Source organism: Oreochromis niloticus, linkage group LG7 (genome assembly GCF_001858045.2).
Source record: "Oreochromis niloticus isolate F11D_XX linkage group LG7, O_niloticus_UMD_NMBU, whole genome shotgun sequence".
In the NCBI taxonomy this organism is placed as follows: Eukaryota; Metazoa; Chordata; class Actinopteri; order Cichliformes; family Cichlidae; genus Oreochromis; species Oreochromis niloticus.
In genome coordinates this window covers 1,584,195-1,728,373 of record NC_031972.2, presented here as the reverse complement: position 1 = coordinate 1,728,373, position 144,179 = coordinate 1,584,195, and the positions used below count along the sequence as shown (strand labels likewise).

General features: G+C 41.7%; 2 protein-coding genes, 1 long non-coding RNA gene and 1 pseudogene across 4 annotated transcripts; all 4 read left to right on the top strand.

Annotated features, from left to right (window-relative positions):
* The first annotated feature begins 37,736 nt into the window (after nucleotides 1-37,736).
* lamb4 (laminin, beta 4) lies at nucleotides 37,737-113,865 on the top strand. The gene is made up of 38 exons (XM_019361994.1): nucleotides 37,737-37,816; nucleotides 39,647-39,725; nucleotides 43,645-43,820; nucleotides 44,555-44,690; nucleotides 44,963-45,036; nucleotides 45,182-45,370; nucleotides 45,598-45,661; nucleotides 46,590-46,804; nucleotides 47,423-47,543; nucleotides 50,089-50,277; nucleotides 51,659-51,814; nucleotides 51,954-52,057; nucleotides 53,530-53,609; nucleotides 53,916-54,135; nucleotides 61,255-61,614; nucleotides 61,702-61,801; nucleotides 61,909-62,375; nucleotides 66,470-66,607; nucleotides 71,439-71,630; nucleotides 71,733-71,845; nucleotides 72,382-72,493; nucleotides 72,724-72,904; nucleotides 72,997-73,140; nucleotides 73,234-73,465; nucleotides 73,944-74,101; nucleotides 74,253-74,477; nucleotides 88,595-88,812; nucleotides 89,060-89,156; nucleotides 90,216-90,579; nucleotides 99,823-99,974; nucleotides 100,377-100,603; nucleotides 103,068-103,265; nucleotides 103,703-103,847; nucleotides 108,657-108,864; nucleotides 109,786-109,921; nucleotides 110,009-110,176; nucleotides 110,327-110,480; nucleotides 112,985-113,865. Exons 2-38 carry the CDS (start codon nucleotides 39,704-39,706, stop codon nucleotides 113,122-113,124), a joined length of 6,375 nt encoding a protein of 2,124 aa, XP_019217539.1. The 5' UTR covers nucleotides 37,737-37,816; nucleotides 39,647-39,703; the 3' UTR covers nucleotides 113,125-113,865.
* LOC102075869 (uncharacterized) lies at nucleotides 97,060-97,727 on the top strand. The gene is made up of 3 exons (XR_002062724.2): nucleotides 97,060-97,217; nucleotides 97,324-97,489; nucleotides 97,567-97,727. It is a non-coding gene; the product is annotated as an uncharacterized LOC102075869 (long non-coding RNA).
* LOC112847624 (uncharacterized) lies at nucleotides 111,456-111,572 on the top strand (annotated as a pseudogene).
* A 4,653-nt stretch (nucleotides 113,866-118,518) lies between the features above and the next one.
* On the top strand, nucleotides 118,519-143,443 carry lamb1a (laminin, beta 1a). 2 transcript variants are annotated; one of them, XM_013267626.3, is made up of 33 exons: nucleotides 118,519-118,712; nucleotides 119,472-119,671; nucleotides 120,955-121,093; nucleotides 125,193-125,266; nucleotides 126,096-126,284; nucleotides 126,373-126,436; nucleotides 126,521-126,723; nucleotides 127,329-127,449; nucleotides 127,541-127,729; nucleotides 128,876-129,052; nucleotides 129,232-129,344; nucleotides 130,047-130,126; nucleotides 130,219-130,354; nucleotides 130,551-130,709; nucleotides 130,919-131,046; nucleotides 131,271-131,391; nucleotides 131,539-131,740; nucleotides 132,283-132,426; nucleotides 132,527-132,758; nucleotides 132,994-133,157; nucleotides 133,460-133,687; nucleotides 133,775-133,989; nucleotides 134,154-134,250; nucleotides 135,961-136,330; nucleotides 138,163-138,347; nucleotides 138,471-138,712; nucleotides 138,839-139,048; nucleotides 139,129-139,273; nucleotides 140,509-140,716; nucleotides 142,446-142,587; nucleotides 142,680-142,856; nucleotides 142,931-143,090; nucleotides 143,174-143,443. In XM_013267626.3, the coding sequence occupies exons 1-33, from the start codon at nucleotides 118,682-118,684 to the stop codon at nucleotides 143,311-143,313; spliced, it is 5,385 nt and encodes a 1,794-aa protein (XP_013123080.1). In that variant the 5' UTR covers nucleotides 118,519-118,681; the 3' UTR covers nucleotides 143,314-143,443. The 2 variants fall into 2 exon arrangements, with proteins under 2 accessions (XP_013123080.1, XP_005465990.1); XM_005465933.4 differs by having other exon boundaries at nucleotides 118,525-118,712; nucleotides 133,463-133,687.
* Nucleotides 143,444-144,179: the final 736 nt, after the last annotated feature.

Below are 144,179 nucleotides of genomic sequence, written 5' to 3'. Positions count from 1 at the left end.
CTTAAAAACTCAAATTGGAGATTACTTAAAACTAAATGTGGACAAAAAACACAGAAAGCAAATTGGAATTAAAAATCTTTATTGGAAACAAGCCAAAGTAACGGACATGAAATATGACAACCTGTAAAAAAGAATACTTACCTGTAAAAAAAGTAAAAAAATACTTACCTGAAAGGAAAAAACCTGCAAAAGAAATACTTACCTGAAAATTGAAAAACAATCATGAGGTAGAGGGATGTGGGGCTGCGGACCGTCGGGTGCGATGGCCCGTGCACGCTCTGTTCCTCCTGGAGTGCGTACAGGGCCTCGATTGCTGTGGCCCTGTCCACTCTGAGAGGGACAGGTTCTTTTTCTCACTCCTAACCAGCCAGCGCCTCGATCCGGTTGGTCTTTGGGTCTCACTCCTAGCTAAGCTAAATCTAGCATCTATGCCCTACCCAAATCATAACCCTAACCCTAACCAATTTGTTTATCTAAAATTAATTGAATCCTAATTGGAATATAGCCCTATTTTACCTACCCCCTGATCTAATCTGGCCCTAAACAATTTTACTATTTTGGAAAGTCCCACTTCTACTTCATTTTTGGAAATTAAATCTCAAACCTCAGCCCAGTACTGGATCTGAAGCCCAAGTAATCCTAACCCTAAGCTGAAACCTAAAGCCTAACCCAAAGTCACATCGCCTTTCTAAATTATTTACTCCCCAAGTAGGGTTGAGTCCTCCCCAAGCAGGGTCGAGAGTTATAGAAAAAGCCAAGTCGGCATGAATAGGAACCTAAAAATTGGAAGAGAAAGAGACAGATGTAGGCCAAAAGGAAGGGTAAAGGGCAGAGGTCAAGAGAAGGGAAGAAAAGGATGATGAAAAGGGAAAAGTCAAAGGGAAAAGAGGAAAAGACTGAAAATGAAGAGAGGAAGAAGAGAGGGAAAGATTAGAGCCAAAAAGTCTGGCAGAATTGGAAAACAGCAAAAAGCTGAAAAGAATTTTAAAAGAAAGCCAAAAAAAGCCAAAGGAGGCGGGATCAGAGGAGAGAGTATAAATAGGAGGCTCAAACACAGAGCTCTTCAGTATGCCCTCGCCTGAAGAAGAAGCAACACCTTCGAAACGTCGCGACATGGGCATACTCATTTAATTTTTCATCTTTATGTTAGTTTGTTGTTTTAGTTTGTTATTTTGGGGGATTTTATTTCATATTTTAATTCATGTTTTATTGATTTTCCTTAAAAACTCAAATTGGAGATTACTTAAAACTAAATGTGGACAAAAAACACAGAAAGCAAATTGGAATTAAAAATCTTTATTGGAAACAAGCCAAAGTAACGGACATGAAATATGACAACCTGTAAAAAAGAATACTTACCTGTAAAAAAAGTAAAAAAATACTTACCTGAAAGGAAAAAACCTGCAAAAGAAATACTTACCTGAAAATTGAAAAACAATCATGAGGTAGAGGGATGTGGGGCTGCGGACCGTCGGGTGCGATGGCCCGTGCACGCTCTGTTCCTCCTGGAGTGCGTACAGGGCCTCGATTGCTGTGGCCCTGTCCACTCTGAGAGGGACAGGTTCTTTTTCTCACTCCTAACCAGCCAGCGCCTCGATCCGGTTGGTCTTTGGGTCTCACTCCTAGCTAAGCTAAATCTAGCATCTATGCCCTACCCAAATCATAACCCTAACCCTAACCAATTTGTTTATCTAAAATTAATTGAATCCTAATTGGAATATAGCCCTATTTTACCTACCCCCTGATCTAATCTGGCCCTAAACAATTTTACTATTTTGGAAAGTCCCACTTCTACTTCATTTTTGGAAATTAAATCTCAAACCTCAGCCCAGTACTGGATCTGAAGCCCAAGTAATCCTAACCCTAAGCTGAAACCTAAAGCCTAACCCAAAGTCACATCGCCTTTCTAAATTATTTACTCCCCAAGTAGGGTTGAGTCCTCCCCAAGCAGGGTCGAGAGTTATAGAAAAAGCCAAGTCGGCATGAATAGGAACCTAAAAATTGGAAGAGAAAGAGACAGATGTAGGCCAAAAGGAAGGGTAAAGGGCAGAGGTCAAGAGAAGGGAAGAAAAGGATGATGAAAAGGGAAAAGTCAAAGGGAAAAGAGGAAAAGACTGAAAATGAAGAGAGGAAGAAGAGAGGGAAAGATTAGAGCCAAAAAGTCTGGCAGAATTGGAAAACAGCAAAAAGCTGAAAAGAATTTTAAAAGAAAGCCAAAAAAAGCCAAAGGAGGCGGGATCAGAGGAGAGAGTATAAATAGGAGGCTCAAACACAGAGCTCTTCAGTATGCCCTCGCCTGAAGAAGAAGCAACACCTTCGAAACGTCGCGACATGGGCATACTCATTTAATTTTTCATCTTTATGTTAGTTTGTTGTTTTAGTTTGTTATTTTGGGGATTTTATTTCATATTTTAATTCATGTTTTATTGATTTTCCTTAAAAACTCAAATTGGAGATTACTTAAAACTAAATGTGGACAAAAAACACAGAAAGCAAATTGGAATTAAAAATCTTTATTGGAAACAAGCCAAAGTAACGGACATGAAATATGACAACCTGTAAAAAAGAATACTTACCTGTAAAAAAAGTAAAAAAATACTTACCTGAAAGGAAAAAACCTGCAAAAGAAATACTTACCTGAAAATTGAAAAACAATCATGAGGTAGAGGGATGTGGGGCTGCGGACCGTCGGGTGCGATGGCCCGTGCACGCTCTGTTCCTCCTGGAGTGCGTACAGGGCCTCGATTGCTGTGGCCCTGTCCACTCTGAGAGGGACAGGTTCTTTTTCTCACTCCTAACCAGCCAGCGCCTCGATCCGGTTGGTCTTTGGGTCTCACTCCTAGCTAAGCTAAATCTAGCATCTATGCCCTACCCAAATCATAACCCTAACCCTAACCAATTTGTTTATCTAAAATTAATTGAATCCTAATTGGAATATAGCCCTATTTTACCTACCCCCTGATCTAATCTGGCCCTAAACAATTTTACTATTTTGGAAAGTCCCACTTCTACTTCATTTTTGGAAATTAAATCTCAAACCTCAGCCCAGTACTGGATCTGAAGCCCAAGTAATCCTAACCCTAAGCTGAAACCTAAAGCCTAACCCAAAGTCACATCGCCTTTCTAAATTATTTACTCCCCAAGTAGGGTTGAGTCCTCCCCAAGCAGGGTCGAGAGTTATAGAAAAAGCCAAGTCGGCATGAATAGGAACCTAAAAATTGGAAGAGAAAGAGACAGATGTAGGCCAAAAGGAAGGGTAAAGGGCAGAGGTCAAGAGAAGGGAAGAAAAGGATGATGAAAAGGGAAAAGTCAAAGGGAAAAGAGGAAAAGACTGAAAATGAAGAGAGGAAGAAGAGAGGGAAAGATTAGAGCCAAAAAGTCTGGCAGAATTGGAAAACAGCAAAAAGCTGAAAAGAATTTTAAAAGAAAGCCAAAAAAAGCCAAAGGAGGCGGGATCAGAGGAGAGAGTATAAATAGGAGGCTCAAACACAGAGCTCTTCAGTATGCCCTCGCCTGAAGAAGAAGCAACACCTTCGAAACGTCGCGACATGGGCATACTCATTTAATTTTTCATCTTTATGTTAGTTTGTTGTTTTAGTTTGTTATTTTGGGGGATTTTATTTCATATTTTAATTCATGTTTTATTGATTTTCCTTAAAAACTCAAATTGGAGATTACTTAAAACTAAATGTGGACAAAAAACACAGAAAGCAAATTGGAATTAAAAATCTTTATTGGAAACAAGCCAAAGTAACGGACATGAAATATGACAACCTGTAAAAAAGAATACTTACCTGTAAAAAAAGTAAAAAAATACTTACCTGAAAGGAAAAAACCTGCAAAAGAAATACTTACCTGAAAATTGAAAAACAATCATGAGGTAGAGGGATGTGGGGCTGCGGACCGTCGGGTGCGATGGCCCGTGCACGCTCTGTTCCTCCTGGAGTGCGTACAGGGCCTCGATTGCTGTGGCCCTGTCCACTCTGAGAGGGACAGGTTCTTTTTCTCACTCCTAACCAGCCAGCGCCTCGATCCGGTTGGTCTTTGGGTCTCACTCCTAGCTAAGCTAAATCTAGCATCTATGCCCTACCCAAATCATAACCCTAACCCTAACCAATTTGTTTATCTAAAATTAATTGAATCCTAATTGGAATATAGCCCTATTTTACCTACCCCCTGATCTAATCTGGCCCTAAACAATTTTACTATTTTGGAAAGTCCCACTTCTACTTCATTTTTGGAAATTAAATCTCAAACCTCAGCCCAGTACTGGATCTGAAGCCCAAGTAATCCTAACCCTAAGCTGAAACCTAAAGCCTAACCCAAAGTCACATCGCCTTTCTAAATTATTTACTCCCCAAGTAGGGTTGAGTCCTCCCCAAGCAGGGTCGAGAGTTATAGAAAAAGCCAAGTCGGCATGAATAGGAACCTAAAAATTGGAAGAGAAAGAGACAGATGTAGGCCAAAAGGAAGGGTAAAGGGCAGAGGTCAAGAGAAGGGAAGAAAAGGATGATGAAAAGGGAAAAGTCAAAGGGAAAAGAGGAAAAGACTGAAAATGAAGAGAGGAAGAAGAGAGGGAAAGATTAGAGCCAAAAAGTCTGGCAGAATTGGAAAACAGCAAAAAGCTGAAAAGAATTTTAAAAGAAAGCCAAAAAAAGCCAAAGGAGGCGGGATCAGAGGAGAGAGTATAAATAGGAGGCTCAAACACAGAGCTCTTCAGTATGCCCTCGCCTGAAGAAGAAGCAACACCTTCGAAACGTCGCGACATGGGCATACTCATTTAATTTTTCATCTTTATGTTAGTTTGTTGTTTTAGTTTGTTATTTTGGGGGATTTTATTTCATATTTTAATTCATGTTTTATTGATTTTCCTTAAAAACTCAAATTGGAGATTACTTAAAACTAAATGTGGACAAAAAACACAGAAAGCAAATTGGAATTAAAAATCTTTATTGGAAACAAGCCAAAGTAACGGACATGAAATATGACAACCTGTAAAAAGAATACTTACCTGTAAAAAAAGTAAAAAAATACTTACCTGAAAGGAAAAAACCTGCAAAAGAAATACTTACCTGAAAATTGAAAAACAATCATGAGGTAGAGGGATGTGGGGCTGCGGACCGTCGGGTGCGATGGCCCGTGCACGCTCTGTTCCTCCTGGAGTGCGTACAGGGCCTCGATTGCTGTGGCCCTGTCCACTCTGAGAGGGACAGGTTCTTTTTCTCACTCCTAACCAGCCAGCGCCTCGATCCGGTTGGTCTTTGGGTCTCACTCCTAGCTAAGCTAAATCTAGCATCTATGCCCTACCCAAATCATAACCCTAACCCTAACCAATTTGTTTATCTAAAATTAATTGAATCCTAATTGGAATATAGCCCTATTTTACCTACCCCCTGATCTAATCTGGCCCTAAACAATTTTACTATTTTGGAAAGTCCCACTTCTACTTCATTTTTGGAAATTAAATCTCAAACCTCAGCCCAGTACTGGATCTGAAGCCCAAGTAATCCTAACCCTAAGCTGAAACCTAAAGCCTAACCCAAAGTCACATCGCCTTTCTAAATTATTTACTCCCCAAGTAGGGTTGAGTCCTCCCCAAGCAGGGTCGAGAGTTATAGAAAAAGCCAAGTCGGCATGAATAGGAACCTAAAAATTGGAAGAGAAAGAGACAGATGTAGGCCAAAAGGAAGGGTAAAGGGCAGAGGTCAAGAGAAGGGAAGAAAAGGATGATGAAAAGGGAAAAGTCAAAGGGAAAAGAGGAAAAGACTGAAAATGAAGAGAGGAAGAAGAGAGGGAAAGATTAGAGCCAAAAAGTCTGGCAGAATTGGAAAACAGCAAAAAGCTGAAAAGAATTTTAAAAGAAAGCCAAAAAAAGCCAAAGGAGGCGGGATCAGAGGAGAGAGTATAAATAGGAGGCTCAAACACAGAGCTCTTCAGTATGCCCTCGCCTGAAGAAGAAGCAACACCTTCGAAACGTCGCGACATGGGCATACTCATTTAATTTTTCATCTTTATGTTAGTTTGTTGTTTTAGTTTGTTATTTTGGGGGATTTTATTTCATATTTTAATTCATGTTTTATTGATTTTCCTTAAAAACTCAAATTGGAGATTACTTAAAACTAAATGTGGACAAAAAACACAGAAAGCAAATTGGAATTAAAAATCTTTATTGGAAACAAGCCAAAGTAACGGACATGAAATATGACAACCTGTAAAAAAGAATACTTACCTGTAAAAAAAGTAAAAAAATACTTACCTGAAAGGAAAAAACCTGCAAAAGAAATACTTACCTGAAAATTGAAAAACAATCATGAGGTAGAGGGATGTGGGGCTGCGGACCGTCGGGTGCGATGGCCCGTGCACGCTCTGTTCCTCCTGGAGTGCGTACAGGGCCTCGATTGCTGTGGCCCTGTCCACTCTGAGAGGGACAGGTTCTTTTTCTCACTCCTAACCAGCCAGCGCCTCGATCCGGTTGGTCTTTGGGTCTCACTCCTAGCTAAGCTAAATCTAGCATCTATGCCCTACCCAAATCATAACCCTAACCCTAACCAATTTGTTTATCTAAAATTAATTGAATCCTAATTGGAATATAGCCCTATTTTACCTACCCCCTGATCTAATCTGGCCCTAAACAATTTTACTATTTTGGAAAGTCCCACTTCTACTTCATTTTTGGAAATTAAATCTCAAACCTCAGCCCAGTACTGGATCTGAAGCCCAAGTAATCCTAACCCTAAGCTGAAACCTAAAGCCTAACCCAAAGTCACATCGCCTTTCTAAATTATTTACTCCCCAAGTAGGGTTGAGTCCTCCCCAAGCAGGGTCGAGAGTTATAGAAAAAGCCAAGTCGGCATGAATAGGAACCTAAAAATTGGAAGAGAAAGAGACAGATGTAGGCCAAAAGGAAGGGTAAAGGGCAGAGGTCAAGAGAAGGGAAGAAAAGGATGATGAAAAGGGAAAAGTCAAAGGGAAAAGAGGAAAAGACTGAAAATGAAGAGAGGAAGAAGAGAGGGAAAGATTAGAGCCAAAAAGTCTGGCAGAATTGGAAAACAGCAAAAAGCTGAAAAGAATTTTAAAAGAAAGCCAAAAAAAGCCAAAGGAGGCGGGATCAGAGGAGAGAGTATAAATAGGAGGCTCAAACACAGAGCTCTTCAGTATGCCCTCGCCTGAAGAAGAAGCAACACCTTCGAAACGTCGCGACATGGGCATACTCATTTAATTTTTCATCTTTATGTTAGTTTGTTGTTTTAGTTTGTTATTTTGGGGGATTTTATTTCATATTTTAATTCATGTTTTATTGATTTTCCTTAAAAACTCAAATTGGAGATTACTTAAAACTAAATGTGGACAAAAAACACAGAAAGCAAATTGGAATTAAAAATCTTTATTGGAAACAAGCCAAAGTAACGGACATGAAATATGACAACCTGTAAAAAAGAATACTTACCTGTAAAAAAAGTAAAAAAATACTTACCTGAAAGGAAAAAACCTGCAAAAGAAATACTTACCTGAAAATTGAAAAACAATCATGAGGTAGAGGGATGTGGGGCTGCGGACCGTCGGGTGCGATGGCCCGTGCACGCTCTGTTCCTCCTGGAGTGCGTACAGGGCCTCGATTGCTGTGGCCCTGTCCACTCTGAGAGGGACAGGTTCTTTTTCTCACTCCTAACCAGCCAGCGCCTCGATCCGGTTGGTCTTTGGGTCTCACTCCTAGCTAAGCTAAATCTAGCATCTATGCCCTACCCAAATCATAACCCTAACCCTAACCAATTTGTTTATCTAAAATTAATTGAATCCTAATTGGAATATAGCCCTATTTTACCTACCCCTGATCTAATCTGGCCCTAAACAATTTTACTATTTTGGAAAGTCCCACTTCTACTTCATTTTTGGAAATTAAATCTCAAACCTCAGCCCAGTACTGGATCTGAAGCCCAAGTAATCCTAACCCTAAGCTGAAACCTAAAGCCTAACCCAAAGTCACATCGCCTTTCTAAATTATTTACTCCCCAAGTAGGGTTGAGTCCTCCCCAAGCAGGGTCGAGAGTTATAGAAAAAGCCAAGTCGGCATGAATAGGAACCTAAAAATTGGAAGAGAAAGAGACAGATGTAGGCCAAAAGGAAGGGTAAAGGGCAGAGGTCAAGAGAAGGGAAGAAAAGGATGATGAAAAGGGAAAAGTCAAAGGGAAAAGAGGAAAAGACTGAAAATGAAGAGAGGAAGAAGAGAGGGAAAGATTAGAGCCAAAAAGTCTGGCAGAATTGGAAAACAGCAAAAAGCTGAAAAGAATTTTAAAAGAAAGCCAAAAAAAGCCAAAGGAGGCGGGATCAGAGGAGAGAGTATAAATAGGAGGCTCAAACACAGAGCTCTTCAGTATGCCCTCGCCTGAAGAAGAAGCAACACCTTCGAAACGTCGCGACATGGGCATACTCATTTAATTTTTCATCTTTATGTTAGTTTGTTGTTTTAGTTTGTTATTTTGGGGGATTTTATTTCATATTTTAATTCATGTTTTATTGATTTTCCTTAAAAACTCAAATTGGAGATTACTTAAAACTAAATGTGGACAAAAAACACAGAAAGCAAATTGGAATTAAAAATCTTTATTGGAAACAAGCCAAAGTAACGGACATGAAATATGACAACCTGTAAAAAAGAATACTTACCTGTAAAAAAAGTAAAAAATACTTACCTGAAAGGAAAAAACCTGCAAAAGAAATACTTACCTGAAAATTGAAAAACAATCATGAGGTAGAGGGATGTGGGGCTGCGGACCGTCGGGTGCGATGGCCCGTGCACGCTCTGTTCCTCCTGGAGTGCGTACAGGGCCTCGATTGCTGTGGCCCTGTCCACTCTGAGAGGGACAGGTTCTTTTTCTCACTCCTAACCAGCCAGCGCCTCGATCCGGTTGGTCTTTGGGTCTCACTCCTAGCTAAGCTAAATCTAGCATCTATGCCCTACCCAAATCATAACCCTAACCCTAACCAATTTGTTTATCTAAAATTAATTGAATCCTAATTGGAATATAGCCCTATTTTACCTACCCCCTGATCTAATCTGGCCCTAAACAATTTTACTATTTTGGAAAGTCCCACTTCTACTTCATTTTTGGAAATTAAATCTCAAACCTCAGCCCAGTACTGGATCTGAAGCCCAAGTAATCCTAACCCTAAGCTGAAACCTAAAGCCTAACCCAAAGTCACATCGCCTTTCTAAATTATTTACTCCCCAAGTAGGGTTGAGTCCTCCCCAAGCAGGGTCGAGAGTTATAGAAAAAGCCAAGTCGGCATGAATAGGAACCTAAAAATTGGAAGAGAAAGAGACAGATGTAGGCCAAAAGGAAGGGTAAAGGGCAGAGGTCAAGAGAAGGGAAGAAAAGGATGATGAAAAGGGAAAAGTCAAAGGGAAAAGAGGAAAAGACTGAAAATGAAGAGAGGAAGAAGAGAGGGAAAGATTAGAGCCAAAAAGTCTGGCAGAATTGGAAAACAGCAAAAAGCTGAAAAGAATTTTAAAAGAAAGCCAAAAAAGCCAAAGGAGGCGGGATCAGAGGAGAGAGTATAAATAGGAGGCTCAAACACAGAGCTCTTCAGTATGCCCTCGCCTGAAGAAGAAGCAACACCTTCGAAACGTCGCGACATGGGCATACTCATTTAATTTTTCATCTTTATGTTAGTTTGTTGTTTTAGTTTGTTATTTTGGGGGATTTTATTTCATATTTTAATTCATGTTTTATTGATTTTCCTTAAAAACTCAAATTGGAGATTACTTAAAACTAAATGTGGACAAAAAACACAGAAAGCAAATTGGAATTAAAAATCTTTATTGGAAACAAGCCAAAGTAACGGACATGAAATATGACAACCTGTAAAAAAGAATACTTACCTGTAAAAAAGTAAAAAAATACTTACCTGAAAGGAAAAAACCTGCAAAAGAAATACTTACCTGAAAATTGAAAAACAATCATGAGGTAGAGGGATGTGGGGCTGCGGACCGTCGGGTGCGATGGCCCGTGCACGCTCTGTTCCTCCTGGAGTGCGTACAGGGCCTCGATTGCTGTGGCCCTGTCCACTCTGAGAGGGACAGGTTCTTTTTCTCACTCCTAACCAGCCAGCGCCTCGATCCGGTTGGTCTTTGGGTCTCACTCCTAGCTAAGCTAAATCTAGCATCTATGCCCTACCCAAATCATAACCCTAACCCTAACCAATTTGTTTATCTAAAATTAATTGAATCCTAATTGGAATATAGCCCTATTTTACCTACCCCCTGATCTAATCTGGCCCTAAACAATTTTACTATTTTGGAAAGTCCCACTTCTACTTCATTTTTGGAAATTAAATCTCAAACCTCAGCCCAGTACTGGATCTGAAGCCCAAGTAATCCTAACCCTAAGCTGAAACCTAAAGCCTAACCCAAAGTCACATCGCCTTTCTAAATTATTTACTCCCCAAGTAGGGTTGAGTCCTCCCCAAGCAGGGTCGAGAGTTATAGAAAAAGCCAAGTCGGCATGAATAGGAACCTAAAAATTGGAAGAGAAAGAGACAGATGTAGGCCAAAAGGAAGGGTAAAGGGCAGAGGTCAAGAGAAGGGAAGAAAAGGATGATGAAAAGGGAAAAGTCAAAGGGAAAAGAGGAAAAGACTGAAAATGAAGAGAGGAAGAAGAGAGGGAAAGATTAGAGCCAAAAAGTCTGGCAGAATTGGAAAACAGCAAAAAGCTGAAAAGAATTTTAAAAGAAAGCCAAAAAAAGCCAAAGGAGGCGGGATCAGAGGAGAGAGTATAAATAGGAGGCTCAAACACAGAGCTCTTCAGTATGCCCTCGCCTGAAGAAGAAGCAACACCTTCGAAACGTCGCGACATGGGCATACTCATTTAATTTTTCATCTTTATGTTAGTTTGTTGTTTTAGTTTGTTATTTTGGGGGATTTTATTTCATATTTTAATTCATGTTTTATTGATTTTCCTTAAAAACTCAAATTGGAGATTACTTAAAACTAAATGTGGACAAAAAACACAGAAAGCAAATTGGAATTAAAAATCTTTATTGGAAACAAGCCAAAGTAACGGACATGAAATATGACAACCTGTAAAAAGAATACTTACCTGTAAAAAAGTAAAAAATACTTACCTGAAAGGAAAAAACCTGCAAAAGAAATACTTACCTGAAAATTGAAAAACAATCATGAGGTAGAGGGATGTGGGGCTGCGGACCGTCGGGTGCGATGGCCCGTGCACGCTCTGTTCCTCCTGGAGTGCGTACAGGGCCTCGATTGCTGTGGCCCTGTCCACTCTGAGAGGGACAGGTTCTTTTTCTCACTCCTAACCAGCCAGCGCCTCGATCCGGTTGGTCTTTGGGTCTCACTCCTAGCTAAGCTAAATCTAGCATCTATGCCCTACCCAAATCATAACCCTAACCCTAACCAATTTGTTTATCTAAAATTAATTGAATCCTAATTGGAATATAGCCCTATTTTACCTACCCCCTGATCTAATCTGGCCCTAAACAATTTTACTATTTTGGAAAGTCCCACTTCTACTTCATTTTTGGAAATTAAATCTCAAACCTCAGCCCAGTACTGGATCTGAAGCCCAAGTAATCCTAACCCTAAGCTGAAACCTAAAGCCTAACCCAAAGTCACATCGCCTTTCTAAATTATTTACTCCCCAAGTAGGGTTGAGTCCTCCCCAAGCAGGGTCGAGAGTTATAGAAAAAGCCAAGTCGGCATGAATAGGAACCTAAAAATTGGAAGAGAAAGAGACAGATGTAGGCCAAAAGGAAGGGTAAAGGGCAGAGGTCAAGAGAAGGGAAGAAAAGGATGATGAAAAGGGAAAAGTCAAAGGGAAAAGAGGAAAAGACTGAAAATGAAGAGAGGAAGAAGAGAGGGAAAGATTAGAGCCAAAAAGTCTGGCAGAATTGGAAAACAGCAAAAAGCTGAAAAGAATTTTAAAAGAAAGCCAAAAAAAGCCAAAGGAGGCGGGATCAGAGGAGAGAGTATAAATAGGAGGCTCAAACACAGAGCTCTTCAGTATGCCCTCGCCTGAAGAAGAAGCAACACCTTCGAAACGTCGCGACATGGGCATACTCATTTAATTTTTCATCTTTATGTTAGTTTGTTGTTTTAGTTTGTTATTTTGGGGGATTTTATTTCATATTTTAATTCATGTTTTATTGATTTTCCTTAAAAACTCAAATTGGAGATTACTTAAAACTAAATGTGGACAAAAAACACAGAAAGCAAATTGGAATTAAAAATCTTTATTGGAAACAAGCCAAAGTAACGGACATGAAATATGACAACCTGTAAAAAAGAATACTTACCTGTAAAAAAGTAAAAAAATACTTACCTGAAAGGAAAAAACCTGCAAAAGAAATACTTACCTGAAATTGAAAAACAATCATGAGGTAGAGGGATGTGGGGCTGCGGACCGTCGGGTGCGATGGCCCGTGCACGCTCTGTTCCTCCTGGAGTGCGTACAGGGCCTCGATTGCTGTGGCCCTGTCCACTCTGAGAGGGACAGGTTCTTTTTCTCACTCCTAACCAGCCAGCGCCTCGATCCGGTTGGTCTTTGGGTCTCACTCCTAGCTAAGCTAAATCTAGCATCTATGCCCTACCCAAATCATAACCCTAACCCTAACCAATTTGTTTATCTAAAATTAATTGAATCCTAATTGGAATATAGCCCTATTTTACCTACCCCCTGATCTAATCTGGCCCTAAACAATTTTACTATTTTGGAAAGTCCCACTTCTACTTCATTTTTGGAAATTAAATCTCAAACCTCAGCCCAGTACTGGATCTGAAGCCCAAGTAATCCTAACCCTAAGCTGAAACCTAAAGCCTAACCCAAAGTCACATCGCCTTTCTAAATTATTTACTCCCCAAGTAGGGTTGAGTCCTCCCCAAGCAGGGTCGAGAGTTATAGAAAAAGCCAAGTCGGCATGAATAGGAACCTAAAAATTGGAAGAGAAAGAGACAGATGTAGGCCAAAAGGAAGGGTAAAGGGCAGAGGTCAAGAGAAGGGAAGAAAAGGATGATGAAAGGGAAAAGTCAAAGGGAAAAGAGGAAAAGACTGAAAATGAAGAGAGGAAGAAGAGAGGGAAAGATTAGAGCCAAAAAGTCTGGCAGAATTGGAAAACAGCAAAAAGCTGAAAAGAATTTTAAAAGAAAGCCAAAAAAAGCCAAAGGAGGCGGGATCAGAGGAGAGAGTATAAATAGGAGGCTCAAACACAGAGCTCTTCAGTATGCCCTCGCCTGAAGAAGAAGCAACACCTTCGAAACGTCGCGACATGGGCATACTCATTTAATTTTTCATCTTTATGTTAGTTTGTTGTTTTAGTTTGTTATTTTGGGGGATTTTATTTCATATTTTAATTCATGTTTTATTGATTTTCCTTAAAAACTCAAATTGGAGATTACTTAAAACTAAATGTGGACAAAAAACACAGAAAGCAAATTGGAATTAAAAATCTTTATTGGAAACAAGCCAAAGTAACGGACATGAAATATGACAACCTGTAAAAAAGAATACTTACCTGTAAGCTGAAAAGTAAAAAATACTTACCTGAAAGGAAAAAACCTGCAAAAGAAATACTTACCTGAAAATTGAAAAACAATCATGAGGTAGAGGGATGTGGGGCTGCGGACCGTCGGGTGCGATGGCCCGTGCACGCTCTGTTCCTCCTGGAGTGCGTACAGGGCCTCGATTGCTGTGGCCCTGTCCACTCTGAGAGGGACAGGTTCTTTTTCTCACTCCTAACCAGCCAGCGCCTCGATCCGGTTGGTCTTTGGGTCTCACTCCTAGCTAAGCTAAATCTAGCATCTATGCCCTACCCAAATCATAACCCTAACCCTAACCAATTTGTTTATCTAAAATTAATTGAATCCTAATTGGAATATAGCCCTATTTTACCTACCCCCTGATCTAATCTGGCCCTAAACAATTTTACTATTTTGGAAAGTCCCACTTCTACTTCATTTTTGGAAATTAAATCTCAAACCTCAGCCCAGTACTGGATCTGAAGCCCAAGTAATCCTAACCCTAAGCTGAAACCTAAAGCCTAACCCAAAGTCACATCGCCTTTCTAAATTATTTACTCCCCAAGTAGGGTTGAGTCCTCCCAAGCAGGGTCGAGAGTTATAGAAAAAGCCAAGTCGGCATGAATAGGAACCTAAAATTGGAAGAGAAAGAGACAGATGTAGGCCAAAAGGAAGGGTAAAGGCAGAGGTCAAGAGAAGGGAAGAAAAGGATGATGAAAAGGGAAAGTCAAAGGGAAAAGAGGAAAAGACTGAAAATGAAGAGAGGAAGAAGAGAGGGAAAGATTAGAGCCAAAAAGTCTGGCAGAATTGGAAAACAGCAGCAGGGTCGAAAGCTGAAAAGAATTTTAAAAGAAAGCCAAAAAAGCCAAAGGAGGCGGGATCAGAGGAGAGAGTATAAATAGGAGGCTCAAACACAGAGCTCTTCAGTATGCCCTCGCCTGAAGAAGAAGCAACACCTTCGAAACGTCGCGACATGGGCATACTCATTTAATTTTTCATCTTTATGTTAGTTTGTTGTTTTAGTTTGTTATTTTGGGGGATTTTATTTCATATTTTAATTCATGTTTTATTGATTTTCCTTAAAAACTCAAATTGGAGATTACTTAAAACTAAATGTGGACAAAAAACACAGAAAGCAAATTGGAATTAAAATCTTTATTGGAAACAAGCCAAAGTAACGGACATGAAATATGACAACCTGTAAAAAGAATACTTACCTGTAAAAAAAGTAAAAAATACTTACCTGAAAGGAAAAACCTGCAAAGAAATACTTACCTGAAAATTGAAAAACAATCATGAGGTAGAGGGATGTGGGGCTGCGGACCGTCGGGTGCGATGGCCCGTGCACGCTCTGTTCCTCCTGGAGTGCGTACAGGGCCTCGATTGCTGTGGCCCTGTCCACTCTGAGAGGGACAGGTTCTTTTTCTCACTCCTAACCAGCCAGCGCCTCGATCCGGTTGGTCTTTGGGTCTCACTCCTAGCTAAGCTAAATCTAGCATCTATGCCCTACCCAAATCATAACCCTAACCCTAACCAATTTGTTTATCTAAAATTAATTGAATCCTAATTGGAATATAGCCCTATTTTACCTACCCCCTGATCTAATCTGGCCCTAAACAATTTTACTATTTTGGAAAGTCCCACTTCTACTTCATTTTTGGAAATTAAATCTCAAACCTCAGCCCAGTACTGGATCTGAAGCCCAAGTAATCCTAACCCTAAGCTGAAACCTAAAGCCTAACCCAAAGTCACATCGCCTTTCTAAATTATTTACTCCCCAAGTAGGGTTGAGTCCTCCCCAAGCAGGGTCGAGAGTTATAGAAAAAGCCAAGTCGGCATGAATAGGAACCTAAAAATTGGAAGAGAAAGAGACAGATGTAGGCCAAAAGGAAGGGTAAAGGGCAGAGGTCAAGAGAAGGGAAGAAAAGGATGATGAAAAGGGAATGTCAAAGGGAAAAGAGGAAAAGACTGAAAATGAAGAGAGGAAGAAGAGAGGGAAAGATTAGAGCCAAAAGTCTGGCAGAATTGGAAAACAGCAAAAAGCTGAAAAGAATTTTAAAAGAAAGCCAAAAAAGCCAAAGGAGGCGGGATCAGAGGAGAGAGTATAAATAGGAGGCTCAAACACAGAGCTCTTCAGTATGCCCTCGCCTGAAGAAGAAGCAACACCTTCGAAACGTCGCGACATGGGCATACTCATTTAATTTTCATCTTTATGTTAGTTTGTTGTTTTAGTTTGTTATTTTGGGGGATTTTATTTCATATTTTAATTCATGTTTTATTGATTTTCCTTAAAAACTCAAATTGGAGATTACTTAAACTAAATGTGGACAAAAAACACAGAAAGCAAATTGGAATTAAAATCTTTATTGGAAACAAGCCAAAGTAACGGACATGAAATATGACAACCTGTAAAAAGAATACTTACCTGTAAAAAAAGTAAAAAATACTTACCTGAAAGGAAAAACCTGCAAAAGAAATACTTACCTGAAAATTGAAAACAATCATGAGGTAGAGGGATGTGGGGCTGCGGACCGTCGGGTGCGATGGCCCGTGCACGCTCTGTTCCTCCTGGAGTGCGTACAGGGCCTCGATTGCTGTGGCCCTGTCCACTCTGAGAGGGACAGGTTCTTTTTCTCACTCCTAACCAGCCAGCGCCTCGATCCGGTTGGTCTTTGGGTCTCACTCCTAGCTAAGCTAAATCTAGCATCTATGCCCTACCCAAATCATAACCCTAACCCTAACCAATTTGTTTATCTAAAATTAATTGAATCCTAATTGGAATATAGCCCTATTTTACCTACCCCCTGATCTAATCTGGCCCTAAACAATTTTACTATTTTGGAAAGTCCCACTTCTACTTCATTTTTGGAAATTAAATCTCAAACCTCAGCCCAGTACTGGATCTGAAGCCCAAGTAATCCTAACCCTAAGCTGAAACCTAAAGCCTAACCCAAAGTCACATCGCCTTTCTAAATTATTTACTCCCCAAGTAGGGTTGAGTCCTCCCCAAGCAGGGTCGAGAGTTATAGAAAAGCCAAGTCGGCATGAATAGGAACCTAAAATTGGAAGAGAAAGAGACAGATGTAGGCCAAAAGGAAGGGTAAAGGGCAGAGGTCAAGAGAAGGGAAGAAAAGGATGATGAAAAGGGAAAAGTCAAAGGGAAAGAGGAAAAGACTGAAAATGAAGAGAGGAAGAAGAGAGGGAAAGATTAGAGCCAAAAAGTCTGGCAGAATTGGAAAACAGCAAAAAGCTGAAAAGAATTTTAAAAGAAAGCCAAAAAAGCCAAAGGAGGCGGGATCAGAGGAGAGAGTATAAATAGGAGGCTCAAACACAGAGCTCTTCAGTATGCCCTCGCCTGAAGAAGAAGCAACACCTTCGAAACGTCGCGACATGGGCATACTCATTTAATTTTTCATCTTTATGTTAGTTTGTTGTTTTAGTTTGTTATTTTGGGGATTTTATTTCATATTTTAATTCATGTTTTATTGATTTTCCTTAAAAACTCAAATTGGAGATTACTTAAAACTAAATGTGGACAAAAACACAGAAAGCAAATTGGAATTAAAAATCTTTATTGGAAACAAGCCAAAGTAACGGACATGAAATATGACAACCTGTAAAAAGAATACTTACCTGTAAAAAAGTAAAAAAATACTTACCTGAAAGGAAAAAACCTGCAAAAGAAATACTTACCTGAAAATTGAAAAACAATCATGAGGTAGAGGGATGTGGGGCTGCGGACCGTCGGGTGCGATGGCCCGTGCACGCTCTGTTCCTCCTGGAGTGCGTACAGGGCCTCGATTGCTGTGGCCCTGTCCACTCTGAGAGGGACAGGTTCTTTTTCTCACTCCTAACCAGCCAGCGCCTCGATCCGGTTGGTCTTTGGGTCTCACTCCTAGCTAAGCTAAATCTAGCATCTATGCCCTACCCAAATCATAACCCTAACCCTAACCAATTTGTTTATCTAAAATTAATTGAATCCTAATTGGAATATAGCCCTATTTTACCTACCCCTGATCTAATCTGGCCCTAAACAATTTTACTATTTTGGAAAGTCCCACTTCTACTTCATTTTTGGAAATTAAATCTCAAACCTCAGCCCAGTACTGGATCTGAAGCCCAAGTAATCCTAACCCTAAGCTGAAACCTAAAGCCTAACCCAAAGTCACATCGCCTTTCTAAATTATTTACTCCCCAAGTAGGGTTGAGTCCTCCCCAAGCAGGGTCGAGAGTTATAGAAAAGCCAAGTCGGCATGAATAGGAACCTAAAAATTGGAAGAGAAAGAGACAGATGTAGGCCAAAAGGAAGGGTAAAGGGCAGAGGTCAAGAGAAGGGAAGAAAAGGATGATGAAAAGGGAAAAGTCAAAGGGCAAGAGGAAAAGACTGAAAATGAAGAGAGGAAGAAGAGAGGGAAAGATTAGAGCCAAAAGTCTGGCAGAATTGGAAAACAGCAAAAGCTGAAAGAATTTTAAAAGAAAGCCAAAAAAGCCAAAGGAGGCGGGATCAGAGGAGAGAGTATAAATAGGAGGCTCAAACACAGAGCTCTTCAGTATGCCCTCGCCTGAAGAAGAAGCAACACCTTCGAAACGTCGCGACATGGGCATACTCATTTAATTTTTCATCTTTATGTTAGTTTGTTGTTTTAGTTTGTTATTTTGGGGATTTTATTTCATATTTTAATTCATGTTTTATTGATTTTCCTTAAAAACTCAAATTGGAGATTACTTAAAACTAAATGTGGACAAAAAACACAGAAAGCAAATTGGAATTAAAAATCTTTATTGGAAACAAGCCAAAGTAACGGACATGAAATATGACAACCTGTAAAAAGAATACTTACCTGTAAAAAAGTAAAAAAATACTTACCTGAAAGGAAAAAACCTGCAAAAGAAATACTTACCTGAAAATTGAAAAACAATCATGAGGTAGAGGGATGTGGGGCTGCGGACCGTCGGGTGCGATGGCCCGTGCACGCTCTGTTCCTCCTGGAGTGCGTACAGGGCCTCGATTGCTGTGGCCCTGTCCACTCTGAGAGGGACAGGTTCTTTTTCTCACTCCTAACCAGCCAGCGCCTCGATCCGGTTGGTCTTTGGGTCTCACTCCTAGCTAAGCTAAATCTAGCATCTATGCCCTACCCAAATCATAACCCTAACCCTAACCAATTTGTTTATCTAAAATTAATTGAATCCTAATTGGAATATAGCCCTATTTTACCTACCCCTGATCTAATCTGGCCCTAAACAATTTTACTATTTTGGAAAGTCCCACTTCTACTTCATTTTTGGAAATTAAATCTCAAACCTCAGCCCAGTACTGGATCTGAAGCCCAAGTAATCCTAACCCTAAGCTGAAACCTAAAGCCTAACCCAAAGTCACATCGCCTTTCTAAATTATTTACTCCCCAAGTAGGGTTGAGTCCTCCCCAAGCAGGGTCGAGAGTTATAGAAAAAGCCAAGTCGGCATGAATAGGAACCTAAAAATTGGAAGAGAAAGAGACAGATGTAGGCCAAAAGGAAGGGTAAAGGGCAGAGGTCAAGAGAAGGGAAGAAAAGGATGATGAAAAGGGAAAAGTCAAAGGGAAAAGAGGAAAAGACTGAAAATGAAGAGAGGAAGAAGAGAGGGAAAGATTAGAGCCAAAAAGTCTGGCAGAATTGGAAAACAGCAAAAAGCTGAAAAGAATTTTAAAAGAAAGCCAAAAAAAGCCAAAGGAGGCGGGATCAGAGGAGAGAGTATAAATAGGAGGCTCAAACACAGAGCTCTTCAGTATGCCCTCGCCTGAAGAAGAAGCAACACCTTCGAAACGTCGCGACATGGGCATACTCATTTAATTTTTCATCTTTATGTTAGTTTGTTGTTTTAGTTTGTTATTTTGGGGGATTTTATTTCATATTTTAATTCATGTTTTATTGATTTTCCTTAAAAACTCAAATTGGAGATTACTTAAAACTAAATGTGGACAAAAACACAGAAAGCAAATTGGAATTAAAAATCTTTATTGGAAACAAGCCAAAGTAACGGACATGAAATATGACAACCTGTAAAAAAGAATACTTACCTGTAAAAAAGTAAAAAAATACTTACCTGAAAGGAAAAAACCTGCAAAAGAAATACTTACCTGAAAATTGAAAAACAATCATGAGGTAGAGGGATGTGGGGCTGCGGACCGTCGGGTGCGATGGCCCGTGCACGCTCTGTTCCTCCTGGAGTGCGTACAGGGCCTCGATTGCTGTGGCCCTGTCCACTCTGAGAGGGACAGGTTCTTTTTCTCACTCCTAACCAGCCAGCGCCTCGATCCGGTTGGTCTTTGGGTCTCACTCCTAGCTAAGCTAAATCTAGCATCTATGCCCTACCCAAATCATAACCCTAACCCTAACCAATTTGTTTATCTAAAATTAATTGAATCCTAATTGGAATATAGCCCTATTTTACCTACCCCTGATCTAATCTGGCCCTAAACAATTTTACTATTTTGGAAAGTCCCACTTCTACTTCATTTTTGGAAATTAAATCTCAAACCTCAGCCCAGTACTGGATCTGAAGCCCAAGTAATCCTAACCCTAAGCTGAAACCTAAAGCCTAACCCAAAGTCACATCGCCTTTCTAAATTATTTACTCCCCAAGTAGGGTTGAGTCCTCCCCAAGCAGGGTCGAGAGTTATAGAAAAAGCCAAGTCGGCATGAATAGGAACCTAAAAATTGGAAGAGAAAGAGACAGATGTAGGCCAAAAGGAAGGGTAAAGGGCAGAGGTCAAGAGAAGGGAAGAAAAGGATGATGAAAAGGGAAAAGTCAAAGGGAAAAGAGGAAAAGACTGAAAATGAAGAGAGGAAGAAGAGAGGGAAAGATTAGAGCCAAAAAGTCTGGCAGAATTGGAAAACAGCAAAAAGCTGAAAAGAATTTTAAAAGAAAGCCAAAAAAGCCAAAGGAGGCGGGATCAGAGGAGAGAGTATAAATAGGAGGCTCAAACACAGAGCTCTTCAGTATGCCCTCGCCTGAAGAAGAAGCAACACCTTCGAAACGTCGCGACATGGGCATACTCATTTAATTTTTCATCTTTATGTTAGTTTGTTGTTTTAGTTTGTTATTTTGGGGGATTTTATTTCATATTTTAATTCATGTTTTATTGATTTTCCTTAAAACTCAAATTGGAGATTACTTAAAACTAAATGTGGACAAAAAACACAGAAAGCAAATTGGAATTAAAATCTTTATTGGAAACAAGCCAAAGTAACGGACATGAAATATGACAACCTGTAAAAAAGAATACTTACCTGTAAAAAAGTAAAAAAATACTTACCTGAAAGGAAAAAACCTGCAAAAGAAATACTTACCTGAAAATTGAAAAACAATCATGAGGTAGAGGGATGTGGGGCTGCGGACCGTCGGGTGCGATGGCCCGTGCACGCTCTGTTCCTCCTGGAGTGCGTACAGGGCCTCGATTGCTGTGGCCCTGTCCACTCTGAGAGGGACAGGTTCTTTTTCTCACTCCTAACCAGCCAGCGCCTCGATCCGGTTGGTCTTTGGGTCTCACTCCTAGCTAAGCTAAATCTAGCATCTATGCCCTACCCAAATCATAACCCTAACCCTAACCAATTTGTTTATCTAAAATTAATTGAATCCTAATTGGAATATAGCCCTATTTTACCTACCCCCTGATCTAATCTGGCCCTAAACAATTTTACTATTTTGGAAAGTCCCACTTCTACTTCATTTTTGGAAATTAAATCTCAAACCTCAGCCCAGTACTGGATCTGAAGCCCAAGTAATCCTAACCCTAAGCTGAAACCTAAAGCCTAACCCAAAGTCACATCGCCTTTCTAAATTATTTACTCCCCAAGTAGGGTTGAGTCCTCCCCAAGCAGGGTCGAGAGTTATAGAAAAAGCCAAGTCGGCATGAATAGGAACCTAAAAATTGGAAGAGAAAGAGACAGATGTAGGCCAAAAGGAAGGGTAAAGGGCAGAGGTCAAGAGAAGGGAAGAAAAGGATGATGAAAAGGGAAAAGTCAAAGGGAAAAGAGGAAAAGACTGAAAATGAAGAGAGGAAGAAGAGAGGGAAAGATTAGAGCCAAAAAGTCTGGCAGAATTGGAAAACAGCAAAAAGCTGAAAAGAATTTTAAAAGAAAGCCAAAAAAAGCCAAAGGAGGCGGGATCAGAGGAGAGAGTATAAATAGGAGGCTCAAACACAGAGCTCTTCAGTATGCCCTCGCCTGAAGAAGAAGCAACACCTTCGAAACGTCGCGACATGGGCATACTCATTTAATTTTTCATCTTTATGTTAGTTTGTTGTTTTAGTTTGTTATTTTGGGGATTTTATTTCATATTTTAATTCATGTTTTATTGATTTTCCTTAAAAACTCAAATTGGAGATTACTTAAAACTAAATGTGGACAAAAACACAGAAAGCAAATTGGAATTAAAAATCTTTATTGGAAACAAGCCAAAGTAACGGACATGAAATATGACAACCTGTAAAAAGAATACTTACCTGTAAAAAAGTAAAAAAATACTTACCTGAAAGGAAAAAACCTGCAAAAGAAATACTTACCTGAAAATTGAAAAACAATCATGAGGTAGAGGGATGTGGGGCTGCGGACCGTCGGGTGCGATGGCCCGTGCACGCTCTGTTCCTCCTGGAGTGCGTACAGGGCCTCGATTGCTGTGGCCCTGTCCACTCTGAGAGGGACAGGTTCTTTTTCTCACTCCTAACCAGCCAGCGCCTCGATCCGGTTGGTCTTTGGGTCTCACTCCTAGCTAAGCTAAATCTAGCATCTATGCCCTACCCAAATCATAACCCTAACCCTAACCAATTTGTTTATCTAAAATTAATTGAATCCTAATTGGAATATAGCCCTATTTTACCTACCCCCTGATCTAATCTGGCCCTAAACAATTTTACTATTTTGGAAAGTCCCACTTCTACTTCATTTTTGGAAATTAAATCTCAAACCTCAGCCCAGTACTGGATCTGAAGCCCAAGTAATCCTAACCCTAAGCTGAAACCTAAAGCCTAACCCAAAGTCACATCGCCTTTCTAAATTATTTACTCCCCAAGTAGGGTTGAGTCCTCCCCAAGCAGGGTCGAGAGTTATAGAAAAAGCCAAGTCGGCATGAATAGGAACCTAAAAATTGGAAGAGAAAGAGACAGATGTAGGCCAAAAGGAAGGGTAAAGGGCAGAGGTCAAGAGAAGGGAAGAAAAGGATGATGAAAAGGGAAAAGTCAAAGGGAAAAGAGGAAAAGACTGAAAATGAAGAGAGGAAGAAGAGAGGGAAAGATTAGAGCCAAAAAGTCTGGCAGAATTGGAAAACAGCAAAAAGCTGAAAAGAATTTTAAAAGAAAGCCAAAAAAAGCCAAAGGAGGCGGGATCAGAGGAGAGAGTATAAATAGGAGGCTCAAACACAGAGCTCTTCAGTATGCCCTCGCCTGAAGAAGAAGCAACACCTTCGAAACGTCGCGACATGGGCATACTCATTTAATTTTTCATCTTTATGTTAGTTTGTTGTTTTAGTTTGTTATTTTGGGGGATTTTATTTCATATTTTAATTCATGTTTTATTGATTTTCCTTAAAAACTCAAATTGGAGATTACTTAAAACTAAATGTGGACAAAAAACACAGAAAGCAAATTGGAATTAAAAATCTTTATTGGAAACAAGCCAAAGTAACGGACATGAAATATGACAACCTGTAAAAAGAATACTTACCTGTAAAAAAAGTAAAAAAATACTTACCTGAAAGGAAAAAACCTGCAAAAGAAATACTTACCTGAAAATTGAAAAACAATCATGAGGTAGAGGGATGTGGGGCTGCGGACCGTCGGGTGCGATGGCCCGTGCACGCTCTGTTCCTCCTGGAGTGCGTACAGGGCCTCGATTGCTGTGGCCCTGTCCACTCTGAGAGGGACAGGTTCTTTTTCTCACTCCTAACCAGCCAGCGCCTCGATCCGGTTGGTCTTTGGGTCTCACTCCTAGCTAAGCTAAATCTAGCATCTATGCCCTACCCAAATCATAACCCTAACCCTAACCAATTTGTTTATCTAAAATTAATTGAATCCTAATTGGAATATAGCCCTATTTTACCTACCCCCTGATCTAATCTGGCCCTAAACAATTTTACTATTTTGGAAAGTCCCACTTCTACTTCATTTTGGAAATTAAATCTCAAACCTCAGCCCAGTACTGGATCTGAAGCCCAAGTAATCCTAACCCTAAGCTGAAACCTAAAGCCTAACCCAAAGTCACATCGCCTTTCTAAATTATTTACTCCCCAAGTAGGGTTGAGTCCTCCCCAAGCAGGGTCGAGAGTTATAGAAAAAGCCAAGTCGGCATGAATAGGAACCTAAAAATTGGAAGAGAAAGAGACAGATGTAGGCCAAAAGGAAGGGTAAAGGGCAGAGGTCAAGAGAAGGGAAGAAAAGGATGATGAAAAGGGAAAAGTCAAAGGGAAAAGAGGAAAAGACTGAAAATGAAGAGAGGAAGAAGAGAGGGAAAGATTAGAGCCAAAAAGTCTGGCAGAATTGGAAAACAGCAAAAAGCTGAAAAGAATTTTAAAAGAAAGCCAAAAAAAGCCAAAGGAGGCGGGATCAGAGGAGAGAGTATAAATAGGAGGCTCAAACACAGAGCTCTTCAGTATGCCCTCGCCTGAAGAAGAAGCAACACCTTCGAAACGTCGCGACATGGGCATACTCATTTAATTTTTCATCTTTATGTTAGTTTGTTGTTTTAGTTTGTTATTTTGGGGGATTTTATTTCATATTTTAATTCATGTTTTATTGATTTTCCTTAAAAACTCAAATTGGAGATTACTTAAAACTAAATGTGGACAAAAAACACAGAAAGCAAATTGGAATTAAAAATCTTTATTGGAAACAAGCCAAAGTAACGGACATGAAATATGACAACCTGTAAAAAAGAATACTTACCTGTAAAAAAAGTAAAAAATACTTACCTGAAAGGAAAAAACCTGCAAAAGAAATACTTACCTGAAAATTGAAAAACAATCATGAGGTAGAGGGATGTGGGGCTGCGGACCGTCGGGTGCGATGGCCCGTGCACGCTCTGTTCCTCCTGGAGTGCGTACAGGGCCTCGATTGCTGTGGCCCTGTCCACTCTGAGAGGGACAGGTTCTTTTTCTCACTCCTAACCAGCCAGCGCCTCGATCCGGTTGGTCTTTGGGTCTCACTCCTAGCTAAGCTAAATCTAGCATCTATGCCCTACCCAAATCATAACCCTAACCCTAACCAATTTGTTTATCTAAAATTAATTGAATCCTAATTGGAATATAGCCCTATTTTACCTACCCCTGATCTAATCTGGCCCTAAACAATTTTACTATTTTGGAAAGTCCCACTTCTACTTCATTTTTGGAAATTAAATCTCAAACCTCAGCCCAGTACTGGATCTGAAGCCCAAGTAATCCTAACCCTAAGCTGAAACCTAAAGCCTAACCCAAAGTCACATCGCCTTTCTAAATTATTTACTCCCCAAGTAGGGTTGAGTCCTCCCCAAGCAGGGTCGAGAGTTATAGAAAAAGCCAAGTCGGCATGAATAGGAACCTAAAAATTGGAAGAGAAAGAGACAGATGTAGGCCAAAAGGAAGGGTAAAGGGCAGAGGTCAAGAGAAGGGAAGAAAAGGATGATGAAAAGGGAAAAGTCAAAGGGAAAAGAGGAAAAGACTGAAAATGAAGAGAGGAAGAAGAGAGGGAAAGATTAGAGCCAAAAAGTCTGGCAGAATTGGAAAACAGCAAAAAGCTGAAAAGAATTTTAAAAGAAAGCCAAAAAAAGCCAAAGGAGGCGGGATCAGAGGAGAGAGTATAAATAGGAGGCTCAAACACAGAGCTCTTCAGTATGCCCTCGCCTGAAGAAGAAGCAACACCTTCGAAACGTCGCGACATGGGCATACTCATTTAATTTTTCATCTTTATGTTAGTTTGTTGTTTTAGTTTGTTATTTTGGGGGATTTTATTTCATATTTTAATTCATGTTTTATTGATTTTCCTTAAAAACTCAAATTGGAGATTACTTAAAACTAAATGTGGACAAAAACACAGAAAGCAAATTGGAATTAAAAATCTTTATTGGAAACAAGCCAAAGTAACGGACATGAAATATGACAACCTGTAAAAAGAATACTTACCTGTAAAAAAAGTAAAAAAATACTTACCTGAAAGGAAAAACCTGCAAAAGAAATACTTACCTGAAAATTGAAAAACAATCATGAGGTAGAGGGATGTGGGGCTGCGGACCGTCGGGTGCGATGGCCCGTGCACGCTCTGTTCCTCCTGGAGTGCGTACAGGGCCTCGATTGCTGTGGCCCTGTCCACTCTGAGAGGGACAGGTTCTTTTTCTCACTCCTAACCAGCCAGCGCCTCGATCCGGTTGGTCTTTGGGTCTCACTCCTAGCTAAGCTAAATCTAGCATCTATGCCCTACCCAAATCATAACCCTAACCCTAACCAATTTGTTTATCTAAAATTAATTGAATCCTAATTGGAATATAGCCCTATTTTACCTACCCCCTGATCTAATCTGGCCCTAAACAATTTTACTATTTTGGAAAGTCCCACTTCTACTTCATTTTTGGAAATTAAATCTCAAACCTCAGCCCAGTACTGGATCTGAAGCCCAAGTAATCCTAACCCTAAGCTGAAACCTAAAGCCTAACCCAAAGTCACATCGCCTTTCTAAATTATTTACTCCCCAAGTAGGGTTGAGTCCTCCCCAAGCAGGGTCGAGAGTTATAGAAAAAGCCAAGTCGGCATGAATAGGAACCTAAAAATTGGAAGAGAAAGAGACAGATGTAGGCCAAAAGGAAGGGTAAAGGGCAGAGGTCAAGAGAAGGGAAGAAAAGGATGATGAAAAGGGAAAAGTCAAAGGGAAAAGAGGAAAGACTGAAAATGAAGAGAGGAAGAAGAGAGGGAAAGATTAGAGCCAAAAAGTCTGGCAGAATTGGAAAACAGCAAAAAGCTGAAAAGAATTTTAAAAGAAAGCCAAAAAAAGCCAAAGGAGGCGGGATCAGAGGAGAGAGTATAAATAGGAGGCTCAAACACAGAGCTCTTCAGTATGCCCTCGCCTGAAGAAGAAGCAACACCTTCGAAACGTCGCGACATGGGCATACTCATTTAATTTTTCATCTTTATGTTAGTTTGTTGTTTTAGTTTGTTATTTTGGGGGATTTTATTTCATATTTTAATTCATGTTTTATTGATTTTCCTTAAAAACTCAAATTGGAGATTACTTAAAACTAAATGTGGACAAAAAACACAGAAAGCAAATTGGAATTAAAAATCTTTATTGGAAACAAGCCAAAGTAACGGACATGAAATATGACAACCTGTAAAAAGAATACTTACCTGTAAAAAAAGTAAAAAATACTTACCTGAAAGGAAAAAACCTGCAAAAGAAATACTTACCTGAAAATTGAAAAACAATCATGAGGTAGAGGGATGTGGGGCTGCGGACCGTCGGGTGCGATGGCCCGTGCACGCTCTGTTCCTCCTGGAGTGCGTACAGGGCCTCGATTGCTGTGGCCCTGTCCACTCTGAGAGGGACAGGTTCTTTTTCTCACTCCTAACCAGCCAGCGCCTCGATCCGGTTGGTCTTTGGGTCTCACTCCTAGCTAAGCTAAATCTAGCATCTATGCCCTACCCAAATCATAACCCTAACCCTAACCAATTTGTTTATCTAAAATTAATTGAATCCTAATTGGAATATAGCCCTATTTTACCTACCCCCTGATCTAATCTGGCCCTAAACAATTTTACTATTTTGGAAAGTCCCACTTCTACTTCATTTTTGGAAATTAAATCTCAAACCTCAGCCCAGTACTGGATCTGAAGCCCAAGTAATCCTAACCCTAAGCTGAAACCTAAAGCCTAACCCAAAGTCACATCGCCTTTCTAAATTATTTACTCCCCAAGTAGGGTTGAGTCCTCCCCAAGCAGGGTCGAGAGTTATAGAAAAAGCCAAGTCGGCATGAATAGGAACCTAAAAATTGGAAGAGAAAGAGACAGATGTAGGCCAAAAGGAAGGGTAAAGGGCAGAGGTCAAGAGAAGGGAAGAAAAGGATGATGAAAAGGGAAAAGTCAAAGGGAAAAGAGGAAAAGACTGAAAATGAAGAGAGGAAGAAGAGAGGGAAAGATTAGAGCCAAAAAGTCTGGCAGAATTGGAAAACAGCAAAAAGCTGAAAAGAATTTTAAAAGAAAGCCAAAAAAAGCCAAAGGAGGCGGGATCAGAGGAGAGAGTATAAATAGGAGGCTCAAACACAGAGCTCTTCAGTATGCCCTCGCCTGAAGAAGAAGCAACACCTTCGAAACGTCGCGACATGGGCATACTCATTTAATTTTTCATCTTTATGTTAGTTTGTTGTTTTAGTTTGTTATTTTGGGGATTTTATTTCATATTTTAATTCATGTTTTATTGATTTTCCTTAAAAACTCAAATTGGAGATTACTTAAAACTAAATGTGGACAAAAAACACAGAAAGCAAATTGGAATTAAAAATCTTTATTGGAAACAAGCCAAAGTAACGGACATGAAATATGACAACCTGTAAAAAGAATACTTACCTGTAAAAAAAGTAAAAAAATACTTACCTGAAAGGAAAAAACCTGCAAAAGAAATACTTACCTGAAAATTGAAAAACAATCATGAGGTAGAGGGATGTGGGGCTGCGGACCGTCGGGTGCGATGGCCCGTGCACGCTCTGTTCCTCCTGGAGTGCGTACAGGGCCTCGATTGCTGTGGCCCTGTCCACTCTGAGAGGGACAGGTTCTTTTTCTCACTCCTAACCAGCCAGCGCCTCGATCCGGTTGGTCTTTGGGTCTCACTCCTAGCTAAGCTAAATCTAGCATCTATGCCCTACCCAAATCATAACCCTAACCCTAACCAATTTGTTTATCTAAAATTAATTGAATCCTAATTGGAATATAGCCCTATTTTACCTACCCCCTGATCTAATCTGGCCCTAAACAATTTTACTATTTTGGAAAGTCCCACTTCTACTTCATTTTTGGAAATTAAATCTCAAACCTCAGCCCAGTACTGGATCTGAAGCCCAAGTAATCCTAACCCTAAGCTGAAACCTAAAGCCTAACCCAAAGTCACATCGCCTTTCTAAATTATTTACTCCCCAAGTAGGGTTGAGTCCTCCCCAAGCAGGGTCGAGAGTTATAGAAAAAGCCAAGTCGGCATGAATAGGAACCTAAAAATTGGAAGAGAAAGAGACAGATGTAGGCCAAAAGGAAGGGTAAAGGGCAGAGGTCAAGAGAAGGGAAGAAAAGGATGATGAAAAGGGAAAAGTCAAAGGGAAAAGAGGAAAAGACTGAAAATGAAGAGAGGAAGAAGAGAGGGAAAGATTAGAGCCAAAAAGTCTGGCAGAATTGGAAAACAGCAAAAAGCTGAAAAGAATTTTAAAAGAAAGCCAAAAAAGCCAAAGGAGGCGGGATCAGAGGAGAGAGTATAAATAGGAGGCTCAAACACAGAGCTCTTCAGTATGCCCTCGCCTGAAGAAGAAGCAACACCTTCGAAACGTCGCGACATGGGCATACTCATTTAATTTTCATCTTTATGTTAGTTTGTTGTTTTAGTTTGTTATTTTGGGGGATTTTATTTCATATTTTAATTCATGTTTTATTGATTTTCCTTAAAAACTCAAATTGGAGATTACTTAAAACTAAATGTGGACAAAAAACACAGAAAGCAAATTGGAATTAAAAATCTTTATTGGAAACAAGCCAAAGTAACGGACATGAAATATGACAACCTGTAAAAAAGAATACTTACCTGTAAAAAAAGTAAAAAAATACTTACCTGAAAGGAAAAAACCTGCAAAAGAAATACTTACCTGAAAATTGAAAAACAATCATGAGGTAGAGGGATGTGGGGCTGCGGACCGTCGGGTGCGATGGCCCGTGCACGCTCTGTTCCTCCTGGAGTGCGTACAGGGCCTCGATTGCTGTGGCCCTGTCCACTCTGAGAGGGACAGGTTCTTTTTCTCACTCCTAACCAGCCAGCGCCTCGATCCGGTTGGTCTTTGGGTCTCACTCCTAGCTAAGCTAAATCTAGCATCTATGCCCTACCCAAATCATAACCCTAACCCTAACCAATTTGTTTATCTAAAATTAATTGAATCCTAATTGGAATATAGCCCTATTTTACCTACCCCCTGATCTAATCTGGCCCTAAACAATTTTACTATTTTGGAAAGTCCCACTTCTACTTCATTTTTGGAAATTAAATCTCAAACCTCAGCCCAGTACTGGATCTGAAGCCCAAGTAATCCTAACCCTAAGCTGAAACCTAAAGCCTAACCCAAAGTCACATCGCCTTTCTAAATTATTTACTCCCCAAGTAGGGTTGAGTCCTCCCCAAGCAGGGTCGAGAGTTATAGAAAAAGCCAAGTCGGCATGAATAGGAACCTAAAAATTGGAAGAGAAAGAGACAGATGTAGGCCAAAAGGAAGGGTAAAGGGCAGAGGTCAAGAGAAGGGAAGAAAAGGATGATGAAAAGGGAAAAGTCAAAGGGAAAAGAGGAAAAGACTGAAAATGAAGAGAGGAAGAAGAGAGGGAAAGATTAGAGCCAAAAAGTCTGGCAGAATTGGAAAACAGCAAAAAGCTGAAAAGAATTTTAAAAGAAAGCCAAAAAAAGCCAAAGGAGGCGGGATCAGAGGAGAGAGTATAAATAGGAGGCTCAAACACAGAGCTCTTCAGTATGCCCTCGCCTGAAGAAGAAGCAACACCTTCGAAACGTCGCGACATGGGCATACTCATTTAATTTTTCATCTTTATGTTAGTTTGTTGTTTTAGTTTGTTATTTTGGGGGATTTTATTTCATATTTTAATTCATGTTTTATTGATTTTCCTTAAAAACTCAAATTGGAGATTACTTAAAACTAAATGTGGACAAAAAACACAGAAAGCAAATTGGAATTAAAAATCTTTATTGGAAACAAGCCAAAGTAACGGACATGAAATATGACAACCTGTAAAAAAGAATACTTACCTGTAAAAAAAGTAAAAAAATACTTACCTGAAAGGAAAAAACCTGCAAAAGAAATACTTACCTGAAAATTGAAAAACAATCATGAGGTAGAGGGATGTGGGGCTGCGGACCGTCGGGTGCGATGGCCCGTGCACGCTCTGTTCCTCCTGGAGTGCGTACAGGGCCTCGATTGCTGTGGCCCTGTCCACTCTGAGAGGGACAGGTTCTTTTCTCACTCCTAACCAGCCAGCGCCTCGATCCGGTTGGTCTTTGGGTCTCACTCCTAGCTAAGCTAAATCTAGCATCTATGCCCTACCCAAATCATAACCCTAACCCTAACCAATTTGTTTATCTAAAATTAATTGAATCCTAATTGGAATATAGCCCTATTTTACCTACCCCCTGATCTAATCTGGCCCTAAACAATTTTACTATTTTGGAAAGTCCCACTTCTACTTCATTTTTGGAAATTAAATCTCAAACCTCAGCCCAGTACTGGATCTGAAGCCCAAGTAATCCTAACCCTAAGCTGAAACCTAAAGCCTAACCCAAAGTCACATCGCCTTTCTAAATTATTTACTCCCCAAGTAGGGTTGAGTCCTCCCCAAGCAGGGTCGAGAGTTATAGAAAAAGCCAAGTCGGCATGAATAGGAACCTAAAAATTGGAAGAGAAAGAGACAGATGTAGGCCAAAAGGAAGGGTAAAGGGCAGAGGTCAAGAGAAGGGAAGAAAAGGATGATGAAAAGGGAAAAGTCAAAGGGAAAAGAGGAAAAGACTGAAAATGAAGAGAGGAAGAAGAGAGGGAAAGATTAGAGCCAAAAAGTCTGGCAGAATTGGAAAACAGCAAAAAGCTGAAAAGAATTTTAAAAGAAAGCCAAAAAAGCCAAAGGAGGCGGGATCAGAGGAGAGAGTATAAATAGGAGGCTCAAACACAGAGCTCTTCAGTATGCCCTCGCCTGAAGAAGAAGCAACACCTTCGAAACGTCGCGACATGGGCATACTCATTTAATTTTTCATCTTTATGTTAGTTTGTTGTTTTAGTTTGTTATTTTGGGGGATTTTATTTCATATTTTAATTCATGTTTTATTGATTTTCCTTAAAAACTCAAATTGGAGATTACTTAAAACTAAATGTGGACAAAAAACACAGAAAGCAAATTGGAATTAAAATCTTTATTGGAAACAAGCCAAAGTAACGGACATGAAATATGACAACCTGTAAAAAGAATACTTACCTGTAAAAAAGTAAAAAATACTTACCTGAAAGGAAAAAACCTGCAAAAGAAATACTTACCTGAAAATTGAAAAACAATCATGAGGTAGAGGGATGTGGGGCTGCGGACCGTCGGGTGCGATGGCCCGTGCACGCTCTGTTCCTCCTGGAGTGCGTACAGGGCCTCGATTGCTGTGGCCCTGTCCACTCTGAGAGGGACAGGTTCTTTTTCTCACTCCTACCCTAACCCTAACCCCTTTCCCTAACCCCAACCCCTTCCCCTTCCCTAACCCTAACCTCTCCCATGATCCTTTTCCCTAATCCTAACCTTTCCCCTTCCCCTAATACCCCAAATTGGGTTTATACCTAACCCTAAGTTCATTTGTTAAAATAAATAAATTCATAACGTACAAATATTAAAAAATATTAATTTCATATATATGTCTTAACCTAATAACAAGTGAATTCATTATTGTAATGGGAAGGACTAGATAGTAATTTATACACTTAAATATTAAATAAGTACTTACACCAACAAATAAATAAATAAATAAAGAAATAAATATCATAAAAACATTTTTTTCAATTCATGTTTTATAATTTATGGTAGTACAAACAGATGAACACATACAGGGTAAAACCTAATTTTTTGGAGAAATAGGGACGTGCAAAAAAGCATTAGTACATTGGACAATATAAAAGCCATTGCAGACCAGAGGCTATAAAAGGGGTGTAGCCAGGAGCGAGAGCTCATTCTGCTCTCGACAGCCGAACAGTGCACATCTCCAGCAGCCAGCCATTGTTTTGAGCGCTTGGATTTTGGTTTGTTTTATTTTCTTTCGTGCCTCACAGGCCTGAGGAAGACCTTTTAAGGTCGAAACGTTGCCTGAGGCACGTTTAATTTTTTTCAACCGGAAAACACGGTTTTTTGTTTTTAGGGATTTTTAAGCCCCTGTGCTCTCTTTTAGTTGTTTGCAGAATTTTTATTTTTGTTTACACCAAACAACCGAACACACGGTTTTTCTTTTAAGGGAGTTTTAAGCCTTCGGGCTCTCTTTTAGTTGTTTGGGACCAAATTTACGGTATTTTATTTTAAGGGATTTTTAAGCCTTTGGGCTCTCTTTTAGTTGTTTGCAACCGAACTTACGGTATTTTATTTTAAGGGATTTTTAAGCCTTTGGGCTCTCTTTTAGTTGTTTAAAAACAATTTTGTTTTATTTCATTTATATTTAAAATAAATAATTAAAACCCACTCGTCATGGCGGACGAGTGGCAAGTAGTTCGCTACGGAAGACGACGCCAGCGTCTCTTCCTTGAGAACCCTGATAGGGATCGGGGGTTCTCCCGTGGGATGGCCCGTGCACCTTCCTTCTACCCTCGTAGGAGGAATCAATTCCCCTACCCTAACCCCAGTCCTTTGTCTTACCCTGAACCTAACCCCAGCCCTGTATGTTAGCCCTAACCCTAACCACTTTGTCCCCACCCTTTGACCCTAAGTTCATTTTTAACCCTAATCCTAAACCCAACCCCTTTGATTTTTTGTATTTAATATGAGGGTTGCATATGTATCAATTAATAATGGGGAATTAAATTAGTAAAAATTTGAAAAATTGGCTTAAAAATTCTAAAAAACAGGGCTCATAAATTTATTAGCACAATTCATAGGGTTTGCAAGACTATTTACAGTTAAAAATGGATTAAAAACACATTGGGTATAAAAACAGTTATTAAAAATTAATTTGGCTTTAAAATTCATTAAAGGTAATTTCATAGAGTGCAAATATATTATTTTTGGCTAAAAAATAGTTAAAATGTAATGCAGATTAAAAATAAAGACCAAATTCATTTTTACCGTACGAAACTTAAAAAAGACGAATGGGATTTTACACAGCCGAGGGGAGAGTATAAAAGGCGGAGCTCGCACAGGAGCTCATTTTCCACTCGGCACTCGATGGGAGCACATCTCTGCCAGTCCAACTGTTGCCAGCTAACCCTAGCTTACAGTTTTCTGTGTGCCACACCTGAGGAAGACCGTACACGGTTGAAACGTTGTGTTTTTTGTGTTTATTTTTAAATAAACAGTTTTTTTGGCACACCTTCCTTTGTTCTTTATTATTTTTACGTGACTTTTTCCTTTCCACATTTTTGGAAAGTGTTTTTTGTTGATATTAAAAAGAAAACATTTTTTTTGGACAACAAATTTTATTTTTTGACAAAGAAGAAAAAGAAAAAAATATTGGACGCCATGGAAGACGGCTGGACGGTGGTGCGCTATGGCCGCCGGCGCCAACGTGACCGCCAAGTCTTCTGGGACGGGTACGGAGGACCGCAGGGAGGGATGGACCGTGCACGCTCCTTTTCCTTCCGGAGAAGGGATTTTCTTCCCAATCCTAACCCCCCCCAACCCCCATCTTCTCCCGACCCTAAACCTAACCTCTGGGTCCCCTACGCCCACTTTTAAACTCCTTTAGTACTAGAGAGGACACTCCCCTCCTGGAAAGCAATCGGTGAGTGACGTGGGGCCCCGGGATGGAACCAGGTATGGACTGTGCATGGAGTTTGGCCACCTTTGGTGGCCAATCTCCCAACTTGAACCCCCCCTAACCCCAGCCGATGTTGGAGACTGCCTTATGGCTGAATCAAATCTGTTGAAGAAATGATTCAGTTCATTTGCCCACCTCACATCCCTCCCAGGCAGAGAGTTCTGATGTTTGTGGCCCGAGATGGTTCTGAGGCCTCTCCAGAATTCGCCAACGTTGTTTTGCTGAAGCTGGTTCTCCATCTTCTGCCTGTAGCGGTCCTTCCCATTCCTTATCAGTCCCCTCAACTCTCTCTGCACCCTTTTCAACTCCTCTTTGTCTCTGGATTTGAAGGCCCTCCTCTTCTGCTTGAGGACAGCTTTAATTTCTGGGGTAATCCAAGGTTTGTTGTTGGAGAAACACCGTACAGTCCTGGTAGGTACGGTGTTATCCACACGGAAATTAGTATAGTCAGTAATGCATGTAGTAAGGCTGTCGATGTCCTCTCCGTGGTCGTCACAGATCACCTCCCACACAGTGGACTCAAAACAATCCTTAAGAGCCTCCTCGCTCTCCTCCGACCATCTCTGCACTGTGCGGGTGGCTGGTGGCTCCCTGCGCACTAAGGGCTCATACACAGGGACGAGGTGCACCAGGTTGTCATCAGATCTGCCCAGGGGAGGGAGAGGTGATGAACTGTATGCCTCTTCAGCATTGGCATACAGTAAGTCCAGTGTTTTATTGTCTCTGGTTGGGCAGGTCACATACTGGGTGAAGATGGGCAGCGTGGAGTCCAGCGAGACATGATTAGTCCCCTGATATTAAAAGAAGGGCTCTCGGAGATTGTGTTTGCAGTCTGCTGACCACAGAGTGGAGAGAGTCACAGGCTGCATCCGCGATGGCCGAGGGGGGGACATACGCTGTTATCGCGATAACATGCGAGAATTCCCGGGGCAGGTAGTACGGACGCATGCTAACGGCTAACAGCTCAATGTCTCTGGTGCAGAGTTGTTCTTTTACAGTGATGTGGCGAGGGTTACGCCATCTGTCATTCACAAACACTGCCAGCCCCCCTCCTTTCCTCTTACCGCTCTCTCTCGTCCTGTCCGCTCGCAGCAGCTGGAATCCCGGTAGTGTCACGCTCGTGTCCGGAGTTAGCGGTGTTAGCCACGACTCCGTTAGCATCATGATGATACATTGCCGGTACTCCCTCTGTGACCAGGTTAGCGACGTGAGCTCATCCATCTTATTGGGCAAAGATCTTACATTTCCAATAATTGCAGAAGGAAGAGATGGTCGATAACGTCTCCTTCTCGGGCGACGGCGCTCCTTCCCAGCACGACACCCCCGTCTTTTCCTCCTCAGCTCGCTGGGAATGTCGGGTCTGTCCGCCAGCAGTACCGCTGCGGGACGCAGCGCTAACAGCTGATCCTTACTGTAAACAAAGGATCCCTGCTCTGGGTCCCCAGACACTGGTGAAAAAAGTAGAAAAAAACTAAGAAAAACAACCAGAACTAGCACAAAACGGTAGAACATGGTTGCAGAGTCTAATTACTAATACGTTAGTTATAAAAAATTACGAGAAGAAAAACATAAGAAAGAAAGAAACTCAGAATGAGCAGAGCTGCTGTAACAGGCTGCCGTACACGGGGGGCGCCGGAAGTAAAAGGTGGTGGAGAGAACAAACACAATCCAGCTGCAGTTATTGATCCATCATCTGTTCATTGATTGACACTTTGATGATGACTCCTGACATCAGAATGATGAAGATGGTTGAATGTGTGCTGCTTTGTTTTCATGAATCCCATTAAAAACACACTTACACTTCCTCAGACCTGGTCTCAACCATTGCACTCCAGCAGGCTCCACCCTGAAAGGAGGAGGGGGGTCAGAGCAGTCAGCATGCACACATGGACATTACATGGCTCTCATACACATGAACATTCACAGTGTTCATCAAAGTGAAAGCCCGTGGTGTCTTTTTTTTGTTAACAACACTCTGTATCGTCTGCCTGAAGGAAGAAATGTGAACAGTTTATCTCCATGATGTGAAAGGTCTGTAGAGATGTGTTTGTCCCTCATTCTGGACCTTTACAGGTCCTGGATGGAGGAAAGACAGCACAGATGAGCCTCTCTAAAGACCTTAATGTCTGGCCCCGTCATGCTTCATGAATGAGGCCAACCAGACAGTGATTGATGGAAACAGGAGAGACTGGATGATGGTCATTTCTCCAGACTGCACAGGGTTATATCTTTGGATTAGTTCTGACACATTCATCAACACCATATCTCCAGTCATTGGACAAAATATCACAGGAGAAAAAAGGCACATTTTTACTGGAAAAACCACAAACATGTTTAACCAATCATTTTGTACATTTTAAAAATGATGCACAAGTTTTGCAAACAACTATTTCCCTAAAAATGCAGCCGAGGCCTCAGGCAGTTTTTATATAAGCATTTCAAACTATTTACAGAACAATCAGATGTTCTGCATCAAATAAGAAGCCACACAAATGATTTGTGTCACTGCAAAAAATAGTTTATGTCACTATAAGACAGAGGAGAACAGCACACGGATAAACCTGCAGGTCTGATAGCAGGAGGTGGATCACTCCTGTTTTCCATGTGGAAACAGCGTTTACACTGAAATCTGCCTTTGGTGGCTTTAAGGCAGCAACTGTGACGTTCACTATAGAACTGACACACAACACAACCACTACACTACACACCAACTACACACCAACTGCACACCAACTACACGCCAACTAAACACTAACTACAGCCTCCAAACACACTAAACATCACAAATCTCTCACGTATCTCTCTCTCAACATTACATGGCTCTCATACTGTTAGACACTGAGCTCAAAGCATGGCTCCACTGTTTTGGTTACATGAATATGCATAGGTTCATTAACATATGACATCTTACATAGGCATGCGTGTGAACAAAGAGTACCAGTCTGTGCATAGTGTGTGTGTGTGTGTGTGTGTGTGTGTGTGTTTGATATGTGACCCTGTGAAGACTCCCCAAGCTGGTGCTTGGAGCGCAGCGGTCCACCTAAACAAAGGGCCCTTACACTTAAACAGATACAGAGTAGGCGTTCTCCTATAGTAAACTACTTGGATTATTTTTGTTAAAAAGTCAGAGAGATAAGATGGAGCTAATCCATTCAGAGATTTAATTTTGATTCTAAATTTTAATTTTATACTTTTAATGTTAGGTTATTCTTGTATTTATAATGGTCTGGAATTATACAGCAATAAGCATTTCACTGCATGTCTTGCTGTGTATGATTGTGTAAGTAACAAATAAAATTTGAATTGATTCTATTTTACCTGCTGTATTTGCTCTGGTACAACGTGGCAAACATGAACACAAAAAATCCTCCCAATCCCTCTCCTATGCGAGTTACGCCTGTGCAATGTTCTCTCTTACACACACTGATTCTTTCTCTCTTTGCCTTTTTTTTTTGTATCTCTCACACTGATAAGTACAGCCTGAGGCTGCATATGTCTCAGGTGTGCTGTTACCTGCCCAGATCTGTTCTTTCTTTTGCGATGGAGGCAGAATTAGGTATGTCTCATATTTACTCTCATTAAGTCTATCAGCTATCTTTTAAGTCAAATTTGGACCTGCTATTAGAAAAGTCAGGCAGCTTTGTACCTCATATCAACAGCTGATTTGTTCATTTTAACTGGAATAATGCGCAATTCATAGTACTGTTAAACTGCAAACATTTTTTTGTGAAGCATTAAGTGCTCTGCACTGACATGTATTCAGGGTTGTAGATATACGTTGGTGTGTTAAGTTGTGAACCTATGAATTTGTCCTGTTTTATCGTTCCACTATTCTAAAGTAGAAATTAAAGGTTGGCGGGTATTTTCAGTGTACATATCAATGTTACCACCAAGTTTTTGAGAGATTTTGTCATTCGACAATTAGACTTTGTAAATATCTTCAAGAGAAAACTCAAGGTCCTGTCAGACCATTAGAACCTTTTGTGGCTATAAGGATGTGTGACAGATCACATCAAAATATTTATTAGAGGAACGTTTTACCTAATTGTTGCACTTTGCTCCATTGTCTTCACTTTAAGTTCATACTATAAATGTAACAATATTCCCAGGAGCACAATGAATATTCAGTACTGTGTTCCATTACACACACACGCACACATTTTGAAATATAATTTTCAAATCCTATTTTAATTTGTCCAGAATTTGTGTGCATGAATATTTACAGTATTTTTATTTTTTGTGTTAGGCACTGTTCTGAGGAGTCCAGAGACAGCTTTGTTTTTTCACATCACTAACACAATTAAGTCAGTGTTTTACATGTAAATCATGGAGGAGTTTGAATGATGAGAAACACTAGCTGCCATCTGGATTATGCCTTTTTCTGGGAAAATTGTTTTTGTTATTTACTTTTTACCTACCTTTTCAACCTTTACACAGTGCTCCAACTGTTTCGAAAGGCAAGTTGGAAATCTGTTTTTATTTACTATGTTTGTGATCACACTGATCCAACATACCTATCCACTTCTGTGTTGCTATAGCACTTTCCCTGCAGGGGTCAATAAAGCTAACTTAGAAACAAAATGATCATTTGCCTCTCTATAAAGAACTTGTGCAATAAAACTGGCTTAAACGTACTGAAGGTGTTGAAATGTTCAGCAAAGCATCATTTTCCTTTCATTCCTGTGAAAGTTCATCGGTCCCTTCAGGGGGTTGCATTTGATTGCTCTGTGAAAACATAATACTCTGCCAGGCTCTTTTTTTTAAATGGGAGGAGGCAGCATGCACATATTATATTCAACCAGTACCCCACTTTCTTTCTTTCAGTTTTACAAATAATGAACTAGCATTTAATTGAAGGTTAGCAGATATTTCATAACCATTTTCTAGTTATAATACATTAGATTCCAATCTTATTTACAAATCATTTTTTCTTTATCTTTATTTTGTCATATATGGTGACATTTATGATGACATATATGTCATCATTAATTTTGTGCTTACTAGAATACTTTGTGTCATGACACAATTAAAATACAACATCTGTTTCAACTTTGCCAGATGACTCTATAATGTAAAGATAGAGACTCCAATTAACAGAGCAGCCAACAGTGAATGAAATGTGAAGAGGCTGGCTAAAGATTCAAATTCAGAATTGACTGTTGTTGTGAATTTCCCTATCAATAAAACAGAATTGAACTGTTTACTGATAAGAACATGAAAAAATATCAGTGTGATTTTTGTTTTTTTGCCTTAAATGTGTTTGTTTTTGTTAAATATATATTTTATTATTTATTCAGATAAAACTGACCTTTGGTTGGCAATCAGACAAGGAGTGAATTAGAACTAAATGTAATGAAGATGTTTACATGTTTTTGTGCTCAAACAGAATAAGAATTTGCTAGAGATCTGTGGAATCTACCCGACCAGCAAACCTCAGCACAACATGATCTTTCACTTTTTCATCGGTGAGTTCAGCTTTTGATCACTGCCATATGTTTTGCTGACCATTCAGACAGTGAAGGAGGGAACATTAAAAGTCAGTAGGGCTTGGAAAAAAAGCACCTGGACTTCTTTAAGTTTCCTGAAGACAGTTCACATCACATCCAAGAAGTTTCTCCATATCTAAAACGAAATGGTGGAGAGCCCTAGGTATTTAAACCCGAGTGGGAGTGATCCCTATAGAGGGCCTGGGAAGGACCTCAAAACTGGATTATAGATGGCAGACAGTTGGTGTCATAAACCCCGCACTCTGTTCAAAAATGGTCATTCACAGTGGACATAGATGGCTTCTTCCACTCCTCTTTCAAACCATCTGTCTTCTCTGTCCAAAATGTGGACATTGGTGTCCTCGAAAGAGTGACCTTTGTCCTTTAGATGCAGATGGACAGCTGAGTCTTGTTCCATCGAGGTGGCTCTTCTATGTTGTGCCATGTGTTTATGAAATGGCTGTTTGGTTTCGCCAATGTAAAGGTCTGAGCATTCCTGTCACAGCCGGTGGGCCAACTCGAGCGAATAGACTCTAATGTAGACAGCACTCAGAGACACAGGGACTGTGAGTAAAGTTGACTTTTATTACAGAGTCCGAGCTGTGGCACAAGGTAAACAGAAATGCAAGAAGTGCTTAGCAAGTAAACCATAAATTTAGGTAGAGTGACAAAGTAAACTATGAATCTACTACTCAAATAATTCTATGACACACTGTGAGTGAGAATAATACTATGATGCACCAGTTCTTTGAACAGTACCATAAGCACAACTCAAATACTCCTATGGATGTACAAGAACAACACTATGAGAGTCACACATTTAAAAAAACACTAACTGAGAAACGAGAGGCTAGAAAATCACTACATGAACTGTGAGGGGGTCCATGAGGGAGCCTTGGGGCTGTCATGGACGAGGGCTGGGGAACCAACACTTCCAGTGCAGGACCCCTGCAGTGTGGGAAAGAGTGTGGTATTCTCACTCACTGAAATGAGGGAAACAGGTGTTAGAACAGGTTTCAGACGGTGGTCCAAGGTGTAAGGTGCGAATTGCAAAGTCTTACTTTTCGCAGGTGGAGGCGATGCATAGAGGGGTAGGTGGTCAGGGTGAGGTGTAAAGGTAATCCGATGAGTGAATCTGTTAAAGTCAGAGTGCTGGGCAGGGAGGCAGGCAGGTGAGCATAGGTGGAGAAAATACGAGTTGAAACGATTGAACCAAGGCAGGTTATGGCTGTGAGTCTCAGTAACATCTGGAGATTTTCTGTGAGCAGAAAGTCAAATTCAAGAATAACTATGACAAGACACTGTAACTGTGACGGCCGTGATTAACGAGGGCTGGCAGACAATCTGGGCTGCCGGCTTAGGTGCAGCCTGTCAGCAGTGATGCGGCGGCTCTGGCCAGAGGTGGAAACGCCAGGATTGTGGAAAAAACCCAGCACTCACCCGGACCATGACAATTCCAGTCACTTTCTTTTCAGGCTCTTTAGACTACCATGACCTGGATGACAAAACATTAGAATTCAATATTTAATCTATCAATGAATAAAACTTCCTGTAAAGAAAGAGACATTGAAGTGCTCATGTTGTGAGATGTGATGTCCAACACCTGCAGGTGCACCTCCTCTCTGAGGAAAAGTCCAAGTTGTTATGACCAGGGCAGGAAGCAGTTGTCAGGTTGATCAGGTGTGCTCTTCAAGGTATTTTAGCTGAAGACTTGCAGACATGCAATCACTTGTTGAAGGTTTTCCTCTTGTTAGGGCCCGAGCACAAAAGTGTGAAGGCCCTATTGTATCTGCTCTGTTTCTTATTATTATTATTATTATTATTATTATTATTATTATTATTTCGGCAAATGAATCGGCCTTTTGAGGGCCTAAACATGCTCGAAAACTCCTAGAAAAATGAGAAACACGAGCCCCCGAGATGGGTATGACCTACATGTATAAAACTCGGAACACATATCTAACGTTCGGAGACGCACATAAAAGTCTATCATGGCCATGTCCTAAACCCAACAGGAAGTCCGCCATTTGGAAGTGAAGGTGACATTTTGGCTCTAATTTTGCCATTTCCATGCCTCGAACTTTTGCGAACTCCTCATTGGAATTTCATCGTACAAGCTTCATATTTGGTCAGTGTCAACTACACACCTGGGCCATGTTAAATTGCGGAGCTTTTGAGTTTTCGGGTTACTGTGAGGCCGTGGCACCACGGCGAATTTCGATGACTCGCCATGAAAATCTTATTGCCTCTCGTTCTGTCATACATTGTCCGACCTTGACCAAAGTGGACACATATGATAAGGCTCCACCCCTGAACATATTTCAACTGCCATATTTGACACCAGGGACAGCGCCACCTAGTGGGAACAGGAAATGTCATGTTTTACACTTTGGGGTACAGTATTGTAATGGGTGACATCTGCAGCCTCAAATTTCTCCAGGAAAGCCTTAAGGAGTTGGTCTTGGGTTACAGAGAAAACTGTGAGTTTTCGCTGAAGGGTGTGACCCCAGCAGCATGGCGAACATTGAGGTCTCGCCATGAAGAAACAAATTAGTGTAACTCAATGAAATCCAATCTGATCAGTACCAGATTTTACAGGGATGATGTCAGACCCGCCCTGAACAGATTGATATGCCCATTGTCAGGAATACGTAGAGCGCCACCTAGTGGCACCAGGAAATGTCATGTCTTTCATTTTGTTGTACTGATTTTCACAGGTTCATCGTGGCCACCTCAAAAGCGGTGAATATCACCATCAGTCCCTGTTGATGCTTCAGTGAGAAAATTGTGACTATAAACTGAACGGCGCACCCTGGTGGCAGCGCAGTTCACCATGAAAGATGAAGTGGCTTTTGAGGGGCTTGAAAAGTTTAAAAAGTCTTGAAATTTGGCGCACACCTCCAATGTGATGAGGGATTTCTTTTTATATGTTCATTTTCCTTGAAGAGCGCAAAATGGCTCCACAGCGCCCCCTACAAAATTTCAAAACAACAGCCCCTGCTCTGTGTTTTATGTATGAGTTTGAAACCTGGCAAGCTTATTGGAGATATCAAGATGTACAAAAAAGTCTCTTGGAGCAATATCCCAAATCCAACAGGAAGTCAGCCATTTTAAAATTAATGTGTAAATTTGGCGACATTTTCCCCTCTTTTCAGGCCTCATACTTTGACGAACTCCTCCAAGGGATTTCATTAGATTTACGCGATCTCCTGTGTGTGGAATCTAAAGACCTTTGTGATGTTAAATTGCGAAGCTTTTTATGTTCAGGGAAACGGGGTGGTCGTGGCGGCACGTGGAGTTTCAATCACTCGCCAAAAAGCAGTAACCTGCTGTCGCTCAAAAACACAATGTCCAATCTCTCCCAAAGGTCGCAGGCGTGATGAGACTCGAGCTCGGAAATGTTTGTTATGCCATTTGTCAGTAATGGTTAGAGCGCCACCTAGTGGGACGACTATAATAATGGTTGAATGAGATGAAATTTTAGCTGATGGTTAAATGCATGAATTCCATCAATGTGACATCAGATCGGAAGCGCTGGTTTTAGGTGTTGGGCTTGGCTCGACGCACCGGGGGTGCTCGGGCCCTCATATCGCTGCTTGCAGCTTTAATTGTCACTTGTTTTTCTTCCCAGTCTATTAAATTCAAACTTCTTTTTTAGTTCTCATCATCACTCTTGTAAAAGCAAAAATGTGAACGCCTTTCTCCTTATAGAAATCTATAATTAAAAAAAAAAACACTTCACTGTGATGCTTTGGAAAAAAAGGATTGATTTAACAATATGCTGAAATATTTAAACTGCAGGCAACTATTTTATTTTGTCTGTTAAAAGACCTACTTTCCCAGTTTGGAAGAAATCTCCAATACCTCAAATCTCTTCAGGCAGTATGTCTCTCTGCAGCTTTCCTTCCAGCAGTTCGCCTTCAGGACTACAAGGACTTCCAGGACCCATGCCCCATCAGCTCCTGTAACCCCCAAGTGGGTGACCTGTTGGTGGGTCGTGCTGCTCAGCTCTCAGCTTCATCCACTTGTGGTCTGGATGGACCACAGAATTACTGCATCATCGGATATCTGGAGGTCAAATAGAAAATTCATACACACAAAGTTTGTGTGTGTGTGTGTGTGTGTGTGTGTGTGTGTGTGTGTGTGTGTGTTAAATGAAGCAAGGAATGTCTGCCTGTGTGTGAATAAACTGCAGCTGAACTCATTTTCTCTTTGATTGATGTTTCTAGCTGGTCTTCATACTGAAGCATGTTCAGATCTGTGTCTTTATTATCTGATACTGTTCTCTTCACCCTGAGGATCATTTCCACCTCTCCCCATCATTTATGCTTTTCTCTTTATTTTCTTCCCCTTCTCATGTATCGTGAATCTTTTCATTATTTCTCCAACATTCAAAGTTCTTCTGACCGGTGAATCACCCAAGCATGAAAGGCTCCTAACTCAAAGGATGAACGAGTAAAAATAACAGACAACTTGGCAATGAACCAGTTTTAAATTATATCTTAAGCCTCTTCAGACACAGCTTAAAGCATGACTCAGTCTGCTGCATTGATCAATAACAAAATTAATTTGTTATATCATAGAAAGTTTCGATTTTTTTCAAAGATGCTATCTTTGCCTGGGCTAATAGCCTGTTCCATGATTTGTAGGCGTTGGTATATTGAAGAAATAAGCATTACCTCCTTTATGGTGATTGAAACCCTTAATAAATTAAATTAATTAGTAGTAATGATATTTCATGTAGCTTACTCATAGTATTATAAACCCAGAGGTAATCATTGATCAGGTTGGTTTATGTTTATTCATAGGAGGGGCAGAAATGTTTCATATGTGACTCTCAGCTACCGTATCATCGCTACAACAGCCCAAACAGCCACCGTATTGAGAATGTCATCACAAACTTTGACCTCGAGAGAAAGCTGAAGTGGTGGCAGTCGGAGAATGGTAAGTTTGAGTATTTCTGCAACAACAAATTGTCCATTTAGAGAGAGGAGGAAAACTGTGCGGAATCAATATATTAGTTACAACAAACATTTTCTTTAAGTGGTAGAATGTGTTTGGGTAAGAGAAAGCACTTAGCTTTGCAACTTTTTCCCTACTGCTCTGTGTGTGACAAAGAAACACGACTTACTGTTTGTGGAACGTTACAGTTAAAATTTGCTATCACAGACAATCTGTAACACTGTAGCTCTGCTCTGTGTTTGCCTTCTGTGCAGGAGTTCATCATGTCAGCATCCAGTTAAATCTGGAAACTATGTTCCAGTTCAGTCACCTGGTCCTCACCTTCAAGGTATACCTCTAAAACATGTACTGAATTTAATGTTTTCAGGGAATTAACTGAATGCTAGTCAAAAAGTTTTATGCACAGAAAATAGCCTACACCTTTAACATTTGCCTAATCAAACATTAAGATAATGCTAATCTACTCTGTGCAGAGTTTTCGGCCAGCAGCCATGTTGGTGGAGCGCTCAAAGGATTTTGGACGAAGTTGGAAAGTTGTCCGTTACTTTGCAGAAGACTGTTCTCTTCATTTCCCTTCAGTGTCAACTGCGCCAGCCAGGAGCATCGATGATGTTGTCTGTGATAGCAGATACTCTGGATCAGAACCATCCTCAGATGGAGAGGTAACAATTTCAACTACAGCCAGTGTGAACATGAGGTTTTTTTCTATAGCTCCCCTGAGCTTCAGTCATTCTGGACTTTGTCATAAGAATTCATACACTGAGACAAAATTTCAATTAATTTACAGGAATGATAAAATGATGAAGAAATATAACAGCAAAGCATTAATTATGTTTTTTTCTACTGGTTCTGTGTAAATCTGTTTGCATTTGTTATATTTGTCCTCTAGGTGGTGCTGAAAGCTCTTGATCCTGTCTTTAAAACAGAAAACCCTCACGCACCAAACATCCAAGGTGAGGTTTTCCTAAATTGCTGTCACTCTGTTTATATGTATACACGCTTCAGGTCAACATATAGTTTTAACCAGTATTAACCTGCAGGTAACAGTATATTTGAATGAACTGATGAACTGACAAGTCAAACTAAGTGGCCTGTGTCGCCAATCACCTGTTAGTCAAAGACCCCCACCCCCCCGCCCAATAATGCAAACTTTATGCCTTAATACCATCTAAACAGGTGAGTTACAAGACATCCTGTGTTTGTTTGTTTTTTCAACAAGTTTTTGTGTCAGGCTTATTTCTTTTATTTCTTTTGTAAAGTTTTAACATGGGAGTCAAAGGGACCAATGCACTGTGAACAATGGAGGAACTGCAGATTTTGGTTTTTCATCCATTTTTTTGCCTCAGGGGTTTACGCTCATTAACAGGAGGTTGATGTCTAATGAGCCTCCAATAAATGTATCATTCACTAGCTGGGCCCACGTCGTCATTTGAGGTTTAACAGCTTTTTTAAGTAGATAATAGTGAATGGCTTAAACATGAATTGAGTTGCAGTTTGGGGAAGGCCTCTGAGGGAGGCAGCTCCCAGGCCTGGCAGATCCCTCATGTACTAATAAGAAGTGAAAGACTTGAAAAAGGAGAGAGAGGGTGGTGCACAAAAGCGAGAAAAAAGAGGTTGTAGAACAGTGTGTGTTGGGGGGTCATATATAGATAAGAACTGGAAGGGCGTAGTCTAGAGGCGTAGTCCCCCTCCTGAAATTCTCCAGTTATGTTCTCTGCATATTCATCATTGTGAAAAACTTCCCAGCGACAGACTGAAGACAGACCCTAACAAATGGCGCACAGCAGCCCTGACACTTTTAATGTGTCTATCAGATGGAACATTTTAATAAAAATAGAGGAAATGTGTAAAACTGAATATTGTTCTGATCATCATCCTCAGATCTGACCACCGTGACAAACATTCGGGTGAACTTCACTCGTCTTTTCACACTTGGTGACACACTGCTGAGTCGAAGACGCAGGAACCCTCAAGACAAATATTACTATTCTGTTTACAACATGGTGGTTCAAGGAAGCTGTTTCTGTAATGGACATGCCAGCCAGTGTGTGCCCATGGCTGGAGTTCGCTGGGACATTTTCACCCAGCCTGGCATGGTATGGAGCAGAGCCGGTCTGAAATTATTCATCCTTCTGTGATTAACTTGATTATTTAATGTGATTAGTGCTTCCCATCTCTTAGGATTAGTACTAGTGATTGTTTTTGCACTTTGTTAATGTTTTATAACAATGACTTATTGTATTATTGTGGAGCACTTTGGTCTACCTTTGGTTTTAAATGTGCTATGTAACTAAAATTGTATTGTATTGTATGGTATTGTGATTTAATCTATCTTAACATGCTAGTTTTTTTTGTTTTTAACAAACAGTTTTGAAAGGTTAATCAAGAACTTTAAAGTCAGTAAAAAGACATTAAAGATGAAGGGAAAAAATTAAGGGAAAAGATCATAAGTATCTGGGCGGCTGTGGCTTAGGAATTAGAAAAAGTCATCAGGTAATTTCTATGTGTGACCTCGGATTTCTGTTATCCACAAATCAGTGGTCTTTGAGTAAAACTGATGTTCTGGCCAGCAGGGGGACACAGATGGAGTCCTAATATAACCTCTGCACATTTTTAATGAGATGTGTGTGTGCATCATTTTTCCCTTGACATAACACTGTATACACCTGAAACTGCAGGTGAGCTCAGCAGGTAAAGATAGTTTCTGATTTCAGGTTCACGGACAATGTGTTTGTCAGCACAATACAGCTGGAGAAAACTGTGAGAGATGTCAGGACTTTCACCACGACTCCCCCTGGAGGCCCGGAGGAGAGGGTGCAGCAGACATCTGCCGAGGTAACTCAAATTGACATAAATATATCACTTTTTAATGTTTTTTATTAAAAAAAAAGATTGTTGGAAACATCATCAAAAATATTTTTAGGTTTTAAGCTAATAGACAAATGTCATTTTGATTCAGTTGTCAAACTGATTTCGGAAATGTTTGCATATTTGCAAAGCCTGAATGTATAAAAAATTAAGAAATCAACTATTTTCCCTTTCAAAGAACATTTGCTGAGGCAGCAAAAGGTCATCTTCCTTCTGTAGAAGCCACGTCTGTAATACAGATTCATTTTAGATATCAGACTACCTCACATTATATCAAATTACAACTAGGGTAGGTAGTAAGTAGAATTGCTTACATTTGTGTATAGCATATGATTATTTGGGATTTTCAATCATTCTCAAACACATTCCTTTGATGTGAAATAAAATGCTGCTTTCTGGTTAAAAGTCAAAAGTATATGTCCACTTTAATGACTGAATTATTTATTTTTTTCTGACCTATTTTAGATCCAGACAAAGGTTAAATTAAAATAGATGAAAGACACAAAACTAGAAGTTCAGGTAATGCATTTGTTGTTGTTTTTTTTCGTCCCATTTTAAATTTGAATATCAACACTTTTCAGTAACAATAAATGGTTCTGTGTGTGGTCATAGAACAACCTTGCACAATTTAAGCTTGATTTAGACTTTATACCACCTTTTTTTAAAATTAATGTTATAATAAAATGATATTAGTAAATCGAAATACAGACTTTATTTCAGTCTAAATTTTTATTCTAATTATTCTAATTCTAATAAATGTGCACAGCTCAGAAAAGTAGAACATGAGCACAGAAAAAGAAGTAAAATAAAAATAGCTCTGTTTCCTGTTGCCTCCATTGTAGAGGGGGACTTTAAATAGGAAATAAGCAGGGAAGAGGTCAGAGTGGATTCAGCAGGTGGGGAACCTAAAATCAGCTGTACTGTCTCAGTGTGGGGAAAACAATCACAACCATTCCTACTGAGAGCTTCACTCGATTTTCTTACACAGCTGAATTCAACCAGATGTGAGCAGATGTTTCCTGAGCTTTCCTGGCTGAGTCCATCCTCTACATGCTGTCTTTATATTAGATACTATAGAGCTGGTATGAATTCAGTCAGTGAGTCTCTGCTACACTTGATGGAAGCTAACTGTGACCATGAACCCACAGCCACTGTGCAGCAGTCACACTGTTCTTTACTTTAAACCCATCACAGTGCAGCAAACTCACCTGTTTATCCTGCACTAACCTGCAGTCTTTAAATAACACAGTTAGTCTGCCTCAGTTTGTTTAGCAGCAGCTTTATGAACAAACATCATGTGACATGTACAGATGTGAGCTTTAAATGAACATCCTTCCATTAACTTTAAGCTCTCTCCTTCCTCCCCTGTCCTTCTTTCTTATCTGTCTCCATCTCTGAGTGAACTTAGCTCTCTGTCTTTTCTTTCCCTGTGAAATACACCAGCTGGGCCTTTGGCATTATTTATCAACATAAATTAATACACATTTAAAACAGGAATAGGAGGAATAACCTTCAGTAAAATTTTACACTCCAATCTCATTTTCCTGCAGAATTTTTGGAGTTTAAAATTATAAACTTATGACCATTATTGTCCACAAGTTTAAAGTCTGAATGTTAAACAGTACTTCCTGTTCTTACAGCAAAGAGGTGGCTGGGCAAAAGGAACAATAAAGACTTGTCTCAGTTTGGACAGAAAACATCTTGATGATACACAAGAATTTTGCGAAAATACTCTGGGGACTGACAAGAAAAAAGTTAAACTTTTTGAATGGTGTGTGACCCATTACATCTGGCATAAAACTAACAGCATTTTGGAAAAGCAACATTATAGCTTTAATAAAATATGGTGGTGGTAGTGTGATAGTTTGGGGCTGTTTTGCCTTCTCGCACCTGGACGACTTGCTGTGGTAAATGGAACCATGAATTCTGCCATCTACCAAGACATCCTGAAGGAGAATAGCTGGCCATCTGTTCATGACTTCAAGCTGAAGCACATTTGGGTTCTGCAGCAGGACAATAATCAAAACACAGCAGCAAGTCCACCTCTGAATGGCTTAAAAAAACACACCTTTGAGTGGCCTAGTTAAGGTCCTGACCTGAATCCAATTGAGATGCTGTGGCATGACCTTAAAAAGGCAGTTAGTGCTCAAAAACTCTCCAGTGTGGCTGAATTACAACAATTCTGCAAAGATGAGTGGGCCAAAGTTCCTCCACAGCTGTAAAAGTGTCATTGCCAGTTAATACAATTGCTTGATTGCAGTTGTTGCTGCTAAGGGTGGTTCAACCAGTTATTAGGTTCAGGGGGCAATCACTTTATCACACAGGGCCATGAAGGTTTGGAATTGTTTCCCCCCGTAATAATAAACCACTTCATTTAGAAACTGCATTTTGTGTTCACTTTTGTTATCTTTGTTTAATATTTAAATTTGTTTGATAATCTTAAACACCCCTGTATCTTGTTTTCTTGACATTAACTTTTATAGTTTAAAATAATTTTTTTCGTCTCTCTTAGCATGTAAATGCCACGGTCACTCGGACTCGTGTCACTTTGATGCAGCTCGTTACAAAGCGACTGGAGGTGTGAGCGGCGGTGTGTGTGATGACTGTGGCAACAACAGGATGGGGCCTCAGTGTGAACAGTGTCGACCTTTTTTGTATCAGGATCTGCAGAGAGCGAAGGACGACCCACACGCCTGCATACGTAAGCTGTCAGGAGTTTTCCTGTATTGCAACTCAGGTCGGAATAAAAATGCTCAGACAGGTTTAACGTGTACACGGGTGAGACTCAGGGAGACTCGCACCGTGCAATAGTTGTCAGCCTTTTTATTCATAGCATTCTCAGAGACGTACAGGAAGAGATAAAATAGAACTGTGCAGGCTTCCTGTTGAGTCTGCACTTCCCCATTTAAGTGTAACTTCCCCATTTAAGCTTAATACTGAAAGAGCAAACACATTTAGATAAAGAAACGTACTTTTAAGCATAACATAATAAAAATCCTAGAATCCTAAAAAATCTCTTAACATAAGCTTTTATTATTATTTTACTTTTTGAATATTCATGCTCTCACTGTTCCTGTAGAAATGAGTCTCACCTTTTTCTATTTCTATTGTTTTTTTCATCGCTGAAGTGGTGCGGCTGGATGTTTGTCAGAATGCAGCTATTAATGGGATATTACTATGTTAACAGTAATGTCCGAATGTCAAACCGAGAGTGATTTATGACTTTTACCAACATGGCACAGTAAAAGTCTCCATTAACTCAGTGAAAGCTGACAGTAAATCATGTTCATGTTACAGAAACAGGAATAAATTCTGAGCTACACTGGATAATTTATGTTATGAAAATACGCTTTACCTCTTTTTTTAACTGCTATTTTGTACTGTCGTTGTTGAAGGCAGGTTATTCATGAAATAAACAAATGATTCGTTTGTTTCTAAATTGAAGTAGTTCAGCAGTAGTTCTGGTAATTAAATCTCAGCGAGTTTGTGGCTGACAGAGTTGTGCATGAACCATGAATTTCACTTAGTCCGACTTTTTTCTCATCAAGAGGGCTCCTCTCCGCAGCCCATAATGACCCTTAGGCCAGTGTCGCAGTGGACCGGTCAGTCCACTCCTGGCTCCAGTATAGTACTACATATCTGATCATGATGGCAGTAGATTAGGGTGTAGGTTTTTTTTCAGTTTATCACAGCTATGGTATTATGCATAACTTTTGTCGCAAACAGAATGTGTGTAATTGCCAATTTTAGTCACAGTAATAGCAGACTGTCCATCTGTAGTTGATGGCACAATAACTAGAGCCACTGTTTATGTTTATATGACTGTAGCCTCAAGAAGAGAGTGATTACCCAACACAGTCCACCTGTGCTTGACCCCACCCCCTGAAACTTATGAGCTCTGATCCAGCCCCTTGTTTCTCAGGGAAGCTGTCTCCTGACAAGATGATGATTATTGTATGGTCTTTACTTTATAATGTTGTTGTGATTTGGTGCTATAGAAATAAATTTGCATTGAATTAAATGACGTAACAGCTTTGTTTGAGGATGATGATGTCATACCATGCAATGGTGATGTGTTTCAGCATGTAACTGCGATCCAGTTGGTTCACGCGACGGCGGTCAGTGTGACTCTCTGAGTGGTCAGTGTGTATGCAAAGAAAACGTGGAGGGTCAACGCTGTGATCGCTGCAAACATGGCTTCTTCAGCCTGAGGCAGGATGACCCCGCGGGTTGTCAGGGTGACCAAATACCTTTATTTGTCCTGTTGTCATTTTCAACAAAGGTGCTCCCGCTTGTGGGTATATGATGATATATGAGCGTGACAGAAACTTTCAGGCTGACTGTGTGTGTGTGTGTGTGTGTGTGTGTGTGTTTCAGCATGCAGGTGTCATCCTCTTGGGAGTGTCGGGTCATGTGATCAGCTAACAGGAACTTGTGAATGTGACCAAATGGCGAGTGGACCGCTGTGTGATCAGTGTCTGGTAGGCCACATCTGTAAAATAAGTAATTTACACTTTAGCTTCCTTTCATCCTCATTAAATTTAATTGACAATAGAGCTGGGAAACAATTCAAACAAAATAATAATCCCAACCTAAGGAATATAGTGTACACCACAGGTAGGCAACGCCATTCCTCAAGTGCCAGTTTCCTGCCTGTTTCAGATGTGCCCTTGATCCAACACAGCTGATTCAAATGGCTAAATGACCTTTTCAACATGTCTTGAAGTTCTCCAGAGGCCTGGTAATGAACTAATCATTTGATTCAGGTGTGTTGACCCAGGGTGAGATCTAAAACCTGCAGGACACCAGCACTTGAGGCCTGGCGTTGCCTACCCTTGTACACTGTTAAGTACTGATTTATATAACCAAACAACCTCTGGCTAAGCAGATGCCACAACACAGAGGAGCTACCTGGCCAGGCCAGGACTCTGCAGTCTATTTACACCTACAGGCCAGTGGACACTCTTTCAATGATGAGGATGTACACATCCTGAACAGGGAGGAACGCTGGTTTGAGCGCGGAGTCAAGGAGGCCATTTACAAAACTTAGCTCACAGTCCATTGTTCATTCAGTGGTTTTAGTGTCAGTCATTGTGCAGATGAACTGTTCATAAGGTTGGAAAGCTGCAGTCAGCTGAGACTGAAGAAGTCTCAGCGGTGTTTCTCCCACTGAAAACATTTCTAGAGTTGGTGGACCCCATGGGATTTTCTGGGGCCCCAGCTCTCTTGAACTTGGAAATGGCAGTCATAGAAAATAGAGTGATTGCTGTTGAAACTGCCCCTAGTCATAAAAAAGAGAACTGTGACACACAGCATCAACAGGCATGAGAGCGCTGGCAGTTAAAGACTGCACAAAATTTTTAAAATACAATATTCAACCCAGTATTTAGTTTCCTCATCAGTTCCACAACACAAGTAATAAAATATCAGATTTCTAAGCATCTAAGCAGATACTGAAGTACTAATAACATCAGTTATACATCAGTATTTTCCATCCGGGATGTGGTAACACGGATGTAGGTAGTGATAACGTTGGAAAATCAAAATATCTGAATCACATTAAAAACTATTTAATAAATATAATGGTGTGGCCATTCCTGAAGCAGCAATAAGAAGAAGAACAAAAAACTGTATGATTTGAAGGCACATAAAAACTCATACAAACTCTGCAAGCAGTGTCTGGATTTTCAAAATAAAATATTTCAAAGCAGATTCATTAAAGCTAACCGGGAATAGAAATCTGATCATTTCAGGTTTTTAAAGCTGAATATGATCCAGATGAAGATGAATTGGTTTTAAAGTATAAAACAGTGTTTAAGTAAAATATATTTTGTCCTTAGTTTGAACTGATCGCCTGAACACAGTGATTCTAAAGCAAATATCAGGAACATTTTAGCCACTCTGAGTGAAAAAAAAGTCTGATTTTAATGTCTTCTAATGTGTTTGTGTTCAGCCAGGTTTCTGGGGTTTGGGAAACTCTGTGTTCAGATGCTCACCTTGTAACTGTGATATTGGCGGCGCTCAAGGACACACGTATGTTTTCTTTCTGTCTTTATTTTGTTTGTGACATAATAAAAAGTATTGAATAAAGATCAACAGTCAGTTTGATCTGAATCACAGATTAGTTTGAAAAAGAAGAAAAATTAACAAGAAGAACCAGAAACCAACTGAATATCAATAAATAATCAGAAAAAAACTGTTTATTACCTCACAGGTATGGCATGCTGCAGTGAGCTAGAAAGTCATCATAAAAGCAGTAATTAGACTCTTAATAACTGACACCATAGAGCCTCCTTTGTGTCACTTCCTGTCTTTTTGGGGGATTCCCTGTCCCGTCAGGTGTTCTCCAGAGGATGGACAGTGTCGCTGTTTACCCAACATGATTGGTCGGCGATGCTCTGACCCTGCACCCGGGTACTTCTTGCCTCCACTGAATTATTTCCTCTATGAGGCTGAACTCACTTTCCCACTGCTAGGAGGAAACTCTTCTACAACTTCTCCTCCTCCATCGCCTTCTTCTTCTGCTGCTCCATCATCTTCTTCTCTGGTGTGTAACAGATGATGAGCCACACAACACAGAATGCATACAGTATTAATTTTAGGAGCTTGGAAAGAAAGCGAATGGAATCCTTTAAGTTAGATAGATAGATGGATAGATACAGCATTTTGTGAGGAAAGTTGGGAGACATCTAAAGAAGGTAACCAAAAGGAGTATTCAACTGAAAATTTTATGCCAACTATCACAGATGATTTTTAATACATTTTTAATATCTTGTACATTTTAGTACAAGATGGCGGCGCGCACAGTCACAGTGGCTCCAGGACCCCCACTTGGGTGCTCTTCCTTTTCTTTTCTTTTTCTTTTGTTTCCCTTATTGCATAGCCAAATTCAGCTACAGTCCTTGGGAATTATACAACATCAGTTATAACAGCCAGAACCCCGTTACCAACGATTATCAGTGGATCAACAACATCCCAGAGAACTGCATGCAGTGCTAATAACAGCAGTCTACATACCACCAGATGCTAATGTTAGCACAGCCCTTGCCTACCTGAACGACATGATCTTCGAACAGCAACGGACATATCCAGAGAGAGTACACATCATCGCAGGGGACTTTAACAAAGCATGCTTAAAAACTGTGCTGCCTAAATTTGTTCAACATATGGAATGCCCCAGGAGGGGCATTCCATAAATCTCCTAAAATCTTCACTAGTTTTCCCCAAAGCATATCTTTTATTCAAAAATGTCTCACAATTTCCCTTTAAATTTGGTGTACAGCTTCTCATGAACACCGGCATTTTATCTTCTAAACAGGATTCAGTTCATTTTACTTTAACAATAACTTTATTTAAAAATAACAATTTCTGCCTCAGTTTTACCATATCTAAATTATCAAAAACCCCAAAAGTCATAAAACGATCCTAGAACCCATTTCAAATTACCCCTTAAATTCCCCCTTTATATTTGGACACATCAGATGTGTCCAAATAAATAAAAACTCAAAAACTCAAAATGCATCACCCGGGCTTAAGAAATTAAAGGAAAAAGGTTAGTCATATCATCTCTCCAAACTCCTCAGCCATCCTCCTCTCCGGTAGATCTGCTCCAGCCCTGTAAACCTGTGTTTAAGGAATAAAATCAATTTAATCATTATGTCAAATCTCCTCGAAGTCCTTGCTCCATGCAAAAGTCTGGATCCTTGGAATTTCCTGGAAACAAAACCTATACTTTACATTTCATACTCAACTCTCCCCCTTTATGATCCAATTTGTGTCATAACAAAAAACTTAAAACAGAACAGTTATCAATCATGTGTTTCTTCAGTTAATGGTAACATGAGTTATATCAAAAAATGGTTCCCTCTTAGCATTTAGCATTTTATAATGTAATAACATAATCCAACCCCAGTAAATAAAACAAAAATTCCCTCCAAGCAAACATCAGCATCCCCAGAATTAAGTCTTCCACTCCTCCTGTTTGTCAACATTTCATTCATCCCCACCTTGGTCCAGTCACACCCTCACTCACCTGCATTCACACATCATATTTCAAATATTTGAGACTCCCGCACGAATAATCAGATTCTCCACACCAGCAAAATGAGATCATTCATTTGTTTTATTTTGTTTTCTCTTTTTTAGAAAATAGTTCTTTATGCTTTTGTCTGGATTGGCTCGCTACAATCCTTTTAGACAGGGACTTTCAATCTGATCAGGTCCCCACAGGTAGCCTTTCCTCCACCCATTGAAATCTGGAAAAGTCACCTCATATTTGTTTGTCCGGAAATTTTGTCAGCGCTGTTAGTTCACTTTCTTCTAGGCCTGCTTAAGAACAAAAATGAGAAAGAAAGAGAGCTGATTATTAGCTCATCAAAGTACAAAACAAAATCACCTGACAGGTTTTTTTTTTTTTCTAAGTGCACTGTTACAAAACCAATGGGCCCCCTTAGACATGTCCATGTTTATTAAAACTCCCTTTATTAAAATGAAAACCAACAACCTCAAAAAATCTTAAACAATCTTAAATTTCACCCATTCAATGCACTGAAAACCTTGTCAAAAGCTGCACCGTTTTACACACAACCATGTCTCAGGCTCAGACTCAGCCTAAGATATAAACCCATTACAACAATGTATCATCACTAAATTATAAATTTCCTGTCCAAATCTGCGCCTCTGAACCGTCTAATTTGCTTCCTTTCCTCAAGGCCTCAATCACACACACACACAGGAAGCTCCTCTGTCGTCACTCACTCCAGCTAATTTGCATACTGAGTGACATCTCAACAAGTTAACTTGACAAGAGAAATACATGTTTAAAACTTATCACATTATTGAATTACTTTCATTTTCTTTCTATACTAATCACTTGCTTTGGTCAATCAGTGCAAGAGCACTCCTAAGTCACCCTTTTAAACTACTTTAATCACTTCTCTTTTGTTTTTTCCATAACTCACTCCCTTGTCATACAGCTTCTTTTGAGTTATTCCACAACTCTATTTTATCCAAGTGTGTTTTAAGTGTATTTTCTTCAACATTCACACCATTCTAACACTCATGAAATTAGCAAGCTGATTTAATTACATTTGTTTGTGTTCTTAGCCAGGTTTTAATCACTATCTATGCATTAATCTTCATGAGCTTATCTCTGTAAGGTTAGTGCATTTTCTGTTTGTATGTGTGATTTTTATAAATGTTTCTTTGTGATCTTTGTGATCTTGTAAATGTTTCTTTTGCAGTGTTTCAGACTCCTTTTAGCCAGGGTGTGTTTTCTCTCTTTGGCTCATCACTGGTCATTGTTAATGACATTTCCCCTCCGCCTGTGCCCAGCGGCTTTACCCTTTAAGTCCCGTCTCCTCCAGTGACTCCAGGCTCACTTAGGGACACAGGGAGCAGTCGTGACTGTGCCTGCCTTAGGTTGTCCCAGGGTTTCGAGGTGGGATCTTACCCGTCATGGGCTATCCAGCCTTCCATGCTCGACTGATACAGGGGCCAACTGGGCAAGGGTGTTATCAGGTCTAGGGGACACATTGGTTCTGGAAATTAAAGGAGTGTAAACTGCTTTCTTTATTTCATGTGTGTATTAAACTTTCCAACAATAATTTCACATGTAACAGTTTGTGTACGTGTGTTTTCAATTCATTAATGTAATTGTTAGTTCATGTATTTATTTCTCTCAGTCTGTCTCTTTTCTAAAACCTGTAATTAATATAATTTTATTACTCTTTCTTAAAACACACAAGTCTCTTTTTCATATTTACAGTCTACAAACCCTCTTTAGTTTTACTAAGTCTTGGTCTAAAAACAATACACCCTCTTCTCACACACACACTTTTAAATATACTAAGTTTTTGCATTTGTCAGTTTTTGTGACATCATTCACACAATACTTTCATAATCGTCTCACACACACTGCCTTTTCTCTCAAACTTCCACTTTTTCACTCATTCTACTATAAACCTCCCTAGTGTTATTATGACTTATTTACTATTTGGTACAAATCACACAGAGTCACTCAAATCAACTACTGACAGCATTCACACAGTTAAAATCACTCAAAATACGCTTTCCTGAGAGTATTTTACAGGCATGCTTTTCAAACTCAGAAAAAGCAAATGAAATAAAAACAATTGAAACCTCTAATTCTTCTCACGGCACACGCATAACTGGAAAAATAAAACACCACAGCCTTTATTTCTGAAAACAAGTTGCTATTGAAAGTAATATTTTAGTCTTCGGTATATACAGTGCACTCAATGTATATATATATATATATATATATATATATATATATATATATATATAGATATATATATATATATATATATATATCAAAACTCAGTCAATTACTATACATCCACTACAGCAACTCAGAACTTTATTTATTTATTTATGTCCTCTAATAAACACCAATGGCGTCTTAAACACACGCATTCAACTTTTTATGCAGCATTATTTGTGAAACCAACCGTGGTTTAACCCGTTCACAGCTTGTTAATTTGCATTTTATTGCTTTCTAGGACATTCTAGTCTCTAATTCCTCTGTTTTCATGTTACAGCGTCTGTCACCAGCTCACTAGCTGTATTCAGACCTCCCGTTTGACACACACAAACACACACTCCCCCTCAAAACCCACAAAAACTATCCCTAAAAACACACACAAAAACCCTTAAGAAACTTTCCTGTATTTATTCATTTATTTATTATTATTTTAAACCCTTAAGATGTTGTGCTATGTTTCCTCTGTGCCCGCTGCAACCTATATTAACATAAAGCCAAAATGTAAACAAGTCTGTCAAATCTAACTACTTATATATTATCGGACTAACAGAAAAACCACTTACAATCTTCTAAAGTCCTCCTTAGCCCAACAAACATCAAACGACTTACACCTATATGTATCACTCAAAGTCAACCACAATACCTGAGAAACACCAAATGTAACTGTGTATATTATCTCAAACTGAAACAAAACCCATCTAAAAATCCTAAAACATCTTACTTGAACACACCAAAAGAGACATCACTTACAGACATACTTATTAATGAAATTATTTCAAGGTCAATTTCAGTTTTCAGACCCCAAATAACGGTCCTAAGTATCAACAGTTTATGTATCCTATCTCAAAACCCAGCAAAAAAGTCATACAGTCATGGCAAGAAATAAAAACTTTACTTACAATATTGTAATAAACAAAACCAGAGTCTTAAATACAGGCATTCAGCAATGTGTAACAGTCTCTATAACTTCCTAAAACTCTAGGGACCTCGCAGCTGCCTCATTTGCATTTTCACACACACACAGTCTAAAAATAATACCAGCCTGACTCACAGACTCATCTCACACACAAGTCTATTTTATATTACACAGACGTCTTTTAATTACAACTGCAATATCAGGCCTGACATTTTAACACCTAAATAATTTTGATAATTTTAAATTAACCCTCCAAGGGATAAACTCCAAGTTTTTTGCGATCAATTAACCAGTATCAGGTCCAACCTGTCTCTGGCCTGATTTCTAAAGTCCCTAACACAATTTAAAAGCGTCCAACGCCCAAGCTCCAAGCTTTACTACCCAAAAAAGCGCAAATACCGTTCCAAACAGTAAACTGATCCAATCAGTAGCTATTTTGGACCGTCCTCAGTTGTCCACGATTGCCAATCGGACTATCCCTTCCCAAGGAAATCCCGAGCATCCCCAAGGAAATTGGGAGCGTCACCTCCGAACAATGCACTTCTTAGCAGTCCAACTGCCGTTCTACAGAAATTTACCTTAATTTAAAACAACCATCATAACTTCACATTAAGTATATGACCGAAGCCGGTCCAACCATCTCACCAATTAAAAATGACCAATTACCTATTCTTCTAAATTCACTTAGCAGTCCAACTGCTTTTATTTACTCAGTACTGTCACTTAACGTTTCATTATCATTACTTCAATTTCAACTCTCATGAGATTTTCACCAAAATCAAAACAGACATTTACCAGTAATTTCAGTGAGTAAACTTTTAATTTTGCAATATCCAATCTGGCACAGTTTGGAAATAATTCAACAGGTAGTGCCTTACCTTTGAATAAGCCGCCTTATGTCCACTCACTTCGACCACTGACTCGTGTCTGCCCGTTCGAGCGCTTCGGACCCTCTCGGTCTCAACCTCCAACTCTCTCCCCCCTCAACCACCGGCTAATGCACCAAATGTTACGGGTCCGAAATTGAGGACGAGAGTAAAACAATGATGGTCCAGAAGAGGTCGGTCAAACAGTTGATTTTTAATGAATACACGCAGCGTGGGGAGATGTAAACTGCAAAACATCAGTTGTAAATCCCCGTCCAAAAATACACTTCAGCTTGCTTTTATAACATCAGGGTATTATAACGCCCCCTCTTGCGTTTACAAGCACATCTTAAGAACATTATTTGCCCCTTGTACAGACAATGATCTATTCTAAGAGATAAATGCAGACACAGAAGTTCCCCTTTCTGGCATCCTCTTCCAAATATGGTGATGATCTCAGGCCTTTGAGGTCCCCATGGACTTGTCCTCCTTCTGTCACCTGTTGCTAGGCAAACTCAAATGCAAAAAGAAGCTGAATACATCCAGGCCTTTGCTCAGCTACTATTTTACTGTAACAATATACTCAGCATATAAGCTTTTAAGATTATAGATTTAACTCAACGATTTAAAGTGGTTATAACTGCACCTGTAATAAACATGTTAATATTTGATTATGATAACCCCTGTAATACAAATTATAACATAATGCCAACAACTTCAATAAAATGGTTGGATGAAATGATAATTAATGCAATGATAAAGATGATGGTTATGTAAAATAATCCCTATAATTCTACAAGAGGAAATAACACCTTGAACCATGTTTACTCAAATATTAAGCAAGCCTACAGATCTGTTCCCCTCCCCCACCTGAATATGTCCGACCACCTCTCCCTGCTCGTTGTCCCGGCATACACACCACTCAGGAAAAGGACAAAGCCCACCATCAGAACAATTAACACCTTTTCTGAGGAAGCTCTGGCTCAGCTGCAGGACTCTTTTGCTCTCACAGAGTGGAGTGTCTTCGAACATGGCAACCTAGAGACCCACACATCTGCAGTGCTGGGTTACGGACTGCATGGATACTGTCACCACAGAAAAGCGGGTCCAGGTCTACCCCAGCAATGAACTCTGGATGACAAGTAAGGTTCAGGAATTCTTAAAGGCACGCAACTCTGCATACAAATCTGGGGACCAGGATATGTATAGCAGACCAAGAGCAGACCATAAAAAAGGCATCAGAGCAGCAAAACTGGACTTCTCAAATAAACTATCAGATCACCTCTCAGACAACAACTCCAAGAAGGTATGGGAGGGCCTGAAACACATCACCAACTACAAAGGCAATGGGACAAATACAGATAACATGGAAATCCCATTAGCAGAGGAACTTAACCACTTCTTTGTGAGCTTTGAGAGAACTGTAGACACCCCCCTACCATGCACACCCTTCTGCCCACAGCCTCCTCTGAGCACAGCCCTCACACATTTACTCTCCAAGAAAACCAATGTGTTCAGAGCAGTAAACCAGAGAAAAGCCGCTGGCCCAGATGGAATACCTGGGAGTATCCTCAAAACCTGCGCCAACCACCTGGCTCCTGTTTTCACCAGACTATTCAACCTCTCCCTGTCATATGGCACTGCCCCTCATTGCCTGAAATCAGCAACAATAGTTCCGAGTCCACCACCATCAGTGGCCTCAATGATTACAGACTCATTGCACTGACTTCAGTGGTTGCAAAGTTCTTTAAGAAGCTGGTCTTAAAGCACATAAAGGACTGCATCACACCTAGCTTTGACCCCCACCAGTTTGCCTATAAGGCAAACACGTCAACCGAGGATGCAATTTCCACTGCCCTCCACTCTGCTCTGCATCACCTGGAGAATCCTGGGACTTTCGTAAGGATGCTCATCAGTGATTTCAGCTCGGCCTTTAATACCATCATCTCAGACATTCTTATAGCCAAGCTGGTAAACTTAGACTTCCCCCTTGCTACATGTGCATGGATCAAAAACTTTCTCACAGACTGATCACAAACAGTTATGGTTGGCAACCAGAGATCATCCACCCAGCACTGGCTCACCACAGGGATGTGTGCCACTCTGATGGGGCTCATCACCGATGATGATGACACTGCCTACAGAGATGAGATCCAACGTCTGACAGAATGGTGTGACTACATTAACATAACCCTAAACACCAGGAAAACCAAGGAAGTGGTCATGGTCAGAAAAAAACTCATCCCCCTCCCCTATCCATAAAAGGTGACTACGTGGAGAGGGTGTCCTCCTTTAAGTTCCTCAGTACCCACATTTCCGAGGACCTATACTGGACAACTAACACATCAGCCCTGGTGAAGAAAGCCCAGCAGCACCTCCATTTCTTGAGGGTTCTGAGATGGAACAGGCTGCAGTCTGACCTACTATTCTCCTTCTATCGTACCACAATTGACAGTGTGCTGGTGCACGCCATCCCCGTGTGGTACGCCGGTTGCACAACAGCCAATAAGAAGAGACTCCAGAGGGTCATCAGAACTGCAGAGAAGATGATCGGCTGTCCACTCTCCACCCTGGACTCCATTGCCAGCTCTAGATGTCTCTCCAGAGCCGGGGCAATCATAAAAGACCGCCTCCATCCTAACCACCATCTATTCAACATCCTGCCCTCTGGAAAAAGGTTCAGATCCATTAGGTACAAAACCAACAGACTAAAGAGCAGCTTCTTCCCGTGGGTTGTCTGAAAAATAAATGCAAATTTAGAGTATCTTGCAATCATTCTGTTGCTCCTACTTGCTATTTATTATTATTACTATTTTTTGTGTGTGTGTGAGTTTCTTTTTGTTTCCGTACAGTATTCTGCTCCTCCTGAGCAATATTTTTCCTGTGCGGTATTTTGGCAGATGTGCAATCTCCATCCCATAATGACCATAGCCCTTCCACCGTTATTTATAATTTACTTTATTTTATTACGACGTCTACATCATGTATATAGTTTACACAGTGTTCTTATATTGTCTATTCTTCTTCTTTATTGTATATTGTTTTCTTTACTTTCACACCTTTGTGGTCTTGCTTTCAAATTTCAGTGTGCAAGCAACTGTACATTGACAATAAAAGTTCTAATTTCTAATATGACGTTATCACATTCCTTTAAAGTTGTTAAATTTGAGCAAACTTGTCCTTCAATTTCTTGGTAGTAAGAAAGCAGTCTAAGATGAAACTTGGCCCAGAGGTAGAGAAGGTGACCCAGAGCAGGAATGTGTTAAAAGTTGGACACCAACTATCAAGAATGATTTTTTAATGAATTTTTGAATATGATGCAACCACACTGTCTCAATGCAATATGTGCCCGCGTGCGGGTGTATGTGTGCGCAGGTCTATGTTTGCGATTGGGAATGAAGGGAAAAAAAGCGCCCCCGTAAAGGCTAGTGTAGAAGTGCACAAATGACGGTTTAGTTGACCGCGGTCTGAATTTTAATTGAATTAAAGAAGTCCAGTTGCTTTCCTTCCAAGCTCCTTAGGCTACCATGACCTGAATGACTGAGAACCTACACAGCTATAGTTAAGTATTAATATTTGTTTATCTGTAAAATTGTCTTTTTAAAGTGCATTCAGCAAACTATTCACAGCATTTTGATTGTTCTACATTGTGTAATGATACAGCCTTAGTCTGAAATTCATTGCATTCATTTTTTCAACTCATAATTCTTCACACAATACCCCATAATAACAAAGTAAAAAAGGTTTGCTTGAAATTATTACAAATTTATTAAAAATAAAAAACAAAAATATATCATGTACATAAGTATTCATAGCCTTTCCTCAATACTTTAAGCATGTTTGGCAGCAATGGCACCTTCAAGTTCTGTTGAGTACAATGCTACACGCTTGGCCCACCTATTTTTCTGCAGTTTGTCCCTATCGTCTTTCCTAGACTATTTAAAAGTAGAATCTGAGGCAGAGCCTTCAGTTTTCAGGTCCCACTTTTGTGGAACCAGCTTCCCGTTTGGATTCATGAGACACTGTCTGTCAAGGCTAGTGCTCTGGAGCAGGAAGGATGAAGGACCCAAATGCAGGACTCAGAAATGGAAACTTAAACTCAGAGCACAGCTTTATTGCTGGGAAAACTCTTCATAGAAACGAACTCAATCACAAACACGAAAATAGACACTGAACTGGGCACTGGAGCCTAAAACTAGGAAACTCCAGGAAATGAACCAGAACTAAGAGCAAGGATATTTACAGGAACAAAAGGGGTGAAAACACAGCACAAAGAGAGTGTCCATGAAGGTTAATGATGCGACAATAAGCAGGGGTAGACTGAGGACTAAAATACACAGGTAGGATCATGAGAGGATTAGGAAACAGGAAGAAACACAGCTGGGACAAATCAGACATAATGAGACGAGGGAAGGCAAAACTAGATCCACTGGTGTAGGAGCGAGACTATCAAAATAAAACAGGAATTATGCCACGTACACACAGACATGGACTCGGAGGCACGAGCTTAACGCTATGATAACACTGACACGGTACAGAGGGAACATAAGGACAGGGATGACTAGACAGGAGACGTGGGACCAGGACAGGCACAGAAATACACACTTGGTACTCAACTGAGGGAACACAGAGTACAGGAACAGGAGTGACATGAGACATGACTGACTGGGAAACAAGAGAATAAACACAAGGACAGAACTAAATCTACGAACTATAAATCACAAACCCAGAAGAAGTAGAGATCAAGAAATACAAAAACAGAAACCAAAAACCTAACAGTCATGAACCAAAAATAAAAGTACAAAACTCAAAACACTGGGTCACCCCGAGTCCTCCATTAGTTATGCTTTCTGCACTGATTCATACTTGTTATAAATCTCTGTCTCTCTTCCACAGCATGTCTTTATCCTGTCTTCCTTCTCTCTCCGGAGGTTTCTTCTTGTTAAAAAGGGAGTTTTCCCTTCCCACTGTCGCCAAAGTGCTTGCTCACAAGGGGTCATATGATTGTGAGGGTTTTCTCTGTATTATTGTAGGGTCTACCTTACAATACACCTTGAGGTGACTGTTGTTGTAATTTGGAGCTGTATAAATAAAACTGAATTGAATTGAGTTGAACTGAATAGAACATCTCAAGCTCCATCAGCTTGAATGGGGAGCATCAGTGCAAGGCCATTTTAAGATTTCTACAGAAATGCTTATTTGATTTCAAGCCTAAGCTCTGTCTGGACCACACCTTTCTTATCTTGGCTGTGTGCTTAGAATTGTTGCACTGTTGGAAGATGAACCTTCGTCCAGTCTGAGGTCCAGAGTGTTCTGGAGCAGGTTAGGATTTCAAGGTGTCCCGAATTCTTTGATTGAGGTGTGAGACAAACAACCACTGCTCCAGATGAGTTCAGTCAAAACAATGATTTTATTGAACACACGCGTGGGAAGATTTACACCATCACATTGTCAGCATAGATCTCCGCTAGAAAGCACACTTCAAATGGTTTTTGTATGTCAGGGTTCACGCCCCTTCTTGCATCAAGCAGATACATAACATGCATAGATTACAGTTAATGACAGTTGCTACATTTCTTTTGTTGACAACCTTTAACACACTTAAAGAGCCGTCTTCAACCGTCTTCACTCCAGGTGTTTCCTGTTGCTCGTTCTCTTCACGCTTATCTCTGGAACATCATGAGCACGTCCTGTACCAAAACTGTTGCTATGCAGGCACAAAATGCAGTTGCAAGCAAAATGTATCTTACCTCTAATCTAGAAATGAGTCTATGTGTTGTCTGTGTCTGTAAGCGTGTTTGCATTGACCTTTACTGCACTCTGAGTCACTTTTCACAATAGGTCATCTGGACAGTCCCACCAGATGAAGCTTATGACCCTCAAAAGACTGAATGCTAACTCTTTATGAGCACATTTGCAACATGTATAAGAAAATGATTATGATTACTTCACTTAATAAAAGTTTTACCAAAATGCCACTACTCAAGCTTAATAAAAAATGATATATTTCCCACAAAGGATATCACTATACATTGCAGCATTTATCTTTCCTTAAACCCTCACTAGTCTCCCAGTTCCTCCTGAAAGACATCACCACAGCATGATTCTATATCACCATGATTCCCTGTAGCGATGGTATTGAGCGTGTGATGAGCTGTGGCTGGTTTCTTCCAGACATGATGCTTGGCAGTCAGGCCAAAAAGTTCAATCTTCATTTCCTCAGACCAAAGAATTTTGTTACTCATGGTCTGAGAGTCTTTGGTATGCTGTGTAGCAAACTCTTGAGCCTTTTACTGAGGAATCTCTTCCGTCTGGCCATGCTACCATACAGGCCTGATTGGTGGAGTGCTGCAAAAATGGCTGTCTTTCTGGAAGGTTCTCCTCTCTCCACAAAGCAACCCTGGAGCTCTGTCAGAGCTCCCTAACCCTTTGCTGAGCAGCCAGCTTTAGGAAGAGTCATGGTGGTTCTAAATGTCTATTTATGAATAATGCAGGCCGCTGTGCTCATTTGGGACCTTCAGAAATGTTTCTATACTCTTCCCCAGATCCGTGCCTCAATACAGTCCAGGCTCAAAGGTCTGCAGACAATTCCTCCTTATAGCTACATGTTATTTGTTTGTATTTTCATTTTTAATAAATTTGCAAGAATTTCAAGGAAACTCATTTTACTTTGTCATTCTAGGGTATTCTAAGTAGAAATTCAAGGTGAAAAATGATTTAAATCCATTTTGGGATAAGGCTGTAATATGACAAAATGTGGAACAAGTGAAGCACTGTGAATGCTGCCCACTTGCACTATATACACAGTATCTGTGTGTGTTTTCAGCTGAACCCAGGAGTGTTACCTCAGTGTGAGCAGTACTTCAAAGAGCAAGGTTTTGACACTAAGTTCCAAAATGGACGAGTCATTTTAGTTCGGCAGGCTCAACAACTTGCCCAGCGACAGAAAAGGAGAAAGAGATTGGTGAGATCCATTTCTTGTTACATGTTAATGCTTTGATCAGTGGGAGACTATAGGCCATGTCCAAATTCGCGGGCTGCATCCTTCCAAGGCAGCAAAGACTAGAAGTGCAAGGCTGTGAAATTGGACGGTCTAGCCTACAACGTGGGGTTCCTGTTACCTGGCAACAATGACAATAGCAGCTACTGCTGTGGTGGTCAGAATGTTCAACAGAAAAACAGAAAATCTTTCTTTTATTGTGTTTTTTCATCTGCATGTGAATCTGGGCACTGAGTCCCTTTAACCAACAATGATGCTAAGTTTAGCTAGTTTGCAAGAGTAGCTCATGAGACTAGTCTCATTTCATTTTGAGTGTACAAATATAATAGGTCTCATCAAGCATCTGTTAACTTGCAGGATGAAGCACAATTTTCGTATTAGAATGATGGGACGTATTTTCATTTTAACAAGAGAGAATAAAAGAGAAAATGGGAAACAGGACATAAGATCCACAGAAATATTGGGCTTTATAACAAAGGTGACAGGCTCAGGTTGTAACTAACCAAAGTTTGCATGACCCAATTAAGTGGTGATATGACTAATATCATGTAACTTAGATGAAGGTTAACTAATTTTGATGTTTTAAGATTATTTGGTATGCTAACATTTGGTTCCACTGGATATTTGGGTGAGATAAAAACCCAGTACTTACCTTTAAGTTTATTTCTGGACTGCTTTGCTACAACCATCTGTCATTTTTTTCCAAAAATTTGCTTCAACCTTAGATTCACAATGAATTCTGGATTCGAACACCATGTTCTAACATAAGAGTGTCCATAAGTGCACGTGGCACTTATGGACACAGGTCGATGATCAATTTTGTAATCATATCACCAGACCTGCGGCCATAAGTTCTGGACACTCGGGTAAAGAGAGGGGCTGAGCTGTCAACTGATCACCACATGGTGGTGAGTTGGATCAGGTGGCAGGGGAGGACACTGGACAGACATGGCGCAGCTAAACGTATAGTGAGGGTGTGCTGGGAACGCCTGGCAGAGGCCCCCAGTCCGTGAGATTTTAAACGCACACCTCTGGCAGAGCTTCAACAGCATTCCAAGGGAGACTGGGGACATTGAGTCCAAATGGACCATGTTCAGCACCTCCATCACCAAAACTGCTGCACTGCGCTGTGGTTGGTGCCAACATGGTGGTAACCCCCAAACCAAATGGTGGACTCCAGAGGTGAAGGGAGCCACCAGGCTGAAGAAGGAGTCATATTGAAGGAGTCCTTGGTTAGCCTGTGGGACTTCGGAGGCAGCCACGTACGGAACGTGGCTCAGGTTGCGGATGATGCAAAAACTTGGGTGTGGGAGGAGTTTGGAGAGTTTGAGAGTTTGAGAGTTCAGAAGGCCTCGAAGAGATTCTGGCAAACCGTCAGGCGATTCAGGAGTGAAAAGCGGTGCTCTACCTGCACTGTGTATAGTGCAGGTAGAGTGCTGCTGACTTCGACTGAGAAAATTGTCGGGCGGTGGAAGGAATACTTTGGGGACCTCCTTAATCCCACTGGCATGTCTTCTGTGAAGTCAGCAGAGTCTGGGGTGCGGGATGACCTACCAATCTCCGAGGGTGAGATCACTGAGGCAGTTAAACAACTCCTTGGTGGCAGACCCCTTAGGGTGGATGAGGTCTGCCCTGAGTTTGGATGGTGTAGGGCTGTCCTGGTTGACACACCTTTGCAATGTTGCATGGAGATCAGGGGTGGTACCTCTGGATTGACAGACTGGGGTGGTGGTTCCCATCTTTAAGAAAGGAGACCAGAGGTTGTGTTCCAACTATAGGGGGATCACACTCCTCAGCCTCCCTGGGAACGTCTATGCCAGGGTGTTGGAAAGTAGAGTCTGTCCTTTAGTCAAACCTCAGATACAGGAGGAACAATGCGGTTTTCATCCTGGTTGTGGAAAACCGGACCAGCTCTTTATCCTCTCAAGGATACTTGAGGGTGCATGGGAGTTTGCCCAGCCAGTGTTTTGGCTGTGGACATGTGTTGTGTGGACTTGGAGAAGGCATTCGACCGTGTCCCTCTGAGTTTCCTGTGGGGTGTGCTCCAGGAGTATGGGGTGTTTGGCCCATTGCTACAAGCCATTCAATCCTTATACAACCATTGCAAGAGCTTGGTCTGCATAGACGGTAATTAGTGGGACTCATTCCCAGTGGGTGATGGGCTCCGCTAGGGCTGCCCTTTGTCACCGATTCTGTTCAAAATTTTTATGGACAGAATTTATAGGTGTAGCGAAATGGTGGAAGGCTTTCACCTGGATGGTCTCAGAATCTTATCCCTGCTTTTCGCGGATTATGTGGTTCTGCTGGCTTCATCGGGTGATGGCCTCCAGCTCACACTGGAACGGTTCACAGCCAAGTGTGAAGTGGTGGGAATGAGAATCAGCATCTCCAAATCTGAGGCCATGGTCCTCAGCCGGAAGGGTTGGGGTGCCCACTCCAGGTCAGGGACGAGTTACTGCCCCAAGTTAAGGAGAGATCGACAGCCGGATTTGTGCTGCACTTCCAGTGATGCGGACACTGTACCAGTCCATCGTGGTGAAGAGGGAGCTGAGTGTAAAAGCGAAACTCTCAATTTACCGGTTGATCTACGTCCCTACCCTCACCTATGGTCACAAACTGTAGGTAGTAACCGAAAGAAAGAGATCGTGGATACAAGTGGCAGAAATGGGCTTCCTCTGAAGGGTGGCTGGCCTCTCCCTTAGAGAGGTTCAGCCATCCGGGAGGGGCTCAGAGTAGAGCTGCTGCTCCTCCACATCGAAAGGAGCCAGTCTAGATGGTTCGAGCATCTGACAAGAATGCCTCCTGGGCGAGGTGTTATGGGCATGTCCCATCAGGAGGAAGCCCTGGGGTAGACCCAGGACATGCTGGAGAGATTATATCTCTTGGCTGGCTTGGGAATGCCTTGCTGTTCCCGCGGATAAACTGGAGGAGATGGCTGGGGAGAGAGGTCTGGGCTTCTCTGGGCCATGAAGGATACACCGGACCCTCCTTCAAATCCGGGGAAAAGGAGGACGCATTTGTGGGTCACATTTGGAGCAGCCTTTGAATTTGGTGTGCTGTGATATAATCGTCCCACAAATGCGGTCTCCGAAGGATGCAGCCCCTGAATTTGGACACAGCCCAACTCATACAATCGCTTGCAAAAGTATTCGGCCCCCTTGAACTTTTCCACATTCTGTCACATTACAGCCACAAACATGAATCAATTTTATTGGAATTCCGCGTGAAAGACCAATACAAAGTGGTGTACACTTGAGAAGTGGAACGAAAATTATACATGATACCAAACATTTTTTACAAATAAATAACTGCAAAGTGGGGTGTGCGTAATTATTCAGCCCCCTTTGGTCTGAGTGCAGTCAGTTGCCCATAGACATTGCCTGATGAGTGCTAATGACTAAATAGAGTGCACCTGTGTGTAATCTAATGTCAGTACAAATACAGCTGCTCTGTGACGGCCTCAGAGGTTGTCTAAGAGAATATTGGGAGCAACAACACCATGACATCCAAAGAACACACCAGACAGGTCAGGGATAAAGTTATTGAGAAATTTAAAGCAGGCTTAGGCTACAAAAAGATTTCCTAAGCCTTGAACATCCTACGGAGCACTGTTCAAGCCATCATTCAGAAATGGAAGGAGTATGGCACAACTGTAAACCTACCAAGACAAGGCCGTCCACCTAAACTCACAGGCCGAACAAGGAGAGCGCTGATCAGAAATGCAGCCAAGAGGCCCATGGTGACTCTGGATGAGCTGCAGAGATCTACAGCTCAGGTGGGGGAATCTGTCCATAGGACAACTATTAGTTGTGCACTGCACAAAGTTGGCCTTTATGGAAGAGTGGCAAGAAGGAAGCCATTGTTAACAGAAAACCATAAGAAGTCCCGTTTGCAGTTTGCCACAAGCCATGTGGGGGACACAGCAAACATGTGGAAGAAGGTGCTCTGGTCAGATGAGACCAAAATGGAACTTTTTGGCCAAAATGCAAAACGCTATGTGTGGTGGGAAACTAACACTGCACATCACTCTGAACACACCATCCCCACTGTCACATATGGTGGTGGCAGCATCATGCTCTGGGGGTGCTTCTCTTCAGCAGGGACAGGGAAGCTGGTCAGAGTTGATGGGAAGATGGATGGAGCCAAATACAGGGCAATCTTGGAAGAAAACCTCTTGGAGTCTGCAAAAGACTTGAGACTGGGGCGGAGGTTCACCTTCCAGCAGGACAACGACCCTAAACATAAAGCCAGGGCAACAATGGAATGGTTTAAAACAAAACATATCCATGTGTTAGAATGGCCCAGTCAAAGTCCAGATCTAAATCCAATTGAGAATCTGTGGCAAGATCTGAAAACTGCTGTTCCCAAACGCTGTCCATCTAATCTGACTGAGCTGGAGCTGTTTTGCAAAGAAGAATGGGCAAGAATTTCAGTCTGTAGATGTGCAAAGCTGGTAGAGACATACCCTAAAAGACTGGCAGCTGTAATTGCAGCAAAAGGTGGTTCTACAAAGTATTGACTCAGGGGACGGAATAATTACGCACACCCCACTTTTCAGTTATTTATTTGTAAAAAATGTTTGGTATCATGTATGATTTTCGTTCCACTTCTCACGTGTACACCACTTTGTATTGGTCTCTCACGTGGAATTCCAATAAAATTGATTCATGTTTGTGGCTGTAATGTGACAAAATGTGGAAAAGTTCTAGAGGGCCGAATACTTTTGCAAGCCACATGTTTCAGCTAATCAGATCGTCCTCTTTCCTCAGTGCATCTGTTGTTTGTTTCCATCCAGCAGCAAACCAGCATCCCTCTGGTCCCCGGTTACACCCTGCAAATCATTCCCTGTCAGAGGGCATATCACCAGCCAGTAACCTGGACTGGCCTGGGATTGGTTAGAGTGTTTGAGGGGGTGGGGCTTAGATTTACTGTGGACAACCTCCCATCTTCGACTGATTACCAGCTGGTGATTTCCTATGAACTAGAGGTGAGGAGAATTTGAATACTAAACTTAATGTAAATGTACATGTTTAATAAAATTGACGTAATTATCTTTCTATAAGTCATGTCAATTTATTATTTTCTCTAGTCTGCATCTGACTGGATGGCTTTAGTCAGTATCATCAAAGTGTCACAAGGCGATGGCGGCTGCAGCAGCAGTCCAACAGGAAGTAAAACTCTGATTCTACCTGGAAACTCTAGGTGAGAATCAGAAAACAGGGCGTCTATTACGTCCATGAAGGTCACATGACTATTCAGATGTGAAATGAAGCAGGTTCTTTGAAACTAGCAGAATAAATTGTACAGGATATTGTACAGTCTCTGTGTGAGTTGTTTACAGAGGCCATGTTTAGGTGGTCTGTGGGTGACATCATGTTTGTGGCACAGGCAGCAGGCTCTGTGTGTATATCAATGATAGGGCATAGCTGCGTGTGTGTGATGATTTAATAAACTTTGCAGCCCCTTGCTGTCAGTCATAGTGCAGCTTGTGAACCAAACCAGGATGTACTGACAGAGGACTCTCAACAGAATATCTATAAAAGGAAAGCAGACAGCTAGCAGCTACAGCTAACACACATGTTGTGCCTTTTTACTCCTGGTTCCACATACAGAGACATTCTTACACATTTTATTTATGTGGGCTCCAAGGTTCTCTGAAGCTTTAATAGTGTACTTGTGTCAGAGATTGTGTCTCAGTAGCAGCAGTTTTTGTTTGTTTTTGCCGTTTGTTTTTCCAGACGAGGTATTCTGGACTCTCTGCTCTGTCTGAATGCTGGAGGTCACTATTTTGTGGATATCACCTTTTACAAACAGCCCAGATCTGATGGTTCACACATCCTAATTGACTCGGTAAGGAGTTCTTCATCTATTCAGATAAAGTGATTGACATATTCCCTAAAATCCTCCTACTAACAGTAACTGTCCAATCATAGCTGAGCAATACTCTCTAGCTCTCTCTCTGTGAAAAAACAAATTTGCGAAGATTGCATGGTTTCAATTTTTTCTGTTCAAAATTAAATGATGGCATCTGTCTATATGAGGTGATTTCTACATGTTTAATCCTGCCCCCTTTTTTTCAGATTAGTCTTTTTAATAGAATTGGGTCAGTCCAAAATTTCTGCTCTCAGAGCGACCTCGACACTTTTCACCAGTTTCACTGTACTGGATTGACTGTCAAGCTTGGCCCTCAGGAGTCGCTACCTGAAGTCTGCGAGGGACTCATCATGAGCCTTTCAGCACAAATCCACAATGGAGCTGTCCGTAAGTAGTTGGACTGAGATCATCCAGGACTGAGACAAAAAGTAAAAGACAAGTGTTTTATATGTTTATTTCTGTGCTTTACCTGCTGTCAGTTTGCAGGTGTAATGTTATCGGCTCTATTGGACCATCCTGCAGTAAACTGGGTGGGTTTTGTCAATGTAAGGCCAATGTGATTGGTCGTTGCTGCGATGCCTGTGCCCCAGTGACGTTTGGCTTTGGACCTGAAGGCTGCAAACGTAAGAAACCAAACCCAGAGGGGAAACACTACCTTTCGTTTTCTCTCTGAGCGTCTGACAGTTGATTCACAATGAATTCTCACCTGTTTGCAGGATGTGATTGTGACCCCCATGGCTCTGTGTCAGAGCTGTGCGATCAGGTCAGTGGTCAGTGTGCATGTCGTTCAGAGACGGCGGGTCAGCGCTGCGATCGCTGTCAGATGGGATTCTGGGGATTCCCTTCCTGTCGATCGTGTGAATGTAATGGGCTGTCAGAGATGTGTGATGGACTTACCGGAGACTGTCTGAGCTGCAGGGAGCACACTACTGGACCCAGTTGTGAAAGGTTAGTCACTGACTAACAATGGTCTGTGAGGTCAGGTCCTTGATCATCAATATGCAAATTGTCATGATCAATGGCCATGAGTACCATTCACAGAAAGTTGGGGAATGGCTGCAATCACAGCATTGTAAGATGGTGACAGATGTACCCTTAGGCCCTCTCCTCGAGTCAGAGATGTAGTACATACTGTACTCCATAATGATGAAGAACAGAGAGAATTAGACAAAGAGGTTGGGTTTTCAGTTTTCAGTTAAGCAGCTTTTATCTGCAAACAGATGTAATTTTAAAAAAAACCAAAAAAAAAAACCTTTTTTACTGTAACTCAGCTGGTGATTTTTTTCCCTCTGAAAATGTCTTTGCTATGTCTCTGAGTAAATGTAAATGTATGAAGTTAGATTTACTCAGGAGATAAGTGTGCCAGTACTTACTGCTGAGGGTCTGTACCTGTTCAGGTCATCATGATACACCTATTTTGATGCAGGTGTGTTGAGGGTTACTATGGTGACCCAATCTCCAGACAGGCCTGTCAGCTGTGTTTGTGTCCAGATGTTTTGAGCAGTGGACGATTCTTCGCCACTTCCTGTCAGCATGACCCACAGTCCCTAAGGCTCATCTGTAATTGCCAGGAGGGGCACACAGGTAAGAGCTAGTATCTTTGCATTACTTACTTTTACCTTCTTTACATAAAAGAGGCAAACAGAGACAGACAGCAGCGATGCTAAGAGTCAGTGTTTATCAGAAGGTTTTTGGAAAGACACATAAAATAGATCACTCTCTGTTTCCCTTTTAGGTGTAAGCTGTGATAGGTGCAGCCCTGGTTTCTATGGTGATCTGACATTGCCAGGTGCAGTCTGTAAAGAGTGTCCCTGCAACAACAACATCAACCCTGATGATCCCAACTCATGTAACAGCAGAACAGGAGAGTGTCTACACTGCCTTCACAACACAATCGGCCTACACTGCCAAAACTGCAAACCTGGCTACTATGGCAATGCCCTAACCCAGGACTGCAAAGGTGACAACAAAAACATAGAAACCTCATCTATCATCCTTTCATCCTCTTACGTGTATGCAAAGCCTCATCGGGGCACCAGGTATTCCTGTGTCCTTTAATGTGTCCATTTTTTGATGGAACCCACAGTCTTCACCCAACTGGACACCCAACCCACTAAATATCCACTGGGAGGCAACTTAGACGTGTCTTGATCAGGTGCCTGAGCTACTTTAACTTTTAGTGTAAAGGAGCGCTGGTTCTTGAGTGTCTGTAAGGCTGAGTGAATTGAAAACTTTAAATTCAATATTGACTAGGGATGGCAATTGATAAGAATTTAGCAATTCCAATTCCATTATTGATATCACTTATCAATTCGATTCCTTCCCATATCAGTTCTCATTGGCTCCACTTTGAAAGTCACAGCCATCAATAATCAGCATATCAAAGAAATTACACTCATGCACATTCACTTGCATGCTGCGGGTCACATGTTTGTGCTTGTTGGAGGTGCTTCCATCTTTGTTGTGATCAGTGTTGGTGTCGTTACTTAAAAAAATAATTAAGATAAGATAAGACAAGATAAGATAACCTTTATTAGTCCCACGCATGGGAAATTTGTTTTGTTACAAAAGTGAACAGTGCAAACTTGCATAGAAAAATTAGAGAAAAACACTGGAATAAGATATCAATAAGATACTGTACACAATAGAATAGAATAAAATAAAATGAAATACTATATACAATCGAATAAAATAGAATAGAATAAAATAGAATACAAATGCTATATACAATTGAGTATAATACAACGATGCCAGAAAAAGAGTAATTGTGTTATTGCTATTGCAGACGTGTGGATGTGTGTGTTTGATCAGTTGAAGTCTTTGTTGTGGAGTCTGACAGCAGTGGGGAGGAAAGACCTGCGAAATCTCTCCGTCCCACATTGTGGGTGCCGCAGCCACTGAAGGAGCTGCTCAGTGCTGTCAGAGTCTCCTGCATGGGGTGGGAGATGTTGTCCAACAGGGATGACAGCTTAGCCACCATTCTCCTGTCACTCACCACCTCCACTGGGTCCAGAGGGCATCGTAGAACAGAGCTGGCCCTGTGGATCAGCCTGTTCAGTCTCTTCCTGTCCCCAGCAGAGATGTTGCCACCCCAGCAGACCACACCATAAAAGATGGCTGAGGCCACCACAGAGTCATAGAAGGTCTTCAGGAGTGGGCCCTTCACTCCAAAAGACCTGAGTCTCCGCAGCAGGTACAGCCTGCTCTGCCCTTTCCTGTAGAGGGCGTCTGAATTATGAGTCCAGTCCAGTTTATTGTTCAGATGAACACCAAGGTACCTGTAGCTGTCCACAGTCTCAATGTCCATACCTTGGATGTTCAGTGGTTGCAGTGGAGGATGCTTGTACCTGCGGAAGTCTACCACCAGCTCCTTGGTTTTACTAGTGTTGATCTGGAGGTAGTTCTGCTGGCACCAGTCCACAAAGCCTTGTGTCAGTCCTCTGTACTTCCTGTCATCCCCATCAGTGATGAGGCCAACTATTGCAGAGTCATCAGAGAACTTCTGCAGGAAGCACTGGCTGGAGTTGTGGGAGAAGTCTGCAGTGTAGATGGTGAAGAGGAACGGTGCCAGAACCGTTCCCTGTGGGGCCTCCGTACTGCAGACGACCCTGTCCGACACACAGCCCTGAGTTCTGACATACTGTGGTCGGTCGGTGAGGTAGTCCAGAATCCATGTAGTGAGGTGATTGTCCACTCCAGAGTTCTACAGCTTGTCCTTCAGGACCGTGGGAAGAATGGTGTTAAAGGCACTGGAGAAGTCAAAGAACATGATTCTCACAGTACTCCCAGCAGTCTCCAGGTGAGCAAGGGAACGATGCACGATGTGAATGACGGCATCATCCACTCCAATGCCAGGCTGGTAGGCAAACTGAAGTGGATCCAGTGATTAGCTCACCAGGCGCTGAAGCTGAGTCAGGACCAGCCACTCCAGGGTCTTCACCAGGTGGGATGTCAGAGCACCTGGCCTATAGCTGTTGAGGTCCTTGGGGCGTGAAGTCTTTGGCACTGGTACAATACGGGAGGTTTTCCAGAGCTGTGGGACTCTTCCCAGCCTCAGCCTCAGGCTGAAGAGGTGCTCCATCACCTCACACAGTTGGTCTGCACAGGACCTGACGTCCCTTGAGCTGATGCCATCTGGACCTGCAACTTTCCTGGCTTTAATCCTCCTCAGTTCCCTCCTAACCTGGGTGGTTGAGAGAGACAGGCTGGAGCCTTGTGTTGAGTGTGTATTGGATGCAGTTGTTGGGGGTGGGGAGGAGTGAGCAGGGTGAGTAGAGGTGGTGTGAAGTGTCTGAGGTGTCAGAGGTGGAACAGCAGTAGTGGGGGTGGGTGAGTCTGCAGCCGATGTTGGAGACTGCCTCATGGATGAGTCAAATCTGTTGAAGAAATGATTCAGTTCATTTGCCCACCTCACATCCCTCCCAGGCAGAGTTCTGACCTTTGTGTCCCGAGATGGTTCTGAGGCCTCTCCAGACTTCGCCAACGTTGTTTTGCTGAAGCTGGTTCTCCATGTTCTGCCTGTAGCTGTCCTTCCCATTCCTTATCAGTCCCCTCAGCTTTCTCTGCACCCTTTTCAGCTCCTCCTTGTCTCTAGATTCGTAGGCCCTCCTCTGCTTCTTGAGGACAGCTTTAATTTCTGGGGTAATCCAAGGTTTGTTGTTGGAGAAACACCGCACAGTCCTGGTGGGTGCGGTGTTATCCACACAGAAGTTAATATAGTCCGTAATGTATTTCACCAGGCTGTCGATGTCCTTTCTGTGCTCATCACAGATCACCTTCCACACAGTAGACTCAAAACAATCCTTAAGAGCCTCCTCGATCTCCTCCAACCATCTCTGTACTGTGCGGGTGGCTGGTGGCTCCCTGCGCACTAAGTGCTCATACACAGGGACAAGGTGCACCAGATTGTGATCAGGTCTGCCCAGGGGAGGGAGAGGTGATGAACTGTATGCCTCTTCTGCATTGGCATACAGTAAGTCCAGTGTTTTATTGTCTCTGGTTGGGCAGGTCACATACTGGGTGAAGATGGGCAGCGTGGAGTCCAGCGAGACATGATTAGTCCCCTGATATTAAAAGAAGGGCTCTCGGAGATTGTGTTTGCAGTCTGCTGACCACAGAGTGGAGAGAGTCACAGGCTGCATCCGCGATGGCCGAGGGGGGGACATACGCTGTTATCGCGATAACATGTGAGAATTCCCGGGGCAGGTAGTACGGATGCATGCTAACGGCTAACAGCTCAGTGTCTCTGCTGCAGAGTTGTTCTTTTACATTGATGTGCCCAGGGTTACGCCATCTGTCATTCACAAACACTGCCAGTCCCAATCCCTTCTTCTTACCGCTCTCTCTCGTCCTATTCGCCCGCAGCAGCTGGAACCCTGGTAGCATCACACTCGTGTCCGGAGTTAGCAGTGTTAGCCAGGAATCCATTAGCATCATGATGCTACATTGCCGTTATTCCCTCTGTGACCAGGTTAGTGACTTGAACTCATCCATCTTATTGGGCAAAGATCTTACGTTTCCAATGATTGCAAAAGGGAGAGATGGTCTATAACATCTCCTTCTTGGGTGACAGCGCTCCTTCCCAGCACGACACCCACGTCTTTTCCTCGTCAGCTCGCTGGGAATGTCGTGTCTGCCCTCCGGCAGCACTGCTGCGGGACGCAGCGCTAACAGCTGATCCCTACTGTAAACAAAGGATCCATGTGCTTGGTTCCCAAACACGGGTGAAAAAGGAGGGAAAAAAAACAGAGAAAGACAACCAAGACTAGCACAAAACGGTAGTCCATGATTGCAGAACCTAATTGCTAAAACTTTAGTTACAAAAAATTACGAGAAAGTAAAGAGAAGATAAGAAAGAAGCTCAGAATGAGTGGAGCTGCTGTAACAGGCTGCCACTCACGGGGGGCGCCGGGAGTAGAAAAAGTAGAAAAATTATTACACATATTACACAGAGCACTTTTCTTTAAAGTAATGCAGTACGTTACTTAATTACACCCAGAAGAAAGACATCCGTTGGTCGACTTGTTACGTTACTTTCATGTTACTCGGGAAAATGATCTGAAACAGACTGTCTCATAATTACCATTTGACAATATAAACCTGAGGCTACAGCCCCACACACTAACACAGATCTCTATCCTAATAGAATAGAGTAGAATCCCTTTTATTTTTACTATACACATGTACAATCTCCTACTCAGTGCAGACATTTGGGAAAAGAAATGCCTACTTCTGCACCACTATATACATATGAACAGTGTTAAAAAAATATAGTATTGGGAAAATAATATGTTGGACTAAGTTTCTCTGGTCCCCTCCCCAATTGGACCAGTAGTGACATGTTTAGCCGCATGTTCTCCTTAAATTGCTGGCTGTCTGAGTGGTGTCCAAAAAACGATGTGGGCTTCATAGATAATTGGGAAAATTTCTGGAGGAAACCTGGTCTTGTTAGGAGGGACAGCATCCATCCCACTTTGGATGGAGCAGGTCTCATTTCTAGAAATCTGGACAAATGTATTAAACCCTCCAAAATGTGACTATCTAGAGTTGGGACCAGGAAGCAGAGTTGCAGTCTTACACGCCACTCTGCCACTTCTCTCCTCCTGTTACCCCCCCCCAAAAACTCATTTCCATAGAGACTGTGTCAGCTCCCAAACAGACAAAAAACAAAATAAAAACCAGCAAAAACGACTTAAACATAAAAAATCACTGAGGAAGAGCAATACAGTATCCACATCTGAACCAAAGAGTAAAACAGTGAAATGTGGATTATTAAACATTAGGTCTCTCTCCTCCAAGTCACGAAGTTGAAGGTGAGATGGTTGTCTCGGGACCAGTGGGTCAGGGTGCTGACCTCCTCCCTGTAAGCCGTCTCATGAACTTTGGTGATAAGACCCACCACTGTAGTGTGATCCACATACTTCACGATGATGTTGGAGTTACTACACTGTAAAATCTAATATTGTGTTTAATTAAAAATATTAAGTAGGCTGAACTCAATTTTTATCAATTTGTATTAGAACTCAATTTAAGTAACTTACCAGTACTTTTTATGCAAAAACGCTGATCAACTAAATTTATTTGAGTCTGCATATTTATGGTGGCAGCATTTTTTTCTGGAATATGTTGAGCAAACCTGGAGAAGCGTCAGCTCAAGATATTATTGTTGTCATTGCTGTGGATCTTTACCTGATACACTGACTTGGTGAGTAAATGTTTACTCTTATTCAAACTGATTTTGTGGCTTCTCTTAGTTTAGCACCAGGTTTATAATCTTGCTAGCTAGTTAGTGTTAGCCTAGCGTTGCTGCTGCTGCTGCTGGGCTCATGTTACTTAAAAATTAACACCACAGCCTTAAAAACCTTATATAAAAATATGTCTGTGAAATTTTCTGTTGATTGTTTGAAATAAAAAGGTGAGATAAGAGCCCAGACAAAATTTTTCGGGAGGTGCAGCCGTTAGGGGTGGGGTGGGGTGTAGGGGATATTTTCAATCCATAACCATAACTAACTAACTAGATATATATATATATATATACCGTCGAAGCACTTTTGCAAATATGTGATATTTTGATAAATTAAGTAGATATTTGAGCATTACACAGCTACATTCTCACCTGAAAATATCTTAAAAGTTTATTTTGTGACCCAGAAAGGGTAATCTGGGGAAAAGGAGGATCGCATTTGTCGGCCGCAGTTGTCGGAGCCTGTGTATGCGTACTTGTGGTCTCATGGACTTGTGATACGTCGGAGACCAAGTACTGTTCCAATTCAAAGTACACATGAAGCCGAGAACGTGAAAAATTCCGGGATGTGTTTTTGCTCCTCCTGTTTTATCGAGCATGTATCAGTTGTGACTTGTGTGGACTCAGAGCGACTTGATACAGCTAAATATTCCAGAATGCAATTCGTCCAAAACTGAAACGCGGCAATGGCGGAGGAGCGCAGCTAAAAAACTTTTAAATATTACTTTTTCTGGGTCACAAAATAAACTTTTAAGATGTTTTCATGCGAGAATGTAGCTGTGTAATGTTCATTGTTGCTCAATTTATCAAGACATCACATATTTGCAAAAATGCTCGGACGTTTTCGGAGACGTCTATTTTATTTAATGCTTTGTGGCAGCTTTTGAACATATGTGGCATCTATTAATGTCAAATCTAGCCTTTATTTAACAACATAAGCAAACTGCTTTTATATTTAACCGACTTCTCTGTTTAATTACATTTTAAATAATAATATTAATAGTACTTGTTTTGTTAAAAAATTTGTTTAAAAACCATTTTTGTTGTGAAAGCTATAATCCAGATTAGTGGCTTATTAAATGGTTAAAGCCTAGGTTGGCTTTATACTTGAGAATAAAGTAATATAGCTTGTCCTTCTAAAGAATTAAGTTAAATTCCACAGTTGAATCATAAGAAACATTATGTTACATATAAACCCTGCCATATGTTGGATCTGGTCATTTTGCTTGTTAGAAACTTTATATATTGGAAGTTAGCGTTTAACAAGCATGTAATGATTATATTTAAATTAGTTGGTCTTTTTTTAAACACATATCTCTTTAGGCCTAAACTGACAGTGCCAATACCACACATTCAGACACAGTAGTAGATGGTGTTTTTAATACTATATGTGTTAGTCTAATTTGGTTGTATGGGTCTACATTGACCCTCTGTGTTGTAAGTTATAATGATTGCACAGCCATTAAGGATCAAATCAGCTTCTAAAAAATTTTGTTTTTTCTCCCTCTGCTTGCTTCTTGCTGTCTTTGAGGCTTGGGACCAGCACTCCTGCTGTTGGACAGAAAGACATCAACTCAGTGGTATTTTGGTTTTCCAATATATTTGCAACTGTCAGTGACATTTATATTAATCATCCTGAATTTTAATCACACTTTAGATCAGCCTGTTTTACTTTACTTGTATGAATGTGTGGGTGAATGGGTGAATGACTGGATATGTAAAGCGCTTTGGGGTCCTTAGGGACCATAAAAGCGCTATATAAATACAGGCCATTTACCATTTACCATTTTTTATTGTTTTGTTTGTGCTTTGGGGAAGTTGTTTCTTTACTGATCTTTTCCTGTCTTCTGTTATTACACTTGAGATATGACTGCACTGTGCTGTTGCTGGTGACTCCAGTTAATTCTACAAGACATGCTGTGTAAGTAAACAAACAACAACAGTTTGGTCTGCATTTCTTGAAAGATCACATCCCCCAATCTTAGTTTTGAGGGTCTACACTGTATATAGTGAAGTCTGCAAGTTTTCTAACAGCAAAATTTGTTTTGTGCCCAAATCATTTTGCAGATCATTAGAATGAAAGTTATTGGCCATGTTTGCATAGCCCTTTTTAAAATGATGCTTTCATGACATTATTGTGTGTTGGGTGGTGGTCAGGGCTATCCAGACTGACAAGTGGGACATTGAATGTCACCTCTCCCGTGGGGAGGGAGCCTGAGTTTGTCTAAATTGGAGTCTGTTCTATAACAATTGCAGAAAAAAATGTTTTAAGAAAGCAATTAAGTTCATGTTCCAAAAAATATGATTGTTTGCTTGCAGGACACCAGGAGAGATGAGTCCTCCGTCACAGATGGTGTGGTCAGTGAAGATGATCGCCTGCAGGTTCAAGCTCATTGCATCTCCAACCCACATCCACTGCCACTGTACTTAAGGGAAGTTAAAGACTTTCTTCTGCACCTACATTTGGATCACCTCGATCCATGACAGTCATTCAGGCAGTAATGCCTGGACTGGAAACAAGCATCCTTAAAATAATACAACATTCCAGATCCTGTGTTGGAATGGAAAACAAATGTGTTGTTTAAATTAGAGACTGCACTTTTGACAGAACAATAAATATATTTTATTTTGATTATATAAGTAATGTAACTACGAAACAAACTTGTGGTAGGCCTAAACTTATTTTCAGAATAATTAAATCTGAGACTTTGTTTCATTGTAAGATTATAACAGTGATGGCAATATAATTATATGTTGTTCAAGAGAACAGTGTCCAGTATGTTGGCTGTTGTACTTTTTTGCATTTGAAAATAAAAGTTGGGCTGATTTTAACATCATTACAAAAAGTGTTGTTAATTATTTTTAATCACATTCAGGTTACCACAAATTGTTTTTTCATTTAGTTGAACTTGAAATGTTTGTCAGTAGGTAAAAAATTAGTATTGTACAGTCAGAAATATCAAGTTATTCTTAATACTGCAGACTTGCAATGAATAAGTTGTCCTAACAGTCATCTTAAGTAAACTTTACTTAGTTTTTTTTTTTGAGGCAACGAGTTTGCATATTTTTTTTGAGTTCTGTGAAGTAATTAGATTTTACAGTGTAGTGGCCGTGCAGTTGTAGGTGTAGAGTACAGTACACACCACTGTGGAGCACCAGTGTTAATTATGACGGGGGATGAGGTGATGCTGCCCAGTCCGACCACTTGGCGTCTGTCAGACAGGAAGTGAAGGATCCAGCTGCAGAGGGAGCTGCTCAATCCTAGATCCTGCAGTTTCCTGTCCAGCTTCGAGGGAACGATGGTATTGAATACTGAGCTGTAATCTACAAACAGCATTCTCACATACATGTCTCTTTTCTCCAGGTGTGACAGGGCAGCATGGAGTGTCAGGGCTATGGCATCATCAGTGGACCTGTTGTGGCGGTATGCAAACTGTAGAGGGTCCAGTGAGTCGGGTAGTGCAGAGCAGATGAAGTCCCTGACCAGCTTCTCGAAGCATTTGCTCACGATGGGGGTCAGGGCTACGGGTCGCCAGTCGTTCAATGAGGAGATGGTGGAGGATTTGGGTACAGGGACGATGGTGGCCATTTTGAAGCAGGCTGGGACTACAGACAGAGAGAGGGAAAGGTTGAAGATGTGTGTAAACACTCCAGCCAGCTGAGCCGCGCATGACTTGAGGACGCGGCCGGGAATCCTGTCCAGACCAGTAGCTTTGCGTGCGTTCACCCTCGTGAAGCACTTCCGCACATCCTCCTCAGACACAGTGTGCGCGCTGACGTCATCCGCGGTGCGCACACTGTCCGGTCTCATGGTGTTCGCTGTGTCGAATCTAGCGTAGAATACGTTTAAATCCTCACACAGAGAGGCCGTGGTCTGCGGTGTGCTGGTTTTCCCTCGAAAGTCTGAGCACTGAGCAGCTCGTTCAGCAGTAGACTCTTACACCCACAGTGTCGGAAGGAGCGCTACCGCAGGTCATTCTTACCAGCAGCTGTCAGACTCTATAATGCAGCTTAACATTCTTTTGGTCATCTTACTCATCAGCTTGTTTGTTTACTGTACATCTTATAAATAGCTCTGTAGATTTTATACATAACCCTGTACATTTTATACATATCTCCGTACAATTTTTCAATTTTTTCTATACATATTCTGTACATTGTTACCTGTACATACGAACTTCGGTTGGTTATGTTTATAGGACCACCTTGTGTCTTCCTTTCATATTTTATTTTCCCTTGCTTGCTGTAAGAGCTCTGTAACACCGAAATGTCTCATCCATGGGATAATAGAGTTTACTCTATTCTATTCTATTCTATAAAAATTTTGGTAATATGTTCATTTTTATCATGTTTATATGGCCAATCACTGATATGGGCATTGTCATCCATTTATTTAGAGATCCTTCCACTTCACTAATCAAAGGCTCATAGTTTGTTGCTACAATGGTATCAATGTCTGGGGTGATTTAACTCCAAGATACACAAATCCTTCTTTTTGCATTAATATGCAGGGTTTACATAATATGATTTAGTCTTTCATCCTTGTTCAGAAATAGGATGGAGGATTTTGAATCATTTATATTATAGCCAGAAATAACTCCATTAGTTGCATTAATTTTGGTATACTAATAGACAGCCTAGTCAAAAAAAACTATCAGGTCATCAGCATACAGGGCCAATCTATGCTCCTGATCTCCTAACTGGACACCAAATATGTCAGTTTTCATTCTAATTGTCATCGCCAGGGACTCTATAGCTAAGATAAATAGAATTAGAGATAACGGGCACCCCTGGCGAGTGGAACACTCCAATGTGATAGGGTTAGAAACTGTTATTTGTTAAAACACTAGCTTTGGGATTTGTATACAAAAGTTTAACCCATTTGAGAAAATTATTTCCAAATCCATATCTTGGGAGAACATTAAATAAATATGACCACTCTATTCTGTCAAAGGCCTGATGAGCATCAAGTGATAATAAAGCTGTATCTTTAGCATCAAATTTCTCATGAATTATATTTAGAACCCTTCTTATATCGTGAAACCCTTGACATTTTAGTACAAAGCCATTTTGATCATTATGAACTAAATGTGCAATACAGAAGTCTAATCTTCTTGCTAAAACTTTACAAAGTATTTTAGTGTCAACCCCCATCAGACTTATTAGTCTAAATGATGAATGCTCTGCAGGGGGATTACCAGGTTTCAGTATGAAAGTAACCATTGCCTATCTCAGAGTGGGTGGGAGAGCTTCATTTTGATACGCTTCTTCATACATGGTAAAAAGTGGAATTATTAATTTTTCTTGGAAAGTTTTATAAAATTCAATCGGAAAGCCATCTGGCCCAGGTGCCTTACCACTGTTAATGCTTTTGATAGCCTGTGATATGTCTTCAATAGTTAGACGTCTGTCTAATTTCTGGTTTCTGTTTTCTGTTAGTGTCTGGAACTGATTTTGATCTAAGAATATGTCCTGCTCTTTTGAGGCTTGAGCACATTCTGATTTATACAAATTTTCATAAAATTCTCTAAAGCTGTCATTAATTTCCAATGGATCTACTGTTACATTCCCTGAAGAGGTCTTTATACTATTAATTGCTCCTTCACTCTGCATTTTCTTAATTCTCCATGCCAAAAGTCTTCCTGCTTCCTCTCTTTGGTCATAATAAGATTGCTTCAGCAATTTTTGCTGCAGGGATTATTGTACAAGGTGGGCCATTTATATAGATACACCGCAATAAAATGGGAATGGTTGGTGATATTAAAGTCCTGTTTGTGGCACATTAGTATATGTGAGGGGGCAAACTCCTCAAGATGGGTGGTGACCATGGTGGCCATTTAGAAGTCAGCCATCTTGGATACAACTTTTGTTTTTTCAATAGGAAGAGGGCCATGTGACACATCAAACTTATTGGTAATGTCACAAGAAAAACAATGGTGTGCTTGGTTTCAACGTAACTTTATTCTTTCATGAGTTATTTACAAGTTTCTCTTTGTTCACAGACATTGACATGTCGAAGAGGTTAACACGTGAGGAGCGGATCGAAATTGTGTTGATATCTGGTGAACACAGTAACTGGGTCATTGCAGCAGATTTCAATGCAAGACACCCTATGAGACCACCCATCTCCCAGGCTACAGTTAGCAAACTGCTTGCTAAGTTTCGTGAAACTGGTTCAGTGTTGGATTTGCCAAAATCTGGACGCAAGAAAACTGTCACTAATGAAGAAACATCAGTCGCTGTCCTAGCTTCATTCATCAAGAGCCCACAGCGTAGCACTCGCCGCATGTCACTGGAGAGTGGCATTAGTCGAACATCCCTTCGGCGGATATTAGCTACTCACAAATGGCACCCTTACAAACTCCAGCTACTGCAGCATCTCAACGAGGATGACCCAGATCGGTGCACAGAATGGGCAGAATGGGCAAAACAAAAATTGGAACAGGACCCTCAGTTCACGCAGAAGATTTTGTTCAGTGATGAGGCAAACTTTTATGTGAATGGTGAAGTTAACAAACAAAACCACCTCTATTGGTCTGACACTAACTCACAGTGGATGGGTCCCTCCAAGACTGCTGGAACAACAAAAGTGATGGTTTGGTGTGGTATATGGGGTACAACGATAGTGGGTCCATTCTTCATCAATGGTAACCTCAAGGCCACTGGATATTTGAAATTGCTTCATGATGATGTGTTTCCCTCTTTATGCACTGAAGCTGGCACGTTCCCTGAGTTTTTCCAGCAAGATGGTGCACCACCACATTATGGGTGCCAGGTCCGAGCATTCCTAGATGAACAGTTTCCTGGAAAGTGGCTTGGTCATCGTGGGCCAGTTGAATGGCCCCCAAGGTCTCCCGATCTGACCCCCTTAGACTTTTATCTTTGGGGTCATCTGAAGGCAATTGTCTATGGTGTGAAGATTCGAGATGTGTAGCACCTGAAACTACGGATACTGGATGCCTGTGCTGGCATTTCTCCTGTGGTGTTGCTATCAGTGTGTGAAGAGTGGGAGAAGAGGGTTGCACTGACAATCCAACACAATGGGCAGCACATTGAACACATTTTATAAGTAGTCAGAAACTTGTAAATAACTCATGAAATAATAAAGTTACGTTGAAACCAAGCACACCATTGTTTTTCTTGTGACATTACCAATAAGTTTGATGTGTCACATGGCCCTCTTCCTATTGAAAAAACAAAAGTTGTATCCAAGATGGCCGACTTCTAAATGGCCACCATGGTCACCACCCATCTTGAGGAGTTTGCCCCCTCACATATACTAATGTGCCACAAACAGGACTTTAATATCACCAACCATTCCCATTTTATTACGGTGTATCCATATAAATGGCCCACCCTGTATTATTTCAGGGTCTACCTTACAATATAAAACGCCTTGAGATGACTGTTGTTGTGATTTGGCACTATATAAATAAAATTGAATTGAAAGTTGAAAGATGGAGACCAGCACAAATAGACTTCAAAGCAGTCGTCATGGTGATTCTACTGTAGAAGCATGAACAGGTAGAGGCTGCAGCCTGATTGCTCATCAGTTTGTTACTTGTGTAAGTTCAGGCTCTGGCTGCTGGGCTGAGGGGTTAGGGTTTGGGTTGCATTTACTCAGCTTTAGCATCACTCTGGGTTCTTGGCTAGCTTAGCATTAGCATTTCATCTTTGTGGGTGCTTGCAAAGAGCTGAAGTTGTATTAGCAGCATAATGCAGCTGTTTCTGTCCTGGAGCAGTGTCCACTTTATCATAAAATATCCATATTCATGCTGTAGGCTGTGTCACTATTTTCCTTCTCTTGCACACAAACTGAAATTAGTTGATTGTCCAAGTGCAAGCAGAACCAATAAGTGTGATTGATAGGCAAGACATTTTTTCCCCTTTTTCTTAAGGACATGACTTCATGACTTCAGATACCATTTATCTGCTGTAGATATTTTTTTTAGGCCTCACACTTCTTCTTCAGGCCTTTCACTTTTTTCACCTCAATTTTTTTTGCAAAGACACCCTGCTCACCATGCCAAGTATTAAATCTTGTTCTTTTATTTTACCGGACAGAGAAAACACAACTCAGTTGGTCAAAGTATTTATAATTATTATTTAATCATCTTCCGGAAGAGAGAGAGATGTGCACAGCCCAAAGCAATTTGCAGATCTCTAGCATTAGAAGCCAAAATGTGTATCATATACTGTGTTATTTTGGTCCTTTACACGTCACACATAGTTTCGATAAAAACAACTCCTTCTGGCCCGGCTTGACGTGTGTGTGTGTTGCTTAGTTCCGCTTTTCTGTCTGCACCTCTTCCTGTTCTCTGCACAAAGCGTCTCCTTCTGCAGTTTCCTGTCTTACACAGTACTTTGTGACCTTTAGCAGACAATATAACTCAAAGTGGCGTTTTTACTACACTGACCTATATAAAACAATATAAACAGAAAATAAGCACAAAGACTATATATTTTTTCCGTAACACAAGCAAACTTTTCAGCTAACAGGTCTGAGAGAATTAACTTGCTGGTGCCAAAGTACTATTCCATGCTGTCAAAATATGTTGTTTTTTCAATTAAAGCTGTGAAAATGCTAAGAAACAAGTAATGTGTTTTTATGACAGGCTGGTAGTAACAAAGTATCTAAAGATCCAGTTTAAACTCTGATTTTTACTGGAAACATTTTAAAGTTAAACTGCAGTTTTGAAAAAGGGATCAATGCTTCCATCATCAATAATCTTCTTGCATAATTTTTCTTCTCTGTTGCTCCACCTATATACCCTGTATTTCTTTTCTATATTTCGCAATGTTTTGACAAACACTAAAATAAAAGTATTTTCCAGAATGCTCCTGTGATCGACGGGGGACTCAGGTGACTCGGTGTCCTCTGGGGAGACCCTGTTTCTGTGATCTGAGGACAGGACAGTGTCCCTGCAGGACAGGTGTGATAGGTAAACTCTGTGATGAATGTGAGGACAGATACTGGAACCTGAACATAGCCTCGGGATGTCAGCCCTGCAGCTGTGACCCCGTCAACTCTATCTCCAACATCTGTGACAAGGCAAGAGCTCCACAGCCACAGACAGTGTTGGCGTGTGACCACAGGGTTCAGTTTTCATTTATCATTTAGGGTGTGAGGCTGTCACTCTGCTACTCACCTCAGAAAAACAACCTTGTATGTTTGTATGTCCATTTCAAGGTTATTTATTTATTTATTTATTATTTAAAATAAAAAACAAATTATAAATAATCACCTGCAGTAGATGCTGATTGTTAAACTTTGTATGAATGTGCTGTGACATATTCAGGTAACTGGACGTTGTCCATGCCATCCTGAGTTTGGAGGAAGGCACTGTGATGAATGCAGAGAAAATCATTTTAGGAATCCAGACCTGCAGTGTATCCGTGAGTGATATTTTAATGTTTCCTTTAAGTGGACTATTCTTCTTTTCTTTCCTGACATATGTCTCCAGTGGTGTATGTTCATATAAATCGTTCCAAAGTTTCAAATATTGAGGGCAGTGAACCAAAGACTCAGGGTGCAGACTGCTTTGAACACTTATTTTATCACCCTTGTTATACTCTTTGATCTGTTTGATGTCACAGGATGGGGATATTCTTATATGGTCACAGTAAGAGCTGCACTCAAAGCACAACATCCACATCTACCAGCTCTGTCTTAATCTGAAAGTTTGCACTATTCCAGGAGGAAGACAGGACAAAGACATGCTGTGGAAGAGAACCAGAGATTAATATTAATTAATAATTAAATGCAGACAGGTGTATAAACACATCGGTGCATCCTGAGAATCCCCCAGCAGCCTAGACAACTGGACCTAACTATAGGCTTTAGCAAAAAGGAAAATTTGAAGCCTAATCTTAAAAGTAGAGATAGTGTCTGTCTCCTGAATCCAAACTGGAAGCTGGTTCTACAGAAGAGGGGCCTGAAAACTGAAGGCTCTGCCTCCCATTCTACTTTTAAATACTCTAGGAATAGCAAGTAAGCCTGCAGTGCGAGAGCGAAGTGCTCTAATAGGGTGATATGGTACTACAAGGTCATTAAGATAAGATGGGGCCTGATTATTTAAGACCTTGTATGTGAGGAGCAGGATTTTGAATTCTGGATTTAACAGGGAGCCAATGAAGGGAAGCCAATACAGGAGAAATCTGCTCTCTCTTTCTAGTCCCTGTCAGGACTCTTGCTGCAGCATTTTGGATCAGCTGAAGGCTTTTCAGGGAGTTTTTAGGACTTCCTGATAATAATGAATTACAGTAGTCCAGCCTGGAAGTAATAAATGCATGAACTAGTTTTTCAGCATCACTCTGAGACAGGATATTTCTAACTTTAAGTTGTCTAAGGAGCTTGGAAAGGAATTATAAGTAGTAGCAGCGCAGGTCCACTTTAACCTTTTCTAAATCCCCCTTGTTTTCATGCGAAGACACCATGATTTATCTTGTTTTCAGCATGTGACTGCAACCCGGAGGGAACCAAACGACCATCATGTGACCCTGAGACTAGCGAGTGCATCTGTCGGGCGGGTGTAACCGGTATATTCTGTGATGAGTGCGCCCCCGGCTTCAATACATTATTCCCAGCCTGTGAACAGTGCCATCCCTGCAATGCACTCTGGACTCAAATTGTCACTGATGTCCAGCAAGCTGCCCAGAAAATAACAACCCTTATCCCTCATAACAACATGCAGCCCACAGATAACCACTACCTACAGGAGATGATGAACATGCGCTCTGTGATGGACAGCCTGGCCAACCTGAGAGTAATCTCCCCACCAAGTGTGGAGAAGCTGGAGAAAATGTCTTTGAAGGTCAGGTAAGTCATGCGAGGATGAACTTAAATAGAACTCGACTAATGCTAAATGTAAAAATATACAGTACACTGCACTGTTAGCCTTTGCAGTAATTTCCATAGCTTAGTACTGCAAAATCAACAGTAAAAAACTCTAAAGGATGTTTGCAGTTCATTACTGTAATTTGCATGTCATTGTGGGAAAATTCCATGAGATTACATTATTTTTACGGTAACTCACTGTACTCATGGAAACAACTGTAAAATACAGCAAATGTAACAATTGGTGATGTTACTGAGATTATACTATTACACCATGTGGATTTCTGTTGTTTTCTACTATAGATCTAAGAGTAATTACTTAAATCCTCATTCGGAGTGTATTACTATAAAATGCAATTCACTGTGAGAGTAGTATAACATATAAACTACAATATACAGCATAATTTTGAACTTAAGGAGTAAGTTGCAGCTACACTAAAATTGCATTTCTTGAATTGAACCTCATATATTAATAAATTTATTTGTTTATTCAAACAATGTGAAACGTAATTACAGTCCACTTTGTATCAAACAACCAGTCTCACCCTTACAAAAAAGAATATTCAAGTATTTCATAAGTATACTTTAAAAACTAGGAAACAAGCAAGTATACTTTTAGTTTACTTTGTATGTACTTTTATAGATTTTATCGACCAAATTACATTTAAGCATACTGTAAGTACAGTTAGAAGTATACAGAAAAGTATAAGTGCATTTAACCTATACTTGTAGTATAGTAGTGCTTGTAGTATACTATGTAGTATGTAGTTTATTTGAAGTATACCTGAAGTATACTAAGAAGCACAAAGAAATACCCAGCATGCATTGCAGTGCTTTAACTGTGAAATCAAAACTATGAAACAAATAATTGATGTTTAAAACACGAATTTGTCACAAATTCTTGTGTAATGTCTTTTACCTTTTGAACAGAGTAAGTTGAGTAAATCATCAATTAAAAAAATAAAATTGTTCAAACCGTGAGTGAAAAGGGTCAATAGTTAATAAACCTCAACTCTCAAATCATTTTCTCACCTGTTTACAATATAATTCTGGTACTTGACCTATGAGTGTAGTTCTCTGCAAGGGAAGCCTTCTGATAGTTGGAACTGTTATCTGACTGTCAGGGAAATGTAGGGATTTGTTACATGTGAAAAATAAGTTTCAACTGCATTTTGATTACTATGTTTCAATCAGAAGTAAGTCAAATATAAACTAAAAAGTAAATTAATAGTATACTTCTAAGGTTAGTATTGTGTTAAAATAGAGTATATTTTAAGTATACTCTTATAAACTGGAAAGGACATTATGCTAGAACTGTCATGGTCCTGGGTCATTTTGACCCAGCGTTCTTAGTTTTCTTGTGTTTTTGTATTTTGTTCTTTATTTTGTCTATGGTTCCTAGGTTGTTCAGTTTAGTTTATTAGAATTCCCCTCATGTCTTTACCCCCTGTGTCCCCCTCCACGTATATGAGTCCCCATGCCTCGTTTCTCCTCCTTGTGTTTTATTCCATGTTTTCCCCAGCCCGTTATGTCTGTGCTCTCCCCATGTTCTCTCTCCCCCTCCTGTCTGCGCCTCTGTGTACTTCCTGTTTTACTTTGACAGTCTCCCGTCAGTATGCATCATGTTGTGTTTGCTCCTGCCCTGTCTCGTTATGATTATCTATGTCACCTGTGTTCCCCGTGTGCTTCCACTTCCCTCGTTAACCCTCTGTGTATTTATGTCAGCGTCTCCCTCAGTTCTGGGTCGCATCGTCAAATGTCTCATCCTTGAAGCTGTGTGATTTTCCCTGTGTTTCCTTGGTCCTCAGTTTATCATTCCCAGTCTAGTTCTGTATCAGTGTTAAGCCTGCAATAAAGCAGTGATTTTTGAGTTCAGTTCTGTTTCCGTGAGTTTTGCGTTTGGGTCGTGACCTGCCTGCACACAGCCAGTTCATGACAAGTACATTTGTAGTGAACAAGAGGTACATCTAAAAGTTAATTTCAAGTATACTTTTATATACTAAAACGGGGGCCAATATAGTCCCAAGAAGCATTAGTAGTATACTTACTAGGTAACATATACTTGGGAAATATACTTGAAGTATACTTCATGATATGAAGTTATAGAAAGAAAATCAGTCTTTGTTGCAGGCCTTACAAAAAAAAAGTATACTTTATGTTACATTCAGAGTAATGTTTAAAAATTACTTCATTTAGCAGGGTGTTGCTTTTTTCTCTTCTTATTCTTTCTTTTACATTTGTGTTGTATAAGGTTGTACTTTTTACAACACCTCTGCCTAACAACAGTGAACTAACCAGAAGTCTCGGAATATGCTCTGTTGGTCATTTTACACAAGTTTAGGTGTCACATCCGTCAAACCTACACCGCTAACCAGCATCAGTCCTACAACTTCACTCTCAAAATGAATAAATTTTGGGACAACCAGAAACTGTATTTTTAGCGGTGCATTTTGTGGCAGGCCAGACTGCTATTAAATGCACTCTCCTTTGTAGCACCACTTCATCTTGGTTCAGAAGAGATGTCCTGGATATACATTATAATGTAACATGGGTGTTTTTGTTTGTTCATGTTTAACTGGATGGAGTTTAATCAGGTTAAATGCACGGTTGATTGGATGAGGATTGTATGCTATTCGTGACAACTCTGCTAGACTCCAAATTTCTCATCCAATTAATGCGGGAGTATCTCAAAAGTAAATGAAACATCTAAGCTTCACACTTTTCCCCTAAAACTGACTGATGGATTGACACCAGCTAATCAGTCTGAAGGTAAGTGTTTTTTCACTTATTCGAGAGAAGTCAGAAATGCGTTCTTATTACTGTTTGTTTTGACTTTTAAGCTACCCAGCCAGGTTATATTCATTCAAATGCTAAGAGAAAATGCCAATAGCTATTAGCCAGGCTAAACCCATTAAGCGTCGACCTCAAATATCTTTTCATTTTTGTGCACTGTTCACTTGTCTTTACTGTGCTTTTTGTCGGCACACATTTTGTGTTTATTGAAGCCTTTTGTGAATAATTTTGATCATGTAAAAACTGGGAATTGTGCCTATTGACAATACTCTTTTCTTTTTTTGCATTGCATGTGTCATTTTGGATAGGTAATTGGTCATTAAAGTTTTTGCAACTATGTTTATTTGTAAATTTTGTTGCTTCCATGCATGGAAATTTATATTGTTCAGTTTGCATGTTAAAAGTCACAAACATGTAGCGAACTAAAGGTTTTCTTGTGAAACTGAGAACTGTCCTGCCACTTTCAGAAGATTTCCTGCCTTTCATTCACATATGCCTAGGAATCACAGAACAAGAAGGGAGACCACTGAGGAGGAGTTCTATAAGTTCACTGGTGACCTCAGTTGTCAAGTTCCTGGATGTGGGTATGCTGCACAAAACTTCACAACTCTGTGCCCATCTCAGATTTCATATCAAAGATGGGGAAAAAAAGTATTATGTCCATTTGAAGGTTGCTCTAAATACTTCAGTGTCCGAACATCATTTTCCAGCCATATTTCTCGAAAACATAAGTAGACAGTTCAGCAGTCAAGGCAACAAGAAATTGGTGAAATTGCCATGATACAAGGACAAGACAGTTAATCTATTAGAAGACAGGGATTCACAGCACAATACTACTGATGAAGATTTATTTCTATATCGATTGGCTTTGTTTAATTTAAAAATGCTCTTGCCAACCAGCACTATACAGTGCATCAGAGTAATTTCAGAATCTTCACAGCTGTGCAATGCACAATGTTCTTGCAAAACTGTCTGACAAACTGTCTGCATTTAATATTCCACAAGCAGAAGTGAAGACAAGGTCCGTAAAACTGCCTTTCCATGCCCTGCTGTATCAGCTGAAACATCAAGCTATCCACCTCACCCCTCCTCCTCCACGTCCACCACTATGTACAACCATTACTCCAGCTCTTGGGTCTCACACTTCCAGATTCTTTGGGAAAGATTTCCACTCTGACTATCACATGCAATCACAAGAGGAGACAGAGCTCATCCAGAGGGCAGGAGAAGTACAGTTAGAATTGTTGTGGAGGCCATGCAAGTTCACTGCAGAAACCCTAAACATCCATCTTGTGAAGAGGTTGCTAACATCATTATAAACAGATACCCTCAAACATTTGCAGATTTTACTGAAAAGGGAGAAAGACTGGGTTGTGGACATTATTCACTACTAAGAAGCATCAAATCTAGAGTTGAACATGTTGTCACGGCTAGCAGGGCAAGCCATGTGAGTTTTAATAGAGGACCCAAGATGCAGGCAGCTTCAGATGTGAGTGAGATTTATTAATAAGGATGGACACACAAACCGGAAAGTAGCAGGCACAAAACAAAACCTAAGAGAACCTAAACTGGGAAAACTAACAAAACTAACCTGAAACCAGAACGGAGACTCGAGGAAGCAACACAGATGAACCAGCAAAAGGCAGGAGAACACACAGGGCTTAAATACTCACAGGAGTGATCATGGGATGGGAGACAGGAGGGGAACACACCTGGGAGAAATCAGGGCTGACGAGACACAGACGTAAAGCTGAGAACACTCACATGAGACAGAGACCTTCAGAATAAAACAGGAAACTCACAGACACAGAACCAGACAATAATGGATTGCATTTTTATAGCGCTTTTCTAGACACTCAAAGCGCTTTACAATTCCATTATTCATTCACTCTCACATTCACACACTGGTGGAGGCAAGCTACAGTTGTAGCCACAGCTGCCCTGGGGCAGACTGACAGAAGCGGGGCTGCCATATCGCGCCATCGGCCCCTCTGGCCAACACCAATAGGCGGTAGGGTGAAGTGTTTTGCCCAAGGACACAATGACCAGGACAGTAAGAGCTGGGGATCAAACCGGCAACCTTCCCCCTGAACCACGGTCGCCCCGCCAAGACACTGAACTTAACAGACAGATTTACGAGCAGACACTGTGATGCCATGGACAGACAGAGGGAACACAGAGAAGTGGGAGCAGGCAGGCACAGAACAGAAATCTAACAAATGGCAAACCTTAACAAAAGACATAACCAGAATAAACAAGAACATATAATGATATAAGGAAACACAAAACACTGACTCGTCAGACTCAGGACCATGACACATGTTAATCGAGATAATGCAACACATAGACTTCGTCAATCAAAGAGAACCAGGAATGAGGAAGACTGCAGTCCCAACAGTAATGTAGCCTCACCTAAAAAAGCTAGATGCCTTGTTGATAGCTACGCTTGTATAAATTGGCAACCAGTTGAACTTCCTGAGGGGGAAACGCCAGCTTCTTTAGAGGAAAAGAAACACATCCTGTTAACAATTTTTAATTCAGAAGGACCTGGAGCTGTGGAGAGACCTGATGTGGATGACTTCATGTGCCTCACATATATTTCTCAGCGGCAGCTTATCAACAGTTGTCCCTCACTTTCAGTAGCTGAAATTCAGGAGCAGTGGCCGTTCTTGTTTACTCGGAAAGGTCTTTCGAACTTTTACAAACTCAGAGGCATTGATATCAGTGATTGCTTAAGTCAGGCCCTCATAACCAAAGGCAGAAGGATTGTTAACTATTTCTCCAGCTAGAAGCTCAAATGTAACCTTGGTATAAGGACACTCATCCAGCAGATAGAAAGTGAGGGAGTTTTGACCAAAAACAAGGTTGGCACAGCAGCCATACTTCTCATGATGAAGTATTACAAGGAAGATGAAGACTCCCTCTTTGTCTTAGCAGATGTAAGCTTCTTACATACAGCTCTATGTTTAATGCTGTTGGTTGCTGTCCTGTTTTTTTTGTTTTGTTTTGTTTTTTTGTTACATAAAATGTCTCGGTCCTTTTTCTGGCAGGAAACCTCTACCAGGATGTCCCTTGAAGCAGAGAGCAACCTGCCAATCACCCCAAGGCTGATTATACTTGGTAAGAAGTCATTTATTAAATAGAGCTGATTAGACCGTATTACAATTTCTGTTTGACACAGGAGCTTTTTGTGGAGACAAGTATCCAGTCTCTGTTTATTAGCTCACATTTCTGTAATTTCCTTTATAAACCAAGGTTGTTGGACATGTGTCTCAGTGAACCCAGCAAAGTAACAATATCAAATTTCACATTACATATTACTGATCAACATGGTAGTCTAGCTACACCAACAGCAGAAATACTGAAGTCAATACTGACTAAAGTTTAACAGCAGCACAAACTATAAACTCCAAAATAACCATACAGTTGATGCAACTCCGGTAATTTAATTGGGCTGACTCTTTGTTAGGTGTGTTTAATGTGCAGAATAATTCGCAATTATGTACAATTCTAATATGTTAACACAGACTTATGTCCATAAGGCCATTAATAATTAACTGTACGTAGCTATTTGATTATCTAAACAGTGTGAAGAAGTGAAGTATTGAAATTATTTTATGTTGCACAATGACAACATGTTGCCCCTATACATACAGGACAAAGTTCAATGACCGCCACCTGCTGGATGGTGAGTGCAGAGGGGCATGTAATTGTTGAGCTGGACAAAGAGAACACCTTTGCTGATGCGATGTCTTCTTTGGTTCATTCTATGTATTGAACCTGGAATACCAGGAGTCAGCGTGTGCAACATTGGAACTGATTCAGAGGTATGTTTGAACAGTTAGCTAATAGTGATAAAGTATAAGTAACTCATTATTTCACATCACAACTCAATGTTACTGTATGTTACTATTTATTATGGCATGCTTTAAGGTTTTTTGTAAGGATAAACCATGAAGAGGGAACAAAATGTACCTCCAAGGTTGGGACAAGCAGAAAGACTGGGACCACTGTGAAGAAAAAGGTTGTTCACATTAACCCTCATGTCACAACTTTCCTCCAGCGGCTTACTGAATTTGAGTGGAAAACTTCAAATTAGGTAACTGTTGTTGGAATTTATAGTGAATTTCTTGTATAAGTTAAGTGACCAATGTGTTGTTACCTGTGTCTCCACAGATGATCCATGGCCCATGCTTTCTGGACATTTACACAAGACGAACAACAATGAAGACAAGCTCTCTCACCATCTTACAAGAAGCTGTCTCTGTCCAATAGGTTTTTTGAGTGCAACAGTTTTGATTTTTTTTCCTTCTCTTACCCGAAATTATTTCAGCTACTTACTCTTTAATTGTCACATGTATTGGCTCACTCTACACACACCACACACGCTCATCCATGTCCTTGTGGACCCTGCTTTGTGCATTGATTTGGTGGTGTGAGCCAGTATTTTGGACAAAGTGTATGAGGGGGTAGGGACTAATAAGTGTATACTTCTGCCTACTCCTTTTCAAACAAAAGAATGGAATTATATTTTGTAATGATTGTGAATGCACATGTTTGAAATAAAAATGAACTGAACTGAACTGAACTATATAAAGGCAGAAGTGTGGGGCTTGATATTGTATTCATTACAATTCAGTTTATTTGTATGGTGCCAACAAAATGAATGCCAAGGCACTTCACAGTGTAGGTTTAAGATCCTACAAAATTTAACTAAGAAAACCCAACACTTGAGCATATGTTGTCTGTCATGATATGGATATATGACATAATATCATTATTGTTTGTACAACCATCTGAGAAAATACATGAGTTAAATGGTTTAGTAAAAACAAATGCTTCCTCAATGAAAATATGTTTTCAGTTCTTTTCAGTTTTTGATTTTGGAAATGTGTATTTCTACAGAGGAAAATCAGAACTGAAATAAAAAGTAGTGTAAAGGACAAGAATTATTTTGTGTGTGTGTGTGTGTGTGTGTGTGTATATATATACATATATATGTGTGTGTGTGTACTGGAGGGTTATAATCTGGAGGGTTTCAAAGGGTTCAGAAAATATATGTATGTATATATATATATATATATATATATATGTATATATATATATACTGTAGATATATATATATATATATATATATATATATATATATATATATATATATATATATATATGGAACCCTCCAGTCTCTTACAGTATGTTACTGTTTCCTGATATTACGGTAAATTACGACATGTTAAACAGTAAATGACCGCCTGTGGGAACACGGTATCCTTTAAAAGAGATGGATATTTTTGGTACTGATGATGCGTGATAAAGGTAAGGTCTTAATCACAGTATGATGTTACTTTGTTGACGTAATTTACGACAAAAGGCATAACGGTATCTCACTGATGTCACTGTCACCAGTGGGATACCGTAAAAGAGGCTACAGTGTGTTACCATAATTTGTGAAGAGTATTATACCACAACAACAAAAAATGGGATAATCCTACAGAACGGTAAACTACCGTAACACGGCGTCACGGTTTGGCACTGGCAATAGTGACACCAGTATGTTACCATAAAGTGGAGATGAAAAGTCTAACAGTGTGGAAAAATCTTGAGTCTCCCCTCATTTCTTTATATTTTGCTTCCAAGGAGCCAGACTTTCCCATAATTTTGTAAAGTGCTTTTGTGCATACTTTCTGAAGGTCTTTCAAAGTTTTTCTTTGGACATTGGCTGCTTTTTCACTCATTTTCAGTTCAGTTCTTGTACCTGACCAGATTCAGAGGAAGGAAATTTGATATATATCTGAAGTGTCAGGCCTAAAAAATTTGACTATTTCAGATGAACAGTGTCTAAAATATCATGTCCTTAAGAAATGCCAAAAAATGTATTAAACTAAAATCTGACGGACTGACAAATTTAAAGGAGGTGGTCAGCATTAAGATCTTTGATAAAATTGATGAACGCAGAAAAATACCAGTATCAGGTTTGAGCCACCATACAAAACAATGTAATACCAAAACACACAACAGAATACTGTTAGACATGGAGTGGCTTCCCCATAGCCTGCACATCAACAATATTAAAGCAGTGTGGGATCGTCATCCAACGAAGCACTTTGGATGTCCTTCAAGAAGCATGGAGAACTCTTTCTGAAGACTAAAACAAATTACAGAAAGCTGCCTCAGAGAGCTCAGTCTTTGCTGAAGAATGAAGGTAATCATACCAAATACTGACGTTCAAGTTTGTTAGAATTGTGCAGTCTGTTTTTATCTATTTCTATGTATGGCTGCATGTTTCAATAAATAGTCACATATTTGCCTTTAACTTAGCAAAATATAAAGAAATGAGGGTTTACTCAAGACTTTTGCACAATACTGTACAATCAAAGAGCACTCAGGAAGATTTACCTCATGCTGAATAATCAGAGTGTATTTATCTCACAGGAAGGTGAAAGATGCCATCGACGCAAAAGTGATCCTGATTGACGTGTCTCCCCTCTTCAACACTGAAATTGACAACATTCATCTAGAAATCATGAACCTTGAGAAGAAACTCACTAGTGTCCCAACTGATGACATAAATGACCGACAAAAAGGTACAAATATTGCATTTCTTTAAATGTTTTGTTTTTAAAATCACTTCAGTTCTGGTCACATCAGAGGATTTTAAAAATCTTTAGATAAACTACACATGATCTTTTTCTGAGTTTTTGAAGACTCCATAATTAAATTAAAGATCAGGACATGCACGGTCTTAATATGAAGCTAAATACCTAAAAATGTTCACTTATCTCTAACAGAAAGTGAAGAAACATAAATATTCTCAGAAACTGCTTTCATGGTTCAGTTAAAAACAGAGCAGATCTGTTTGTCAAGCAAGGAATTCATCTTTTTAAACATAATGGAGTGAATATAACATGAATCATAAAACATCAGAAAACCTTTGTTTTCATCACAGAGTAGACTTCATGTTTCATGATTTCACTTTCTCTGCTTAGCGCGTGTCTCATCTGAACCTGTTGTAGAGCTGTTGGATGAGATCCAGACGCTTTACAAAGTCTTCATGTTGGAGCATGAGAGAGTGAGAAATGTCAGCAAAGCTGTAGAGGACTCCATGGACACCAGACAGGAAGTCAAATACAAACTGAGCATGTGCAACACAGGAGACCTGGCACTGCTGAAGAAGAAGGTCACAGAGCTGAGTGTGGTTCAGCTCAACCAGAAGGTGAGTATCTCTACCAAAAGATAAAGATATCTTTATCTTTACCAAAGAGGTCACAAGGGTTTGAGTTTTAACCTCTGGTGAGGTCGCTGAGTGGGAGCAGCTCAGCTCCTATAAAACTGGAGGGCATGGTGATCAATAAATTCAATCAATTTTTAGCCAGTGATTTACAGTCAGGTCCATAAATATTGGGACATCGACACAATTCTAACATTTTTGGCTCTATACACCACCACAATGGATTCCAAATGAAACGAACAAGATGTGCTTTAACTGCAGACTGTCAGCTTTTATTTGAGGGTATTTACATCCAAATCAGGTGAACGGTGTAGGAATTACAACAGTTTGCAAATGTGCCTCCCACTTCTTAAGGGGCCAAAAATAATGGGACAATTAGCTTCTCAACTGTTCCATTGCCAGGTGTGTGTTATTCCCTCATTACCCCAATTACAATGAACAGATAAAAGGTCTAGAGTTCATTTCAAGTGTGCTATTTGCATTTGGAATCTTTTGCTGTCAACTGCCAAGATGAGATCCAAAGAGCTGTCACTATCAGTGAAGCAAGCCATCATTAGGCTGAAAAAACAAAACAAACCTATCAGAGAGATAGCAAAAACATCAGGCGTGGCCAAAACAACTGTTTGAAACACTCTCAAAAAGAAGGAACGCACCGGTGAGCTCAGCAACACCAAAAGACCCGGAGGACCACGGAAAACAACTGTGGTGGATGACCGAAGAATCCTTTCCCTGGTGATGAAAACACCCTTCACAACAGTTGGCCAGATCAAGAACACTCTCCAGGAGATAGGTGTATGTGTGTCAAAGTCAACAATCAAGAGAAGACTCCACCAGTGTGAATACAGAGGGTTCACCACAAGATGTAAACCACTGGTGACCCCCAAAACAGGAAGGCCAGATTAGAGTTTGCCAAACGACATCTAAAAAAAGCCTTCACAGTTCTGGAACAACATCCTATGGACAGATGAGACCAAGATCAACTTGTACCGGAGTGATGGGAAGAGAAGAGTATGGAGAAGGAAAGGAACTGCTCATGATCCTAAGCATACCACCTCATTAGCGAAGCATTGTGGTGGAAGTGTCATGGTGTGGGCATGTATGGCTGCCAGTGGAACTGGTTCTCTTGTATTTATTGATGATGTGAGTGCTGACAAAAGCAACACGATGAATTCTGAAGTGTTTCGGGCAATATTATCTGCTCATATTCAGACAAATGCTTCAAAACTCATTGGACAGCGCTTCACAGTGCAAATGGACAACGACCCAAAGCATACTGCAAAAGCAACGAAAGAGTTTTTGAAGCCAAAGAAGTGGACTGTTTTGCAATGGCCGAGTCAATCACCTGACCTGAATCTGATTGAGCATGCATTTCACTTGCTGAAGACAAAACTGAAGGGAAAATGCCCCAAGAACAAGCAGGAACTGAAGACTGTTGCAGTAGAGGCCTGGCAGAGCATCACCAGGGATGAAACCCAGCGTCTGGTGATGTCTATGTGTTCCAGACTTCAGGCTGTGATTGACTGCAAAGGATTTGCAACCAAGTATTAAAAAAATGAATGTTTGATTTATGGTTCTTAATCTGTCCCATTACTTTTGGTCCCTTAACAAGTGGGAGGCACATTTGCAAACTGTTGTAATTCCTACACCGTTCACCTGATTTGGATGTAAATACCCTCAAATAAAAGCTGACACTCTGCAGTTAAAGCACATCTTGTTCGTTTCATTTGGAATCCATTGTGGTGGTGTATAGAGCCAAAAATGTTAGAATTGTGTCGATGTCCCAATATTTATGGACCTGACTGTAAATGCAGTTCAATTCAGGTTTATTTACATAGCACCAAACCTTACAGTTGTCTCAAGGTACTTAAATCATAATCACAGGTCAGCAGATCAGAGATGATGCCAAACTCAGCAGACATGTTTAGTTTACCGCATTCTCCGTTAGAAAAACCGAACACTAAGACAAAATGTCAAGCGTCTCCTTGCCTTGAGCAAACCGCACCTGTTTTAGCCAGTACCATCAGGTCAAACAGGTACACCTGAAAACCACTGGCACATTTTCTACAAAGAACAAACCTATGAATTTGGTTTGGCCCAATGACGTTAGGCATTACATCACCAACACCAAACCTACCTTTCATTAAATCAAGATAAGATGATGTAAACATGCAAATTGTTCTTTGATGGAAAATGTCCTATCTAGAACAACCAGATGCAGTTTGTCAAAAAACAAACAAACAAACAAACAAAAAACCCTATAATGTAAACATTGAACTGTAAGGTCATCTGACTAATATATCACGTGAGTAGCTGCAGGATTAAATGAATAGCTGATTGTCCTGGTGTCTCAGTGCTGCTGTGCAAATCACTGATTGCATGTGATCAAATCAACACTAACCGCTGGGTAAATGTGAATGCCATTTAAGCAGTTTGTTGTGGTGTGGTAAAGGTCTGTGGAGATCCAGGTTTGGAGGACTGTTCAGGGTGTACTGGAGCTCTTTGTGGGCGTGATCTGGGGAACAGGAAGTGCGGAGGTCCAAATTGTAAAGGAGCTGTTCCTGTCAGTGAGGATGCTTCAGAGACTGCAGAGAAGCTGAAAGACCAGCTCGTGAATTTGCCTTCCAGACTGCAGGACACCAGGAACAAGGTAGGTCTAGACTGGAAACACTGGTGAATGCTCAGGGAACCTCTATGGGAGTGGGGTGAGGTTTAAACACAGGTTAAACCTGCAGACCTCTAACCAAGCACCACATTGGTGTGGAAGTGTGTTGGTGATGTTTTGTGGTTTCATTTGACGAGACAGTATCAGTGAGTTTTGCATCTACATTTCTTTGACATTTGTGTGTGATCGACAGAACACTAGAGCTCTTCCTGTTTCACTTTTTTGGATGAACAAACAGAAATGTTTGTTTCAATTTGATGACTCAAATCACATTTTCTTTCCTTCCTCACACAGATGTTTTTAATATGGCAGATGCTAGTGTTGTAGCATTATAAACTTACATGTAGACCAATTACCATAATGTCATATTTCGCATCCCTCTCCACAAACTAAATCTTTTAAATGGTGATTTATTTTGTCAGATCAATAATGCCAATCAGACGACTCAGGATGCCAAAAACCGGGCCAGAGATCTGCAGGACCAGATCAGCAACAACACAAACTCGTGTGAGAGAGAGAAAAGCAAACCCAGAGAGCTTATTCAGCAAGTCAAAGACTACCTGATGGGTCAGTGCTCACTCCACATTCATTAACTTATTGTTGTTGAGCAGTCATGTACAGTGTGTTGTTTCTCAGCCTGCAAAGATCATCAGATCATCTCACTTTCATCAGTGAGACATGGACACAAAAATGAAATCAACAGATTTAAGAGACAGTCATTCAGATCATTTATAAGCACACATAAAATGACAAATGTGGAGGTCCTGTAGAGTTAGAATAGAATAGAATAGAATAGAATAGAATAGAATAGAATAGAATAGCCCTTTATTGTTATTGTACTTGTACAATAAAATTGTGGGTGCTGCACACCAACTGTGCCAGAATAAAATATAAATAGTAGACAAATAGAACTAAATGATAAGTCTCAGTGTAGGTCCTCAGTCAGGTCACGGAAGTCTAAGGAGTTTGGAAAGAAAGCGACGGGACATCTTTAAGTTTGTGAACATGTTTCATCCAAGAGGCTTCACCAGTTCTAAAATTAATTGATGGATCATCCAGTGTATTTAAACTGTAGTAGGGAGTTGTTCTTTAAAAGGGTAATGGGTAGATTCAGGGTCACCTGATCCAGCCCTAACTATATGCTTTAGCAAAAAGGAAAGTTTGAATCTTAAAAGTAGAGATAGTGTCTGTCTCCTGAATCCAAACTGGAAGCTGGTTCCACAGAAGAGGGGCCTGAAAACTGAAGGCTCTGCCTCCCATTCTACTTTTAAATACTCTAGGAACAACAAGTAGGCCTGCAGTGTGAGAGCAAAGTGCTCTAATAGGGTGATATGGTACTACAAGGTCATTAAGATAAGATGGGGCCTGATTATTTAAGACCTTGTATGTGAGGAGCAGGATTTTGAATTCAATTCTGGATTTAACAGGAAGCCAACGAAGGGAAGCCAATACAGGAGAAATCTGCTCTCTCTTTCTAGTCCCTGTCAGGACTCTTGCTGCAGCATTTTGGATTAACTGAAGGATTTTCAGGGAGTTTTTAGGACTTCCTGATAATAATGAATTACAGTAGTCCAGCCTGGAAGTAATAAATGCATGAACTAGTTTTTCAGCATCACTCTGAGACAGGATATTTCTAATTTTAGAGATGTTGTGCAAAGATTAGATATATTTTTTGATGCATTCTCAATAATCCAGGTAAGTAAATCTCCAAAAGTTGATTCTGTTCATCTGGACGTAGTGTTTTCAGTGGGAGAAACGTTTCGTCACTCATCCAAGTGACTTCTTCAGTCTCAGCTGACTGCAGGTTTCCCCAATCTTATAAACAGTACATTTGCATAATGACTGAAACCAGCCCACTGAAGGAACAATGGGCTGGGAGGTCAGTTCCTTCATCATGATTATGCAAATTCTCATGACCATTGATCAACAATCACAATCACAGCATTGTAAGATGGTGACAGATGTACCCTTAGGCCCCCTCTTCGATTCAGAGATGGTCTTTCCCTTTTCACGTAAATGGCCTCCTTGACTCCGCGCTCAAACCAGCGTTCCTCCCTGTCCAGGATGTGTACATCCTCATCATTGAAAGAGTGTCCACTGGCCTGTAGGTGTAAATACAGATAAGATAAGATAAGATAAGATAAGATAAGATAAGATAAGATAAGACTTTATTAATCCCTCGGGTGGGTTCCTCTGGGAAATTCAGTTTCCAATAGCACAGCACCGACAGAAGTTACAGAACGTGAGCAGAATACTATATATACACATATATATAAATACAGAGACATATATAAATAAATTATACGAAAGGGATAAATAGAATAAATAGGAATAAGAATACAAGGGAATTGCACATTTCAAGTATTGAAGTCTATTGCACCGGTGACTATGACTACAAAAAGTATTGCACAAAAAGTATTGCACAGTGAAGTGAAGAGGCACTACAGCTTAGTTGTCCCCCCCTCCTTTGTCCTCCTGTTTCCCCTCCCTCTCCTCTCCAGAGAGGAGTTAAACAGTCTGATGGCGTGTGGGACAAAGGAGTTTTTGAGTCTGTTGGTTCTTGTCTTTGGGAGAAGCAACCTGTCACTGAACAGACTCCTCTGGTTGTTTATGGCCGTGTGCAGAGGATGCCCAGCACTGTCCATAATGTCCAGCAATGTTTTTAGTGTCCTTTTCTCTGCCACTGACACCAGAGTGTCCAGCTTCATGCCGACCACAGAGCCAGCCTTCCTGATCAGTTTTTCCAGCCTGGATGAGTCCTTCTTTGCTGTACTGCTCCCCCAGCACACCACAGCATAGAAAAGTACTCCAGCAACCACTGACTGGTAAAACATCCTCAGGAGCTTCCTGCAGATGTTAAAAGACCTCAGCCTCCTGAGGAAGTACAGTCGGCTTTGGGCTTTTTTATACAGGTGCTCTGTGTACACTGCAGAGTCCTGGCCTGATGAGGTAGCTCTTCTGTGTTGTGCCATCCTCCTGTCCAGAGGTTGTTTGGTTTCCCCAATGTATAAATCCTGCCAGTCCTCCTGGCACTTAACAGCGTACACATGTTACTCTGTTTGTGTTGGGGGACCCGATCCTTGGGGTGGACCAATTTTTGGTACAGTGTGTTTTGGGGTTTAAAAGCCACAGAGACGCGGTGTTTAGAAAAAATGTATCTCAACTGTTCCGATATTCCTGACACATACGGGATCACTACAGGTTTTTGCTTAGGCAGCGGTTGTCCTTCTCTCCTGGATCGGCTGGAGCTCTCTTTAGGCGCCTTCCCGGCAGCTTCCCAGCGGCCAGGGAAGCAGAAGAACATCACATCAAGAAGGCCCTGAGTAAATGTGGTTATCCCAGTTGGACATTTGTCAAAGCTGGGAAGGAGTCTAAAGAAAGTTCCAGCCGATCCAGGAGAGAAGGACAACCGCTGCCTAAGCAAAAACCTGTAGTGATCCCGTATGGGTCAGGAATATCGGAACAGTTGACTGAAGAAGTCACTTGGATGAGTGACGAAACGTTTCTCCCACTGAGAACATTACATCCAGATAAACAGAATCAACTTTTGGAGATTAGATATATTACATAGTGTGGGAAAAAAACAAACTATTTCTCCAGGCTAAATGATGATCTTCTAAATTAGTAAGATGCCATTTCCTCTCCAGCTTACAAGTTATCTGCTTTAAGCTGTGTGTTTAATAGTTATACCAGGGAGTCAAGTACTTCAGATTTGAGGGTCTCTGTTTCAACAGCTACAGCATCCAGTTGTACATACTAAAGATGTAAAATTATTTGAGACATTTTAGTATCTACATGAATGTTAAAGCAGTTGTAGATACTATATTGTTCTTTCATTGTGAATTTTTAAGCTTGGTGTTTTTTTGCCAATTTTTGGTTTGTGCATTTCTTCAATCCAAATTCACAGGCAGTGTTAAATCTGTGGCAGTTATAAAGAACAGGGCTCAATGGTTCAAATTAGCCTTTATACATGTAGTGCAGAGGTTCCCAAAGTGTAGGGCCCGCCCCCTAGGGGGGGCGCAGAGCCATTGCAGGGGGGCGCAGTATGAAAAAAAAAAAAAAAGAAGAGCACTTGGACACTGTGGACAGGTTTTTGACGGGGCTCCCACATAAACGCAAAGCAGGAGATGAAGCATCGCTTCATCAATATGTTTCCAAACCAACTTCCTTCCAAGCCAAAGACTAGAAAATATGGTGAAGCATATCTTCCCTTTGGCTTCACCTGCACAAGTGCCAAGGTAGGTCTCCCCTGCAAAATTAGTTTCCCTGCGTCGGGAGCAGCGCTGGGCTCTCCAAATCACGGACAAACAGTATCCCACATTCTTGATTTTTAGTTCACAAACACTTCTTGTAATAACTACTCCTGACATTTTGGACATGTTAGCTCTTTATGCAGTAAAGTTACAGTGGGATACAAATAATATCAGGCTGATCCTGCCGTAATTTGTTCCCCCGGTTCAAATCACGGACAAACAGTATCCCACAGCTGTTTATGTGTTTAAACCCATTTTGCACAGAGAGGCATTTTTTGAAAAATGTATTGACAGCAATGTTGAATATTATTACACAGGGAAAAAAACAACTACATGTAAAATAATTACACCGTGACGCCTCTGCCTTTCTAAATGCAGGGACAGTAACTGCATGTGTATATGTAAGCGTGTAAAACCTGCAGATAGTCAGATTAACAGTAACAGTATTTTGTCTCTATCTGCCATTCTGCAATTCATCTCATGTAAACAATAACGTGGCGCACAGCGTGACGTGAAAAGAGGCACATACCTTTGACGTTGCGTGACGAACTCTGTAATCCTCGTCCACACATAAACGCAAAAAAGGAGTTTTAAATAATCTCCGTTTTCGGTGAATCGCAACGCTGTTTACGTGTTGACGAAAAGCCCAAACGCATAGAAACAGCTGGGTTTTCAAAAATACCCGTGTAGGTGTGGACGCAGCGTAAAAGAGTTAGTAGTATATTTTATTACTACCTGTAATTTATTGCCGTTTACTTGTATTTGCTTAATCATTTACTAAATGTTTGAGGTGTGAAATAAACCGCAATGGAGCAAAATATGGGTGTGTGTGTTTGGAGGATGTGTTTGTGTTTGTGTGTGTTTGTGTCGGGGGGGGGACATTTTTCTTGTAAAACAAAGGGGGGTCTGGCAAAAAAAAGTTTGGGAACCACTGATGTCATGTCCATTTTGAACCAGCAGCCACCAGATGGCAACAAAGTACAGGATGGATCCTTTGAAGTCAGAGAGAGAGAACATGGGTTTACAGAGTACGTTGGTGCTGTTGTGATGCTGTTCTATGTGAGTATGTGTTGTTTCTCTGCAGGAAACCTTTTCATTGCTCTTCACATTTCCTCCCTGACAGATGACATGGTTCCTCCAGAGGACACTGAGAAAATGGCACAAGCTGTTTTGAGAATCCAGCTCCCACAGTCACCTGCTAACATCCAGTCCATAATCAGTAACGTCGGTAATTTGTTGAAAAATGCCACCAGACTCCTGGAGGACTTAAACAACCTGGACAAGAAAGTCAAGGCAGCCAGAGACCTGCAGCAGGAAGCTCGGGACCTCAAGTCAGTGCTGAGAACATAAAAATGACGTAAAATTTTAATTCAAACCAAAAACTAGAAACTAGAAAATAAATGACATACAACCTTTAGCCTAAAACAGGGGGGGGGTGCTCCAGGCCTCAAGGGCCGGTGTCCTGCAGGTTTTAGATATGTCAGCTGATTTAAGTGGCTAAATACCTCCTCAACATGTCTTGAAGTTCTCCAGAGGCCTCGTAATGAACCAATCATGTGATTCAGGTGTGCTGACCCTGGGTGATAGCTAAAACCTCCAGGACACCGGCCCTTGAGGCCTGGAGTTGCCCACCCCTACCCTAAAACCACCATCAGCTGCAGTTCCTCTAACATCCAGCAGAGGCTCCAGCAGTGAGTCATCCCCATGTTAAGACTTTACCACAGAAACCTCCATGTTTATTCTTTTGATTTTAGATCATTTGCTCTCTCTCATCTGTGTTTCCCCCATTTTTGTCACCAATGAAAGAATCTATAACATTTCAATATGGAAATGGTAAGGACACAACTTCTCTCTACAACACTGTCCAACAGGAGCTTGATGATGTCATGAACAATATAATACCATGACTGTGAAGATGACTTCAAACAGTATCAGAGGCCATTTTTCACTTTTAGACTTTCAGACAAACACTGAGGAGTTTTGGACACATCCACGGCTGATCTGTGACTGCATGAAACATTATTTTTCTTCATGAGTTTTAGATTTTTTTTCTCAGGTATAGTGAGATGCTTTCAGTGCTGAACTGGTCCTTCGAATCTTCGGCAGCAGGAGCAGGATCAGCTTTCTGAGTCTGAGAGTCGCTGCTCTATGATGTTTTTACCTCCTTTTTTACCTCCTTTCTGATTTGTGATTTGTCCATATTTGTCCTCCTCATGTTCTGAACCTTAATCGTCTTTGTTTATTGTATTTAGGGAGCAGATGGAGAACACTGATGTGAGGAAGATCATTCAGGATATTTATGAAGCAGACAAAGCTCAGGACAAAGCTAACAACCTCTTGGAGAGAGTGAGCAGAAACAAAGATGAAACCAAAGACAGGATCCGAGATGTAAAACATCCAAAATATTTCACATATGATCTCTTAGACGTTTGTTCAGCCTGATGCTGATGTGCTCGTGTTTGTTTTCTGTTTCAGGCCGAAGTCACACTGGACAACATTGAGGCGAGGCTCATGATTCAGACCGAAGATCTGTGGAAAGAGATCGAAGCTATGAAGGATAAAACTGAGGAGAACAGAGAGGCAGCGAGAGAAGCCAGAGAGGCGGCAGAGAGTGCTTTCAACATGACCGCCGATGCAGAGATGGTAAAAACAGCAACAGACACATATATATGTGCTTGAGGCTTTTAGATAAGAAAAATCTGTGTAAAACTCTGAACTTTGCACACAACTTTGAGTCTCTGTCTTCAGTTTCACCTCTCAGATGAGAATCAGAACACTGTTTCTGTCAAACAGGAGCTCAATGATGTCATGAAGCAGTTTGAGGTTTTAAAGCAAAAACAACAGAATCAGGAGGTCGAGGGTCAAGCTGCTGGTCGACTGAAGAACATCATGATGGAAGCTGAGGACATGAAGAGACAAGTGGAGGACAAACTCCAGCAGATACGAGGTCAGACCGCTGACCTGCTGGTGTGTTTGAGGTGTGATAGGTGTGACCTTCAGATAAACTCTGAGGCACTGAAATGTCATCTCTGTTGTTCCTGGACAAAGTAAAATCTCTGTCCCCATCACAGCTTTGCTTCTGTGTTTAACTGTTGTATGTTGTATGAAGCCAATGGAGCTGTTTAAGAACAGCTGTTATATGTTCAGTGGATCTATTTCTGGATACAATACGAGCAGCTGTATTTTGAATTAACTGCAATTTATGTAGAGGTTTATGAGGTAGACCACAGAGAAGAGAATTACAGTAATCGAAAAGAGATGTGACAAGAGCATTGACAAGTATGGCGGTACTGTTTGGAATGAGTGAAGGACGAAGGCGGTTAATAATATGAAGATGAAAATAGGAAAACCGAGTGATATTATTTATATGTAAAAAATTGCAAAAAAACAAAAAACAAAGACAGTGCAACACCAGACAGAACACAACGATACAGGCACAAGACAATTGAGACACAACAGTGTTAAAGTAGGGTGACCAACCGTCCTCTTTTTTTTGCACTTGTTGAAATGTAAAAGCCTATATTTTTATGATATTTTTAATTTCACAATTATAATAACCACACAGAGAAAGCATCATTTAAATATGTTAACATTTTCTTGAAGCAAACTGTATTATTAAAGTTCTTCATGACTGGGCCAAGTATCGTCTTTTTTGGAAATCAAAATATGGTCACCCTAGTTAAAGAAACATGCAAAAGACTATTGTGCAAAAAGTCACTTGGTGTATGAAGGTGTGTATGTGTGTATATGAGGTTCTGCAGATAAGTGCTTGGCAGTGACGCGTTGGAAGATATGTGTGTGTGTGTCAGTCCAGTCACTGAGAGTTCAGGAGTCTGACAGATTGGGGGAAGAAACTGTTCCTGAGTCTGGCAGTGAGGGCCCGAGTGCTCCGATACCTCTTGCCAGAAGGCACGAGGGTGAAGCTTGTGGTCATACCACCCTGAGCATGCCCGATCTTCTGATCTCTGAAGCTAAGCAGGGTTGGGCTTGGTTAGTACTCGGATGGGAGACTACCTGGGAGTACCAGGTGCTGTAGCTCAGGTGGTAGAGCAGATCAGCCACTAACCCAAAGGTTGGTGGTTTGATCCCAGGCTGCTCCAGTCTGCATGCCAAATATCCTTGGGCAAGATATTAACCCCATGTTGCTCTCCGATGCATCCATCGGCGTATGAATGTTGGATACTTAGCACTTAAGCTTAGAAGAAGTGCTTGTGTGAATGGGAGTGATTGGGTGAATGAATTAGTTGTGTAAAGCGCTTTGAGTGCTCAGACAGAGTAGAAAAGCGCTATATAAGAACCAGTCCATTTACCATTTGAAGAGTGGGTGTGTGGGGTCCTCCACAACGCTGGTGGCGTTACAGATGCAGTGGGTGCAATAAGTGTCTGTCATGGAGAGAAGAGAGGCTCCAGTGATCTTCTCACTATCTGTTGTAGGGTATTGGGATCTGATAGGGTATTGGTGCAGGTACCACACCAGACAGTGATGCAGCTGCTGGGGACACACTTGATAGTCCCTCTGTAGAGGGATACTAGAAGGAATCGCTGAGCTTTGTAAAAATGTCTTTCATATATATATATATATATAGCAGTCTAACATTATCATTGTGTTTAAGTACTGATTTTGGCAGAAATGATGATACAACATGGCAACAAATTCATGATTAGGTGTAGCAGAGTAATGGCCAACCAACAGACTTAACACACATGACATGCATGCTGCTAATTGGGGGTAACTGACCCATTCAGTGAAAGGGATGTGTTCAAATTAATAGCAGTGTGAAGTTCAGTTAGGGAGATCATTGAGTCTGTGAAGAAATGGGTGGCAATGATGGCCCTTATTTAAGGAATGAAGTCAGCAGATGTTTTACCTGCTGGTTTTAGCAATTGCTTACTGAGGGAGAAAGAACTGTGATCAAACAGTTGATTGGAGAAGGGAAAACATACAAAGAAGTGCAGAAAATAATTGGCTGCTCAGCTAAAACGATCTCAGATGCTTTGAAATGGGAAAGAAAACCTGAAACACGTGGTAGAAAAAGGAATACTATCATCCGCCTAGATCATACAATGACAAGAATGGCAAAGAAGAATCCAGTGATCAGCTCCAGAGAGATTAAAGGTCTCAGTTTACCTGTGAGTACTTCAACAATCAGAAGACACCTATGTGAAGCCAGATTAAGTACCACTGCTGAAAAAAAAACATGTAATAGTCTTTTTCTTCATATTCAGTAGAAATAAAAAGACAAGAAAAGAAAAAATTGTTCATGTTTTCATTTGGAATTGAATGTGCACGGCTCCCAGTGGCTTTGTATATATGGAAATAAATCCTATTAGGAACATGGAACTTTTCCTCTGTTGTTTTAAAAACACTGCTATTATTTTGCACATAACTGTACATATATATATATATATATATATATATGAATTAAAATGAGTTTCTTTGTGTTTCTGCAGACATGGAGCAGAAGATCCAGCAGCTGCTTCACAGAAGAAACCAGAAAGCTGCTGAAGTGTCCGACCTGCTGGAGGCGGCTGAGTCGATTCGACAGGAAATCTCAACTCGAGCACAAGTATACACCGAGTGTACTGGATAGATATACTGTAATACTGCTAATAAATACCAGTGAGTACTGCAAACAGCAGTACTGCTCAGAATCTGCTGTAGCTGAATTTAATCTGAATCTTATTCACTGTTTGTACTTGTGTTTTTTTTTCTTTGTTTCAAGTTTTCAAACTTTTTAAAGTTTTTCTGTTGAAGTTTTGAGTTTCTTTTAAATACAGTATGCTACAATACAAATGAAGACATGCCTTTTGAAATATGATGACAGAAAACAACATAGATGAGCAGTTTCAATTATTCTGTAATAAACTCTTCATCAAACAGCTTCAGGCCTGATATGACAGAAATATCCAATTAAAACTTTCTGGATAAAACAAATATTAAGACTTGTTATATTTATGTTTGGATTTGGTTTAAATCTGTGAATCTGACCTTAGACACAGATCCCTGAGCGATGCAGGAGTCTCTCTCCATCATCTCTGGGGAAACTGATAACAATTCATTACCTTTCCTCTCCTTCAGTTACTCGTTGATGTAGTCACGTATGTAAGATGAACTTTTTATAGGACATGACCATCCACCCTGACACCATGCATCAGTCTGCATGAGAGCACTAAAGTCTTCCTCCTGCTGTTTCTTTCTGATAATGACTGTAACACATTTCTCAACCATTCTGAGAATATATATTTAATCCTTACTCTTATTCCCCTTATTGTATCTGTAACAAGCAACTTCTTTCGGTGCTGTGCTACTGGAAACTGAATTTCCCGGAGGAACCCACCTGAGGGATTAATAAAGTTTCATCTAATCTAATCTCTAATCTAAAAAAGGTGTTGGGCATGAAAGATGGTCCTCAGTACTGTGAGTCGTTTATTTCTTTTGCTCCAGTTACACTCAATGACTTAACTACAGTAATGAGTAAAATGAATTTTGCGTGATTGACCATGAAATCTTACATAATAAGCTAAAAGGTTTGCCTGGTGTCTCTGGCTCCCGTTAGACTGGGTTTGTTTCCACTGACAGGACCTCTCACACTGCATCTCTAACCTGTAGGGTTCCACAAGGTTCAGTTCTGAGTCCATTATTTTCTTTCTACTTTCTGCTTCCTTTAACTGGCATTATTCAATCTTTTAATAACATTTGTCATTATTTATATGCTGATGACATTCAGCTGTACATGTTTTTTTTAAGCCTCATGAGCTGGATACACTGTCCACCCTAGTCCACTGCTTAACTCAGGTTACTGATCGGCTCTCTAGTAGTTACCTTGTTTTAACTGCCAGAATGACTGAGACCATAATTATAGCCCTTATAAACTAAATCCAACAACAGTCAGCTCCTTACTTCTTTTTGTTTAACTACTAAATTTTGGTGTAATAATTGATTCTTCTCTGGGCTGTAAAATCGTTTTCTCATTCTTATTTCTTCCATTTAAGGAACAGGTCTAACATTTCTTCTCTTCTTTGCATTTAGATTATTGTAATGCCCTGTTTACCAGCTTAGATAAATCATCTCTTTCAAAAAAAAAAAACTATGTGGGCTTCATAGATAATTAAGAAACCTGTTAGAAGGCATGTCATCCATCCCACTTTGGATGGAGGAGCTCTCATTTGTAGAAATTACACCAAATTCAATAAACCCCCCAAAACGTGACTATCCAGAGTTGGGACCAGGAAGCAGAGTTGTTTCTCTCCTCCTGGTATCCTCCCTCAAAACGCCAGACCCCTTAGAGAGTGTGTCTGCAAAAGCCAGAAAACTTAACAAAACTTAACAAAAAATTATAAACACAAAAATCACAAAGAAATAACAATACAGAGTCCTCAACGGCACCAAAGAGTAAAACAGTAAAATGTGGATTATTAAATATTAGGTCTCTCTCCTCCAAGTCTCAGTTAGTACATGACTTAATAATTGGTAAAAAAAAAAAAAAAATTGATTTACTCTGCCTTACAGAAACCTGGTTGCAGCAGGATGATTATGTCAGTTTAAATAATATCACCAGGTTATTAGGTTATTCTAATCATCACAAATCTTGAAGCACAGGCCGAGGGGGCGGTGTGGCAGCTATTTTTCACACCAGCCTATTAATCAACCAAAGACCCAGACAGACTTTTAATTCATTTGAAAGCCTGATGCTCGGCCTTGCCCACCCCAGCTGTAAAACTCAAAAACCAGTCTCATTCGTTATCATCTATTGTCTACCTGGGCCTTACACAGAGTTTCTGTCAATACTGTCAACCATAATATCCTATTAGAGCGATTAGAACATGCTGTAGGTATCACAGGTACTGCGCTGCAGTGGTTTGTATCATATCTATCTAATAGACTCCAATTTGTTCATGTAAATTCAATTTTCAATTCAATTTTATTTATGTTGTAAAGGCTCACTTTTCAGCACATTCACTTCACCAGATGCACCTTGTTGTCCAAAACAATTTATATAGCGCCAAATCACAACAGCGGTCGCCTCAAGGTGCTTTATATTGTACAGTAGATACAGAGAAAAACCCAACAATCACATGACCCCCTATGAACAAGCACTTTGGCGACAGTGGGAAGGAAAAACTCCCTTTTAACAGGAAGAAACCTCCGGCAGAACCAGGCTCAGGGAGGGGCGGGACCATCTGCTGCGACCGGTTGGGGTGAGAGAAGGAAGACAGGATAAAGACATGCTGTGGAAGAGAGACAGAGATTAATAACAGATATGATTCGATGCAGAGAGGTCTATTAACACATAGTGAGTGAGAAAGGTGACTGGAAAGGAAAAACTCAATGCATCATGGGAATCCCCGGCAGCCTACATCTATTGCAGCATAACTAAGGGAGGATTCAGGGTCACCTGGTCCAGCCCTAACTATATGCTTTAGCAAAAAGGAAAGTTTGAAGCCTAATCTTGAAAGTAGAGATAGTGTCTGTCTCCTGAATCCAAACTGGAAGCTGGTTCCACAGAAGAGGGGCCTGAAAACTGAAGGCTCTGCCTCCCATTCTACTTTTAAATACTCTAGGAACAACAAGTAGGCCTGCAGTGCGAGAGCGAAGTGCTCTAATAGGGTGATATGGTACTACAAGGTCCTATAATTTCCTATATTTAAGACCTTGTATGTGAGGAGCGGGATTTTGAATTCAATTCTGGATTTAACAGGGAGCCAATGAAGGGAAGCCAATACAGGAGAAATCTGCTCTCTCTTTCTAGTCCCTGTCAGGACGCTTGCTGAAGCATTTTGGATTAACTGAAGGCTTTTCAGCGAGTTTTTAGGACATCCTGATAATAATGAATTGCAGTAGTCCAGCCTGGAAGTAATAAATGCATGAACTAGTTTTTCAGCATCACTCTGAGACAGGATATTTCTAATTTTAGAGATGTTGTGCAAGTGGAAGAAAGCAATCTTACATATTTGTTTAATATGTGCGTTGAAGGACATGTCCTGGTCAAAAATGACTCCAAGGTTCCTCACAGTGTTACTGGAGGCCAAGGTAATGCCATCCAGAGTAAGAATCTGGTTAGATACCATATTTCTGTAAATGGAGAGTCCTCTTCACACACTGAGGTTAATTATGGTGTTCCACAGGGTTCAGTGCTAGGACCAATTCTGTTTACATTATACATGCTTCCCTTAGGCAGCATCATTAGAAGACATAGTATACATTTTAACTGCTATGCAGATGACACGCAGCTCTATCTGTCCATGAAGCCAGATAACACACACCAATTAGTTAAACTGCAGGATGTCTTAAAGACATAAAGAGCTGGATGGCCGCTAACTTTCTGCTTCTTAATTCAGATAAAACTGAGGTTATTGTACTCGGCCCTGAAAATCTTAGAAATATGGTATCCAGCAATTCAGTTCAATTCAATTTTATTTATATAGCGCCAAATCACAACAACAGTCGCCTCAAGGCACATGATGTTTAGTAGGTTGGTTTTTTTAGCAGGATTATCAAATGTCCAAAATGACCCACATGTTAATGTTAGGTGGTAACCAGTCACATGTCTGCAGAACCTCTGCAGATTTAGGATTCCTTTCAAATCTCTTCAGTTAACATACAGAGCACTAAATAGCCAGGGTCCACATTATTTATCTCAGCTCCTGCTGCTCACTGTCTACGTTCACAGCTCCAGGTTCGCCAGGCCAACGACCATCGGTGTGGAATCATGGCTCTGGGGCCAGCTCACGCAGCCCGGTTGATCTTGAGTCAGGGTCTCTCACTCCACCAACAGTTTAGTATTTATTGACGTGACATAAAATATTAATTTCTCACTGACAAGAGAAGGGAGGCATAAAAACTTGAGATGTTTGAGTGATCTCTTCTTTCAAACCTCCTGCGTCTCACATCCTGTCATTCCATTAAGGGCAGTTTATTACCCCTGGAGGCCCTTCAAGCGACACTTTTCACATCCCAGTGGCCAAAACCTTGAGTGGGTGGTACCATGACACTGATACCAGGTACTTTTTTAGTACCTGCTTGGCCGGGGTTCCAAGCCATCTGAGCAGGTACTAAAATGTGATGCTGTAGTGGAAAAGAGGCTTTTCATCTGCAACACCAAGGCTGTGCAACAGTCTACCACAACACTACGTTTAGCTGACTCTGTGAGGTCTTGTTTTCTGTTTGTGCTGTTTTGGTATTAATGTTTGTACTTATTTTATCCTGGTGCACAGCTCTTTGTGACCACACCTCTGTGAAAAGCGCTTTATTATAAATAGACTTTACTCATCATTTCTCCTCACAGCTTCATCGTGTTTCACATCGAGCTCCCGGAAAAGTCATCAGACAGAGACGGGAATGGTTTTGAACTGCAGCAGAAATCACATGACAAGCAATAAGTCTGATCTGCTGCTGAATTATTTTATGTGGATATCATAAAAAACTTTATTTACATTGGGCCCTGTTACAGGAGCATCGATAACGTGAAACTAGAAGGAAGTGACGACACATAAAGGTTTCAAAGTCATCAGACAGAAAGTTCATGTGCAGGCTGCCACACATCCCAGTGATTACCCACCAAGAGCACATACAGGCTACAGGCTGTAGACGTTCAGGTGGGGGTCCGACACAGACACCCAGCCCTGCCCCCCTTATTTCAACCCCACCTGCAACAACAAAGAAAAAATGTGTGTGTGTGTGTGTGTGTGTGTGTGTGTGTGATGGGGGCGGGGGTGGGGAATTTCTTTTGTCTGTAGACCTGAGAGGGAGGAGGGGGAGGACGAGGGGATTTACTGAGACTGGGATGAAAAAAACTTTTTATATGTTTCAAACAGCTGCAGAGACATCAATCAAACAATGAACCAATCAATCACTCAGTCAGTCAGTCAAATAACAGCAGCCAACAGTGAGGAGGGCCAACAGCAGTTTACTCTGTGTGTGTGTTGGAATCGCGTTACTGATTACTTTATTCTGCTCCAACAGTTTGAGCTCTTTAGTTCTCGGTGTTTTTCTCGCTGTGAGCACGACTACATTACTTGGGCCGGATGTTTTAATTTGAAAGTCAGCCGGTCTGTTCGGAGGTGTCTGTGTGGAGGAGGAGGAGTTTGAGGGGGGCTAAGGAGGTCCGAAGAGGTCCGGGGGGTCTTCAGACAGTGAGGATCTGCAGCATGTTTCACCTTCAGCTCGCGCTGCTGCTCGGTGAGTTTAAATAAAGTTTAACTTTTCCAGTTTCAAACTTTCCTTAAACACGTCCTGTGGGTCGGATCGGTTTGATTTAAAACATCCAGCGTTGTATCTTCGTGTTTCTTTGTTGAAAACTACAAAATGCTGCTGCTTCCTCTCAGCCGCTCGTTTCATTCATGATAAAATTATCTAAAATGAAAAAAAGTGTGAAACATTTTTAAACTTCGGGAAACTTTCAGAATAAAATGAGCTCGGAGGGGTTTTAACATTAAAGCACCTTTATCTGAGTTTCAGTGGAATAATCTTTAGGAATTTGTCGACATGTTTGATGTGTAAAAGAATTCAGAAGCTGATGATCAATACACATGAAACGCAAACCAAACGCACACATTCTGCCAATGTGTGATAAATAGAGTTTAAATCTTTGCAGTTTGTGTTTGTAACACGTGACTTTAAACATGTTCGGTGATCTCAGAGATCAGCTTAGTGCCTAATCAATCATCTGTAGACTGCAGATATCAGATGGTCACACCGTGTCGTCGTCACTCGTGAAGGTTTGAATCAGTGATTTTTCTGCCGCAGTCCCTCATGTTTATCCTCATGGTGTCCTGCAGAATACAAGCCCAGCAGAAGCAGCTCTGGGTTCATTTATCGTTTAGGTTCCAATCAGCTGCGCTTTGTACCTTTTTATCAATAAATGTGTCCAGTGCTTCAGTGAGCGGGGCTTCGTTAATCCTGCTCTCAGATTTTTACCATTAAAGCCTTTTCTCTCAGGTCTGCAGGTATTTACCTGTGCTCAGGAGAGTGGGGCCACGGATGACATCGGCCAACCCGAGCTCAGTGATGTGTGCACTGAAGGCAGCTGTTACCCAGCAACAGGAGACCTTCTGATTGGCAGAGCCCATCAGTTGTCGTCCACCTCCACCTGTGGAATGAACCGACCCGAACCATTCTGTATCGTCAGCCACCTGCAGGTAAATTTAACGGTTAACAAGAAAACAGAAAAGTCCAGAAAGACACAAGAAGAACACAACTGGGCACCGAACATCTTATAAAAGGAGGTAAAGGCAACGCAGGGGGCAGCTGTGGTTCAAGGGGCACAGCAGATCGCCCACCAGGCTCCGCCCCCGGCTCAGAGAGTCCAGCATCATCAGACAAGCTCCAGCCATCCAGTTTACACGACCTTCAGCTCAGTCCCACTCCTCGTTGTGTGTGTGTGTGTGTGTGTGTGTGTGCGCGCGCGCGAGCGCATGTACGTGTGTTACAGTCTGAAGTGTTTCCTGTGCAAAATGAGCTCCCTATAAGGAAACCATGAGCACTGGCTGCAGACAGATGTTTGTCCAGATGTTCCTGTGGAGAAAACACAGCAAACTTTGTAGGTCAAAGGTCAGAATGTTTTCATCCAATCAAAAGTCAATAAACCACACAGGCTGATTGCAAACATTGGGTTTTAATGTTTGAGGTAAATGTGTGTGGACATGCGTCATATGTGTGCAGTCGAGCGCACAGATAATAACAGCGAGTTTGCTCTGAGTCGCTGACATTCTTCCGTCATGTGACTTTGATTATACATCCTGTAATTCCTTCCTTTCATTTAGTCATTCATCTCAGCTCCTCGCTCTGTGTGGCTGCTGCTCAAACATAACAAGCTATAAAACGTATTGGTTGTTTTTATAATTCTGTCCAGAGACAGCAGAGAGCGGAGCTCTGCAGGAAGAACAGCCAAAAAACAGGAACGCTTCAGTCGGACTTGATGTGTCTGTTAGTGCTCCTCTCTGTAAGAGCGGTGTGCAGCTTTTTGTCTCATGTTTACAGGTGACGATAGAATAAAGGCTGATGTGGATGAATTTGAATTATTTAAGAGCACAGCCAGAGTGGCTAGTAACAGTCTTTCACTGAAAAAGCCCTCATCTGCCCCCCTTTGTGACCTCTGCAGTGGATCGCTTGGGTTTGGTTTCCCTCTCTGCGAGAAGTCTGAGCAGCTGAAACATGTTGGCCTGTCAGGGAATCAAGCAACTTTCTGACATCTCTTAATGACTGAGATGTTCCAGAAAGGAAGTTTTCCAAAGTTTTGTCATGAACTCTAAAAACAAAACCAGTGAAAAGTTTGCGTTATTTCAGGTGAAATCAGACTTTTCTTTTGTGGGAAGTTTGTGGTCAGAAAGTTTCCTCTTATCTCCAGTGACTTGCGGCACTCAGGAATCTGAGGAATTCACCTCCCGTTAATCTTTTCCTCCCCCTCTGTCTCATAAACCAGGAGGAGAAGAAGTGCTTTGTGTGCGACTCATCGGAGCCCTACGACGAGCTGGCCAATCGCACAGACAGCCATCGCATCGAGAACGTTGTCACTACGTTTGCCCCGAACAGACTGAAGACCTGGTGGCAGACTGAGAATGGTGAGGAAGAACATTCAGAGAGGTCAAAGGTCAGACGTGTCGTTACAGGTTTAAAGACTGAGAGCTTCAGACAGGTTTTCACTGTCAGAAAAAAAAGGTGTTTGTGGCTAGGCTGTGTTTTATCACCCTCTATCCTCCACGCCTCCATGATTACAGGTTCTCAGGCTGTGGGGCGGGTCCCTGCTGGAGGCCATGTAGTTATTCCCAGGGGTGGGGGATGTTCAGCTTTAAAAACCCCAGCAGTGAGGAGGCAAACACAGCCGACCCTCTGTTTGTCCAGGTTCATCAAACACAGAGTTTAGTTTTACTGCAGAACAAACCTCATACAGGGTCCTACAACACATTGTGCTCTTCACCACAAACCCAGTGTGATAAAGTAACACTAACCAGGCAGCTTCATGTCTTTGTTAATTTTCCATTACTCGCTGTATCTGTATGTCTGCAATGATTGGCTGATGGTAGGGCTGTGAGCTTGTGTTGTTGCCTCGGCCAAGCTCTGCTGCCCAGATGAACTCGCTGTTCCCATGATGAGCGAGTGCGTCCAAACGGAAGCTTCAGAGCTGCATCGTGGTGTTTTATACAGAACCAGGTATTCGCTGCAGTTTTTCAGCTGTGGACTCCTTTATGGCATCCGTCGTCCTCTGACAGTGGGCATGTTAACACAGATGTTCTCCTGTTACCTTTGGCCGTCACTCTTTGGAGTCCTGTTGGTTCTTGGACATGGATTTAGTTTTTTTCTAAGCTCCGATCATGTTAATGTGCAGCAACTGCAGCGTGTTGTTGATTTCTGGGCTCTTTAACCGATGTGGCGCGGCGAGTTTGATCTACAGAGTGCTGGTTACAGAAACCTGGTTGCAGCCGGATGATTATGTTAGTTTAAATGAATCAACACCCTCGAGTCATTCTAACTACCAGAAACCTCGAAGCACAGGCCGAGGGGGCGGTGTGGCAGCAATTTTTCACACCAGCCTATTAATCAACCAAAGACCAAGACAGACTTTTAATTCATTTGAAAGCCTGATGCTTAGCCTCGTCCACCCCAGCTGTAAAACTCAGAAACCAGTCTTACTTGTTACCATCTATCGTCCACCTGGGCCTTACACAGAGTTTCTCTCTGATTTCTCAGACTTTTTATCTGATTTAGTGCTCAGCTCAGATAAAATAATTATTGTGGGTGATTTTAACATCCATGTAGATGCTAAAAATGACAGCCTCAACATGGCATTTAATCTGTTATTAGACTCAATTGGCTTCTCTCAAAATGTAAAAGAACCCACCCACCACTTTAATCACACTCTAGATCTTGTTTTAACATATGGCATAGAAACTGAACATTTAACAGTGTTTCCTGAAAACCCTCTGCTGTCTGATCATTTCCTGATAACATTTATATTTACAATAATTGATTACACAGCAGTGGAGAGTAGACTTTATCACAGTAGATGTCTTTCTGAAAGTGCTGTAACTAAGTTTAAGAATATAATCCACCCACTGTTATCATCTTCAATGCCCTGTACCAACATAGAGCAGAGCAGCTATCTGAACGCTACTCCAACAGAGGTCGATCATCTTGTTAATAATTTTACCTCCTCACTACGTACGACTCTGGATACTGTAGCTCCTGTGAAAACTAAGGCCTCAAATCAGAAGTACCTGACTCCGTGGTATAATTCTCAAACACGTAGCCTAAAGCAGATAACTCGTAAGCTGGAGAGGAAATGGTGTGTCACAAATTTAGAGGATCATCATTTAGCCTGGAGAAATAGTTTGCTGCTTTATAAGAAAGCCCTCCGCAAAGCCAGAACATCTTACTATTCGTCACTGATTGAAGAAAATAAGAACAACCCCAGGTTTCTCTTCAGCACTGTAGCCAGGCTGACAAACAGTCAGAGCTCTACTGAGCCAACCATCCCTTTAACGTTAACCAGTAATGACTTCATGAACTTCTTCACAAATAAAATTTTTATCATTAGAGAAAAAATGATGAATAATCATCCCACAGATGTAATATCATCTACAGCTACTTTTAGTACCATTGATGTTAAGTTAGACTCTTTGTCTCCAATTGATCTTTCTGAGTTAACTTCAATAATTACTTCCTCCAAACCATCAACGTGTCTTTTAGACCCCATTCCTACAAAACTGCTCAAAGAAGTCCTGCCATTAATTAATGCTTCAATCTTAAATATGATCAACCTATCTCTAATAATCGGCTATGTACCACAGGCCTTCAAGCTGGCTGTAGTTAAACCTTTACTTAAAAAGCCATCTCTAGACCCAGCTGTCTTAGCTAATTATAGGCCAATCTCCAACCTTCCTTTCATATCAAACATCCTTGAAAGAGTAGTTGTCAAACAGCTAACAGATCATCTGCAGAGGAATGGCTTATTTGAAGAGTTTCAGTCAGGTTTCAGAGCTCATCACAGCACAGAAACAGCTTTAGTGAAGGTTACAAATGATCTTCTTATGGCCTCTGACAGTGGACTCATCTCTGTGCTTGTCCTGGTAGACCTCAGTGCAGCGTTCGATACTGTTGACCATAATATCCTATTAGAGCGATTAGAACATGCTGTAGGTATTACAGGTAATGCACTGCAGTGGTTTGTATCATATCTATCTAATAGACTCCAATTTGTGCATGTAAATGGAGAGTCCTCTTCACACACTAAGGTCAATTATGGAGTTCCACAGGGCTCAGTGCTAGGACCAATTCTATTTACATTGTACATGCTTCCCTTAGGCAGCATCATTAGAAGACATAGCATAAATTTTCACTGCTGTGCAGATGACACGCAGCTCTATCTATCCATGAAGCCAGGTATCATAGACCAATTAGTTAAACTGCAGGAATGTCTTAAAGACATAAAGACCTGGATGGCCGCTAACTTTCTGCTTCTTAATTCAGATAAAACTGAGGTTATTGTACTCGGCCCTGAAAATCTTAGAAATATGGTATCTAACCAGATTCTTACTCTGGATGGCATTACCTTGGCCTCCAGTAACACTGTGAGGAACCTTGGAGTCATTTTTGACCAGGACATGTCCTTCAACGCACATATTAAACAAATATGTAAGACTGCTTTCTTCCATTTGTGCAACATCTCTAAAATTAGAAATATCCTGTCTCAGAGTGATGCTGAAAAACTAGTTCATGCATTTATTACTTCCAGGCTGGACTACTGCAATTCATTATTATCAGGATGTCCTAAAAACTCGCTGAAAAGCCTTCAGCTGATCCAAAATGCTGCAGCAAGAGTCCTGACAGGGACTAGAAAGAGAGAGCGGATTTCTCCTGTTTTGGCTTCCCTTCATTGGCTTCCTGTTAAATCCAGAATTGAATTCAAAATCCTGCTCCTCACATACAAGGTCTTAAATAATCAGGCCCCATCTTATCTTAATGACCTTGTAGTACCATATCACCCTATTAGAGCACTTCGCTCTCACACTGCAGGCCTACTTGTTGTTCCTAGAGTATTTAAAAGTAGAATGGGAGGCAGAGCCTTCAGTTTTCAGGCCCCTCTTCTGTGGAACCAGCTTCCAGTTTGGATTCAGGAGACAGACACTATCTCTACTTTCAAGATTAGGCTTCAAACTTTCCTTTTTGCTAAAGCATATAGTTAGGGCTGGACCAGGTGACCCTGAATCCTCCCTTAGTTATGCTGCAATAGACGTAGGCTGCCGGGGATTCCCATGATGCATTGAGTTTTTCCTTTCCAGTCACCTTTCTCACTCACTATGTGTTAATAGACCTCTCTGCATTGAATCATATCTGTTATTATTCTCTGTCTCTCTTCCACAGCATGTCTTTATCCTGTTTTCCTTCTTTAACCCCAACCGGTCGCAGCAGATGGCCCCGCCCCTCCCTGAGCCTGGTTCTGCCGGAGGTTTCTTCCTGTTAAAAGGGAGTTTTTCCTTCCCACTGTCGCCAAAGTGCTTGTTCATAGGGGGTCATATGATTGTTGGGTTTTTCTCTGTATGTATTATTGTGCGATCTCCTCTACAATATAAAGCGCCTTGAGGCGACTTCTGTTGTGATTTGGCGCTATATAAATAAAATTGAATTGAATTGAATTGGTGACTGATGATCTGCTGTCTATAGGTATGGAGAACGTCACCATCCAGCTCAACCTAGAGGCTGAGTTTCACTTCACGCATCTCATCATGACCTTCAAGGTGAGTTCTACACATGCAGCAGGGGATTCTGGGTAGTTGACAGGGGATTCTGGTCTCTTTTAATCAGAAGAACCAGGTGCACACAGTGATTTAGGAGTTGTTGTGAGTTGTGTAATTGAAAGGACATGGCAAGTACTCCATAATGGGAAGGGTTAAGACCAGGGCCGGACTGGTCAGGCAACTGGCTCCTCCCATACCTTTGCTTTGCGCTCACGCAGCTTGTAGAAAAAGTTTAGTGTGGAAGAAAGTGGAGCTGAAAGTCTGAGAAAACAATAAAAAAAATGAATTAAAGTCAAATTAGTGTCATGTTAGCTGCTGTTAGCTGCTGCACCGTGAACAGCGGTACCAGTAACAGCCAGTAACCAGACCTCACAGTCACAGGAGGCTACAGCTGCATCGGCTGAGGAGAAGTGAGGAAGAGGAGGTTAACATGGTATGAAAAAAGATGTAGGGAATCAGGAAGACAGAAATTCAAGGATTCAGGCTGCTTTGACCATGAGTCACTGCTAACAGCTCAAGTGTAGATTTTAATTATTGTCACATGCTGCAGTGCAACTAAGGACAACAACACCTGCACCAACCCGATTATGTATCTATGATCTAAAATCAAACAAAATGACATGTTTGCATATGAGGCCTCTGGTAGAGGACCTGAGCTTGAAGGATAAAGCCCACCCTCAGCACTAGAAGGGAATGAAATCTAATTGGGGTTTTTGTCAGTGATCATGGTGCCTAAACCAAATTTGTCCAGTCCAGCCCGGGTCTTCACCATGCCATCATCCTTACCACATGATCCTCAGTTTTCCCGCCTTTGTTTTTCTTTCCTCAGACGTTTCGACCTGCTGCCATGGTGATTGAGCGGTCAGCTGACTTCGGGAAGACGTGGCAGGTTTACCGTTACTTCGCTTATGACTGCGAGTCGTCCTTCCCGTCCGTTTACCGGGGTCCAATGAGGAAGGTTGACGATGTCATCTGTGACTCGCGTTACTCTGACATTGAGCCATCCACTGAAGGAGAGGTACATCTGCTGCTGCTACTTCTGTGAATAATACTAACATTAGTATTATTCACACTGCTGCGGATAATGCTTTGTTTTTTTTCCTCAGGTGATTTTCAGAGTTTTGGATCCAGCGTTCAGGATCGATGACCCGTACAGTCCCCGAATCCAGAGTACGTCTCCTCTGCATCACGGAGCCTGAATAAACGTAGGGGTGTTAACCAGTTATTGATGAATTTTACTGGTTCTTTGTTTAGACATGCTGAAGATCACCAACTTGAGGGTAAAGTTCACCAAACTGCACACGCTTGGAGACAACCTTCTGGACTCTCGCATGGAGATCAAAGAGAAGTACTACTACGCCATCTACGACATGGTGGTCCGAGGAAACTGCTTCTGCTACGGACACGCCTCTGAGTGCGCCCCCATCGAGGGAGCTGGGCAGATAACAGAGGGCATGGTGAGGACGATTACGGACTGTGTTTAAATGGCTGCATTGCTATGACGACAACCACGCGCATTAGGAGGTACCCGATTGTAATATGAAGCCCAGTCGATCCGAGTAGGTGCTAATGGGAAAGGGGCTCCAGGGAGCGTCGCGCAGATACCTGCCAATTAGTGTTGGTAACATCCAATCAAATCAGGAACTCTAATTAGCTGAGGTGAAGCCTAGCAGACAGCTAGCAGCTACGTCCACCTGTCAGTCAAAGAGGCCACGCCCCTAATAATGCACACTAAGCTTAAAGCACTTTAAACAGGTGAGCAAACAGTTTGCATATCAAGCTGTAAACATGTCGACTTCTGCTGTAAAATTCAACATGGCTGTCTGTGGGGACCGAAGTGTAGGCTTTGATGCTTTGGCGTCATTGTTCTTTCATAACCAGCTGAGCCGGTTGTGAAAGTAAACCATCACCAGCGTAGAAAAGTATAAAATCACACAGACACTGGAAGAAATGATGCAACAGGCAACAGACTACATGTACAAAATAAACCCAAACCTTAGCTTATGACCAGTAATGTAAGTGAATGCTGATTGATTATTTATTATTTGTGACTGTGTTTCAGGTTCATGGTCACTGCTTATGTAACCACAACACTAAAGGTCTAAACTGTGAACAGTGCCAGGACTTCTACCACGACCTCCCCTGGAGACCTGCAGAGGGACGCAACACCAACGCCTGCAAGAGTGAGTCTTCACAGGTCCATACTGGGCACAGCCCATATCACTACTGGGAGTAGTTTAACTCTGCCCCCTTTTTCTTCTGTGGTGTCCTCAGAGTGTAACTGTAACCAGCACTCGGATTCGTGTCACTTTGACGCGGCAGTCTTCGCGGCTTCGGGAAACGTGAGCGGAGGAGTTTGTGACGACTGTGAGCACAACACGGCTGGAAACAACTGTGAGCAGTGCAAACCGTTTTACTACCAGCATCCAGAGAGGGACATCAGAGACGCCAACATCTGCCAGCGTGAGTTCACGGCCAGTTTTACTCTAACAAACCGGTGGAGGCCAACAGATCACTGCCTGCCGCTCCACCAATTATTCTAAGGGTCTTTTTTAGTGTCAGTTTGTAAACCGTCGTTATTTTACTGGTGCCAGGCTAAAAGTTAAAAGCATCTACCCAAAACTTCCATCAAGGTTGTTTTTTACAGCTCTTTTGATCATCGTCTTTGTTCTTTGAGGACTTTTTGTCCATGTTTGCTTTCACATCAACAAAGAAACTGAATTGTTGGCAGTTTTCTGAGGAAGCTTGCGTTTCACGATGACACGGGGAGACATGGATAGGAGGTTGTTTTGTCAGCAGGAAGCAGATTAAACGCTGAAATTGAGACTAAACATGGAGGAGGAGGGTTTTTGATGTGACACATGAAGGTTTGTGGTTTCCCTCAGGCTCAGACCTGCCCTCCTCACAGAGGATCAAGTCAACTTAGCTCGCACATCCCTCTCTGAGGGCTGAATAAGCAGCACCTTCTGTTATTATTGCCACTGCATTTCTTTATTTAAAGTAGCAAAGGATTGTGGGTGATGTGACTATAACGTTGTAGCGAGTCGGAGTTAAAATATGTTCGCTAGAGTGGGATTTTCACGGCATGTTCTGCACCACATCTCTGTGCGTTCATCATTTGTTTGAAGCCAGCTCACCTCCTGCAACCACTTTTCCGAGAATACGCACTTCTTTTGCAGTTCGGACTCCTTCTGACATTTCTTTGGAGGTGGAGGAACACCAAAGTAATTGCTTAAAGGAGCTTGCTTCTTCAACATCTTTAAGAGTTCTAAACAAATGTCTGTCCTCCTCCAGAAAATGTTATGTACGCAAACACGCATTGCAACTTCTTATCTGGTGCGCGTCTTTTATTTTGACAGCGAATGCGCAACTGCGGACCACTTATGTGCACCCCTGATTATAAAATGCTTCAACATAGTGAGACTGACACAACTGCGTCTCGGCTGGTGGTGGCGCTGTAGAGAAGCTACCACCAGTATGTGGTGAGTATGTGACTCATGTCCTCGTCTGTCGGTGGATCCGTGTCACAGTCTCACACCTAAACACGCCCTGTTCATAAAGTCGCTCCTGTGGTTCTGGTTAAACTGGCTAAACGTCCTGTTTCTGCAGCCTGTGACTGCGACCCCGTGGGCTGTCTGAACGGAGGACTCTGCGACAGCACAACGGACGTCCGAGCTGGGCTGATCGCCGGTCAGTGCCGCTGTAAAGCAAACGTGGAGGGAGAACGCTGCGAGCGCTGCAAGCCGGCGCATTTCGGGCTGAGCGACGAGCCCGAAGGCTGCAAAGGTACGAAACGTAACTAAACACCTGCAGGACCAGCTGACACCAGATTACCCAGAACTCCCACACAGACGCCTCACGCTGTAAAGCACCTCGAGGAGGCGTGGCTGGGACTTAACATTGTTGTTATGAATGAAGCTGCGTTGCCTTGGTGATGTACTTTTGTGTGTTACTGTGTTGGGCAGCTTGTACCTGCAGTCCGCTGGGAACTCTTCCTGGAGGAAACCCCTGTGACAGAGAAACAGGAAGTTGTTTCTGTAAACGTCTGGTGACCGGGCGAGACTGTGACCAGTGTGTGGTGAGAAACCCATTGAGACCATTCATTCTGGTTAGACTGGAGTCAGACCAGCAGCAGAAGGAACATTTGTGTCGTCTCACGCCTCACTCTCAGCTCCTGTCTCTGTAAGGCTGCTCTGTTTTCTGATTGGCTGGTTTCCACAAGTTGAATCTGTCACAGAGGCTCTGAAAACAAACTGGAAATCTTCTAAAGAAATATCCTGTTTACACTGCAGTGAGTGCGACAGGATTAAGAAGGACCAGTTCTTCTTCATATTAAACAAAACTTCGAGTAATGAGGGAACAATATGTTATACAGAGCTGCTCCAGTCCAGTTAGAGGATAACCAGTTCACACCAGCTACAAAAGCCCTTAAAGGCGGCTGGCTTTGAACATGGGAGGGATGTTTTATGCTGCAGAGCCTTCGTTCTGAAACCACATTCATGCTCTCCATGAGGTCATCGGGTAAATGTTTGCTTTTGGCTCTCTGCTGTTGTACAGTCAGCCTGAGCTTTGAGCGCTCCGACATTTACCCCGATGTAAACAGAAGGCACATGGCAGGAAGTGAGGCACACACACACACAGAGATCAGTCTTGTTTAATGAGATTTATACAAAACACACTATACATCACATTAGTGCAGATAGACGACTGTAAACTGTGTGGGAGTAACGAATCAGATGTGTGTGTGTGTGTGTGTGTGTGTGTGTGTCCCCATTTCCAGCCTGAACACTGGGGTCTCAGTAATGACATGGATGGCTGCAGACCATGTGATTGCGACCTCGGAGGCGCCATCAACAATCAGTGAGTTCAGTAATATGTCACATTTGCTCTGTCGGGAGTTGAACCATCAATTTTATTTTGTTGTGATGTTTGTACTTCCTGTCTGCGTGCAGGTGTGATCACATGACTGGTCAGTGCGTCTGCAGAGATCACATGTTCGGCCGCCGCTGCGATCAGGTGGAGTCTGGATTCTACTTCATCGCTCTGGATCACTACACCTACGAGGCTGAGGATGCAAATTTTGGACCTGTGAGTGTCCTTTCAGTCTCTGATCTTTGACCTCAGAGTGAGGGTTACAGGGCGGCTGTTACAGGTGGACCTGCAGTCTGTGAGGATTTGTTTCTCCTCCTGTTTGCTCACACATTTCATCTCCATGTCGGTTCAGCAGGATTATGTGAGGTGTTGAGGGTATTCATCAGCTTTGCGTCTGCATCTCATTTTGTAGGGAGTGACGGTGGTCCAGAGACCACACCCTCAGGACCGTAGTCCCACCTGGACAGGCATCGGGCTAGCCAATGTACCAGAGGGGGCCTTCTTGGAGTTCACTGTAGACAACGTCCCTCACTCAATGGAATATGACATCCTGATCCGCTACGAGCCGCAAGTATGAGTCTGCCATTTAAAGTGTGCGTTGTCATGTCCCAAATCAGTGGGAGAATTTTGGCACTTGCCGTTTTTCTCGTTGTTGTAGCCTTTGTTGACCCGTGCTCCTGCCTCATCTGTTAGCCTGAAAAAGAAAACATAAACGTACATGTGCCTGCTTATTTATGTGCACAGAGGTAACATCTGTGGTGTGTGTGTCGGCTTTTGCAGCTGCCGGATGTGTGGGAGGAGGTTCTGATGGCGGTGATGAGACCCAGACCGATCCAGCCGGACAGTCGCTGCATCAACACGGTGCCCGACGACGACAACCAGATGATCTCGCTTCACCCGAGTTCACGGTCAGGAGAGAAGTTTCTAAATCATGACAAGTTTTCGACAAGAACCCAGTCGAAGTGTGAAATATAAGAGCACCGACCGGTTCCTGCAAGCGTTATCCCTTCTACAATCAGCTGATCTCAGCTCATCGTCCTGTCACGCTGACCCCCTGCGTGGCCTTTGTCTATCTGCTTATCTCGCCTTGCTGGTGTTTCAGTATCTAACCCGATCTCACCTGTCTCTACAGGTACGTGGTTCTTCCCAGACCAGTTTGTTTTGAATCGGGTCTGAACTACACAATCCGCCTCAGCCTGCCACTGTACGCTACCTTTGGGGATGTCCAGGTTCCGTATACGCTGATCGACTCGGTGAGCATGCTCAGATCTGACTTCAGGAAGTAGAGCATGAAGTCACAGTCAGTTTGTTCAGCACAGATCAAAACCACATTGAGCTAGCTTGGCCACAGGAAGTGAAACATGCTCATTCCTGACCTGTTTACTCGGGACTTTTCTCAGATCGTCCTGATGCCTCACTGTAAGAACCTGGAGATATTCACAGGCTCAGAGGGCGGGGACTCGGGCGGGAATGTCGCCTGGGAGACTTTCCAGCGTTATCGGTGCCTGGAGAACAGCCAGAGCGTCATCAAGACTCCGATGACTGACATCTGCAAAAACTTCATCTTCAGCATCTCCGCCATGTTGCACCAGGGAGCTAAAGGTAGCGCAGCTTAGCACTGTGACTTGACCTTAATAACCTCGCTTCCTGGTGGGAGTTTAAAAGAAAAGGGCTGCTTGTGACACGCTCAGGGCTTAGAGCTTAGGGTAGTGTCTGTATTTATGGTGATTTAGGAGGGGGGGGGGTTTCCTCGCGGAAACAAACCTCCCAGAAAAATCAGAGAGGGTCAGGAAGAGAAGGGGAAAATATTTCTGCTGGACAGGAAGGACTCCAGGAAGGAGGAACCCAGAATCAGATTCAGAGAAATTTTCGAACATTAAAGTTTAAAATCTGAAACAAACACCTCTTCCTCATTCCAACGCTGACCTTTGATCCCTCACATCTTCATCCCCTTCCCTCCTCCCCTGCTTCACGTTAATCTCTGTCACTCATCCTCTCACCATCGCCTTAGGCTTCACTTCCTCAACAGGACCCGGCAGGTTTCTCCTCCTCCACATTCCTCGCAGTCATAAATCTGTTGTCACCGAGGCTTTAGCATCTTCTCGTTAATCTGACGTGTCTCCTTGTCTGATGCCATTTCCCAGAATGCCATTGTGACCCTCAGGGCTCGCTCAGCACCGTGTGCGACCCCCATGGTGGGCAGTGTGAGTGCCGCCCCAATGTGGTTGGCAGGAACTGTGACAGGTGTTCTCCGTCCACATTCCAGTTTGGACCCAACGGCTGCCGAGGTCAGAACCACCTCCGTCTATAATCAATCAAAAATGTGTTTACAATCAGCGCTGAAGCTTTATTGACGCTGACCTCGTCGTGTGTGGGCATGTCTTTCAGTGTGTGGGTGCGACCCTCAGGGTTCTCTCAGTGTGTTCTGCGATCAGTTGACCGGACAGTGTTCCTGTGTTTCGGGCGCGTACAGTCGGCAGTGCGACCGCTGTCTGCCGGGTCACTGGGCTTTCCCCACCTGCCGCCCCTGCTCCTGTAACGGTCACGCCGATGTCTGCGACCCCGACAGCGGCCGCTGCATCGACTGCCGGGACCACACGATGGGACGTGCCTGTGACAGGTAACTTACCCACCGTCCATCAGCCAATCGCCGTTGGGTTTATTTAGTAGGATGATAAGATAAGATGAATGTGTGTGTGAATGGGTGAATGACTGAATGTAGTGTAAAGCTCTTTGGGGTCCTTAGGGACTGAGTAAAGCACTATACAAATGCAGGCCAGGCCATAAGATGACCTTTATTAGTCCCACAGGTGGGAAATTTGTTGATGCAATCGGCGCTCTTGTCTCTTTTTCAGGTGTCTGGATGGTTACTATGGTGACCCAACACTGGGGTCAGGTGACCACTGTCGTCCCTGCATGTGTCCTGACGGCCCCGGCAGCCCGCGGCAGTTTGCAGGAAGTTGTTACCGCAGCGATGACTCCCAGCAGGTCACCTGCGTCTGCAACACAGGATACAAAGGTGAGAAATTTATTTACACAGACACTGACACAGAGGTAAGACCTCATCACAGATATTTAGATGCAGATGCTTTGTCCAGCCGCCATGTTGTTCTGGTTGAGGTGGGGCTTCTGGAGTGGTTGTAGCTGAGGAGCAGGTCACCTGGTCTTACTCAGAGGTTGGTGGTTCAATCGCTGGCTGCTCCAGCCTGCCTGCCAAATATCCGTGGGCTAACCCCAAGTTGCTCTGCGATGCATCCAGTATGAATTGGTGTGTCAATGTTATGCTACCTGTCTTTATAAGAACCATTTACCTGTCCTCTGGAGGTACTCGCTGTGATGAGTGCTCGCCTGGTTACTATGGAAACCCTGAGGAGGTGGGTGGACAGTGTCAGCCGTGTCAGTGCAACAACAACATTGATATGCTGGACCCCGAATCGTGCGATGCCCGGAACGGCAAGTGTCTGCGCTGCCTGTACCACAGCGAGGGTGCCGCCTGCCAGAGCTGCACGCTGGGTTACTATGGCAACGCCCTACTCCAGGACTGCAGGAGTAAGTATGCTGGGGTTACCATGGTAACCACATTCACAGAATCAGGCGAACGATTGTCGCTGAACCTCAAGGGTTGTGTTCCCGCAGAGTGCGTTTGTAACCGGCTCGGCAGCGTTCCCTCCAGCTGCCCGTCCTCCGAGTGTCACTGTGACCGCAGCAGCGGTCAGTGTCACTGTCTATCCAATGTGGTTGGGCAGCATTGCGACCGCTGCGCGCCTGACACCTGGAATATGGCGACGGGCATCGGTTGTCAGACCTGTGACTGTGACCCCAAACACTCGTACAGGACGTCCTGCAACGAGGTGAGCAACCCCAGGTGATTAATGACCGAAAGTCCTCGAGGTGAAAACAAATGTTGTATTTCATGAAAGGTTTGTCGTGTGAGCTTTATAAACGCAGATCTGATGGAACTGTACTTCTGTGGTCCGTCAGACCGCACGTCTGACTATAGTTTGTTTGTCCACAGATCAGCGGTCAGTGTTCCTGCCACACCGGCTTCGGAGGAAGAACGTGCAGCGAGTGTAAAGAACTGTTCTGGGGAGACCCAGAGATCAAATGTCACGGTAGGCTTACCGTGCCGTGTGCTCATGAGACGGCGTAATAAATGTGATGGTGTATTATAAAATAAAGTGGAGTCTTTTGAATTGTCAGTGAAGCTCTGAGACCTGGAAGAGACTCCCGATCTGTCAGGCCCCGAGTCAGAATCCGGTCAGAGTTTCAGTGCAGAGTCTGTGACTCGTTTCTGACTGAGATCAAACTGCAGACGCTTTTATCGTGGGATCCTTTCAGCTCCCAGCATCCTCGGCTGCTGCAGCTCAAATTAAATCCAGATGTTTTGAGGCCCAGCTGCCACAGAGATGGGACCAGTCTGTCCGTCTCAACCTCCAGATGTCCACAAAGAGGCTTTGTTCAGTAAAGCTGAAGGTCAGGAGGAGGAGGTCTCACAGAAACAGTAATGAGGAGAAGAGGGGAAGAAAAACAGGATCAAAACACGATCAGTCACTCTTTGGGCGTTTATCAATATGCGTACTTGTGCGTACTTGCGTTCTCGTGTACTCGTGATACGTCATCAGTCGGAGACCAAGTACTGTTCCAATTCGAAGTACGCATCAAGCCGAGAACGCGAAAAAGTCCCGGATGTGTTCTCGATCCGCCCGTTTTATCGAGCATGCATCGGTGTGGACTTGGGACAGCTATATATCCCAGAATGCATTTCGTCCAAAACTCAACAGCGGACTCCCGGCACATCGTTTTCAACCCCCCGCTCGCGGACTTTTCACTACTCAGGTTAAAGAAACCCCAGCAGCTGTCTATAGTATTGAGTGTCCACTAGAATAGAAATAAAAGCGTTCTAACATCTCACCTGCTTGTTTTTATTAAGGTATGTACACGTATGTACATATACACTATTTTTATTAATAGAGGTTTCACTACTGAGGTTAAAAATGATATATAAGTCACTTAGATCACTTCTAAATGTTAATGTTTGGTTTATTTCAGTGTTTTATTTGTTCCTGAGTAAACCGGTTTGGCTGTGATTACAGTTAAGCTTCATAACATGTTACTCACAGTTAAATTAGGAGGGGACGGCAGTAAAACCTCCGGACCTGTGACATCATCACGTACGCAGGTGTTCCAATTGTACATATCGCGAGTCCGTGCTCGTGTTCTCGGCGGGTACGTACTCCCGTGCGTTCTCGGCCAGTACGTACTCACCGAGAACGCGAGTACGTACTCGCGTACTTGGGCATTGATAAACGGCCTTTGTCTTTTATTAGTTCACATGAGAGAGTAGCGCCCTCTGCTGGAGATGAGTTAAACAGCAGTTTAGACGCTGTGTCTCCTTCAGGTTCTTGAACTCATCTCCTGTCAGAGCCTTCGGACAGAGCTCCATGTCAGCCATCCAGACTAACCCTAAATCCTGTGTCTCTCTGGCCTTTGAGGTGAATCAAATTTAAAAAACAAAGACAAAAATCAGCCTTAATTTGTTGTTCCTGCAGCAGAAAAAAACTTCAGATGTTTGATTTGAGCCAGATGCTAAACAGATGTTCTTAATGTGCAAACAGAGGTGTGGTTGAACAGGAAGTCACAGTTTGTCAAATATATTCACTGTAAATGAAAAGTCAGCCTGTGTGCAGATTTACACCCTGTGGACTCTGAAGGTGCTGCATTCACAAGAAACTGTGTTGGAGTCAAGCGTGTTTTTGTGCTTGGGTGTGTCTCCTGTGGTCTGCCCTGCAGACTCTCATTGGTTATTGTCCTCGTCTCCTCAGCTTGTGACTGTGACCCTCGCGGGATCTCCGAGCAGCAGTGCAACAAAGTCAGCGGTCACTGCGTGTGCGTGGAGGGTGTGTCCGGGCCGCGCTGCGACACTTGCGCTCGCGGATTCTCGGGAACTTTCCCCAACTGCAGCCGCTGTCACAAGTGCTTCGCCGAGTGGGACAACATCATTGGCCAGCTGACCAATCAGACACACCGCTTGGTCAACAAGGTAAACGCCCTCAAAGCTAGCGGTGCCAACGGGCCGTACAGGAAGTCCATTGAGAGCATGGAGAGGAGCGTTGCCGACATCCAGGCCATCCTAGATGGGAATCCGGCATCACAACCGCTAACAGAGATCCAGGAGCTGCTGCAGGAGGCCAGGTAGGATTACATTTATTCTGATTAATCTGTTTCTCTCAGACTCAGTTACCAAAAAGGTCACGAACACCTTTTCTGAGTGAATTGATGCAGTGTGACAAAGTAACACCAGAAAGACAGATACACTCTTCGAGTGTCTGTCGACCACTCTGATGATCTCTAACCGTACTGATGAGACCTGAACATCAGCAGAGGTGATAAAAGTACAGACATTCTGTACTTAAGTAGAAGTACATATACTACTGTTAAAAAATACTGCAGTAAAAGGTGAAGTACTGTTTACCCTGTTTATGCTGTCTTTATATTAGATACTATAGAGCTGGTATGAATTCAGTCAGTGAGTCTCTGCTACACTTGATGGAAGCTAACTGTGACCATGAACCCACAGCCACTGTGCAGCAGTCACACTGTTCTTTACTTTAAACCCATCACAGTGCAGCAAACTCACCTGTTTATCCTGCACTAACCTGCAGTCTTTAAATAACACAGTTAGTCTGCCTCAGTTTGTTTAGCAGCAGCTTTATGAACAAACATCATGTGACATGTACAGATTTAGAGACATGAGGACTTCCATGTGAGCTTTAAATGAGCATCCTTCCTTTAGCTCTAAGCTCTTTCCTTTCTTTTCCTGAGCCTTTCTCCTACAAACTGTTAAACTTCATCAGTACTGATTGATTAACCCGTTTGAAGTGTGATTGTTTCCTGACTGTTGTCTATTTTCATGATTTCAGACACAGCAGCTGGAATTCGATCAGTTTTCTTCTCTTATGTGAGCTTATAATCGGCTATGTACCACAGGCCTTCAAGCTGGCTGTAGTTAAACCTTTACTTAAAAAGCATCTCTAGACCCAGCTGTCTTAGCTAATTATAGGCCAATCTCCAACCTTCCTTTCATATCAAACATCCTTGAAAGAGTAGTTGTCAAACAGCTAACAGATCATCTGCAGAGGAATGGCTTATTTGAAGAGTTTCAGTCAGGTTTCAGAGCTCATCACAGCACAGAAACAGCTTTAGTGAAGGTTGCAAATGATCTTCTTATGGCCTCTGACAGTGGACTCATCTCTGTGCTTGTCCTGCTAGACCTCAGTGCTGCGTTCGATACTGTTGACCATAATATCCTATTAGAGCGATTAGAACATGCTGTAGGTGTTACAGGTACTGCACTGCAGTGGTTTGTATCATATCTATCTAATAGACTCCAGTTTGTACATGTAAATGGAGAGTCCTCTTCACACACTAAGGTCAATTATGGAGTTCCACAGGGCTCAGTGCTAGGACCAATTCTGTGATAAGAGGCTGACGGCAGCTGTCCTGTTTTGTGTGGAAGTTTATCCTTTTCCAGATTAAAAGTGAAATAATCTAGAATATTGTGTCAATTAAATTAGGTTAATATTTAAAAATATAACAATAAAAACTTTTTTACAAGCCAGTAAAAATATACGTGGGTCATTAGGTCATAAGAACTCTTAATTTGGTCGAATCCCCACCACCTCTAATTTAAACTACATATGTGCTCTCAATCTCATCTCCTTAACGCTTGGGTTCTCAAAGTGTGGCCTGCGGGTCGTTAGTGGCCCGTTCAAACATTGTTTTTGGCCTGTGGACTTTGAACTCCTGTCAGCAGAGGGTGAGTGGCTTTCAGCCTCTCCTGTGCTGGTAAAGGCGTGTGGTGGTCTGCGGTTAGCACTTTGTCAGAGTGTTTTGGTGTTTTATGAGGAATCATTAAACTTGGTGGTCCAAAGATCCAAAAGCTGTTTGCTGAGAACACTATTGTTGCAACAACTCTGAGTGCTAAAGCAGCTCATGCTAACCTCTGACCTGTGTTTGTCTCTCAGTGACCTGATGGGAGCCCTGAGCCACACATTGAACCTTACTGAACAGACTGTGGTCCAGGTGGAGGACTTGGACTCTGCTGCAGGAACTAAACTGGACACTGTGATGTCAGCGGCACAGAAACTGGAGGGGACAGTCCAGGAGCTCCTGGACCAGGTCGAGTTCATCAAGAACTCCGACATCAGAGGTAAAGGGTTAAAGGTCACAGTGAAAATAGGTGGGCGAGGAAGTACTAAAATAGGTAGTAGAGGGATTTCAGAATTTAAATAAAGTTCCTTTCAGCTGATTTTGACTTTCTGTGTGTTGCTAGGGGCAACAGACAGCATCACTAAGTACTTCCTGCAGTCCCAGGAGGCCGAGGTCCAAGCCAACACCTCCACCATCGACAGCGGCAGCCCGGTTGAAGCCTCTGCTGCTCTACGGCAGCTCACAGAAGACAAACTGAACCAGACCCGAGAGGAGTTCTTGAAGAGACAGTCTGAGCATGCTCAAAAACTGGATGACCTGGCGGGAGAGCTGCAGAGTCTGGACCTAGCAGAACTCAGCAGCAAGGTGGGAGTGCAGCACCAGTCAGGTTGACAGAGTTCAGTGTAGTACTTTATTAAAACCAACACAGACGTTTGTTAGTTTCAGTATAAACGCATGAACACTGAGTGTTTTCTGTCCTGGTTCTGCCAGACCTGTGGCAGTCCATCTTTGGGTCAAGACGCATGCGGGTCTTCTTCCTGCGGTGGTCTGGGCTGCGTGAATCCTGAGGGCAGGGCCAGGTGTGGAGGAGAAGGCTGTAGTGGTGTGGTAGCAACAGCCAACAGTGTCCTGAGGAAGGCTCGGGACTCTGAACAGGAAATTGTCCATGCCATGGAGGAAGTGGAGAAGCTGTCTAAGATGGTGGGTGTGAGCACTGCTGCTCCCTGTGTTCAGGTCCAGGTGAGCTGTGGTGGGTTTTCTCACCTGAATTTTGTCCTCAGGTGTCAGAAGCAAAGCTACAGGCGGACAAGGCCAGGCTGAGTGCTCAGAACGTCCTGATGAAGACCAACAGGACCAAACAGAAAGTTGACCAGAGCAACGAGGAGCTGCGCAGCCTCATCAGACACATCAGAGACTTCCTCACACGTATGTCACTTCCTGTTTGTTTCAAATGTCTCTGTAGTTACGGTTACATCAGTTACCCGAGGGACAATCAGGAGAGATCTCCAGACCTCAGTTAAGGTATTTAGCGATTAGGTTCTGATGACCCATCGAAGCAGAGTGGCATGCCAGCGGTGACAGGGACCCCGTAGAGTCTAGACAATGGTGGTGGAGATGAAGATAGAGTCTTGGATGGCGCCTGAGCAACATGGGAGAGGGTTAGGGGGGTGGGTTGCACGAAGGTGTCTGCAAGAAAGACCGATGAGCAGTGAGACTGAAAGTGGAGTCCAGGCTGACTAGACTACAGATGACTGGACTAGACCGGTAACGTTGTATCAGTGTGAGAAAATTATGTAATCTTAGATTAGCCACCAAACACCAAAAGCAAACAGATGTGTGACTACAGATCTTCCTTAATGAACTTAACCATAAGCTTCTTTTTATGAATGTCATGTCTGATGGTGACCATTATGCTCCCCGCCCTCTTCTCCTGAATGGAACGTGTTTTTATTTCAGGAAAAACTGAATTAATGAGACTCTGTTTTTCCTGAATCATTATTAAACAGCTTTCATTTCAAAAGCAAAGATCACAGATTTGTTTCATGTTGAAAAAACAGCCCTCTTACATAATATTAGCAGGCTTCTTACTACAGTCTGCTCAACCATCACATGACATTATGGATAATAATTAATTCAGGTTACAACCGACACCTGGATCCGAAGCTGCTTCCAGTGCTTCACACAACCAAAACTCCCTAAGTGATGGAAAAGCAAAACAATGTTGATTTTTGTTCCTGTATTACTGCAGGTCTCATAGATCCTGTTTAACAAACATAAACTCAGAAGCTCTCTGTCTGTCTGTGCAGCAGCATTAAAGGATCCTAGATCATGTAGTGTACATGAAATCATCAGAAACTAAACCATCTACTCTTATGTGTCTGGGACACTCTCAGAGGCCAACATGCTCACAGACTCGTTCCTTCGTGTCATCTGCTGCGTACGACTCGTTAAAGAAACCACACCATAAGAACCTGCGTAGTGTAAGCTAATGAACGCAGAAATTATTTCTGATAACTGGTTTCTGATAACTTGATGAGTTTTCAGATACAGTTGGATAAACTGAGAACAATTTCAGGTATTTATTTTCATTGATAGGAGATTAAAAGTTCTTTTTAAAGAGGCTGGCTGCAGATGAACTGACTGTATTTGTGGCACTTCAGAGGATGCTGCAGATCTTGAGAGCATCGAACTTGTGGCAAACGAGGTTCTGGCCATGCAGATGCCAACCACGCCGGCTCAGCTGCAGAACCTGACCGACGAGATCCGGCAGAAAGTGGGAGAACTGGGACATGTGGAAAACATCCTGCAGGAAAGTGCCGATGACATCCAGAGGGCCGAGAAGCTGCTGGACGAGGCTCGCCAAGCTAGGTGAGGTTTACCTGCCCATCAGTAATGTTTGCCTGGTTTGCTTTAGCTTCAGGGGATGATATCTTACAAGTTCTCCAGACTGAAATCTGTCTTTCTTTCAGAAGGGATGAATATTGTTGCAGCTCAACAGGATGCTTTTGGTAGCCATTAACAAGCTTCTGTCTGATATCTGAATTCATTCGTTCATAGTGTGGCTTCCTGGCACGGACCAGGCCTTTAAGCATAGTCCACACACTGATCCTGGGTGGTTCTTAGCCATTTTTCTCTCTTCTGTGACAACTTGGATCTTCTCCCAGACCTCTGAAAATCAGAGGTCTGGAAGAAGATCCAAAAACAAGAAGATCCAAAAACAAGTTTTTCCGATATGTGACGTTGTTTGAAATGATTATCTTGGAATATGCAGTTATTACCTCCGCCAAGCAGTTATGTTTTGGGTAGCGTTTGCATGTAACCCATTCGTGACTGTAATGGGTGAATGGGTGAACCTTCTGCCCACAGCTGTACGCGTTTCTCTGCTCACACACAGCTACATTTGCTTTCCTTCCTTTAACCAGCGGCTTCTGAGATGAAGAATCTCTTCTGTGTCAATGCCCTGAGCTGACACGTGTAAGATGGCCCAGCTGGGTTCTAGCCAGGAGTCTCTGTGGGGCAGCAGTGCTAACCACTGAGCTACTTCACCGTGGCTGCATTTAGCTACGTGCCGTGAATTAAAGCGAACCTGCCTACCTTCATGTCCTGTCGGCCATGGACATGTCAAATTTATTGATTAAAAGACCTGAACGTAGGGATGGGAATGGAGAATTGGTTCCCAGTAGTCCAATTCCTTGTTCCTATCGATTACGCTTATTGGGTCTTGCAGCCTCGCTACAATCAGCTGATTTCAGTTTGTGTGTCAGAGGAAAATAATGGCGCCGTCTCCCGCGGCGACATGACTTTTATTTTTATTGCATTAAAGGGTGAGAGCGTGATGGTAAAGTGGAGACTTCTCCTGGACAGAAACAGCTCCATTATGATGCTAACAGACTTCAGCTCTTTGCACAGACAGCATGCTAACACTAAGCTAGCCAAGAACCCAGAGTGATGCTAAAGCTGAGTGTATGCAGACCTCAGCCCAGCAGCCAGAGCCTGAACTTCAACAGGTAACAAACTGATGAGCAGTCAGGCTGCAGCCTCTACCTTCTACAGTAGAATCACCATGACGACCGCTGTGTTCATACCTGAACACTAAGAGAAAGATGAAGTGTGTCCTCATCAGGACAGGCTTTGTGTCAGTGTGTGGGGCTGTAGCCTCAGGTTTACAGTGTTAAATGATGAGACGATGAGTTTCAGTTTATTTTACAGAGAAAGTTGAAAATAATGTAACAAATTTCTTTCTCCTGGGTGTAACTAAGTAACGTACTGCCTTACTTTAAAGAAAAGTGTTCTGTGTAATATGTGCAATAATTACTTTGTTGAGTAACGACGCTGATCACAACAAACACCTCCAACATGCACAAAAATGTGACCCGCAGCAGGCAGTGTATGTGGTCACACATCACAGTGAATGTGCATGGGTGTAACGTCTTTGATAGGCTGCTTAGAGATGGTGGAGCCAATGAGAATCAATGGGAATCGAAAAGATAAGTGATATTGATAATGGAACTGGAATCACTAAGTTAAGGTGCCCTGGCCTACCTGAAAGTCTCACCTGTCCACTGAACCTGATGAGTTGTCTTCCTGCATTCCTCAGCGAGGAGGCACGTGATGTCAGAGACTCTGTGGAGAAAGTGAAGCAAGCACTGGAAGAAGCTCAGAGAGCTAAGACGGCCGCCAGCAGTGCCATCCAGCAGGCCACCGCCAACATCCACAACACCAGCCACCTGTTGTCCTCTGTCAGTCTCACGGTTACTTCATGTTTACTGCACACGGCTATTTCCTATCAGAAACATGCAGGTAACACATCAAATGCCCGTGTTGTGTTCAGGTGGAGTCGGAGACGGCAGATGCTGAGCTAAAGCTTTCAAATGCCACCCAGAGGCTGCAGAAGCTCGAACAGGATGTGATGCTGCTGAAGGACAAAGCTGCGAACGTTACTCTTAGTGCCAAACTGACCAATCAGGAATCAGTGAGCATCAGAAGCATGGCAGAGGAGCTGAAGAAGGTGAGCTCACCTTTCTGATCATTAGAGGCTTTCAGGTCAGTCTGTTTCCTTTGTAAAATAGGTGTTTGTGTTAGGAGCTGGACGGGGAGCTGAAGGAGAAGTACGCCATCGTGGAGCAGCTTATTGGTCAGAAGACGGGAGGCATGGTTGATGCCAAGAAGAGGGCACAGTCACTTCAGCAGGAAGCCAAAGAGCTGCTGCTGCAGGCCAGTGACAAGCTGCAGCTGCTGAAAGGTGACATCACACTGTCCTCCCACAGAAAATGTTTCAAGCTGAGGAGGCGGGACTTCCCTTCACGCATGCTCTTCCCATTTCAGATTTGGAGAAGTCTTATGAAGACAATGAGCGTGCTCTGGAGCAGAAGGCGGAGCAGCTGGTGGAGCTGGAGGCAGCAGTGAAGGGGCTGCTGCAGGAGATCAGCCACAAGGTGACCGTCTACAGCACCTGCGTGTTCTAGGATCAAAGGTGACTGAACGTCTCACCAGCAGCCAATCGGAGACAAGAACTGCTCCACTTGTATTTTCCTCTATAGTTTTTACTTCCATGTTTAATCCTCGTGTTAATCTCAATAAAAAGATCAAATCAGACTCAGTTTGCTGCTCATTTATTTCGAATACAAAAACATATTGATTGTAACTACCCCTGTGTTTATGAGCCATCGCCCTTTCACTTTGTCTTTACCTCCAACTTTTTAGCTGCAACCAGGAACAAAGAGTCCAACAGCAGCAACAATCCCACCACGGTTTCTCCAGAAATTACATAGTTGGGTTTTTTTCCTGTGGCTATCACAATAGGAAAGTATGCAGTGAACTTTTTTTAATAATTTTGTCACAGTTATGAAATTTATTATGAAAATCGTGGAAAATGTCAGCAACTGTTTGATGGAGACATAGTTTGATGTTTAGGATGAAACACAACAAGCAGCAATAAGCAGAGGTGGGACCAAGTCATTGTTTTGCAAGTCTCAAGTAAGTCCCAAGTCTTTATCCTCAAGTCACAAGTCAAGTCTCAAGTAAAGTCAAGCAAGTCAGAGTCAAGTCGCAAGTCAAGACAGACAACTTTCAAGTCAAGTCCCAAGTCCGAAACTTTGAATTTCAAGTCCTTTCAAGTCTTTTTTTTTAACCCTCTGGGGTCCCGGGTATAATTGGCCGTTCTTGACTACTTTTGATTTTACTTCTATATTTCACTTTTAAAATATGTTTTTCTTGCCTTGTTTGGTATCATTATTTACAGCACAACCTCAAATATCTGAAATTTGAGTTATTTTTTTCATTTTGGTATACTATATTAGCACAGTTGATCTAAATTCAGACAAAAAATTCA

Excerpts from the sequence above, each read along its gene's own strand:
- lamb4 (XM_019361994.1), top strand. The coding sequence starts at position 39,704 with ATGATCTTTCACTTTTTCATCG. Across the intron at positions 43,821-44,554 it reads GCATCATCGGATATCTGGAG|GAGGGGCAGAAATGTTTCAT; the intron begins GTCAAATAGAAA and ends GTTTATTCATAG. Across the intron at positions 108,865-109,785 it reads CAGGAAGCTCGGGACCTCAA|GGAGCAGATGGAGAACACTG; the intron begins GTCAGTGCTGAG and ends TATTGTATTTAG.
- lamb1a (XM_013267626.3), top strand. The coding sequence starts at position 118,682 with ATGTTTCACCTTCAGCTCGCGCTGCTGCTCG. Across the intron at positions 129,053-129,231 it reads CGAGCCCGAAGGCTGCAAAG|CTTGTACCTGCAGTCCGCTG; the intron begins GTACGAAACGTA and ends TGTGTTGGGCAG. Across the intron at positions 138,713-138,838 it reads TAGCAGAACTCAGCAGCAAG|ACCTGTGGCAGTCCATCTTT; the intron begins GTGGGAGTGCAG and ends TGGTTCTGCCAG.